This window comes from Coregonus clupeaformis, chromosome 8 (assembly GCF_020615455.1).
Source record: "Coregonus clupeaformis isolate EN_2021a chromosome 8, ASM2061545v1, whole genome shotgun sequence".
Classification (NCBI taxonomy): domain Eukaryota; kingdom Metazoa; phylum Chordata; class Actinopteri; order Salmoniformes; family Salmonidae; genus Coregonus; species Coregonus clupeaformis.
The window spans coordinates 28,339,253-28,461,148 of record NC_059199.1 but is presented as its reverse complement, the minus strand read 5'-3'; the positions used below and the strand labels follow the sequence as shown (position 1 = coordinate 28,461,148).

General features: G+C 43.8%; 1 protein-coding gene and 1 long non-coding RNA gene across 4 annotated transcripts; both read right to left on the bottom strand.

The window, feature by feature from the left end:
- Positions 1–4,119: 4,119 nt before the first annotated feature.
- On the bottom strand, positions 4,120–59,762 carry LOC121572762 (tuftelin-like). 3 transcript variants are annotated; one of them, XM_045222341.1, is made up of 10 exons: positions 56,821–56,908; positions 38,938–39,108; positions 38,710–38,794; positions 26,131–26,196; positions 10,964–11,074; positions 10,214–10,437; positions 9,805–9,910; positions 7,183–7,266; positions 6,961–7,061; positions 4,120–4,989 (listed from the first exon to the last, which is right to left on the bottom strand). In XM_045222341.1, the coding sequence occupies exons 3-10, from the start codon at positions 38,740–38,742 to the stop codon at positions 4,980–4,982; spliced, it is 735 nt and encodes a 244-aa protein (XP_045078276.1). In that variant the 5' UTR covers positions 38,743–38,794; positions 38,938–39,108; positions 56,821–56,908; the 3' UTR covers positions 4,120–4,979. The 3 variants fall into 3 exon arrangements, with proteins under 3 accessions (XP_045078276.1, XP_045078275.1, XP_041740720.1); XM_045222340.1 differs by lacking the exons at positions 4,120–4,989; positions 56,821–56,908 and adding exons at positions 6,542–6,650; positions 59,639–59,762; XM_041884786.1 differs by lacking the exon at positions 4,120–4,989 and adding an exon at positions 6,542–6,650.
- Positions 14,309–15,739, bottom strand: LOC121572763. The gene is made up of 3 exons (XR_006001906.1): positions 15,344–15,739; positions 15,000–15,196; positions 14,309–14,388 (listed from the first exon to the last, which is right to left on the bottom strand). It is a non-coding gene; the product is annotated as an uncharacterized LOC121572763 (long non-coding RNA).
- Positions 59,763–121,896: the final 62,134 nt, after the last annotated feature.

The following is a 121,896-nucleotide window of genomic DNA, read 5'->3' as shown; positions in this document are numbered from 1 at the left end:
TTCTGTGGGCTTGGCCGCTGAACGGCAGCAATGGTCCATGTTAGGACTACAGGAGGGCGTAATGAACACCATGCAGAGCGCAATGGCACCGGCTACAACCAAGGCATACCAGTTGCGCTGGCGGTTGTTCTGCTCTTCGTGCACTGGTATTGAGGTTGTGCCCGAGTCATGCGGGGTGCAGTATGTCCTCCAATACTCTGCAGTCTGAGAGGGTATTTGGCCGCTATATCTGCCTGCCATGTGGGGTGGATGGACAGGCCAGTGGGGCGCAATCCCTTGGTCTCCAGGTTTATGAAGGGTGTTCGTCGCCTGCGTCCTGCTAGGACCCGCTCAATGGCGAGCTGGGATCTGGATGTGGTCTTGGCAGCTTTGGCAAAGCCGCCTTTCGAACTGTTGGAGTCTGCCTCCCTGAAACACCTCTCTATGAAGGTGGTTTTCTTGGTAGCGATTACTTCCATGAAGAGAGTGGGTGAGCTCCATCCTTTTTCGGTAAGTTCTGAGTGCTACCGGATGGACCCCGGTGGGAGGAGTATATCTCTCCGCCCCAACCCTTCATTCCTCCCGAAGGTTCTGTCAGACAGGCATGTGAACATCCCTTTACCCTGTCTGCTTCCGACCACCCGGCAGTGGCGTGAAGTCTGGGCCTCCCTCCGGCATGCTGTGCCCTGTGCGGGCACTGGCTACCAATGTGGAGCGGACACGGTCAGTGAGAACAACAGACCAGCTCTTTGTCTGCTATGGTGAGAGAGTCCTGGGGGCTGGGCTATCAAAGCAGAGGCTCTCTCACTGGATCGTGGACACGAATACAACAGCATACCGCCTGGCTGGCAGGCCAGTGCTGGGATCTGTGGTGGCACATTCAACACGAGGTGTGGCTGCATCCTGGGCTCTGCTGAGAAGAGTGCCCCTCGCTGATATCTGTGCTGCGGCCAGCTGGGCTTCCTCTTGCACCTTTGTTAGGTACTATCGGGTAAATGTGGCACCTCCCTCTGCAGTTGGTTCAGCGGTCCTGGGCGTCTCCTCCCCTTCTGGGGACTGTGCCGGGACCCCCCTTCCACAGGGCTCAGGTCCTTCCACATTGACCGCCCCTGCGTCTCGGTTCCGCGCTGGGACTTCGCCACTGGCTGGCCAGGTCCCTCTAGCACCGACTAAATCTGTTACGGGTATACCAATATATTGGAGTGATCCAATATAGTGAAACATAACGAAGGTTACGTATGTAACCACGGTTATGTGAGCTATATGGATCACTCCAATCCTCTACGGTGCTAGAGGCGCCTCAAAAATGATGTAGAGAACGTGTGTCGCGGCCATGTGGTCTATAAATATAGGGGCGGACCCCAGCCGTGACACAGGTGTACACGGGAGTAATTCTGTAAATCCTCACCTTGGATGTATCCCTCAGCCGCAGAGTGATACCAATATATTGGAGTGATCCAATATAGTGAAACATAACCAATTGTATTTTTGTGAACTTAAGTTCACAATTTGAATGTAGAAAATAAAGACAAATGGTATAGACAATTTATAGGCACCCTGGAGCTATTACTTGTTGCACAGTCTTTGGCTAAGATAACTGCCAACAAATGCTTCATGTCGCCACCAACGCGCTTGCTGCACCTTTCTACTGGCAAATTGACCCACTCTTCAGCAGCAAACTGCCCTAATTCTTCATTGTTTGAGGGGTGCCCTCCACCAACTGATGTTTTCATCTCCCGCCATAGGTTATGGATGTGATTCAGATCTGGAATCTTTGCTGCCCACTCCAGAACAGTCCAGTGTTTCTTCTAGAACCATTCCAGGGTGCTTCTGATGTCTGTTTGGGGTCGTTCTACTGCTGGAAGACCCATAGCCTTCAATGGAGAACCAGTTTTTGGAACCTGAGTTGAACATTGGACTCCAAAACACCTGATAATCTGCTGATTTCATGATGCTTTGCACATGTTCAAGGCCCCCAGTACCAGAGGCAGCAAAGCAACTCCACATTTTCAAACCTCCCCCATCTTTATTGTAGAGTTTGTGTTATTTTCATTGAATGCTTAATTTGGTTGTCAGTAAACACAGCGCTGATCTGTATTGGGAAAGAGCTCCAACATTGGTCCATAGAACATTTCCCCCAGGATTTAGGCTTGTTTGGGTGGGTTTTCTTGTGTTTACCAACAACCTAATGAAGCAATAGACCAATAGTGGACTGCCTCACTCAAACATTGAAGAATTAGAGCAGTTTTCTGCTGAAGAGTGGGCCAAATTGCCAGTAGAAAGTTGCAGCAAGCTCATTGATGGCTACAAGAAGCATTTGTCTGCAGTTGTCTTGGCCAAAGGCTGTGCAACAAAGTACTACCTCCAGGGTGCCTATAAGTTTGTCAATGCCATTTGTCTTTATTTTATCAATTAAAATTGTAAACTTAAGTTTACAAAAATACAATTGGTTCTGCAATGTTGAAAATCTAATAACAAGGTGTGAAGACAAATTATTTTAGAAGAAATAGGGAATTATTTAAGAAAAGTGCACTTATAATTGTCCGGAACCATACTGTATATATATTTTTTTACCCCTTTTTCGTAGTATCCAATTGGCAGTTACAGTCTTGTCCCATCGCTGCAACTCCGGTGCGTCCTCCGAAACACTACCCAACCGAGCCGCACTGCTTCTTGACACAGTGGAAGCCAGCCGCACCAACGTGTCGGTGGAAACACCGTACACCTGGCGACCGTGTTAGCGTGCGCTGCGCCCGGCCCGCCACAGGAGTCGCTAGTGCGCGATGGGAAAAGAACATCACTGCCAGCCAAACCCTGGACGACGCTGTGCGCCGCCCCATGGGTCTCCCTGTCACGGCCGGCTGCGATAGAGCCTGGACTCTAACCAGGATCTCTAGTGGCACAGCTAGCACTGCGATGCAGTGCCTTAGACCACTGCGCCACTCGGGAGGCAACCGTACAGTACATATTAAAGGTGCAATTATAGGTGCTATAATAATATAATATTTGAGAACAAACAATCACCAAAATAAAAGCTAGACAGAATACTTAAAAAATATATATGTTTGAGCAAAAGAACACAGTATTAGACATGGCAAAATGCATAGAATTGCAGGAAATTAGCTTTAAAACTGCAACACTTTCTTTCAGCTCCATGGAGACATTTGTAGAATTGCAGGAAATTGGCTTAAAATGTATCTACACCGCCAAGATGGGGGTCTCTAAAATGTTCTCTAAAATTCAGCTGCGCCGACGGGCCGACCGCGCCCATTGCCACGCAACTGCCACGCCCACCACCTAAACCAGTTTTTAATCCAGAAAAAACCCTGATGACTGACAGTGTTTGAATAAGGTTGTTCTGCACATCAGAAGAGCACATTATCCTGCTAAACCAAAGCCTATAGTCAATGCAACTCTTCAGGTATCAGGCAAGGTTACTCATCATGCAAACAACTAAGCAGGGAGAATTGGTTTGGGGACCATGCACATGTGATGAGTAACTTTGCCTGAGACCAGAAAAATTGCTTTGGCTTAGCAGGCTATGATGTTCTTCTGGTGTACAGGACATCAGGTTCGAACCCTGTCAGTTACTCTAGCTACTAGTCTAAAATCAATGCACATAGAGCGTCACATGGCTAGGATGTATCACTGAATGGTGGTGTTGTGTTGCCATTTTCATTTAGAATTTCCCTTTACCTTTCCAATTAGCCATTTTAGATTTTCATTTTAACATTGAAATGTCATTGTGCCTTGAATCATGCACCTTGATATGAAAATATAAATGCATTTATAATTTTCAAATTTCAATTGAGCATTTAAGCATTGCATTTTCGAACTGGCACAGATCACCCTCCATAATAAAGGGTTTATTTTAATCAGGGTCGCAACTTTGGTTTTAGAAGTGAGGGGGACATAATTATTTTGTATTATATATATTTTTTTATCCAGTCGGATAAATACTCCAAACAGCCTGCCCGACCGCTCGGACATGTCCCCCCTGTCCCCAGTGAAAGTTGCGCCCCTGATTATAATAATGCTTTTTGGATTTCTCTTCAGATACCTAACATCTGGGACAGAAAAGGGAGGGAACAACTTTTTTTTCAACTTTAAATACATTTTATTTTGACAAAAAAAGGCAGTTTTCACATTAAATATGCTTGGTTTGTAAAAGGGGCCATTACTGTAACAGAACAAATATAATTATTTCATAAAATAAGAGCTCTTAAACCAGACAGCAAAATCTGTAATAATAGTATAGGATAATACCACACCATGGTTGTGTCTCAAATGGTACCATATTCCCTATATAGTGCACTACTTTTGACCAGGGCCCAAAGCGGGAATAGGGTGCCATTTGGGGGACACCCCATTATCATCAGTAGTTATACAGTATACATGCAGGGTGTAATGATCATTTAACACACTACCCCTTTTAAAAGGCCAAAGACTGAAAACCTCTAATCTTGAGAGGTGAGACAACTGTAAGCCACTTGCATATTTATGCTTAGAAGGCAGGTTAGATTTATACATATTTATATTATTAATTGTATTGATACTGTACATCCGACAGCCACCACATGCAGCATTATAACAGCAGGTTGTATTTTTCAGTATAACCATTTATCTACTTGGTTAATAACTAACAGAGGTAAACTAGGTATAAAGAGGATATTACTTTTCTGTACAATATTACATTATTTAGTAATAAAGAAAGAAAATCATAACTCATAATTCTACTAATTTGAACTATTGATTTCTATCTACAACCTCCATCTAATGTCAGAGAAAAACAAGTTGTTTAAATCGGAGACATCTGTAAAATGTTAACAAACAACTGCATGCCTCTGTGTGTAAGGTGTACTGCAAACACAGGAATGCGACCAATGGACCCTAAAGTGGAGGTATCCTGATTAACTAGGTCACAGAACGGTGCGCTGAAAACTCCTCCAGTGTGTCTGAGTGACAACAGAGCTGCACTGCTTTGTCTTGATTGTCTCTCCCTAGGGTGAACTAGAAAACACAGGCACCACCCATTTTAAAAGGTGCCACTGCGTCATAGCGGCAACTTGAAAATGAGCTCACTTCTTTTTATATCATGTCATACCATATACAGTGCCTTAGGAAAGTATTCAGACCCCTTGACTTTTTACACATTTTGTTACGTTACAGCCTTATTCCAAAATAGATTAAATCAATAGAAAATCCTCAGCAATCTACACACAATACCCCATAATGACAAAGCGAAAACAGGTTTTTATAAAATGTTGGAAATGTATTAAATTCAAAAACATAAATACCTTATTTACATAAGTATTCAGACACTTTGCTATGAGATTCGAAATTGAGCTCAGGTGCATCCTGTTTCTATTGATCATCCTTGAGATGTTTCTCCAACTTGATTGGAGTCCACCTGTGGTAAATTCAATTGATTGGATATGATTTGGAAAGGCACACACCTGTCTATATAAGGTCCAATAGTTGACAGTGCATGTCAGAGCAAAAACCAAGCCATGAGGTCGAAGGAATTGTCCGTAGAGCTCCGAAACAGCATTGTGTCGAGGCACAGATCTGGGGAAGGGTACCAAAAAATGTCTGTAGCATTGAAGGTCCCCAAGAACACAGTGGTCTCCATCATTCTTAAATGGAAGAAGTTTGGAACCACCAAGACTCTTCCTATAGCTGGCCGCCCGGCCAAACTGAGCAATCGGGGGAGAAGGGTCTTGGTCAGGGAGGTGACCAAGAACCCGATGGTCACTCTGACAGAGCTCTAGAGTTCCTCTGTGGAGATGGGAGAACCTTCCAGAAGGACAACCATCTCTGCAGCACTCCACCAATCAGGCCTTTATGGTAGAGTGGCCAGACGGAAGCCACTCCTCAGTAAAAGGCACATGACAGCCCGCTTGGAGTTTGCCAAAAGGCACCTAAAGACTCTCAGACCATGAGAAACAAGATTCTCTGGTCTAATGAAACCAAGATTGAACTCTTTGGCCTGAATGCCAAGCGTCACATCTGGAGGAAACCTGGCACCATCCCTACGGTGAAGCATGGTGGTGGCAACATCATACATGCTGTGGGGATGTTTTTCAGCGTCAGGGACTGGGAGACTAGTCAGGATCGAGGCAAAGATGAACGGAGCAAAGTACAGAGAGTTCCTTGATGAAAACCTGCTCCAGAGCACTCAGGACCTCAGACTGGGGGCGAAGGTTCACCTTCCAACAGGACAACGACCCTAAGCACACAGCCAAGACAACGCAGGAATGGGAAAAACTCCCCAAATACAGGTGTGCCAAGCTTCTAGTGTCATACCTAAGAAGACTCAATGCTGTAATCGCTGCCAAAGGTGCTTCAACAAAGTACTGAGTAAAGGGTCTGAATACTTATGTAAATTTAATATTTCAGTTTTTTATTTGTAATAAATTAGCAAAAATTTATAAAAACCTGTTTTTGCTTTGTCATTATGGGTATTGTGTGTAGATTGATGAGGATAAAAAAAATGCATTTTAGAATAAGGCTGTAACGTAACAAAATGTGGAAAAAGTCAAGGAGTCTGAACACTCTCTGTCTCTCTCTCAACTTGACCTCAGATCTCTCTCTCTCAGGACTTGACCTCAATGACTCTGATTAAAGGAAGTGACTTGTTGCCTTGCATTGATGAAGGTTTTATCAGCTTACTGTGGGCAAAATAACAGAAATATACCATAAGACATCAGGTGTACATTGATTTTCTGCCACTTCCTTGGCCCTCCTTTCTATCCTCAAACATTATACTGTATTGCTGCTGTGTTGTTCATGAAAATAACCTTCACACATTGACTGAATTCCAAGACAGGTGAGTCACATGAGAATAACTATTATGAGCCAGTTTTCCAGACACAGATCAAGTCTAGCACAGGACTAATATGCATTCTCCAGGAATAGGTTTAATCTGTGTCCGGGAAAGCGACCCTATAGAGATAAGAGACAGGAAGATGGTATTGTCACCTGTAGACGATCTGGGGTTTGGGTTTGCATTCTTTGGTGGGCGGAGAGGCGGGCTTCTGACCCTCCAGGAAGTACTCCATCTGGTCACGCATCTCTGTGTTCTGGAGAGGAGAGGGGTGAAAAGTCATTCAGAGAGAGAGGGACCTAACACAGGGACCCTTATCCCTCAAAAACACGCACACGCACATATACCACAACACAGATAGCTGTATGAGTACTGACCTCAGCTTCCAGAAAAGCCACCTTCTCCTCTAGATCCCTGATCACTCGATCTCTCTCCTGGATCACTGTCCGTGAGTTCTGCAGCTGTAACACTCACAAAACAAATACACTTAGATACACTGCCCAGTGACACAAGACTTCCAGACGAGCTAAACCACTTCTATGCTCGCTTCGAGGCAAGCAACACTGAAGCATGCATGAGAGCACCAGCTGTTCCGGAAGACTATGTGATCACGCTCTCCGTAGCCAATGTGAGTAAGACTTTTAAGCAGGTCAATATTCACAAGGCCGCAGGGCCAGACGGATTACCAGGACGTGTACTCCGAGCATGTGCTGACCAACTGGCAAGTGTCTTCACTGACATTTTCAACATGTCCCTGACTGAGTCTGTAATACCAACATGTTTCAAGCAGACCACCATAGTCCCCGTGCCCAAGGACACTAAGATAACCTGCCTAAATGACTACCGACCCGTAGCACTGACGTCTGTAGCCATGAAGTGCTTTGAAAGGCTGGTCATGGCTCACATCAACACCATTATCCCAGAAACCCTAGACCCACTCTAATTTGCATACCGCCCCAACAGATCCACAGAAGATGCAATCTCTATTGCACTCCACACTGCCCTTTCCCACCTGGACAAGAGGAACACCTACGTGAGAATGCTATTCATTGACTACAGCGCAGCATTCAACACCATAGTGCCCTCAAAGCTCATCACTAAGCTAAGGATCCTGGGACTAAACACCTCCCTCTGCAACTGGATCCTGGACTTCCTGACGGGCCGCCCCCAGGTGGTAAGGGTAGGTAACAACACATCTGCCACACTGATCCTCAACACGGGGCCCTTCAGGGGGTGCGTGCTCAGTCCCCTCCTGTACTCCCTGTTCACCCATGACTGCATGGCCAGGCACGACTCCAACACCATCATTAAGTTTGCCGACGACACAACAGTAGTAGGCCTGATCACCGACAACGATGAGACAGCCTATAGGGAGGAGGTCAGAGACCTGGTCGTGTGGTGCCAGGATAACAACCTCTCCCTCAACGTGACCAAGACAAAGGAGATGATTGTGGACTACAGGAAAAAAATAGGACTGAGCACGCCCCCATTTTCATCGACGGGGCTGTAGTGGAACAGGTTGAGAGCTTCAAGTTCCTTGGTGTCCACATCACCAACGAACTATCATGGTTGTCAGAGGAAGGCCCTCAAAATTGTCAAAGACTCCAGCCACCCTAGTCATAGACTGTTCTCTCTGCTACCGCACGGCAAGCGATACCGGAGTGCCAAGTCTAGGTCCAAAAGACTTCTCAACAGCTTCTACCCCCAAGCCATAAGACTCCTGAACAGCTAATCATGGCTACCCGGACTATTTGCACTGCCCCCCCCACCCCATCTTTTTACACTGCTGCTACTCTCTTAATTATTTATGCATAGTCACTTTAACTCTACCCACATGTACATATTACTTCAACTACCTCAACTAGCCGGTGCCCCCGCACATTGACTCTGCACCGGTACCCCCCTGTATATATAGCCTCCCTACTGTTATTTTATTTTACTTCTGCTCTTTTTTTCTCAGCACTTTTTTTGTTGTTGTTTTATTTTACTTTTTTATTAAAAAATAAATGCACTGTTGGTTAAGGGCTGTAAGTAAGCATTTCACTGTAATGTCTGCACCTGTTGTATTCGGCGCATGTGGCCAATACAATTTGATTTGATTTGATTTGATTTAGAAAACCAACATTCTCTGTAACTTCCACAGAACAGGATATATCATCACTTATTTATGATGAGTGTTCTGTTTCAGCAAACAGTTTCACGTGGATTACAGTAACTCCCCTACCGCCTTTACAAACCAAAGCAATTAGGAACCCTCTACTCCAGGGTTCTTCAATTCCGGTCCTGGAGGGCCGAAACACCTCTGTTTTTCATCCTCTCCTTCTAATCAGGGGCTAATTCAGACCTGGGACACCAGGTGAGTGCAATTAACTACCAGGTAGAAATAAAAAACAGAAGTGTTTCGGCCCTCCAGGACCGGAATTGAAAAACCCTGCTCTACTCCCTCCTCCTCAATTTCATTTCCCCATTGATGGCTGCTACGCATGCAGGGTTTGTGTGTGTTTGTGCACGGTCCCTTTGGAAAGTATTCAGACCCCTTGACCTTCTCCACATTTTGTTACGTTACAGCCTTATTCTAAAACGGATTTTAATATAAATATTCCTCAGCAATCTACACACAATACCCCATAACGACAAAGCAAAAACAGTCTTTTAGAAATTTTTGCACATTTATAAAAATGAGTAAAGGGTCTGAATACTTATGTAAATGTGATATTTCAGTTTAAAATTTTTAATAAATGTACAAACATTTCTAAAAACCTGTTTTTGCTTCGTCATTATGGGGTGTTGTGAGTACTATTTAATCAATTTCAGAATAAGGCTGTAACGTAACAAAATGTGGAAAAAGTCAAGGGGTCTGAATACTTTCCAAATGTACTGTATATGTGTGTGTGTACGCATGTGTGTGTACGTGTGTGTCTATGCATGTGCGCTTCGTGCACATCCATCTGTGTGTATCTGCCGCTTGCGTGTACGTGCATCCATGTGTGTGTTCTCACCTGTTCGATCATGTGGCGGACCTTCCTCTGCTGGCTCTTCAGCATGTCGTCCAGATGATGGATCTTCTCCTTCAGGACAGCCACCTCCTTCTCCAGCTCCTCAGTTCTGACAACACACACCACAACACAATGGTTACATAAACATAATTACCATAATATCTACACTGTATATGAACATGCCATATTTATGGGTCCAAAGTTTAAAGGGAGTATACAGTATCCTTTTAAGTATCTTGTTAAAAAAGATACTGTATACTCCCTTCAAACTTTGGACTTATAAGTATGGCAATTCATGAATGTTGTAGGCTAGAGTAGCAATGTTACAATGTCTGTTGCTGAGGACTGTATTGTTGTATACTCATGTAGAGTTGACTGATTTGTAGTGGTTATGGCGACAGAGCCTCCTCACCTCTGCTTTTTCTCCTGCTCCCCCTCCTTGGCTGCTCTCAGCTGTAGCAGTTCAGCCTCGCTGGTGGCCATTTTGTCCCTCAGGACATCACCCTCCAGCTCCATGCCCCCCAGCAGCCGCTCCAACTCCTCCACCCTCTGACCTCTCTCCTCTGCCTCCCCCTCCACTTGCTGCAGGTGCTTCGACTGCTTGTCCAGACGCCAGCTGAACTCACCGCTTTCAGTCTGCAGGGGAAGCCAGAGAGGTAAGGTTCCCAATTACATCTAGTTACAGTAATGGTCAGGAAATAGTTAAAATGTCTTCATCAGTGCATGTTCAATTGTGGACTGGGATGGCTTAAAAGCAATTGACTTGAAGATACTAATAACAATCATGGATAATGATGAATACCCTTCAGCGGTCAACAGTAATATTTCTAGGTAATTCTTATCAATCGTACAATATCACTCACACAATGGTGAGAGGACAAGGCTAGCCCTCTTGTATAGAATGTGAGGTCATCTAATATTATGCAACACATGCATCATGATGACACTGGAACTAATGACTGTGTTCTGAGATGACACTGGATAACAGTGGAACAAAGAACAAAACGATAGATGGAGAGGATGATAGAGAGAGAGGGTTGGGGAAAAGAAAGAGGGAGACAGATGAGACAATAGATAAGTAGAGTCAAAAAAGGATCGGAGCTGAAGAAAGAGAGAGAGAGAAAGGGGGATGAATATTCTTCTACATCTGGTGAACACTGACCTGCAGTCTGTCTTTCTCCTCCTGGTGTCTCTTCTCTGACTCCTGCAGCTGAGCATACAGGCGCTTGCTCACCTCCCTTAGCTTAGCACTGTCCTCTGAATTCTCCCTGACCTGTGTGAGAGAGAAAGAGCAAGCTCAATGAACTCAGACATAGAGTAAACAAACAGACAGAGAGTGCTAGGTGCTGACATTCCATTTGCATCCCATTTGTAAGTAAGTATTTCGTAATTGCCTGAGATAAAAGGTCACATAAATGGGTTGGTGTGTCAGGTGTCGGTTAGCTGAATACACAATGGTTTTCCCGGTAGAACATCACACCATGTATTGTTTTCTTTAACATGAACCCTTTTTAGAATGGAGGCTAATGTAACAGGACTCTAGCATACACAGACAGGTCATAGACTAGTTACTGTCTGTGTAGATGTACACTACTAGTAAAAAGTTTAGACACGCCTACTCATTCAAGGGTTTTTCTTTATTTTTACATTGTAGAATAATAGTGAAGACGTCAAAACAATGAAATAACACATATGGAATCATGTAGTAACCAAAAAAGTGTTAAACAAATCAAAATATATTTTATATTTGAGATTCTTCAAATAGCCACCCTTTGCCTTGATGACAGCTTTGCACACTCTTGGCATTCTCTCAACCAGCTTCATGAGGTAGTCACCTGGAATGCATTTCAATTATGGTGGTCCTCTGTAGCTCAATTGGTAGAGCATGACGCTTGTAACGCCAGGGTAGTGGGTTCGATCCCCGGGACCACCCATACGTAAAAATGTATGCACACATGACTGTAAGTCGCTTTGGATAAAAGCGTCTGCTAAATGGCATATTATTATTAATTAACAGGTGTACATTGTTAAAAGTTAATATGTGGAATTTCTTTCCTTCTTAATGCGTTTTAGCCAATCAGTTGTGTTGTGACAAGGTGGGGGGGGTATACAGAATATAGCCCTATTTGGTAAAAGACCAAGTCCATATTATGGCAAGAACAGCTAAAATAAGCAAAGAGAAATGACAGTCCATCATTACTTTAAGAAATGAAGGTCAGTCAATACGGAACATTTCAAGAACTTTGAAAGTTTCTTCAAGTGCAGTCGCAAAAACCATCAAGCGCTATGATGAAACTGGCTCTCATGAGGACCAGCACAGGAAAGGAAGACCCAGTTCATTAGAGTTACCACCCTCAGAAATTGCAGCCCAAATAAATACCTCACAGAGTTCAAATAACAGCAACATCTCAACATCGACTGTTCAGAGGGGAACTGTTCTGGCCTTCATGGCCGAATTGCTGCAAAGAAACCACTACTAAAGGACACCAATAATGAGAAGAGACCTGCTTGGGCCAAGAAACACAAGCAATGGACATAAGACCGGTGGAAATTTGTCCTTTGGTCTGGAGTCCAAATGTGAGATTTTTGGTTCAAACCGCCGTCTTTGTCAGACGCGATGTGGCTGAACGGATGATCTCCGCATTTGTAGTTCCCACCGTAAAGCATGGAGGAGGTGTTATGGTGTGGGGGTGCTTTGCTGGTGACACTGTCTGTGATTTATTTAGAATTCAAGGCACACTTAACCAGCATGGCTACCACAGCATTCTGCAGCGTTACGCCATCCCATCTGGTTTGGGCTTAGTGGGACTATCATTTGTTTTTCAACAGGACAATGACCCAACACACCTCCAGGCTGTGTAAGGGCTATTTTACCAAGAAGGAGAGTGATGGTGTGCTGCATCAGATGACCTGGCCTCCACAATCCCCCGATCTCAACCCAATTGAGATGGTTTGGGATGAGTTGGACAGCAGAGTGAAGGAAAAGCAGCCAACAAGTGCTAAGCATATGTGGGAACTCCTTCAAGACTGTTGGAAAAGCACTCCAGGTGAAGCTGGTTGAGAGAATGCCAAGAGTGTGCAAAGCTGTCATCAAGGCAAAGGGTGGCTATTTGAAGAATCTCAAATATAAATATAGTTTGATTTGTTTAACACTTTTTGGGTTACTACATGATTCCATATGTGTTATTTCATATAGTTTTGATGTCTTCACTATTATTCTACAATGTAGAAAATATTAATAAATTAAGAAAACCATTGAATGAGTAGGTGTGTCCAAACTTTTGACTGGTACTGTACATTCCCTTAGAATGTATTTCCCACTACCTAGGTAATAGATGTCTGGTGTCTTTTTACAGGACGTTATGATGTGCTGCACTGAGCCTGAGATAATGCGTTGGGAAATTGGATATGTTGTGCTAAGGTGTGTGTGTTGCATGTGAGATCTCTCGATGTATGTGGTCTGTATCACTACTGTCTGTGTGAAACTGAGACCAGCAGCCATTTCACAGAACAGAGTGATGTGGTTAGTGGACAAATATGCTTTCCTATGACTTGGCAAGACATTTATAGTTTGAATATAAATGTAATTTTCAGTTCATATTCATATTCCTACTCAAATTGTCTCCACAGTAGTTTAATACATTATTTCTATAAAGCACTAATGTGATACTGATGCAAACAAAACAAAAGCCACAACATTTTAGATAACAAAAGTTAGAGTATGTTGACATGCAAATAAGGTCTTACATTTGTTTCTGACTCAGTCCCAACAATGTTACCATTGGGGACAATTGTTTGGTTGGTAGGCAGGGTGACACTGACTATGTAAACATTGTCTGGAAACTGAGGGAGAGAGCATGGGTTAGTGGAGTTAAATAGATACAAATACTGACGATGCTGGATTGTTTGCATTTGAGTATTAGAAAGAGCTTGAGATGAGCCTCTGAAGGCCTTTTCACACCGCATTGTTTTTAGCCCCGGGCTATCTTATCCCCAGGCTAGACTGGCCCTGGGCTAGCTTAGCCTGTGTTCACACAAGCATTGTTAACCCTGGCTGGGCTAAGCTTTAACCCTGGGCTAAGGATTTACACTTGTATTCCAAAGCCCTGGGCTAACGGACAAACACAACATGTGACCAACATTATATCGCTTACATGCGACCAATGTTATAAGTAATAAGACATTTATTAACATATTATGTACTGTAAGATTTATTTGTATTTTTATGTGTGACAATGATGTTCTGCTTGCTCAAAGTCACACTTGCAAGTTTAAATTGCACTCTTGACTGGCCTGTGCACTCGCGGGACCCATCCTCTGCTCGCTGGACCACATTTATTCTCTCTTAACTCAGTGTTCGCTCGCGCATCTGGCTCGCGTTTAATCTTGCTCGCGCGCGCCATCTCATGCGCATTCGACTTTTGAATTGGATTTGACACCATAGGGAACTACCATCGTCTATCAATTACAGAATCCCAAATTATTTATATTTGGCATTGGAAGTTTTATTGAATACAGTCAGTAATACAGGAGTCAAATCGCATAGGGAGTCTCATCAGATCGATGTTATCAGCAAGCCAGAGCCATCTGTAGAAAGAGCACAAGTAAAACAAAGATATAAGTAAACAGAATAAATGTGTCATTCAACTTAAGATCCCACCTAAAACAATGACATGAGCTCTGTCCCAATTAATCTCTGCTCAACTCCTCACTTCCTCTCTACTCGCATCCTTCTCAAAACCCATTGGAGGAGGTCTGAGGCGAGGAACCTTGGGTCGTCTCCTCCAATGGGGTTTTAGAAGGAGGTGTGATGATCAGTCCTTGCATCCATAGCTCTGTCTATGAATTTGAGAGTGGTTACATTTATAATAATAATAATAATAATAATAATATGCCATTTAGCAGACGCTTTTATCCAAAGCGACTTACAGTCATGCGTGCATACATTTTTGTGTATGGGTGGTCCCGGGGATCGAACCCACTACCTTGGCGTTACAAGCGCCGTGCTCTACCAGCTGAGCTACAGAGGACCACAAATTTAGCTTGGATTCTCCAGCCCCATCCTTCAGCCCCATCCCTCAGTTTTTTATGAAACGCTTTGTTATTGTTTCAACTTCTGATTGCCGCTTTAAGAAACACATAAATGAGCATACAAGTATGTTTAAGCATACATGACTGTTGGCAGTGTGGTGCCATACCTTTAGCTCCCAGGTGCAGCAGAGCTGACACTAAAGATGTAGTTGCGGCAGATGTCTTGACCAGCCTCTCTGGCTGTTCTCTTGACAGCGATAGCGCAGGAAGGTGTCCCAGGCACTGTTTGTAGCCACGTCACCTCCCACAGAACCAGTGAAGATCTCCAGGTTTTTACAGTGGGGCATCAGCATAATCTATAGAGCTGGCAGAACAATACAGGAGATGGAATTAGATTTAGTATGGAGTCGAAGTAAAAAGGTCAACAAAAGTATGGCACTGGAGTTTGAGGAAGGTGCAGCGATACATATATGCAAAGATGTGAAAGGCATAAGATGAGTTGGTGACTCACTGGTCCAAACTTGAGGTCCTCTGCCTCGTTGGTGTAGTGGTCCAGCGCGGTGAAGTAGAAGCCTGACTCCACCTGGTCAAATGTGTTCTCTCTACACACACTGACCTGTCTCCTGAGAACAACTGGATTGAGAGAGAGGAAAATAAGATGTCAGCAAATGTCACAGAGAGTTTACTTGGAGTTTAAATGTTTATGTTTCATTCAAGGCAACAGTCGATTTTAAGACTACTGTGGCTGTATCAAAAGAGGCAACTATGGTTAATCATTTACCCAAATAGGTGAAAACAAGATGTGGGATTGAGCTGAGCTGTAGGGTAATTCCACGATAACACAGTGATGTTGATCTCAGATTTGTTCACTTTAAAGTGTATGTCAAACAGCAACCAATGATTTCAAAGTGAAACAAACCATACAACTCTATGCACAAGGACTACTTTTAACAATTTGCAATCATTGGTTTGTCTGACATACATTTTAAAGTGATAAATCTGAGTCTCAGCATCACTCTGTTACCATGGAATTGCCCTGTACCTATCCATGCCACTTGCCAGTCAGCTTTGGCTCAGTATTGAAAAGCATGCTGTCAATTTATGCCCAACCCAACTCGTGGAGAGCTATCCTCCAATAGGTTCACTTCATCCCTTACCTACACTACTCATATTGTTTAGCAATGACTATCAAATACATTCAATATAGAACCATCTTTCTAACCGATAAACAGCAGCTTTGGCTTTGGTTAAACCACATCGCTAATAACGTTAGCTAGTTAGCTTCCTAGCTAGCTGACGTTCACCTAGCTAACCTGCTTTAATAACAGAAGACCAAATAACTACTGTGGGGTTCTATTTTCTCATAATTGGATCTGTATGTGATGAATAGCTTAGAAGGAATGCATTAATGATAAGCATAGGTCTGTACTATCCTGATATAAATTGTTTCACATAACAGGCTGTGATTCATGTGAGGAACGTTAGGGGGTAGGACAGATAAGACTTGTATTTCTTACAGATACGAACACTGCCTCTTTGTTGTCTGTGAACCGTTGTCTGTGAACCGTCCTTGAACGTAGGTACGTACAGTCTTTTGGGTGCTGACTCCACAGGTTGTTATGATAAAAACGTATGCCTGGCAACAGTGTGCAACAAGGGAGCGCCAAGGGTCTGGGACCAGCCGGTGCGCCAACGGATAGGTTGGGCAAGTCTAAACCACGCCCAACCTCTACCCTGATAGGCCCAGCAGAGAGCGGGAACTAAAACTGTCAGGGTATTTACGGAAGGATTTGTAATGAGGAAGTCAGTTCTCTGTCTGCCCTGCGTGGTATTTCAGTGAGCCCGTATACGAACCAACATACTTATCATACATACATTTTGCATATAATAAATTTAGCTTGGATTGAATATCTCTTGATTATGTTTTCTCTTATTCCAATACCAGATTTGAATTACGCAATTTCTAACAATTGGTGACCTCCGACTGTGATCTGGACCTCCGACTTCGCTGGAATTCACCCAGCCTATTGGACATCGCTGTCGTCGAACGGTGTGTTTCACAAAGTGCCCGGGCTTCTAAAAACAGGTAAGCAGACACCTATTGTTATGTAACTAAAGTTCTGCACATTGGCTTTATCCAAATTAATTTTGTGAAGCACCTGTTTGATGTAAGTGAACTCTATTACGCTATAAATAACGATTATAGAATACTAATTCAATTTTATAGAATACCATGCAAATGTTTGATAATTCTGATGGTTAAACCCATGGGAAATAGAAGCGGCTGTGTGCCCATAGAAGAGGCTGTGTGCCCAATAGAAGCGGCTGTGTGCCCAATAGAAGCGGCTGTGTGCCCATAGAAGCGGCTGTGTGCCCAATAGAAGCGGCTGTGTGCCCAATAGAAGCGGCTGTGTGCCCATAGAAGCGGCTGTGTGCCCATAGAAGAGGCTGTGTGCCCAATAGAGGAGGCTGTGTGCCCAAATAGAGGAGGCTGTGTGCCCAAATAGAGGAGGCTGTGTGCCCAAATAGAGGAGGCTGTGTGCCCAAATAGAGGAGGCTGTGTGCCCAAATAGAGGAGGCTGTGTGCCCAAACAGAGGAGGCTGTGTGCCCAAATAGATTGTGTGTCGAGTGTAAGTGTGTCATTTATGACTGTGTGACATATTTGACTGTGTGATAGGATTATGACTGTGTATTGTGAGTGAGTGTGATAACTGTGTACTATTTTTGCTGTGTGATAGCTGTATACTACGTTTAACTGTGTAATAACTGTGTACCATTTTGGTTGAGAATACAAAACAATATTTTAAAACAGTAAATAATGAGAATTACAATTAGGAAATAAAGTTTAAATTGTGCAAACGTTAACAAAAGACACCCATAGGAGGTACTTTAAATAGATAGGCAGTGCGACGCTATGGCACATATCAGTTCAGACTAGATATGACTAGGTTCAAAGGAGACACTTAATATTCTTTAAGACAGGGGTGACGCTATGCAAGAGAGTGTGAATGATAAACCTGTATACCTTGATAGAAAACTAATTGGGAATTAAAGACGTCTGTGGCTGTCCAAACTGTATAATTTGTGAATAACTGTTGGGTTTGTGGTTGCTTAAACCGTATAACCCGTTAATAACAATTGAGAACATAAAGCTAAAGTGATGAATGGCTAGTGTGATTGAACTGAAACGTTTGAGCTGATATGATTGAACTGTAACGTTTGATGTTTGACCCTGCAAAATACTGGTTAAACAATTAGACTGAGAATGATTTGGTTTATCGTTGAAATATAAATATGCACCGACTTTAACTAATTAGGTTGGAATGATTTGATTTAAATAAATAGACTAAAGTACCTTAAATAACGGCAGAATATTGGAAACACTAAAACGGCAAACAGCTCCTCAAAAGAGCCTACTCCCACTGGACACGGAAAGAGAGAGTTGCGAGGGGAGGGGCTGGAGACAGCGAAAGTGTGGCTTTTGGAGCCATGATAGACTGGGAGTTGGCTGGGAACACCACGGGGCGATTGTTTGAGGGGTGCCTGTGGGTTTCTGACGGTATGTGCGTGTGGGCTTGCTCACCCGAGCGTAGACGTACATCATTTTTGGTAATTTGGCAGATGCTCTTGTCCAGAGCGACTTGCGGGAGCGATTGGGGTTGAGTGCCTTGCTCAAGGGCACATCGGCAGATTTTTCGCCTGGTCGGCTCGGGGATTGGAACCGGCGACCTCTCGGTTGTTGGCGCGGCACTATTGGTCACTAAGCTGCCTGCCGCCCCATATGAGTTTAAGGTTGTGCCGTTGTTTGATCATGTGATAAGGTTTAATGGGTAATCAGACCATAACTAATGTGGTTATTTAATTTGTATTTTTTTTATTTTTTTGTCATTTAGCAGACGCTCTTATCCAGAGCGACTTACAGGAGCAATTAGGGTTAAGTGCCTTGCTCAAGGGCACTTCGACATATTTTTCACCTAGTCGGCTCGGGGATTAGAACCAGCGACCTTTCGGTTACTGGCACAACGCTCTTACCCACTAAGCTACCTGCCGCCCAATGTATAGATAGTGGAGAGCCAATAGGGGGCTCCATTGAACTATTATGGTTTATTTGGCATTTCGGTGGCATGAGGCGAAGTCTGTGTGTATGAGTGAATTCAACGGCTGGTGTGGGTGGTGACCGGATGCTACTGAGTATTTAGTTTGGTAATGTTGAATGGACTATTTGTAGCGTGTTTTGGGGTTAAATAGAAAAACTCACTTATTCAATAGGGAATGGGTGAAGGGAGAGAGAGTTTTTTGCTGAGGTGAAAGCTAGTGCGATTTTCATTTGGTGACGTCACTTGCTCTATGAACTGGAAGTAGTTGCTTTGAGAGACTCGCAGATGGTGTGGAGTGACTGGCGATGAATGTAGAGGGTCCCGGGTTCGAACACAGGTAGGGACAGTAGGTAAAGCTTTCGCATTGGGGCTATAGACCTAGATTACTACGTGGATTGAGAAATGTGAAAGGTTGAATTAGATAGCTTAAGTAGAAGTATTCTAGAAAGGTCTATGAAAATATGTTACAAGGTCCCCATGCGCTTTCCCCGAAGGAGCAAGGGGAGGGTGAGAGAGAGTTCAAATGTTAGGAACATCATTAAATGTATGCTTATCAACGATAGCAAGTATTTGTTTTATTAATTAGGGCCTAATCAGAGAGAACAGTTAAAGAAATTGAATAGCGAACTGGAATCGGTTAGTGGGAAAATATAAATAGTTGGTACATTTTAAAACGATAATTTATTTTGGTTACGGGGATGCAAGTGGCATTGGCTGTTGTGCTGGGGGAATAGCGCCAGCCTGTGGTGGGTTCTGGATTTGTTACATAAACAAACTTATATTTTAAACTAAAGTGATGGAATAGGCCACAATTATAACATTATCAGAAAAAAGGCACAATTTAATGTGAAAGAGTTATTACAATTATTATTGATAGTTATTACAGTCATTATCATTGATCCAGTAATGATAGAAGGATAGTAGAGGAAAGGCAGGGGATTAAATCTCATTTAGGGAAGTTATATTAGGGAGAAAATACCATTAACTGAGGGAACATTTGATGTAACCATGATTGTATTGGCTAAAAACTGAAATATGACATTTACAGGGGGGACAGGAACAATAGAAGGGGAGACAGATTTTCCTAGGGGTTTGAACAAATAATTGATAATGGATCATTTGAGATGAGATCACATGTAGCAGAGTTAAGGTAATCAATTAAATAATCATTGTATACTCGAGGAATTTTGAGTGGTTTTATGGATTAGTTATGAGGAATTAGATTGATACAAACAATTATTGATGGGTTAAGACTGGGGATATCGGTATCATGTTTTGTGTGTACTACCATCTTTAGATTATAACCAGGAGAAAGAGATTAGCTCATCTCATTGGAATGTTGCCCAGGGCTAGCAGTACTGAAGTTAGGCAGTATTTAGGTCATAAAAGTGAGCTACCAAATTAAGTGAGGCCTGGCTATTTGTGGTTGTTGTTTTTCAAATTGGGTTTTTCAAACAAAAAACAACACACCTAGTATGATGTTTATAAAGCCTTGTTGTTTCAATTTTGGGGTGTTTTTAGCAGGTCAAGGGTGATAGGTCTTAGAGGGGCACGCACAGTGAATTTTATGGAGTTTTTTAGGTTTTGGCTGAGTTTGGGGTATATATGATTTCTTATGAGAATGAATGTCATGAGGACTTAATGAACACTTGGGATAACTAACATTTATGAAAAAGTGTGAAGAAGATTATAATTTGGTAATAATATATATGATTTGAACCATTAAATAACAGAAGAGAGAGTGGAGGGATGGCAATTGGATAATGAATTACCAATATTACCTAAGTGATTGTTTAGGTAGGTGGTAATATTGACACATGGGCAAATCATGTGTCAAAAGGGGAGTGGTAGGAATAAATAATAAATATATACGAAGGAGAGGACAAAATACAAAAAAATAAAAAAAAAAGATTAGAAATTGAGAGCTGAACATGTATGTGTGAAGATAGTTTATTAACCACACCCGTATGTCAGAGGTTTTGTGCCCCACAGGTGAACTAAAGGAGAAGGTGACCCACTCTATCTCACCAGGAGACTGGGTGTGGATCCAGTCCCTAAAAGAAGAAAAACTGGAAGCAGGCCTGTTGGGAAGGGCCCTATCAAGTCCTATTAGATCCACCTGGGTGCATGTCACACACTGCAAAAAGGTAAACCCAGTTACACCTGACGAACAAACACAGAGTTAGGAGAAAGAACCGATCACCACTAGGGCTCGGGGGTTGGCTCCTTAACGAAGATTCCCTTACCCTGTCTGATCATCCCTGTGTGAGTTCGATAGAAGGTAAAGCAATGGGTTGGCCTCTGGCGTCTGACATGTTCTCAGGGCGAGGGTGGGGATTCACAGGTCTCCCAACGGTAGGTAGCTGTCTGATTGTGGGGGCCATATTCCTAGCACACTCAAACCCTCCTGATCAGCCAGAAGTAGTAGTTAACCTAACACAAGTTGATAAAATAATACCTGAGCACAGTCTACAAAGGCATAGGAGACAGCTAGACGTAGGGAAAGGGGAAGTACTAGGGACTTTAGGGAAGGACATCACCATATGTATGTCACCATGTACATCCTGGGACTATGTAGTTACTCATACCAAGCGGGGGGGATATTTCAATCTCCATACACAGTTTAAGGACAGGTGTAGTATTGTGAAAGTAGGGAATTACCAGAAATGGCAGTGCGACCCATATAAGGGTAGGTACTGTCTGAAAGTCTGAATTATGCTAAAACAGGTTACAGACCTGAACAAGTGAGATATCCTCTTCAACTGGGGCACCCTATAGAGTAAACCTCTCTGAGGGAGGTTGTGAGACCGGGGCTGTGGTGAAGATAGTGCAAACTATAGACCTGAAGGAAGTAGTACAGGTGGAGACGGGGTGTAGAAATCTTGACCTGTGGTTGGAATGGATTCAGTATACGGCAAGAACTATGTCTAAAGAGGACTGTTATGCCTGTGGGACAGCCAAACCAAGGTTAACAACTACTCTGTTCCCCTTGACAGGCTTTGACTCTCTGTCAGGTTTATCCTCCATTATTAAATTGTTCAAGCCACGTGGGAATGTGGTGAAGGAGTCTTATGGTAACTTGCACTATCTGTATCCCCCGATAACAAAGTCACCCCGACCTAGGTTGCCTCCGTTTGAAGTCTCAGGGGATTCTTATTATTGTTTTTCTAGGACTAGTAAGATAGGATACAGGGTAGGGCATCTTAGCTCCTGCTCCCACACAGAGAATGTCACAACTAAAGAGACCATGACTAATCTCTCCTCTTTGTTGCAGCCAGAGGATTTTAGGAACCAAAACCAGGCCCGTGCTGACATCTGATGGTTGTGTGGTCATAACAGATTGTGAACTCACCTACATACGCAAACAATCAAACGTGTCAGAGACTGGTGAGTTGTCACGTAGAAAGTGGGACCTCCTCCCGGGATCCTTTGATGAAAGGATATATATTGATGGGATAGGAGTAGCTCGAGGGGTTCCAGAACAATTCAAAGCTAGGAATCAGATCGCAGCTGGGTTTGAATCAAGTCTTTTCTGGTGGTCAACAATTAATAAAAACGTAGATTGGATAAATTATATTTACTATAACCAGCAAAGATTTATAAACCACACTCGTGATGCAATAAAGGGATTAGCTGAGCAGACAGCGGCAACTAGCTTCATGACATGGCAGAATAGAATAGCTTTAGATATGCTTTTGGCTGAGCGGGACGGGGTTTGTGTTCTGTTTGGATATACTGTATGTGCTGTACTTTCATCTCCAACAATACAGCACCGGACGGGTCCGTGACCAAAGCGCTTCAGGGACTCACCACGCTGACGAACGAACTGGCTGAGAACTCTGGTATTGATAGTTCCCTAAACGGTTGGTTTGATAACATATTTGGTAAATGGAAAACTATTGTTTTAACTATTCTGGGTGAAGTTATAGCTTCTATGGGTATACTTGTTCTTTGTGGATGTTGTCTTATTCCCTGTGTCTGAGGGTTGGTGAGAAAAGGAGATGGAGAAGGTGGTTTCCCAACAGAAGGTGAGATACGGCCCAATCCCGGACTCCGACCTAAGGAATGAAGGATATGACCTACCAGGCTTGGTGGAGTGACACCCTAGAGGGTGTCTAAAGGGGGCCAAAATGTACTTCCCTGTTTGTGTTTTATGTTTTAATAATCTTATGTTTTGTGTTCTATTAATCCTGTGTATTATGCATTATTAATCAAGTTAACCATTGTGAATGTTTGTCTTTACTTATGTGAAGGTTTGAAGTTCCTGGGTGACTTGTAGCCAACCGTTTGTACGTTGGGTGTAGATGGAAGGACTGAGGGTTTTTATTTTTTAGTATCATTATTGCCTATTAATAAAAGTGTGATTCTTTTCGTTTGGATTGTATTTTAATGAGTGACACCCTGTGTTTTCTTATTTTGGGTTCACACCCAGTGGTGTGAAAAGGGGGATTGTGGGGTTCTATTTTCTCATAATTGGATCTGTATGTGATGAATAGCTTAGAAGGAATGCATTAATGATAAGCATAGGTTTGTACTATACTGATATAAATTGTTTCACATAACAGGCTGTGATTCATGTGAGGAACGTTAGGGGGTAGGACAGATAAGACTTGTATTTCTTACAGATACGAACACTGCCTCTTTGTTGTCTGTGAACCGTTGTCTGTGAACCGTCCTTGAACGTAGGTACGTACAGTCTTTTGGGTGCTGACTCCACAGGTTGTTATGATAAAAACGTATGCCTGGCAACAGTGTGCAACAAGGGAGCGCCAAGGGGCTGGGACCAGCCGGTGCGCCAACGGATAGGTTGGGCAAGTCTAAACCACGCCCAACCTCTACCCTGATAGGCCCAGCAGAGAGCGGGAACTAAAACTGTCAGGGTATTTACGGAAGGATTTGTAATGAGGAAGTCAGTTCTCTGTCTGCCCTGCGTGGTATTTCAGTGAGCCCGTATACGAACCAACATACTTATCATACATACATTTTGCATATAATAAATTTAGCTTGGATTGAATATCTCTTGATTATGTTTTCTCTTATTCCAATACCAGATTTGAATTATGCAATTTCTAACACTACCTATTTCAATACTGAAATCATAGTTGATTAGCTAGCTAGTTGGTTAGCTAGTTTCTCTACTGAAAAATGATCGAACTTACCTCTTTATTTTTGTCAGCCATCATTATAGTTCTTCTTCTTCTTCTTCAGTGGGGTTTATCAGCGGTTGGCATCCAACATTATGGTGCATTACCGCCACCTACCGTACTGGAATGTGGGCCAGAGACAGGGAGAAACTAAATCCTACCTGCCAACCCTGTTTCTCTTAAAAAAGATAAACTAATTTCCTGTATCCCCTTCTCCCTCATACTAAATCTCAGCCTCTCTCTTTCCCTCTGATACTGCCCACACTGTAGCAATACATGCTCCACAGTCTATTTCCTGACAATAATCACACTTTCCTGATGGATGCTTTCCTATCACGTTTAATGTCTTATTCAACTGGCTGTGTCCCACCCTTAATGTTGTAAAAATTGCCTCCTGTCTTCTGTCCCTTCCTGTCGTCCTCCCCTCCCCGACTTTCCTCTGTACCTGAAATAAATGCCTTCCCTTATTATTTCTATTCCACTGCTCCTGCCATCTCTGCACCATCACTGTATATATCAGTCTTTTTGCCTCTGCCTTGCTCATTGACACTTCAACATCAACATCCCCACTACTAAGTGCTTGTTTAGCCTGTCCATCTACAGCCTCGTTCCCCTCCCCCCCCCACATGGGCTGGAACCCAAGTAAATCTTATCTGAATATCCATCTGTTTAATCCTGCCATGGGTTTGTAGCACCTCATAAAGCAGGTCTTATCTTTGGCATTTAAAACACCATAGTGCATATAGCTACAACTCTCCTCACTGTTGGTGAGCCAACATAACAGGAGGCCTTTCTCTCTCCATCCGGTGACTCGACCCACGGGCAAAGACAGTACCAAAGATGATGGAAATACTGACAAGACAAATATCCCTCCGCCCTAACAATGGGAGTCGTTGTCCACAAAGCGGCATGGCGGGCTGTCTAGCTCCCACCTATTCTTTCTCTCAGCCATCATTCACCTTTCACCGTCCCCTTTCATCTCTATGGTCAAAAATCTGGTTAGAGCAGTCAAGCCGTGATTGGTCCAAGATCTGACCAATTGCGTTTCAGTAGACTGTTACAGGCTATGTTCATTGTCTAGAATTTCCCCGTTATAAAATTATAGTAAGCAGTTGCGAGAGCAAAATGGATTTTGGAGAGCAAACTGGAAAATTGGTCGGAGAGGGAGAAAAGACATCCATGTGGGGACGCAGCGTATTTGTCAGTGCAAAGTCTTGACATGTATTATGTATTCATTCAGGCAAACAAAACATTTCTGCTCTCAAATTAATTTACTGCATGCGGAAATGCAGTTCTGCCTGCTCTCAAGTTTAATTTGTGCACACATTAAATTTTTTACATTTTTGTCATTTAGCAGACGCTCTTATCCAGAGCGACTTACAGTTAGTGAGTGCATACATTTTTCATACTGGCCCCCCGTGGGAATCAAACCCACAACCCTGGCGTTGCAAGCGCCATGCTCTACCAACTGAGCTACAGGGGACTACATTGCGCTTGTCCTCTGCTCGCTCGACCACAGTTGTTCTCTCTCCACTCAAGTGTTTGCTCGCGCAATGATGTTTCATCTTGCTCATGATGGCGTGCCTGTTCGACTTTTGAATCTAGCTTTAGTTGGTCAAGTGAGAAGTCGTTAGCCAGCCTACATAGCAACCATTTTTGTTAGGCATAGCAACCAATGTTTTTACATGGATGAAAGTATTTTTGTTTTTGTCCTCAGATGGAAGGATTAAATAGTACGAATTGACTTGTCAAAATAGCGTGCAGAACGCACTACAGGCATCGCATTACAGGCATCATGAGCATATGTAAATTAAGTGAAAGTGTCACATTTGTGAATGGACAGTGAGCATTCTAGGCATTGTTTTGGCACCGAGTTTCTGGTTCTAACTCCAAAAAGTTGGTACTAACCCTGCTCCGGAGCAGGGCCAGCTAGCCCTGGGCTAAGGTTGGTGCTAGCCCACTTCAGAATGTGAACACTCGCTTAGCCCCGGGCTAAAATCTCCCTTAGCCCAGGGCTGAGGCTCTTAGCCCTGGGCTAAGGTGCAGTGTTAGTTACCTTGTTGTTGTTATTATTCTGTCTGGTGGCCATCTGTTCCCTCAAGGTCTTCAGACAGTACCGAACCTAAAGAGAGAGAAACAATACATAACACACACATAAGAAATCATCTACATCAATAACACACATGCACAAGCACACACAAGCACGCACACATACACTAGAAATACTTTACATCAATAACACACACCCTTCCTCTACACACCCACCCCAGGACTGGAATTTCGTGATTTTAGGGGCAAGGCCATTTGGCCTTCAAGAGGTTCCCAATCTGCCAGGGCACCAAGGCCATCTGCTAGGTCACTAAGGCCATTAACCAAAATAGCAAATTAAATTGATTTGAAAACCGAAAAACACTAGCTATTCTGTTAAGAAAAACATAAGTGTATGTAAATGTACATAAATAATTAGCCTATATGCCAAATTGTTGGTGATATCCTATAATTATTGGCAGTCTATCATGTCCAGACCGATGCTGACAGGAGGGAGGCACCAGAAAATGTAGCCAAACTTTAATGAGACTTTTAATTACATAGCCTACATATATAGGCTAAACGCCAGTCATGTTTAACAAATATAATGTATGTCAGATAATTAATATTAACATCTAAAGACTTGATTCTGTCATACTTGAGGCACTGTTAGCTCAGATAGGAGAGAAAGGCCAGTGCCTGTTGCACACCACAACATCACCACCTTGCAAGCTGAATGGAAGCAGTCAACATTTTGAAACTATTTAACCATAAACGTAATTGTTTAAAACCTGGACGTTATTTTGTCATTTTATGAGGCATTCTTACCATATTCCACCATAGGAATGTTAAGGGGATTATTTTATAAATCCTTCCTCATATGCAATTGAAACCAGTATTTCTCTCATGTTCTTAACTTTCTTTCGTTGCCCCCCAGCCAAAGACATAATTAACAAATGAGTTTTCCCGCTAATTGCATTTTGGAACATTTGCGTTTATAGCCTACTACTGTGTGTGCATTGCTGAGTTCCCAATGTGTCTGTCTTCACGTGACGGGCATTGGCTTATAGGAATTGAGATATCTGAGAGAGACATGTGAGTGAGAGGTGCTTCGGAGCAGGGCGATTGGCAGCTGGGTGTCACGGATTCTGCCGAGGCTGCTCCTCCTCCTAGTTCGGGCAGGCTTCGGCGTTCGTCGTCCCCGGAGTACTAGCTGCCACCGTTGAATGTTTCTATGTGTGATTGCTTTTGTCTGTCTGTCACACCTGTGTCCGTTTGTGTCTGATTACGTGTTCTATAAGTTGCCTGTGTTGTATTGGTTAGGTTGTGTGTTGTTTTTCGCCTGTCCGTAGTGCTGCGTGTTTTTCTCTGTTTTTGTTGTTTTACGCATAGTTGCGTAATTGCTCGCCTCTGTCGTTTTGAGGCCGTTCTTTGTATCTTTGCCTTGTGGTTCACAAGTAAACTTTGTTGGACTAAGCTTCGGTGTCCTGCGCCTGACTCCCACACCACATACACCTCAGCCTTGACAGAACAACACACCAGTATGGAGTCAGCAGGAGGAGTGGCGGCACCCAAGTCGCTGGAGGATCGGATCAGCGACCAAGACACCATGATCCGGCAACTTGGGGCCGCCATGAACGAGGTGTCCAACACTCTGCGCCGGTTGGTTACGGGAGAGGTGCCCACGCCTTCTCACACCATCCCGTCACCAACGGCCAGTCCTCCTCTCTCAGCACCGGGACCCAGTGGCATTCGGCTCTCGCTCCCGAGGGCATATGATGGTTCTGCAGCCGGGTGTCAGGGGTTCCTCCTGCAGGTGGAACTCTACCTGGCCACCATACACCCAGCGCCCTCGGGATACGAGAGCGTCTCCGCCCTCATCTCCTGTCTATCCGGCAAGGCGTTGGAGTGGGCCAACGCCGAATGGAGGGGAATAGACGCTGCTTACATCACCTACGCGGAGTTCTCCCGCCGCTTCAGGACTGTCTTCGATCATCCACCTGAGGGGAAGGCGGCGGGGGAGCGTCTGTTCCACCTCCGACAGGGGAAGAGGAGCGCACAGGAGTTCGCCCTGGAGTTCCGGACTCTAGCGGCGGATGCGGGGTGGAATGAGAGGGCCCTCATCGACCATTACCGGTGTAGCCTACGAGAGGACGTTCGTCGTGAGCTGGCCTGCAGGGACACCAACCTATCCTTCGACCAGTTGGTGGACATCTCCATCCGTCTCGACACCCTGCTGGCTACCCGCGGACGTCCCGAGTGGGGGTCGTCCATTCCACCCTCCAGCACCTCCGAGCCGATTCCCATAGAGCTCGGAGGTGCTGGCGCTAGAGAGAGGAGGAGAGAGAGCCCGAGGGGGGCCATCCCCTGCACCAACTGTGGCCGTGGAGGACACACCGCGGCCAGGTGCTGGGGAGGGTCTCCTGGGAGAGGGGACAACAGGTCACGCACTGGGGAGTCATTCCAGGTGAGTAGGCGCCCCACTTACCCAGAGCTCTCTGTTGGTCACATGTGTATACCTGTGAGATTTCCACAGGTGGCACCTCATTCCCAGCATAAGGCGCTAGTAGATTCAGGCGCAGCTGGGAATTTTGTTGATCGTGCATTTTGTTATAGGTTAGGAATTCCCCTTCGGCCGGTAGAAGCCCCCTTTCCTGTTCATGCCCTAGATAGCCGGCCGTTGGGGTCGGGGTTGATCAGAGAAGTCACAGCACCACTTAAGATGACGACGCAGGGGGGTCATGAGGAGATCATTCAGTTTTATCTGATTGACTCTCCTGCGTATCCCGTGGTGCTGGGGCTTCCCTGGTTAAGCGCCCATGATCCTACCATTGCGTGGCAACAGAGGGCTCTTATGGAGTGGTCTGCCCAGTGTGTAGGGAGATGTCTAGGTGTTTCCTTAGGGGCGACCTCGGTGGAGAGTCCGAACCAAGTGCCCGCAATGCGCATTCCCCCTGAATATGAGGATTTAGCACTTGTGTTCAGCAAAACGAGGGCAACACGGCTACCACCTCATAGACAGGGGGATTGTGCGATAGATCTCCAAACAGGAGCGGCACTTCCGCGGAGCCGTGTGTATCCCCTGTCTCAAGAGGAGACAGCGGCTATGGAGACTTACATAGCCGAGTCCTTGGCACAGGGATACATACGGTCCTCCACTTCCCCGGTTTCCTCAAGTTTCTTTTTTGTGAAGAAGGACGGGGGTTTGCGCCCGTGTATTGATTACCGTAGTCTCAATCAGATCACGGTTAAGTACAGTTACCCTCTTCCACTGATTGCGACTATGACAGAATCATTACGCGGAGCGCGGTTCTTCACAAAGTTGGATCTCAGGAGCGCGTACAATCTGGTGCGCATTAGGGAGGGGGATGAATGGAAAACAGCATTTAGCACCACCTCGGGTCATTACGAGTATCTCGTCATGCCATACGGGTTGATGAATGCTCCTTCAGTCTTCCAATCCTTTGTTGACGAGATTTTCCGGGACATGCATGGGCAGGGTGTGGTAGTATACATCGACGACATCCTAGTGTACTCTTCTACACGAGCCGAGCATGTAGCTCTGGTGCGCCGAGTGTTGAGGAGACTGTTGGAGCATGACTTGTATGCCAAGGCAGAGAAATGCTTGTTCTTCCAGGAGTCCGTCTCCTTTTTTGGTTATCGGTTGTCCGCGTCTGGTGTGAAGATAGAGGTTGACCGTGTGTCGGCCCGTGCGTAATTGGCAAACTCCAACCACTGTAAAAGAGGTGCAGCAGTTTTTGGGTTTTGCTAATTACTACCGGAGGTTTATCCGGGGGCTTTGGACAGGTTGCAGCTCCCATTACGTCCCTGTTAAAGGGGGGTCCGGTTCGCTTGCAGTGGTCAGCTGAGGCGGACAGGGCATTTGTCAAACTGAAAAACCTGTTCACCTCGGCTCCGGTGCTGGCGCATCCGGATCCCTCTTTACCATTCCAAGTAGAGGTAGACGCGTCCGAGGCCGGTATTGGGGCAGTCCTGTCGCAACGGTCCGGCACGCCACCTAAGCTCCGCCCCTGTGCGTTTTATTCTAAGAAGCTCAGCTCGGCGGAGCGTAATTATGACGTAGGGGACAGGGAGCTGTTAGCTGTAGTCCAGGCCCTAAACGTGTGGAGGCATTGGCTTGAGGGGGCTCAACACCCTTTCCTCGTTCTGACTGACCACCGTAACCTGGAGTACATCCGGGCAGCTAGGAGATTGAACCCTCGTCAGGCTAGGTGGAACATGTTCCTGACCCGGTTTGTTTTTAAGATCACATACATCCCAGGGTCCCAGAACGGTAAGGCAGACGCCCTGTCCCGGCGGTATGACACAGAGGAGAGGTCCATTGAACCTACTCCCATACTGCCAGAGTCTTGTCTGGTGGCTCCGGTGGTGTGGGAGGTCGATGCGGAGATCGAGCGGGCACTGCGTACCGACCCTACTCCCCCCGAGTGTCCTGTGGGGCGGACGTACGTTCCGCTCGAGGTTCGTGATCGCCTTATCTATTGGGCTCATACATCACCCTCCTCTGGACATCCAGGTATTGGCCGGACAGTGCACTGCCTTAGCGTGAAATACTGGTGGCCAACGTTAGCTAAGGATGTGAGGGTTTATGTCTCCTCCTGCTCGGTGTGCGCCCAGTGTAAGGCACCTAGACATTTGCCCAGGGGAAAGTTACATCCCCTGCCCGTTCCACAACGACCATGGTCCCACCTCTTGGTGGATTTTGTGACCGACCTACCCCCTCCCAGGGGAATACCACCATTTTGGTCGTTGTGGATCGGTTTTCCAAGGCCTGTCGTCTCCTCCCAATGCCGGGTCTCCCTACTGCCCTACAGACCGCTGAGGCCCTATTTACCCACGTGTTCCGGCACTATGGGGTCCCCGAGGATATTGTGTCTGACCGAGGTCCCCAGTTCACCTCCAGAGTCTGGGGGCGTTCATGGAACGCTTGGGGGTCTCGGTGAGCCTTACCTCGGGGTACCACCCAGAGAGCAATGGGCAGGTTGAACGAGTCAACCAGGATGTGGGTAGGTTTCTGAGGTCCTATTGCCAGGGCCGGCCGGAGGAGTGGTCTAGGTATATCCCCTGGGCAGAGATGGCCCAGAACTCTCTCCGCCACTCCTCCACCAATTTAACACCTTTCCAGTGTATTTTAGGGTATCAGCCGGTCCTGGCACCTTGGCACGAGAGCCAGATCGAGGCCCCTGCGGTGGATGAGTGGATTCGGCGCTCGGAGGAGACGTGGGACGCTGCCCATGTCCATCTGCAGTGGGCCATCCGTCGACAAAAGGCGAGCGCCGATCGCCACCGCAGTGAGGGACCGGTGTACGCACCGGGAGATCGAGTCTGGCTCTCGACTCGAAACCTGCCCCTCCGCCTGCCCTGCCGGAAGCTGGGTCGGCGGTTTGTGGGGCCCTTTAAAGTCCTGAGAAGATTGAACGAGGTGTGTTACAGGTTACAACTGCCTATTGAGTACAAGAATATTAACCCCTCGTTCCATGTGTCTCTTCTCAGGCCGGTGGTAGCTGGCCCACTCCAAGAACATGAGATAGGAGAGACCCCTCCGCCCCCTCTGGACATCGAGGGGGCCCCGGCGTACAGGGTCCGGACCATCTTGGACTCAAGGCGCCGGATGAGTGGTCTCCAGTATCTCGTGGAGTGGGAGGGGTACGGTCCGGAGGAACGGTGCTGGGTGCCTAGGAGGGACATCCTAGATCCATCCCTCCTGACGGAGTTCCACCGTGGGCATCCCACGCGCCCGGGTCCGCGTCCTCCTGGCCGTCCCCGAGGCCGGGGTCGGCGCACGGCTGGAGCCGCGCGTCAAGGGGGGGTACTGTCACGGATTCTGCCGAGGCTGCTCCTCCTCCTAGTTCGGGCAGGCTTCGGCGTTCGTCGTCCCCGGAGTACTAGCTGCCACCGTTTAATGTTTCTATGTGTGATTGCTTTTGTCTGTCTGTCACACCTGTGTCCGTTTGTGTCTGATTACGTGTTCTATAAGTTGCCTGTGTTGTATTGGTTAGGTTGTGTGTTGTTTTTCGCCTGTCCGTAGTGCTGCGTGTTTTTCTCTGTTTTTGTTGTTTTACGCATAGTTGCGTAATTGCTCGCCTCTGTCGTTTTGAGGCCGTTCTTTGTATCTTTGCCTTGTGGTTCACAAGTAAACTTTGTTGGACTAAGCTTCGGTGTCCTGCGCCTGACTCCCACACCACATACACCTCAGCCTTGACACTGGGAGAAAGGAATTATAATTATTATGTTCAGCCAAAGTGGCCGCAAGGCATGGATTTTGTTAGGGGGCATTACAGCCACACAAGGGGGCATCGAAGGCCATGGCTGTCGATGCCGCAGGGAAATTCAAGCCCTGACCCACCCAACCCATTAAAGGAACTGAAGAATGTAACTGAAGAATGTAAACGTAAAGAATGGTGCTGGGATGTAGAACTTTTTTTTTGAGCTGATCTTAACTTGTTTTGTACAAAATGTTTTCTGCAATCGTTTCCTATGACTGAAAAGAGCTTCTGGACACCAGAACAGCGATCACTAACCTCAATTTGGATGAAGAATTCTACTTCAATGACTCAGCCCTAGGCACGACATAGTGCTCACCTGGGACCAGGCCCTAATTCCTGACACTCGGAAGAGGAAAAGACGGTGATATAGAGGCAGACGTGGGGGCACCCAGATGAAACTATGGTGACGAGTAAATAAACAGCTTCTAACCTCTGTTCTAATGGTCAAATGTACAATCATTGGAGAACAAACTAGACAAGCTCTGTTAGAGATAATGGCGCCGGAGAAGATGGCTGCCATTTTACAGACCTCTAACCAATTGTACTATTGTGTGTTTAGCCAACGTACAATCATTGGATAACAAAATAGATGAACTATGATCACGGATATCCTACCAACGGGACATTAAAAACTGTAATATCTTATGTTTCACCGAGTCGTGGCTGAACGACAACAAGGATAACATACAGCTGGCGGGGTTTACGCTGCATCGGCAAGATAGAACAGCGGCCTCCGGTAAGACAAGGGGTGGCGGTCTGAGTATATTTGTAAACAACAGCTGGTGCACAAAATCTAATACTAAGGAAGTCTCGAGGTTTTGCTCGCCTGAGGTAGAGTATCTCATGATAAGCTGTAGACCACACTATTTACCAAGATAGTTTTCATCTATATTTTTCGTAGCTGTCTATTTACCACCACAAACCGATGCTGGCACTAAGATTGCACTCAATGAGCTGTATATGGCCAAAAGTAAACAGGAAAACGCTCATCCAGAGGCAGCGCTCCTAGTGGCCGGGGACTTTAATGCAGGGAAAATTAAATCTGTTCTATCTAATTTCTACCAGCATGTTAAATGTGCAACCAGAGGAAAAAAAACTCTAGACCACCTTTACTCCTCACACAGAGACGCGTACAAAGCTCTCCCTCGCCCTCCATTTGGCAAATCTGACCATAATTATATCCTCCTGATTCCTGCTTATAAGCAAAAACTAAAGCAGGAAGCACCAGTGACTTGGTTAATAAGGAAGTGGTCAGATGACGCAGATGCTAAGCTACAGGACTGTTTTGTTAGCACAGACTGGAATATATTCTGGGATTCTTCCGATAGCATTGAGGAGTACACCACATCAGTCATTGGCTTCGTCAATAAGTGCATCCATGACGTCGTCCCCACAGTAACCGTACGTACATACCCCAACCAGAAGCCATGGATTACAGGCAACATCCGTACAGAGCTAAAGGGTAGAGCTGCCGCTTTCAAGGAGCGGGACTCTAACCCGGATGCTTATAAGAAATCTCGCTATGCCCGCCGACGAACCATCAAACAGGCAAAGAGTCAATATAGGACTAAGATTTAATTGTACTACACCGGCTCCGACGCTCGTCGGATGTGGCAGGGCTTGAAAACTATTACAGACTACAAAGGGAAGCACAGCTGCGAGCTGCCTAGTGACACAAGCCTACCAGATGAGCTAAATCACTTATATGCTCACTTCGAGGCAAGCAACACTGAAGCATTCATGAGAGCATCAGCTGTTCCGGATGACTATGTGATCACGCTCTCCGTAGCCGATGTGAGCAAGACTTTTAAGCAGGTCAACATTCACAAGGCCGCAGGGCCAGACGGATTACCAGGACGTATACTCAGAGCATGCGCTGACCAACTGGCAAGTGTCTTCACTGACATTTTCAACATGTCCCTGACTGAGTCTGTAATACCAACATGTTTCAAGCAGACCACCATAGTCCCTGTGCCCAAGAACACTAAGATAACCTGCCTAAATGACTACCGACCCGTAGCACTCACGTCTGTAGCCATGAAGTGCTTTGAAAGGCTGGTCATGGCTCACATCAACACCATTATCCCAGAAACCCTAGACCCACTCCAATTTGCATACTGCCCCAACAGATCCAGAGATGATGCAATCTCTATTGCACTCCACACTGCCCTTTCACACCTGGACAAGAGGAACTCCCTGTTCACCCATGACTGCATGGCCAGGCACGACTCCAACAGCATCATTAAGTTTGCTGACGACACAACAGTGATAGGCCTGATCACCAACAACGATGAGACAGCCTATAGGGAGGAGGTCAGAGACCTGGTCATGTCGTGCCAGGATAACAACCTCTCCCTCAATGTGATCAAGACAAAGGAGATGATTGTGGACTACAGGGGAAAAAAAGAGGACTGAGCACGCCCCCATTCTCATCGACAGGGCTGTAGTGGAACAGGTTGAGAGCTTCAAGTTCCTTGGTGTCCACATCACCAACAAACTATCATGGTCCAAACACACCAAGACAGTCGTGAAGAGGGCACGACGAAGCCTATTCCCCCTCAGGAGACTGGAAAGATTTAGCATGGGTCCTCAGATCCTCAAAAAGTTCTACAGCTGCACCATCGAGAGCATCCTGACTGGTTGCATCACCGCCTGGTATGGCAACTGCTCGGCCTCCGACCGCAAGGGGGTAGTGTGTACGGCCCAGTACATCACTGGGGCCAAGCTCCCTGCCATCATGGCAGCATCTCGTAAACTCAAGGTCAGGGGTGTGTGTCTCTAACAACAGCTGATGCGCAATCTCTAATATTAAGGAAGTCTCGAGGTTCTGCTCCCCTGAGTTAGAATACCTCATGATAAGCTGTAGGCCATACTATTTACCAAGAAAGCTACAAAAAATATAGATGAAAACTGTCTATTTACCACCACAAACCAATACTGGCTCTAAGACAGCACTCAACGAGCTATGTAGGGCCATAAGCCACCAAGAAAATGCTCATCCAGAGGCAGCACGCCTAGTGGCCAGTGATTTTAATGCAGGAAAACTGAAATCCATTTTACCTAATTTCTACCAGCATGTCACCTGTGCAACTAGAGGGAAAAAAACTCTAGATCGCCTTTACTCCACACACAGAGACGTATAACTATATCCTCCTGATTCCTGCTTTCAAACAAAAACTCAAACAGGTTCTTCCAGTGACATGCTCAATTCGGAAGTGGTCCTTTGAAGCAGATGCTAAGCTACAGGACTGTTTTGCTAGCACAGACTGGAAAATGTTCCGGAATTCATCCGATGGCATTGAGGAGTTTACCACATCAGTCACAGGCTTCAATAATAAGTGCATCGACAGCGTTGTATGTAAAGTGCATTCGGAATATATTCAGACACCTTGACTTCTTCCACACTTTGTGTTACAGCCTTATTGTAAAATGGCAACAAACAAAAAAAACGGAAATATCACATTTACATAACTATTCAGACCCTTTACACAGTACTTTGTTGAAGCACCATTGGCAGCGATTATAGCCTCGAGTCTTCTTGGGTATGACGCTACAAGCTTGGCACACCTGTATCTGGAGAGTTTCTCCCATTCTGCTCTGCAGATCCTCTCAAGCTCTGTCAGGTTGGATGGGGAGCGTCGCTGCACAGCTATTTTCAGGTCTCTCCAGCGATGTTCGATCGGATTCAAGTCCGGGCTCTGGCTGGGCCACTCAAGGACATTCAGAGACTTGCCCTGAAGCCACTCCTGCGTTGTCTTGGTTGTGTGCTTAGGATCATTGTCCTGTTGGAAGGTGAACCTTCTTCCCAGTCTGAGGTCCTGAGTGCTCTGGAGCAGGTTTTCATCAAGGATCTCTCTGTACTTTGCTCCGTTCATTTTTGCCTCGATCCTGACTAGTTTCCCAGTCCCTGTCGCTGAAAAACATCCCCACAGTATTGTTTCTGCCACCACCATGCTTCACCGTAGGGATGGTACCAGCTTTCCTCCAGGCGTGACGCATGGCATTCAGGCCAAAGAGTTCAATCTTGGTTTCATCAGACCAGAGAATCTTGTTTCTCATGGTCTGAGAGTCCTTTAGGTGCCTTTTGGCAAACTCCAAGTGGGCTGTCATGTGCCTTTTACTGAGGAGTGGCTTCTGTCCAGCCACTCTACCATAAAGACCTGATTGGTGGAGTGCTGCAGAGATGGTTGTCCTTCTGGAAGGTTCTCCCATCTCCACAGAGGAACTCTTGAACTATGTCAGAGTGACCATCGGGTTCTTGGTCACCTTCCTGACCAAGGCCATTCTCCCCCGATTGCTCAATTTGGCTGGGCGGCCAGCTCTAGGAAGTCTTGGTGGTTCCAAACTTCATCTATTTAAGAATGATGGAGGCCACTGTGTTCTTGGTGACCTTCAATGCTGCAGACATTTTTTGGTACACTTCCCCAGATCTGTGCCTCGACACAATGCTGTTTCGGAGCTCTACGGACAATTCCTTCGACCTCATGGCTTGGTTTTTGTTCTGACATGCACTGTCAACTGTGGGACCTTATATAGACAAGTGTGTGCTTTCCAAATCATGTCCAATCAATTGAATTTACCACAGGTGGACTCCAATCAAGTTGTAGAAACATCTCAAAGATGATCAATGGAAACTGGATCCACCTGAGCTCAATTTCGAGTATCATAGTAAAGGGTCTGAATACTTATGTAAATAAGGTATTTCTGTTTTTTTATTTTTAATAAATTAGCAAACATTTCTAAAAACCTTTTTTCACTTTGTCATTATGGGGTATTGTGTGTAGATTGATGAGGAATTGTATTTATTTAATCCATTTTAGAATAAGGCTGTAACATAACAAAATGTGGAAAAGGGGAAGGGGTCTGAATACTTTCCGAATGCACTGTACATATCCCAACCAGAAGCCATGGATTACAGGCAACCTCCACACTGAGCTAAAGGCTAGAGCTGCCGCTTTCAAGGAGCGGGACACTAACCCGGACTTATAAGAAATCCCGCTGCGCACTCCGACAAACCATCAAACAGGACTAAGATCGAATCATACTACACTAGCTCTGATGCTAGTCGGATGTGACAGGGCTTGCAAATTATCACGGATTACAAAGGAAACCCAGCCACGAGCTGCCCAGTGACACAAGCCTACCAGACGAGCTAAATGCATTCTATGCTTGCATTGAGGCAAGCAACACTGGACCATGCTTGAGAGCACCAGCTGTTCCGGACGACTGTGTGAGTAAGACCTTTAAACAGGTTAACATTCACAAGGCCTCAGGGCCAGACGGATTACCATGAGAATGCTGTTTATTGACTACAGCTCAGCGTTCAACGCCATAGAGCCCTTGAAGCTCATCACTAAGCTAAGGTTCCTTGGACTGAATACCTCACTCTGCAACTTGATCCTGGACTTCTTGATAGGCCGGCCCCAGGTGGTGAGGGTAGGCAACAACACATCTGCCACACTGACCCTCAACACGGAGCCCCTCAGGGGTGCGTGCCTAGTCCCTTCCTGTACACCCTGTTCACCCACGACTTTGTGGCTGGCACAGCTCTAACACCATCATTAAGTTTGCAGACGACACGACGGTGGTAGGCCTGATCACCGATGATGCCACAAACTGTTCTCGTTGCTACCACACGGCAAGAGGTACCAATGCACCAATTTTGGAACCAACAGCACCCTGAACAGCTTCTACCCCCAAGCTATAAGACTTCTAAACAAGACTGCTAAATAGCTAATCAAATGGCTACCAGGACTACATGCATTGACCCTTTTTTGTACTAACTCTCTTGCACACACACGTACTTACACTGACACCCCAACACATACACACACACACACACACAACATGCACACACATGCATACTGACGCTACACACAGACTCACACACACACGTTCACACTCACAAACATACGCTACTGTCTATTATATCTCCTGTTGCCTAGTCACTTTACCCCTACCTCAATTACCTCATACCCCTGCACATCGACTCGGTACAGGTACTCCCTGTAATATACCCATGTTATTTTCTACTCCCTATATATAGCCATGCTATTTTTACTGGTTATTTTTATTAGTTATTCACTGTGTATTTATTCCTCGTGCCACTATTTCAATTGTATTTTTTATTTCATCTTTAACTCTGCATTGTTGGAAAAGGACCCATAGGTAAGCATTTCACTGTTAGTCTACACCTGTTGTCTACGAAGCACGTGACAAATACAATTTGATTTGAATTTCCCTGTCCTTCAACTAATGTTGAGTCATTATCCCATTTCTGGTGCAGAGAGAATGTAACCAAGATGGCCGAACTCACAGACCTCCTGTATCTGAGACACCTCGTCTGTCAGCATCTTGACACTGCTGGTGTTCCGCTTCTCTCTGTTTGTGGGACTCGAGGTACACCTGGACAACACAACAAGGGTGTTATGTTAGTTTTAGGTGATGTAAAACAAGCAAACACGCACGAACACAGTACAGCACACACAGGCTTAAACTTGCTCATAGACAGACAGACTGTACAAATACTAATGAGGTCATACACTCACCTTGAGGACCTCTACTTTCTCCTCTGATAGTGGGACCAGGTCTAGCCTCTGGCTGGTCTGGTAGTCACTCGTTGACTGGTCTTCACTGGTCAACTGAGACTGTGGCTGTTCTGATGACTGGGTCAACTGGTTCTGGTCTTGTAGAGTGAGTCTGAGCCACCTGCACCCGATCTGAAACAAAAGACGAAAGGAATAAGATGAGTGAGAGGAAGAAAAAGGAGAGGGAAAAGGGGATGGGAATGGAAAGACAATAGAGTAGGGACTAAATAAAGTGCAACAGAGAGGTGAGAGTGATATGGTACAGAGGGAGGGAGAGGCGGTGCCCTATAAAACTGTCCAGGGAGAAAGTGTTGATGGGCAAGCATTGCTACTATCTACCCATCTATCCATTGACAGTGACACTTTCCAGACTTTGTCCAGATGAATCAGTGACTGTCTGTTGTTTCCACCGCACTGCCTTTCCAATCCAGGTTTTGTATGCGTCCCAAATGGCATCCTATTCCCAATATAGTACCCAACTTTTGACCAGAGCCCTATGCACCCTGGTCAAAAGTAGTGCACTATAAAGATACTTAGTATGATATCTTACGTTTGGTATGGTTAAATAAGACAGAAGGTTACTAAAGGCAAAAACATGGTTAATCGGGGTGGATGGGCGTATAACTTGAAAGTCTAGCAACCCAAAGGTTGCGTGTTCGAATCTCATCACCGACAACTTTAGCATTTTAGCTTATTAGAAACTTTGCAACTACTTTTTAGCTACTTTGCAACTACTTAGCATGTTAGCTAACCCTTCCCCTAACCCTAACCTTAACCCTTTAAACTAACTCCTAACCCCTAGCCTAGCTATCGTTAGCCACCTAGCTAACATTAGCGTTTGCCACCTCGCCACGTAGCTAACGTTAGCCACAACAAATTGGAATCCGTAACAATATTATATGAATTGTAATTCGTAACATATGATACGAAATGGATGATTGACATCCACAAATGAATACATACGAAACATAACATATCATACTAATTGGAGTGTTCCGGATTTACATTTACCATGTTACATCTAGTCTATGAGACCAGGCTGATCGGAGAGGAGGCAGAGCATGCATTAAGCTTTCCTGAATAAGTGGGCCTGCTGGGAGCATACAGTATGTGGCCACATTTTTTGATTAGGTGGCCATGATGGTATGAGGGCCAGATTGGGAATTTAGCTAGGACACCGGGGTTAACACCCCTACTCTTACAATAAGTGCCATGGGACCTTTAGTGACCACAGAGAGTCAGGATACACCTTTAACATCCCACCCTACACAGGGCAATGTCCCAAATCACTGCCCTGGGGCATTGGGATATTATTTTTTTGACAAGAGGAAATAGTGCCTCCTATTGGCCCTCCAACACCAATTCCAGCAGCATCTGGTCTCCCATCCAGGGACCTACCAGAACCAACCCTGCTTAGCTTCAGAGGTAAGCCAGCAATTGGGAATGATGATCCGCAACAGACAGCGCATCTCATTATCAGAGTTTAAATACAGCCAGACAGGCCTGCTAATGTGCCTTTCTAGACCTTATAAACTGTCGAGAGTAGACCCACAACTGATATGAATGGAATGAAATATTCAAATCACAGGGTTTTTGCGCCTTTTTTCAAATTACATTTTCACTGCAGTTTACAGAGACAGAGTAGAATGTTGTACTCACTTGAAAACAATCATGCAATTATTCATTATAATGTGGTGTTGTAGGCTAGACTAGGTAGGATAATTGTATTGTCCCTAAACAAGATCAATAGGGGAGCTTTTTGAGCTGTGTGGCTCATGACTTCTCTGTTCTTTCATGCGCAATGACGCACCTGGTCTCTCCGCTGATATTGAAAATGTATGCCGCTTTGAATGATTTCTGTGTGGTATGATTGCTAGTTAGCATATTGCAGATCTGGACAAACGATCTACCAACCACTATTGTCACTATGAATGGTGGATAGAGGGCAGGATAGACAGTTACACTTTATTAACCTGTGGTATTGTTAGCGCGCAGAAAAGCGTAGTGCATAAGGGAAGTACCAAAACACCTTGATATACATTTACATTTTCGTCATTTAGCAGACGCTCTTATCCAGAGCGACTTACAATATAGGGGAGGCGCATGCAAGCAGATGAGGAAATGTGTCTGGGATGGAATAAATTATATATTAAAACCTGCAAAAGGGTGAATGTTGTGACGAGGTGTGAAAGAAGGAGTCAGGCGCAGGAGGTAAAATACCGAAGTCCAGAGTTTAATCCGTTTGCATAAATCAAACACCCCAAGCGTCAAACGAAACTGTACAAGGGAAAACATCCACCTTGGCAATAATACAGTGTAATGTAGCTCAACCGTGGGACACTGTAAAGTCCATGGAGAATAAGAGCACTTCCTCCCAGCTGCCCACTGCACTGAGGCTAGGAAACACTATCACCACCGATAAATCTACAATAATCGAGAATTTCAACAAGCATTTTGCTACGGCTGGCCATGCTTTCCACCTGGCTACCACTACCCCGGCCACCAACTCTGCACCCTCCGCTGCAACTTGCCCATGCCCCCCCCGCTTCTCCTTCACACAAATTCAGACAGCTGATGTTCTGAAAGAGCTGAAAAATCTGGACCCCTACAAATCATCTGGGCTAGACAATCTGGACCCTTTCTTTCAAAAACTAGCCGCCGAAATTGTCGCAACCCCTATTACTAGCCTGTTCAACCTCTCTTTCGTAACGTCTGAGATCCCCAGAGATTGGAAAGCTGCCGCGGTCATCCCCCTCTTCAAAGGGGGTGACACTCTAAATCCAAACTGTTACAGACCTATATCCATCCTGCCCTGCCTTTCGAAAGTATTTGAAAGCCAAGTTAACAAACAGATCACCGACCATTTCGCATCCCACCGTACCTTCTCCGCTATGCAATCCGGTTTCCGAGCTGGTCATGGGTGCACTTCAGCCACGCTCAAGGTCCTAAACGATATTATAACCGCGATCGATAATAGACAGTACTGTGCAGCCGTCTTCATCGACCTGGCCAAGGCTTTCGACTCTGTCAACCACCGCATTCTTATTGGCAGACTAAATAGCCTTGGTTTCTAAAATGACTGCCTCGCCTGGTTCACCAACTACTTCTCAGAGTTCAATGTGTCAAATCGGAGGGCCTGTTGTCTGGACCTATGGCAGTCTCTATGGGGGTGCCACAGGGTTCAATTCTTGGGCCGACTCTTTTTTCCGTGTATATCAATGATGTCGCTCTTGCTGCTGGTGACTCTCAGATCCACCTCTACGCAGACGACACCATTTTGTATACATATGGCCCTTCATTGGACACTGTGTTAACAAACCTCCAAACGAGCTTCAATGTCATACAACACTCCTTCAGTAGCCTCCAACTGCTCTTAAACACTAGTAAAACTAAATTCATGCTCTTCAATCGAACGCTGCTGGCACCCGCCCACCCGACTAGAATCACCACTCTCGACGGGTCTGACCTAGAGTATGTGGACAACTACAAATACCTAGGTGTCTGGTTAGACTGTAAACTCTCCTTCCAGACTCACATTAAGAATCTCCAATCCAAAGTTAAATCTAGAATCGGCTTCCTATTTCGCAACAAAGCCTCCTTCACTCATGCTGCCAAACATGCCCTCGTAAAACTGACTATCCTACCGATCCTTGACTTCGGCGATGTCATTTACAAAATAGCCTCCAACACTCTACTCAGCAAATTGGATGTAGTCTATCACAGTGCCATCCGTTTTGTCTCCAAAGCCCCATACACTACCCACCACTGTGACCTGTACGCTCTTGTTGGCTGGTCCTCACTACATGTTCGTCGTCAAACCCACTGGCTCCAGGCCATCTATAAATCACTGCTAGGCAAATCCCCGCCTTATCTTAGCTCATTGGTCACCATAGCAGCACCCACCCGTAGTCTGCGCTCCAGCAGGTATATCTCACTGGTCATTCCCAAAGCCAACACCTCCTTTGGCCGCCATTCCTTCCAGTTCTCTGCTGCCAATGACTGGAACGAATTGCAAAAATCTCTGAAGCTGGAGACTCTTATCTCCCTCACTAACTTTAAGCATCAATTGTCAGAGCACCTTACCGATCACTGCACCTGTACACAGCCTATCTGAAATTAGCACACCCAACTACCTCATCCCTATATTGTTATTTATTTTGCTCTTTTGCACCCCAGTATCTCTATTTGCACATAATCTCTTGCACATCTAGCATTCCAGTGTTAATACTAATTGTAATTATTTTGCACTATAGCCTATTTACTGCCTTACCTCCATAACTTGCTACATTTGCACACACTGTATATATATTTTTTGTTGTATTTTTGATTTTTTTACCCCATATGTAACTCTGTGTTGTTGTTTTTATCGCACTGCTTTGCTTTATCTTGGCCAGGTCGCAGTTGTAAATGAGAACTTGTTCTCAACTGGCTTACCTGGTTAAATAAAGGTGAAATAAAAAATAAAAATAAAAATACCGAGCTACACGCTCTCACAACAAAACAATCACTCACAAAGACAAGGGGGACAGAGGGAACACTTACTAATTAGGGGAATGAGCACCAGGTGTGTGTGATTGACAAGACATGACAAGTGGAGTGATGAGAATGGGATCGGCAGTAGCTAGTACTCCGGTGACGACGAACGCCGAAGCCTGCCCGAACCAGGAGGGGGGGCAGCCTCGGCGGAAGTCGTGACAGTACCCCGACCCTGATGCGCGGCTCCAGCAGTGCGTTGACCCCGGCCTCGGGGACGGCCAGGAGGACGCGGAGCAGGGCGAGTCGGATGGCGATGGTGGAAATCCCTCAACAGGGAGGGATCGAGGATGTCCCGCCTTGGGACCCAGCACCGTTCCTCCGGACCGTACCCCTCCCACTCCACGAGATACTGAAGGCCCCCCACCCGACACCTCGAATCCAGGATGGAACGGACCGAGTACGCCGGGGCCCCCACAATGTCCAGAGGAGGTGGAGGAACCTCCCGTACCTCAGACTCCTGGAGCGGACTAGCTACCACCGTCCTGAGGAGAGACACATGAAACGAGGGGTTAATACGGTAATCAGGGGGGAGTAACAACCTGTATGTCACCTCGTTTATTCTCCTCAGGACTTTAAACGGCCCCACAAACCGCAGGCTCAGCTTCCGGCAGGGCAGGCGGAGGGGCAGATTCTGGGTCGAGAGCCAGACCCGATCCCCCGGTACGAACACCGGGGCCTCCCTGTGGTGGCGGTCAGCGTTGGCCTTCTGATGACGCACAGCGCGCTGGAGGTGAACGTGGGCAGCATCCCAAGTCTCCTCCGCGCGCCGAAACCAGTCATCCACCGCGGGAGCCTCGGTCTGGCTCTGGTGCCACGGTGCCAGGACCGGTTGGTAACACAAAACACATTGGAAGGGTGTTAGGTTAGTGGAGGAGTGGAGGAGTGGCGGAGAGAGTTCTGAGCATATTCTGCCCACGGCAGGAACACCGACCACTCCCCCGGCCGGTCCTGAACCTACCCACATCTTGATTCACCCTTTCCACCTGACCATTGCTCTCGGGGTGAAAACCAGAGATCAGGCTGACCGAGACCCCCAGACGTTCCATGAACGCCTTCCAGACTCTAGACGTGAACTGGGAACCTCGGTCGGACATTATATCCTCTGGTACCCCATAGTGCCGGAAGACGTGAGTAAACAGAGCCTCCGCAGTTTGTAGGGCCGTGGGGAGACCGGGCAGAGGAAGGAGGCGGCAGAACTTTGAAAAGCGGTCCACAACGACCAGGAAAGTGGTGTTACCTTGGGAGGGGGGAAGATCAGTGAGAAAAATCAATACTCAGGTGAGACCATGGTCGTTGTGGAACTGGTAAAGGTTGTAGCTTACCCGCTGGGAGGTGCCTAGGTGCCTTACTCTGGGCGCACACTGAGCATGAGGAAACATACACCCTCACGTCCTTAGCCAAGGTAGGCCACCAGTACTTCTCGGTCAGGCAGCGCATTGTACGACCGATACCTGGATGACCAGAGGAGGGTGACGTGTGTGCCCAGTAGATCAGACGATCACGGATAAGCGCAGGCACGTACTGCAGCCCAGCTGGACACTGTGGTGGAGATGGATCTGTGCGTAATGCCTACGCTATATCTGCGTCCATCGCCCATACTACTGGCGCCACAATGCATGAGGCCGGGAGTATGGGGGTGTTGTCTCTGGGCCTCTCCTCTGTGTCATACAGCCGAGACAGTGCGTCTGCATTCACGTTCTTCGTACCCGGAATGTAGGAGTGTGAAATCAAACCGGGTGAAGATTTCTCCCGAGTGGCGCAGTGGTCTAAGGCACTGCATCGCAGTGCTAGCTGTGCCACTAGAGATCCTGGTTCGAATCCAGGCTCTGCTGTAGCCGGCCGCAACCGGGAGACAAATGGGGCGGCGCACAATTGGCCCAGGGTAGGGGAGGGAATGGCCGGCAGGGAGGTAGCTCAGTTGGTAGAGCATGGCGTTTGCAACGCCAGGGTTGTGGGTTTGATTCCCACGGGGGGCCAGTATGAAAATAAAAAAGAATAACGTATGCACTAACTGTAAGTCGCTCTGGATAAGAGCGTCTGCTAAATGACGTAAAATGTAAGAAGAGGGCCCACCTGGCCTGGCGAGGATTCAGCCTCCTCGCTGCCCGAATGTACTCTAGGTTATGGTGGTCTGTCCAGACGAGGAAAGGGTGTTTCGCCCCTTCGAGCCAATGTCTCCACACCGTCAAAGCTCGGACAACAGCCAACAGCTCCCGATCACCAACGCCATAGCTTTGCTCCGCCGAGCTGAGCTTCTTAGAAAATAAGGAACAGGGGCGGAGCTTGGGTGGCGTGCCTGAGCGTTGGGATAAGACAGCTCCTATCCCTACCTTGGACGCATCCACCTCCACTACGAACGGTAGTGATTGATCGGGGTGAGCCAGTACCGGGGCTGAGGTGAACAGACCCCGCAATCTACTGAATGCCAAATCAGCCTCAGCAGACCAGCGGAGCCGGGACGGCCCACCCTTCAACAAGGAGGTAATGGGAGCTGCGACCTTGCCAAAGCCCCGAATAAACCTTCGATAGTAGTTGGCAAAGCCAAGGAAGCGCTGCACCTCCTTTACCGTGGTTGGAGTCGGCCAATTACGTACGGCTGCAAATGCGGTCTCCCTCCATCTCCACACCTGTGGTGGTAATGCGATATCCGAGGAAGGAGATTGACTGCTGGAAAAACTCACACTTCTCTGTCTTGGCATAAAGATAATTTTCCAGCAGTCGGACCAGTACTTTGCGAACCAGGGACACATGCTCGGCGCGCGTAGCAGAATACACCAGGATGTCATCGATGTAGACCACCACACCGCGACCAAGCATGTCCCGAAACACCTCGTTCACAAAGGACTGGAAAACGGATGGAGCATTCATCAAACCGTAGGGCATCACCAGGTATTCACAATGCCCCGAGGTTGTGCTGAATGCTGTTTTTCACTCATCCCCTTCCCGAATACGCACCAGGTTGTAGGCACTCCTGAGGTCTAATTTGGTGAAAAAACGGGCCCCATGCATTGACTCAATCACTGAAGGAATGAGGGGAAGAGGATAACTAAATCGTACCGTCACATTATTCAGTGGTCGATAATCAATACACGGGCGTAAACCGCCATCTTTCTTCGTCACAAAGAAGAAACACAATGAGGCAGGTGAAGTGGAGGGACGTACAGTGGGGAGAACAAGTATTTGATACACTGCCGATTTTGCAGGTTTTCCTACTTACAAAGCATGTAGAGGTCTGTAATTTTTATCATAGGTACACTTCAACTGAAAATCCAGAAAATCACATTGTATGAGTTTTAAGTAATTCATTTGCTTTTTATTGCATGAAATAAGTATTTGATACATCAGAAAAGCAGAACTTAATATTTGGTACAGAAACCTTTGTTTGCAATTACAGAGATCATACGTTTCCTGTAGGTCTTGACCGGGTTTGCACACACTGAAGCAGGGATTTTGGCCCACTCCTCCATACAGACCTTCTCCAGATCCTTCAGGTTTCGGGGCTGTCGCTGGGCAATACGGACTTTTAGCTCCCTCCAAAGATTTTCTATTGGGTTCAGGTCTGGAGACTGGCTAGGCCACTCCAGGACCTTGAGATGCTTCTTACGGAGCCACTCCTTAGTTGCCCTGGCTGTGTGTTTCGGGTCATTGTCATGCTGGAAGACCCAGCCACGACCCATCTTCAATGCTCTTACTGAGGGAAGGAGGTTGTTGGCCAAGATCTCGTGATACATGGCCCCTTCCATCCTCCCCTCAATACGGTGCAGTCGTCCTGTCCCCTTTGCAGAAAAGCATCCCCAAAGAATGATTTTTCCACCTCCATGCTTCATGGTTGGGATGGTGTTCTTGGGGTTGTACTCATCCTTCTTCTTCCTCAAAACATGGCGAGTGGAGTTTAGACCAAAAAGCTCTATTTTTGTCTCATCAGACCACATGACCTTATCCCATTCCTCCTCTGGATCATCCAGATGGTCATTGGCAAACTTCAGACGGGCCTGGACATGCGCTGGCTTGAGCAGGGGGACCTTGCGTGCGCTGCAGGATTTTAATCCATAACGGCGTAGTGTGTTACTAATGGTTTTCTTTGAGACTGTGGTCCCAACTCTCTTCAGGTCATTGACCAGGTCCTGCCGTGTAGTTCTGGGCTGATCCCTCACCTTCCTCATGATCATTGATGCCCCACGAGGTGAGATCTTGCATGGAGCCCCAGACCGAGGGTGATTGACCGTCATCTTGAACTTCTTCCATTTTCTAATAATTGCGCCAACAGTTGTTGCCTTCTCACCAAGCTGCTTGCCTATTGTCCTGTAGCCCATCCCAGCCTTGTGCAGGTCTACAATTTTAACCCTGATGTCCTTACACAGCGCTCTGGTCTTGGCCATTGTGGAGAGGTTGGAGTCTGTTTGATTGAGTGTGTGGACAGGTGTCTTTTATACAGGTAACGAGTTCAAACAGGTGCAGTTAATACAGGTAATGAGTGGAGAACAGGAGGGCTTCTTAAAGAAAAACGAACAGGTCTGTGAGAGCCGGAATTCTTACTGGTTGGTAGGTGATCAAATACTTATGTCATGCAATAAAATACAAATTAATTACTTAAAAAATCATACAATGTGATTTTCTGGATTTTTGTTTTAAATTCCGTCTCTCACAGTTGAAGTGTACCTATGATAAAAACTACAGACCTCTACATGCTTTGTAAGTAGGAAAACCTGCAAAATCGGCAGTGTATCGAATTCTTGTTCTCCCCACTGTATATACCCCTGGCGCAGGGACTTGGTGACGTATATTTCCATAGCCTCCGTTTCAGCCTGCGACAGGGGATACACGTCTCCTGGGAGGTACAGCGTCTACTCGAAGGTTTATCGCGCAATCCCCCTCCCGATGAGGTGGTAATTTAGTCGCTTGCGTCTTGGAAAACGCGAGCGCCAGATCATGGTATTCGGGGGGAATGCGCACGGTGGGGGTACCGTCTGGACTTTCCACCGTGGTCGCACCAACAGAAACACCTAGACACATACCCGGACACTCACACGACTACCCCGTAAGAACCCTCTGTGGCCATGAGAAATTGGGGTTGTGAAGGGCTAACCATGGGATACCCAAGACTACAGGGTAAGCAGGAGACTCAATAATCATAACTCAACATGTGTCTCCTGCGTAATCATGGTGACTGGTACCGTAACTTCCTTAACCAACCCGGACCCTAATGGTCGACTATCTAGTGCTCTGATGGGGAGTGGAATGGTTAGGGGAACCAATGATATGCCTTGACGGTGTGCAAATGCCCTGTCCATAAAATTCCCAGCTGCGCCTGAATTGACTAGTGCCTTACACTGGGAACCTACCAAGTGATCGGGAAAGGAGATAGATAAAGTACAGTGCGCCGCAAAGGGCTCTGAACACGTTTGGGTGTTCGTTACCTGGGGTGATGCGTGAGTACCCTGCCTACCGCCTCCAGACCCAAAATAACGTTGACTGCGACGTGAGGTGGATTGTCCCTTCGTGCCACCAGAGTGGCACTGTCGCTGTCCTCCTGCGCTCTCTCGACTGGCGGCTCCCCCCAGCTCCATCTGTTCGGGGTCAGAGTCGTCCGGAGTGGGAACGGGCAGACCCCTACCAGGACGTCCTCTGGCTGCTAGCAGATTGTCCAGCCGGATGGCCATGTCCACCAGTTGGGAGAATGATAGCATGGCATCCCGGCAGGCTAGCTCCAGTCGGTCGTCCTCCCTTAGGTGGCACCGGAAATGGTCTATCAGGGCCCGCTCATTCCACCCGGACCCCGCTGCCAGCGTCCGGAACTCCAGCACGTAGTCCTGAGCGGTCCACGTCCCCTGCCTCAAATGAACCAGTTGTTCGCCCGCCTCTCGACCCTCAGGCGGGTGAACAAATACAGCCCGAAAGAGGTGAGCAAACTCCCTGTAGTTCTCCAACGTGGTACCTCCCTTTTTCCACACTGCGTTGGCCCACTCCAGGGCTCTCCCACCAAGGCAGGAAACGAGGACGGATACCTTCTCCGGCTCCCGGGGCTCCCGCTTTCCTCCGACACATTGGTGCGGGGATTAAGAAGCGCGGTTTGGCGGGTCACGTTTCGGAGGATGCATGATTTGACCTTTGCCGCTCCCGAGCCCGTTGGGGAGTTGCAGCAATGAGACTGGATCGCAATTGGATATCACGAAAAAGGGGGTGAAAAAATTGTCATCTTTAGTCATGTTGTACTTTTCTTAAACGTCGTTTTGACTAAAACAAGCCGACAAGAAAATGTCATTTGAAAAAGGTCAACCCTTGTGAAAAAAAAGAATCCAGTATAACTGCAGTTACAGTGCAGTATAACTGCAGTTCAACTGCAGTACACTGCAGTTATTTGGCAATTACTGCGTCCAAAATACCACAGTCGACTGCAGTTACTGCACTTTTACTGCAGTTTGAAACTGCAATCTTTTTTTGTAAGGGAAGTATTTGCTGTGAGCCAATGTGGTAACCTAGGTAACCACAGGTTGTTTTTCCCCACAGGAGGGCGGACGCAACGTTCTATCTAATACGATGTATATAAACCCTGGATTGCTGATGATATGTATTGGCCAATGAGAGACTTTGAAGCCACCGATCGGCCATATTGGCACTCCCCAGAAGGAGCAGTCCTCCATAGGAATGAATGGAATTCTATAGTATAGCATTTAAATGTTTCAAGGACAAAATTATATGTATTTAAGTATTTTTTTGTTGTAGTGGGGACAGTAACGTTAGAACTTTAAAAAAAATTATACTTCAAGGAAAATGTTTTTAGATATTTTATAATTTTTTATTTGTATGTTTAGCTCAAATAATATAATTTAAAAGTATGCATGAATGTGTCTGTGCCAAAAACAAATGAAGACATTTATAAATGTGCCAAGATGGAGGTGTGGTGGCTTGGAAACAGCTCCCACTGTCAGCCATTATTGTATATAAACCATTGATCTAATACTGACTGCGACTATTGGAATCACTCCCTCAGGCCCTCTCAAACCACATCCTGCAAATGAATGGCTCCATAACTGCAGATGCTCTGGGTGTAACAGGGGAGCTAGCCAGCCAAACAGTGTCTTGTCTGCACAGGAGCTCTCTGCCGTCAGTGGAATCCACAGGGACCTCATCATTCCACAGAAGAGTGGAAGAAGTGATGAATAAGACTGAGCACAGGAGATCAGTCCATCTGTCAGCTGTAATAGGAGATGCCTGATAAGGGTGGAGCACTATACGTAGAGTTGCCCAAGGACAAGGATATTAGCTACTGAGATGTTACAGTAACTTTACTGAAAAACAGCATGTACTACATTGGAATGTATCCATTTGCATGTGGTATGTGTAAGCAGTGAGTACATGCTCACACTTGTGCCTTAATGTTCTGGTCAGTAACTAGCTAGCACTCACGTGGCTACTAGCATCATCATGAAAAGGGGCATGAGGAAAGCCTTACAATATTATGTTTTTCTAAGTAGTGAGAACGATTGGGAGCAGGCAATGTTGAAAAGTAATCTTTAAGGCCTCCCGAGTGGCGCAGCGGTCTAAGGGTGTGCATCATTTTGAGTGAACTGTTTATATGGTATTTGTGGGGTGGTTGAATAAGCAAGGTTTAAGTTTTGTGTTTCTAGCGTGTATTAAATGATTTTCCCTCTCTGAGAGTGTACGGTGTAATGGCAGGGCTTGTGAAAACAATCAACCCATCAGTGTTGTGGTTGTGACAGGGAGCTGAACTATAAAAGTCTGAGATCACAGGGAGTGACAGCCCCAGGTCTTCTCAGCTTGAGACACAGACAGACAGCGAGAGAGAGAGAGAGAGAGAGAGAGAGAGAGAGAGACACACACACACACACACACACACAGAGACAGAGCGAGAGAGAGACAGAGCGAGAAAGAAAGAGAGAGAGAGAGAGAGAGTATAGCCACACCCAGGGTGGTGCACACAGACCCCTAACACTAAGACACAATGTTCTCTTCCTTCACCACACACTCCTTCTCTGGCTCTCTCACGCAGTCATTGCATGGCAGAGGTTCGTTTTAGAGTTCCATAATCACTTTTAGTTTGATTATGGTGATTAACTCACACATACATGCACATTGCACACAGGCAAACACGAAAAGGACATGTACGGAAGAACATCCCAAATACATAAACACACAAATGCAAATATGTATACTTTATGACTAAATACCATGTCCCATTGTCACGCCCTGGCTCTGGGGACTCTTAAATGTTGAGCCAGGGTGTGGACTTGTTATGTTTAGTTTTCTATGGGTTTTGTTCTAGATCGTTTATTTCTATGTTGGCCAGGGTGGTTCCCAATCAGAGACAGCTGTAGCTCGTTGTCTCTGATTGGGGACCATACTTAGGCAGCCTGTGTTCACTAGTTTATTGTGGGATCTTGTTCCGTATGGTTTTGTTGTATTACCTAGGACTTCACGTATCATTTTGTTGTTTTTGTTCGTGTTGTGTACACTTAATAAAAGTATGTACGCCTATCACGCTGCGCCTTGGTCCACTTCTCATAACGATCGTGACAGAAGATCCCACCATCAGAGGACCAAGCAGCGTGCCAAACAGGAGAAGTTGGCGATGTCCCAGGTGGGCGAATGGTGGTCTTGGGAGGACATATTCGCGGGCAGAGGGCCATGGGCAGGAGTAAAGGCCCAGGCAGGAGAGGAGAAACGGCGCCAACCGTGCCGACGACGGACACGCGAGAGGCAACCCCAAGTAATTTTTTTTGGGGGGCACACGGCGTGGACGACGGGGCTGCTGGAGGCAGCTACAGGGCGCATCGGCGATCTAGGAGAGGAGGCCACCAGGTTTGGGGGGCTGGAAGGGTGGTTGGCGGAGCCTAGAGGTAGAGCAGAGCCAACTCCCCGTACTCAGGCTAGGCAGCGTGAGACTGGGCAGGTTCCGGGTTATGCGGAGCCACGTACTGTGCCGCGAGTGTTCCGGCACAGTCCTGTACGTCCTGTGCTAGCACCACGCACGTGTCGTGCTAAGGTGGGCATGCAGCCAGGACGGAGTGTGCCGGCTCAACGCTCGTGGCCTCCAGTACCCCTCCTCGGTCCCGGATATCCTGCGCCAGTGCCACGTGCTGTAGCGCCAGTACGAGTGCACAGCCCTGTACGTCCTGTGCTGATGCCTCACACACAGGGTGTGGAGATAGGCATTCAGCCAGGACGGGTTGTGTCAGCTCTCCGCTCCAGACCTCCAGTCCGTCTCCACAGCCCGGTCTGGCCTGTTCCTGTCCCTTGCACCAAGCCTGTGGTGCGCGTCGTCAGCCCGGTCCGGCCTGTTCCTGTCCCTCGCACCAAGCCTGTGGTGCGCGTCGTCAGCCCGGTCTGTTCCTGTCCCTCGCACCAAGCCTGTGGTGCGTGTCGCCAGCCCGGTCCGGCCTGTTCCTGTCCCTCGCACCAAGCCTGTGGTTCGCGTCGTCAGCCCGGCCTGTTCCTGCTCCCCGCACCAAGCCAGTGGTGCGCGTCGTCAGCCCGGTCCGGCCTGTTCCTGCCCCTCGCACCAAGCCTGTGGTGCGCGTCGTCAGCCCGGTCCGGCCTGTTCCTGCTCCCCGCACCAAGCCAGTGATGCGCGTCGTCAGCCCGGTCCGGCCTGTTCCTGACCCTCGCACCAAGCCTGTGGTGCGCGTCGTCAGCCCGGTCCGGCCTGTTCCTGCTCCCCGCACCAAGCCTGTGGTGCGCGTCGTCAGCCCGGTCCGGCCCGTTCGTGCTCCCCGCACCAAGCCAGTGGTGCGCGTCGTCAGCCCGGTCCGGCCCGTTCCTGCTCCCCGCACCAAGCCAGTGGTGCGCGTCGTCAGCCCGGTCCGGCCCGTTCCTGCTCCCGCACCAAGCCAGTAGTGCGCGTCGTCAGCCCGGTCCGGCCCGTTCCTGCTCCCCGCACCAAGCCAGTGGTGCGTGTCGCTAGCCCGGTCCGGCCCGTTCCTGCTCCCCGCACCAAGCCAGTGGTGCGCGTCGTCAGTCCGGCACGGTCTGTGCCTGTTCCGTGTCAGCTGCTCCACTCCGGAGCCAGAGCAATCCGCTCCACCGGTGTCCAGTCCAGCTCTGGCCAGCAGGGCCAGACCAGACCAGGGGCGCTACGGGGGGGTAGAGGGAGAGTGGTGGTCCCACCCGGCCCCTCCCCTGTTGTGTTTGGTTGGCGCGGTCGCAGTCCGCGCCTTTGGGGGAGGGTACTGTCATGCCCCGGCTCTGGGGACTCTTAAATGTTGAGCCAGGGTGTGGACTTGTTATGTTTAGTTTTCTATGGGTTTTGTTCTAGATCGTTTATTTCTATGTTGGCCAGGGTGGTTCCCAATCAGAGACAGCTGTAGCTCGTTGTCTCTGATTGGGGACCATACTTAGGCAGCCTGTGTTCACTAGTTTATTGTAGGATCTTGTTCCGTATGGTTTTGTTGTATTACCTAGGACTTCACGTATCGTTTTGTTGTTTTTGTTCGTGTTGTGTACACTTAATAAAAGTATGTACGCCTATCACGCTGCGCCTTGGTCCGCTTCTCATAACGATCGTGACACCCATCCAACCATTTCTTGCAAGTTTGTTCAGAATCCCTTAGTAATTGTGCAATTTGGCTTCAAAACACAAACTTCAGGCTTCAAAATATAATAGGCAAGCTTTGTTTTGATATCTGTTGGGCAATATATGAACATGTATCAACTTATACTCATAAATGTGAGAAGTCCTTTCATGTAACTTTGTATTTACAGCCTGGTAAATGTAACCACCTGCCCTGAGCTATAAGTTAAAAGAGAGGCACCTATAAGTCTAGAGGCACAGATACCTGCGGGCTCTACAAGACCTGCCTGTATAGCTCAGCCTGATTTCCATGTTTTCTTAAATGTTTTATATCGTGAAGGAATGACCCTAGGCTTGTTAAACCTCACGTGGTTTCACAAGGCTAGAATAACCCTATTTCCCTTGAAAACAGAGGCATGGCCAGCTCAAGGCCTCCACAGAACATTGGTGCAAGATAACAAGGTGATACTTCCTTATTGTGGCATGATTAATAGGCCTATCTGCTCATAATCACACAATCTGTGTTTTCTGTCTTATAATCACAATACAATACAATGTGTGTCTATCACTCTGAATTTATTGGGTTGTATTTGATAAGAAGAGATAAGGGGTGTTCGTTGTTTCACTGGAATTCACATTCTTTAGGATATGACACTTAGGCCTAATGACGCTGTAAATTCCTGCATGATTGAGCAGAAGCTAAATCAATGTAGGCCTACTGGCCTTTGTATTTGTATTTATTAAGGATCCCCATACTCTTCCTGGGGTCCTGCAACATTAAGGCAATTACATACAATTTAAAATATTACATGACATTATATTTCATAACACTTTACCCAATACATTTAGTGTGTTCCCTCAGGCCACTACTCCACTTTCACATATTTATCACATATTTACAATATATGTAGCCTTGCACTACAGGTAAGCAGGGACAGCAATCTAAAGGGGAAACAAATCTATAGAGCAAGTGGATCTATCCTCTCCAATACATAATACATAACAAATAGAAACATATTTCTTCCTAATACTGGTATATATAAATTAGTCCATACATAAGCCTTATAAAAGTTGTTATGTAACCAAAGCATTGAGTGCGCTGCATACTAGGTTATGTCAATATTAAACAGAGGCATATTTGCATTCGCGCCAAGACTCCAATTCCATCATTGGCTCACATCCATTCACAGATAAATCAACTGGTGATAAACAGCTCTTTCATCTAAACGACTCTCATTTTGTTTGACGGTCAAATCCAACCCTTTTCATGCTTTTTTATGTATTGTAGGTGCATATTTTACATAACCATTGAGTCAAGTATTTTTTGATGGCACAAAGGTCATGGGATTGGAAACAGGTATGTTAGTCTTAACTAGTCTATTCATTTATATCTTGTGCTAACACATTTCTGTGTATTACTGGTACTAATGTTTTCTAGTTCTATACACAAGCGTTATTCAGCAGCTCACTCAATGCTGGAGGTGACATCTCTACTCTACCCCTCCACTGTCCTGGGCAGAATTCCCATAACTTATCACTGCTGCGACTAAGCATAATTTACTGACATACCGGTAGGATGATACTCTGGCTTAAGTTACTAATTCCATAACAACGAACACACCTTGTCACTCAAACTCCCCACATATTGGGCTATTGAAAGTGGAAGATTTACATGTACGCAGGAAATATACACACACCTCAGGTCAGAATATCCAAGCTATTTCTATAACTGACCACCACTAAACTTTGTTTACTGACATAGGACTGTACTCTTATTAAGTTATTAGCAGATGCCTCAAACTCTTCACATATTGGGCTATTAAAGGTAGTGGAAGATGTATGCAGGATTTATACACACTCATTTCAAGTCAGAAACCCCATGCTGTTCACAACAGAGTGTGAAGTTCCATCCTTTAGCCAAAACAATGAGTGGTTTTTAACAGCACAAGATCATAATACTGAATCATATCCTAGGCAAGCCATTAAACAGATTATAATGATCATGTAAATTATAGAAAGTTAATATAACCCTTTCAACAGGCCAGGAACTCCCTGTTGTGATTCTATCAAGTCCAAAAGTGCAGGCACAATGTTTATATATATAATTTCTTGCTATTTAAAGGATATACAAAACAATTTTTTCAAATTATCTTCTGTACAGATGCCGTATCTTAATTTGATCCAGTTTCTTACAGCAGGAAAATAATCTTGCAGCATCAGGAAATTTGAATTATTATGTGGATTATAATGAATGGACATTTTTTGTTAGGGCAAATCAAGTCTAACATTTGAATGTAGAAATTATAAACTTTAGAAGCCTTTGTAAACCTCAAATACACAACAATGTCTGTTTGTTCCAGTATTATTATTATATTCTCCTGACAACGGATACAATCAATTTCAGTTGGGGGAAATTCAACAGAGCCACATTGATTAATCCAATCTATACTGATTGTGTTAACGGAAACAAAATTAACTCATCATCATACACTATATTCAACCATCCCAAAATGTTAGATTTGTTGCTTAAATTAGAGTAGCTTCCCATATGAAAAAAATCTGCTCTCATACAGTCACAGGTCAACACTAATACTGATATATGAAGTAAATATCAAAAACCTTTGTCACCTTGCCTAACATACAGCAATCAAACACAGCTTTACATACAAACACACCAGAGCTCTACTTTAAACTATTTGTCAGCACACTAGTCTAGAGTAACTAAGTAGCTTTACATCTACCAGTCCCACAAGCCCACATTCCACCCATTTTCAATGTACCTGGATCAGAGCAATTATCCGTGACCCTTCCTGACGATGATCTGAGTGTTGTGACTGTATGTGTGTGTGACTCAATATGGGAATCTACTGTTTCTTGCCTTACACGGCAGGGTGAGGCTGTCAGCAGCACTCACCACCAGCCCAACGCTGTTCTACCAGACCATGCCACTCCCAACTACAAGCCAGACAGGCCTACCTAGCTCCCCCTACAGAGAGAAGAATGACGGTGCACTGGTGAACACAGAGTAGGTAGGTGAAGAAATAGCCAGTGGTTAAATTAAGTTGGTTATAGACTGGCCATATTCATTTTTTTACTGTCACGTTGTCAGCGGAGTTGAGTGTCAGAGGGACTAAAGACAATTGTTTGTCTTTGTGTCCAATGTTTTAGCAATTCAAGAGGAGCTTTCATACTTGGTCTCAGATTATAGTATCGGACTTCATTGGTGTGAAGGAGTGTGTAGGTGCCTTTGTTTAAGAGTGTGTGTGTGCATGCATGCGTGCATGTGTTTGTGACGATGCATGAGTCTCTTAAAACACGGGAGCCATCCCTTGAAACATGCTGTTAATTGGGTCGTTAGGCTGTGTTTTCAGTTGTTATACCTGGTAATTGAAAGGTGTAACAGCTAAATGAAAGGTGTACCATCACTACATGGTGGCAGTGGTAGTGCCATGGTGCAGAATGTGGGTCTGTTACATAAGAGTGATTTTAATAGCGCTCTGGCATGAGAGGTGTGCAGTGTAAACAGAACTGTGCAAACTGTGTGTGTGACGGAGGCCACTGAGTTCTTGGGGACCTTCAATGCTGCAGAAATTTTTTGGTACCCTTCCCCAGATCTGTGCCTAGACACAATCCTGTCTCGGAGCACTACGGACAATTCCTTCGACATCATGGCTTGGTTTTTGCTCTGACATGCACTGTCAACTTTACTCAGTACTTTGTTGAAGCACCTTTGGCAGCGATTACAGCCTCGAGTCTTCTTGGGTATGACGCTACAAGCTTGGCACACCTGTATTTGGGGAGTTTCTCCTATTCTTCTCTGCAGATCCTCTCAAGCTCTGTCAGGTTGGATGTGGAGCGTCGCTGCACAGCTATTTTCAGGTCTCTCCAGAGATGTTCGATCGGGTTCAAGTCCGGGTTCTGGCTGGGCCACTCAAGGACATTCAGAGACTTGTCCCGAAGTCACTCATGCGTGATCATGGCTGTGATCTTAGGGTTGTTGTCCTGTTGGAAGGTGAACCTTCACCCCAGTCGGAGGTCCTGAGCACTCTGGAGCAGGTTTTCATCAAGAATTTCTCTGTACTTTGCTCTGTTCATCTTTCCCTCGATCCTGACTAGTCTCCCAGTCCCTGCCGCTGAAAAATACCCCCACAGCATGATGCTGCCACCACCATCCTTCACCATAGGGATGGTGCCAGGTTTCCTCCTGACGTGATGCTTGTCATTCAGGCCAAAGAGTTCAATCTTGGTTTCATCAGACCAGAGAATCTTGTTTCTCATGGTCTGAGAGTCCTTTAGGTGTCTTTTGGCAAACTCCAAGCGGGCTGTCATCTGGCCACTCTACCATAAAGGCCTGATTGGTGGAATACTGCAGAGATGGTTGTCCTTCTGGAAGGTTCTCCCATCTCCACAGACGAACTCTGGAGCTCTGTCAGAGTGAACATCGGGTTCTTGGTCAACTCCCTGACCAAGGCCCTTCTCCGCCGATTGCTCATTTTGGCCGGGTGGCCAGCTCTATGAAGTGGCTTTGTGGTTCCAAACTTCTTCCATTTAAGAATGACAGAGGCCACTGAGTTCTTGGGGACCTTCAATGCTGCAGACATTTTTTGGTACCCTTCCCCAGATCTGTGCCTCGACACAATCCTGTCTCGGAGCTCTACGGACAATTCCTTCGACCTCATAGCTTGGTTTTTGCTCTGACATTCACTGTCAACTGTGGGACCTTATATAGACAGGTGTGTGCCTTTCCAAATCAAGTCCAATCAATATAATGTACCACAGGTGGACTCAAATCAAGTTGTAGAAACATCTCAAGGATGATCAATGGAAACAGGATGCACCCGAGCTCAATTTCGATTCTTATAGCAAAAGGTCTGAATATATATAAAGGTATTTCAGTTTTTTATTTTTAATACATTTTCTAAAATTTCTAAAAACCTGTTTTTGCTTTGTCATTATGGGGTATTGTGTGTAGATTGATGCGGGGGAAAATAATTGTATCCATTTTAGAATAACGTAACAAAATGTGGAAAAAGTGGTCTGAATACTTTACGAGGGGGTTGGCTTAGTTAGATAAATATGCCTATTATTTAACAAGCTTCAGCAAGTTTTCAAGTTTATTAGTCTTTACATCTGACCAAATTATGTAGATGTTGGAAGATGACAAAAAATGCCCACTTTAAACTGAGTTGGAGAAGTGTGTCTGGCTTCATTCTTTGTCTGCTAAAAACACTTTAGGAGGCAGGGCACAGCCTGGTTGCAAACAAACAGTGTACATATGTTACTGTGTGAGACTGGGGGGTAAACCATGGCCGCATGTTAACACTTCTCAACATCTGGATCTGGCTAAGCAGCGCCATGGTATCAGGTTAAACTGTTGCTAGCATAGCTAGCTACCTTCATAAGTTGCCTGTTTTGTGCCATTTTGGTTGCTCTGATGAAATCAAATTAAACAATCAATGTATGTTACAGTTTCTCTTAGTTTTAGTTATCCCAAGAGTTTACATTGCAGTTGACAAGCAGCTAAAGTTACCCCCTATCCTGCAGTTCCACTAATTAGCGTTGCAAGTGATCAAAGTATGACAGACAGTTAACACTTACCATTGACAGTTGTGGTACAGTGGCATCGCGCCGCATTGTGCTTGATCAGGTGTAATATCAAAGAGGACTCCTTTCTTAGAAGAGTTTGTTAATATGCCTGCTCAGTGATCACTACTGTCTCTTGCTTTTTCTGACAGCAAAGAGAGTAGACGCAACGGCCAGAGTTCGATTGATCATTGTTCTTCTAATTATCCTGGCTGGCAAAGTACCAGGATGTTGTTTAGAGCAGTTTTGAATCTGAATTTAGAAACTGAATTTGAAAACTGAATCTGAATGAAACTGATAAATAAAATATATGAAACTTTGGTCACATAAAATAATAGTTTGTAAACTTGATACACAGAAAATGAATGCAATATCTACCATATTGAAACTGAATATATATATAAATATTACATTTGAATATTGAATTAAATTGAAAACTGAATGCAATTTTAATTCAATTCAGTTTCAAATCATGAAACACTAGTTCAATTTGGGAATTTAATGATTCAATTTGTGCATTACTGATTCAAAAATATTGAATTCAAATTCAATATCCTAACACAACTTAAATTTATCAAATTCTAATTCCAATATCCTAACACAAATTAAAATGTATAAAATTCACATTTAATATCCTAACACAAATTATAAATTATAAAATTCAAATACAATTTCTGTTGACACTGAAATCACTCCATATATGAGCAAGTCCATGTAATGCTTTGTAGGTTAGCAGTAAATCCTTGAAATCAGCCCTGGCCTTAACAGGAAGCCAGCACTGGAGTAATATGATACAATTTTTTGGTTCTAGTCAAGATTTTAGCAGCCGTATTTAGCACTAGCTGAAGTGTAAATGTAAATGTTTATTTATTGCTTTATCAGGGTAGCCGAAGAGTAGAGCATAGCAGTAAGATAATCTTGAAGTGACAAAAGCATGGATTAGCTTTACTGCCACATTTTTGGACAAAAAGTTTCAGATTTTTGCAACGCTACAAAGAAAAAAGCTGCTCTTTAAATATTTTTGTTATGTTCGTCAAAAGAGAGATCAAGGTCCAGAGTTACGCCGAGGTCCTTCACAGTTTTATTTGAGACGACTGTAAAACCATCAACATTAATTGTCAGATCAAACAGCAGATCATCTCTTTGTTTAATGGGACCTAGAACTTGCATCTCTGTTCTGTCCATGTTCAAAAGTAAAACATTTGCCGCCATCCACTTCCTTATGTCTGAAACACAGGCTTCCAGGGTAGGCAATTTTGGGGCTTCACCATGTTTCATCAATGTATAGCTGAATGTCGTCTGCATAGCAGTGAAAGTTTACATTTTGTTTCAGAATGACATCCCCAAGAGGTAGAATATATAGTGAAAACAATAGTGGTCCTAAAACGGAACATTGAGGAACACTGAAACTTCCCATTGATTTTTCAGAGGACAAACCATCCACAGAGACAAACTGACATCTTTCAGACAGATAAGATCTAAACCAGGCAAGAACTTGTCCGTGTAGACCAATTAGGGTTTCCAATCTCTCCAAAATAATGTGCTGATCGATTGTGTCAAAAGCAGCACTAAAGTCTTAGGAGCATGAGAACAGACGCAGAATCTTGGTCTGATGCCATTAAAAGGTAATTTACCACCTTCACGAGTGCGGTCTCAGTACTATGATGGGGTTTAAAACCAGACTGGAGTGTTTCGTATACATTATTTGTCTTCAGGAAGTCAGTGAGTTGCTGCGCAATGGGTTTTTCAAACAATTTTGAGAAGGAATTGGAGATTCGATATAGGCCGCTAGATTTTTTTATTTTCCAGGTCAAGGTTTAGCTTTTTCAGGGGAGGCTTTACTACTGCCACTTTTAGTGAGTTTGGTACACATCTGGAGGATAGGGAGCCATTTATGAGGTTCAACATAGGAGGCCCAAGCACAGGAAGTAACTCGTTCAGTAGTTTGGTTGGAATATGGTCCAATAGGCAGCTGGAAGGTTTAGAGGCCATTACTATTTTTGTGAATGCGTCGAGAGATACAGGATTAAAAAAACTTGAGAGTGTCTCCATTGGTCCGAAGTCCTGGCAGTTCTGTGCAGACTCAGGACAACTGAGTTTTGGAGAAATATGCGTATTCAAAGAGGAGTCCATAATTTGCTTTCTAATGATAATTATATTTTTGTTGAAGAAGTTCATGAATTCAACACTGCTGAAGTGAAGGCCATCCTTACTTGGGGAATGCTGCTTTTTAGTTAGCTTTGCGACAGTATAAAAAAATTAATGTTGGATTGTTTTTATTCTCCTCAATCAGGTTGGAAAAGTAGGCTGATCGAGCAGCAGTGAGGGCTTTTCGATGTTGCACAGTAATGTCTTTCCAAGCTAGTCGGAAGACTTCCAATTTGGTGGAGTGCCATATCTGTTCCAATTTTCTGGAAGCTTGCTTCAGGGCTCTGGTATTTTCTGTATACCAGGGAGCTAGTTGCTTATGACCAATATTTTTTGTTTTTAGCGGTGCGACTGCATCTAGGGTATTACGCAAGGTTAAGTTTAGATCCTTGGTTAGGTGGTTAACATATTGTTGTACTCCAGCATCCTTGGGTAGGTGGAGGGAGTCTGAAAGAGCATCTAGGAATCTATGTGTTATCCGAGAATTTATAGCGCAGCTTTTGATAATTGGTTGGGTCTGAGATAATTATTTGTTGCAATTGCAAATGTAATAAGATGGTGGTCCGATAGTCCAGGATTATGAGGAAAAACATTTAGATCCACAATATCTATTCCACAAGACAAATCTAGATCCAGGGTATGATTATGGCAAAGCGTAGGTCCCGAGACATGTTGGACAAAACCCACTGAGTCAATGATGGCTCCGAAAGCCTTTTGGAGAGGGTCTGTGGACAATCAAATTGTATTTATAAAGCCCTTTTTACATCTGCAGATGTCACAAAGTGCTATACAGAAACCCAGCCTAAAACCCCAAACAGCAAGCAATGCAGATGTAGAAGCACAGTGGCTAGGAAAATCTCCCTAGAAAGGCAGAAACCTAGGAAGAAACCTAGAGAGGAACCAGGCTCTGAGGGGTGGCCAGTCCCCTTCTGGCTGTGCCGGGTAGAGATTATAACAGTACATGGCCATTAAGGCCAGAATTTTCTCCAAGATGTTACTGAACTCAGCACAAGCACTGACGTAATGTTCCTGATTATTACAATAAGGACAGTGGGTATACCGCTACGGATGATCCCACGGGTGATGCAGTACTCTGCAAAGCTGTCTCTGTAGCTGGGGGGGAAGCTTTGACAGGAGGATATTCACGTGGAAGCCGCACCTCAGCTCGGACCGGGAGGAACCATACATAGTACTCAGCATACCCATTAGTGTGTTCACAGCAGAGGAGAAATCCTTCAATCCGTGGGCGTCTCCTATCTTCACAGCAGGAGTTAAGTATGTCCTTGAGCTCCTCCTATACAATCTGCCTTGGCTGGCCGTATATCTGTTGGAGAGCCTGGATAGCGCTTGTGTATGGCATGGGGTCGTTGGCATACCTCTTGGCCACCTTGTAAGCACTGGGCAACTTTAGACGGTCTAACAGTACCTGCTACATATAGTCCTCCGTTAGATGCCTGTGAGGGCCCAGCACACTATCCAGCCCCTTTTTAAGCATTACAAAGTCACTTTCCTTGCCTGAGCTGAACGTAGTTAGTTTGGGCTTCGGTAGCCCATAAGATGAGACGATGGCCATCTCCATAAGGCTGGGCATCGTGGGGTCTGCTGGAGGCCAAGCTGGTGCATTTGGTGGCACTGAATATGGGTACCAAGGCCCAGGCTGTGGCACAAGGATATGGTGCTGGCTATGGCCAGGGTTGTGCAGCTGGCTGCTGCTTGGGTTGAGGTGGGTCTAGGGGCTGTGGCCCAGGACGTGGAGGTGTCTGGGCAGGCTGAGCTGGACCTAGACCTGGCGGTGGCCCAATCAGTGATACTGGCCAGGAAGGTTGTATTTGGATGACTCCCGGTAGCATGAATGGGGCTATGTGGCTCCAGGAGAGGAAGGCTCTGATGGCATTGGAGATAGGAGGGGTACTGGTATTTTTTATTTTTTTATTTTACCTTTATTTAACTAGGCAAGTCAGTTAAGAACAAATTCTTCTTTACAATGACGGCCTACACCTGCCAAACCCGGACGACGCTGGGCCAATTGTGCGCCGCCCTATGGGACTCCCAATCACGGCCGGTTGTGATACAGCCTGGAATCGAACCAGGGGGTCTGTAGTGACACCTCAAGCACTGAGATGCAGTGCCTTAGACCACTGCGCCACTCGGGAGCATGGAGTATGGAGTGCTGACGTATGGGTGGCTGTAACTGTGTGGCTAGGGAACTTGTCTGGCTTCGTTCATGACGACTGATAGCTTCCTCATCTGTCTGCTAATATCCTGCCAACATGCCTCCTTCCTACTCCATCTCTGATCTTTGCTTACCCTCTCCTCGATGTGGGCAGCCGCTGTTGAGTAGTAGAACACTTCCATCACCTCCTCTCTCTCTCTCCTTCATTATTTTCTCGAGCCTGCAGAGAGAAATATTTGGTGGCTTAAGTGGGCTACTGTCTGTTCTTAAAAAAACTGCAGATACAGTATGTTACATTAGGTTGGCTATCACCAACAACATGTCATAATATTCAACCGCAAATAATGTGGCATATCTAACCATAACAGTGCAATTCTATAAGGGGAAAATAAAATTAATGGACATAGGCCTATTCAATAACATTAAATAAATGATGAAGTGCAACGTTGGAGAGAGAGTTCCAGGCTAATGTCTATCAGAGCAGAGAGAGGGAGAGAGAGAGAGATGGAAATATAATCTCATTCTAGTTCTGTGATAGAGATACAGGCGCACGCTTGCCTCTCTCAACACAGCAAAAGCCACGCGTTGGTGTCGAAACATAGGCTTATACCTCTAAATCAAACAAAAACAAAAGAGTGAACTGCATGCACAGAGAAAGAAAGAAAGGGAGATTAGTGTAACCCCCCCCCGTTCCCGAATCCCTCCTATAACTGTGCTTAATGAATTCAACAGCCTAGAGAATGAGTATATTGCATTTTTATTGCATGGTTGGTCCTTAAAGGTCTGGCATTTTATCTGTTTAGTGATAGCCATAATTAACGTAGAACGTAAACAATAGGCCCATATCATCTAGTCTGGGTACCAGTCTTTTTAGCTAACATTCCACTCCTTGCCACTCTTGTCATTTGCCAAAGAGACTGGCCTTTCGGCAATCTCAACGCTCAGTATGCATAGAATTTGAATTTTAAGAACAATAAACAATACCATTGTGAGCTGCTGCGGTCATTCCCTTGTGAGAAGGAAGTGTCAATGCAAGATCATGTTGTTCAAAGTGGCTAGAGTGAACTCCGTAATGAGAGAGAGAAATAATGATCCATAAAATATTAGCCAACAAGATTCAATCGAACCAAGTTTGCTTTCCTTCTTGCGCAATTCATGCATCTCTGCTGGCATCTCCACTGGCCTCTCTCTCTTCCATCCTCTCTCTATTCCAATTACAGCTCTCAAACCAGTAGCCTAGCCCAATACGTGTCCCAGAAGTAGCAATATAGTTTGGTCACTTATTTTGAGCAATTAAAAAAGATATACTGTATATATTTGGGAAAGAACCACCTTGCTCTTGCTTGCTGGATATAAAATAGGCTACAGCATTCACAATGAACTGGCGGGAAAATTTGAATGATGAGCTTCTCTTGTGTGATCACATTGGCTGGTGGTAAAAATTCAATATACTGTAATCCGCCTAATGTTTACAATGCAATCTAATGTGCCCAATGCTGGAATGTTTACAATCAAATTTAAGAATTAAGTTAGAACATTTTCCTATCTGTCTAATTTGCATAAACATTGTGATTGGAGGATAGCTGTGAGGATTATCAAATCAGGATTAAATCCTCTGATCTCCTCGAGCGCATTAATGATAGAAGGTTCATATTTGAAGATTGCCGAAAGGCCAGTCTCTTTGGCAATGACAAGGAGTGGCAAGGAGTGGAATGTTAGCTAAAGAGACTGGTACTCAGGCTACATATGATCCCCAGTGATATCCCCAAAGATCAAACTGTGTGTCTGTGCGCATGACACGTCACATACCCAACATTTATAACAACTTATTTATTCATTACAAAGCCAAATGCTTTATTAGCAAAGTAGCTAGCCTCCTAGTGTATCAAGTGCTTTCTTTATCACATATCATCGTTGAATTACTGCAATCAAAAATTACCTGTTACCATTTACAGCGATCAGAACATCAACCAGGCCTACCAGTTTAGCCTACCTGGTCTTATTCTTAGTAAGGTAAGGTAGGCCTACGTATTTTTGTTTCTCCATTTCCCATTTAAACAGTCTACTTACAGTAGGCTATTTAAGTGTAAATGTCAAAAGGGCAGATGGCATGTTGGCTTAGGATACACCAAATGCCTTGTTAAAATCCAAAAATGATGATTAATAATAGGGGGAAAACTCTAACTCTAAATAGTTCAATTTCTCTCAAGATAGGCACCATATTGTTAACTTTGGCAGGGTACAGTTAACCCAGGCTACCATGTGCAAAGTGGCCACTTGAATTTTCGGAGTTTTATTCTTGCCATGTCCACTGTTTGTTTGTTTATGTGTAGGCCTTTGTTTTAAGAACCACTCCACACAAGAGGACAAGTAGAGTTGAAAGTATTCAAACCCCTTGACTTTTTCAAAATAAATGTACATTACAGCCTTATTCTAAAATAGATTAAATAAATACAAATCCACAGCAATCTACCCACAATACCCCATAATGACAAAGAAAAAACTGGTTTTTAGAAATGTTAGCAAATGTATTAAAAATAAAAAACAGAAATACCTTATTTACATAAGTATTCAGACCCTTTGTATGAGACTCGAAATTGAGCACAGGTGCATCATGTTTCCATTGATCATCCTTGAGATGTTTCTCCAACTTGATTGGAGTCCACCTGTGGTAAATTCAATTGATTGGACATGATTTGGAAAGGCACACACCTGTCTATATAAGGTCCCACAGTTGACAATGCATGTCAGAGCAAAAACCAAGCCATGAGGTTGAAGGAATTGTCCGTAAAGCTCAGAGACAGGATTGTGTCGAGGCACAGATCTGGGGAAGGTTACCAAAAAATGTCTGCAGCATTGAAGGTCCCCAAGTACACAGTGGCCTCCATCATTCTTAAATGGAAGAAGTTTGGAACCACAAAGACTCTTCCTAGAGCTGGGCCCCTGGCCAAACTGAGCAATCAGGGGAGAAGGGCCTTGTTCAGGGAGGTGACCAAGAACCCGATGTTCACTCTGACAGAGCTCTAGAGTTCCTCTGTGGAGATGGGAGAACCTTCCAGAAGGACAACCATCTCTGTAGTACTCCACCAATCAGGCCTATGGTAGAGTGGCCAGATGGAAGCCACTCCTCAGTAAAAGGCACAACCCGCTTGGAGTTTGCCAAAAGCCACCTAAAGACTCTCAGACCATGAGAAACAAGATTCTCTGGTCTGATGAAACCTAGATTGAACTATTTGGCCTGAATGCCAAGCGTCACGTCTGGAGGAAAACGGACACCATCCCTACGGGGAAGCATGGTGGTGACAGCATCATGCTGTGGGGATGTTTTTCAGCGGCAGGGACTGGGAGACTAGTCAGGATCGAGGCAAAGATGAACAGAGCAAAGTACAGAGAGTTCCTTGTTGAAAACCTGCTCCAGAGCGCTCAGGAGCTCAGACTGGGGCAAAGGTTCACCTTCCAAAAGGACAATGACCCTAAGCACACAGCCAAGACAACGCAGGAGTGGCTTCGGGACAAGTCTCTGAATGTCCTTGAGTGGCCCAGACAGAGCCCGGACTTGAACCCGATCGAACATCTCTGGAGAGACCTGGAAATAGCTGCGCAGCAATGCTCCCCTTCCAACCTGACAGAGCTTGAGAGGATCTGCAGAGCAGAATGGGAGAAACTCTCCAAATACAGGTGTGCCAAGCTTGTAGCGTCATACTCAAGAAGACTTGAGGCTGTAATCGCTGCCAAAGGTGCTTCAATTAAGTACTGAGTAAAGGGTCTGAATACTTATGTACAGTAGCAGTCAAAAGTTTGGACACACCTACTCATTCAAGGGTTTTTCTTTATTTTTACTATTTTCTACATTGTACATCAAAACTATCAAATAATACACATTGAATCATGTAGTAACCAAAAAAGTGTTAAACAAATCAAAATACATGTTATATTTGAGATTCTTCAAATAGCCACCATTTGCCTTGATGACAGCTTTGCACACTCTTGGCATTCTCTCAACCAGTTTCACCTGGAATGCTTTTCCAACAGTCTTGAAGGAGTTCCCACATATGCTGAGCACTTGTTGGCTGCTTTCCCAAACCAACTCAATTGGGTTGAGGTCGGGGGATTGTGGAGGCCAGGTCATCTGATGCAGCACTCCATTACTCTCCGTCTTGGTAAAATAGCCCTTACACAGCCTAGAGGTGTGTTGCGTCATTGTCCTGTTGAAAAACAAATGATAGTCCCACTAAGCGCAAACCAGATGGGATGGCGAATCGCTGCAGAATGCTGTGGTAGCCATGCTGGATAAGTGTGCCTTGAATTCTAAATAAATCACAGACAGTGTCACCAGCAAAGCACCCCCACACCATAACACCTCCTCCTCCATGCTTTACGGTGGGAACTACACATGCAGAGATCATCCGTTCACCCACACCGCGTCTCACAAGACACGCTGGTTGGAATAAAAAATCTAAAATTTGGACTCCAGACCAAAGAACACATTTCCACCGGTCTGTTGTCCATTGCTCGTGTTTCTTGGCCCAAGCAGGTCTCTTCTTATTATTGGTGTCCTTTAGTAGTGGTTTCTTTGCAGCAATTCGACCATGAAGCCCTGATTCACACAGTCCCGTCTGAACAGTTGATGTTGAGATGTGTCTGTGACTTGAAGTCTGTGAAGCATTTATTTGGGCTGCAATTTCTGAGGCTGGTAACTCTAATGAACTTATCCTCTGCAGCAGGTAACTCTGGGTCTTCCATTCCTGTGGCGTTCCTCATGAGAGCCAGTTTCATCATAGCGCTTCATGGTTTTTGCGAATGCACTTGAAGAAGCTTTCAAAGTTCTTAACATTTTCTGTATTGACTGACCTTCATGTCTTAAAGTAATGATTGACTGTCGTTTCTCTTTGCTTATTTGAGCTGATCTTGCCATAATATGGATTTGTTTTTTTACCAAATAGGGCTATGTTCTGTATACCTTGTCACAACACAACTGATTGGCTCAAACGCGTTAAGAAGGAAAGTAATTCCACAAATTAACTTTTAAGAAGGCACAGCTGTTAATTGAAATACATTCCAGGTGACTACCTCATGAAGCTGGTTAAGAGAATGCCAACAGTGTGCAAAGCTGTCATCAAAGCAAAGGGTGGCTAATTGAAGAATCTCAAATATAAAATATATTTTGATTTGTTTAACACTTTTTTGCTTACTACATGATTCCATATGTGTTATTTCATGGTTTTGATATCTTCACTATTATTCTACAATGTAAAAAATAAAGAAAATAAAGGTGTGTCCAAACTTTTAACTGGTAGTGTAAATGTGATATCAGTTTTTTATTTTTAATAAATGTGCAAAAATGTCTTAAAACCTGTTTTTGCTTTGTCAGTATGGGGTATTGTGTGTAGATTGATGAGGGGAAAAAACTATTTAATCAATTAAAAAATGAGGCTGCAACGTAACAGAATGTGGAAAAAGTGAAGGGGTCTGAATACTTTCCGAATGTACTGTAATTAGAATTCAATTTAACTGTATGGCCATAGCACCGTTTGAGTTTTTTGGACTACTGCTGGTCCCCAATCACTCTTATTGTATCTCTGTGCGTAATGGTGCCACGCGTCAGCCTAATTTCTGTTTCATTAGACCTGAAATTAGTGTACTATTGCATTTTAAACAGTCGTAGTTGGTCTTGTTATGTCTGCTGATTGGTTTATTTGGTGATTATTAACAGAGAAAGTTAGGCCTATATGACCCCCAACAATATCTGATTAAACCGCACGCCTTTGCGCACTGACACGTCATGGTGCCAAACCTTATGATTACGTAAATTATAATAACATAGCCCTGCGCTTTCCCATCATCACTTATTAATTACAGCAATCAACAGTTGCAGTAACTGAACTCTTGTCTCAGTGAAGAGTTCAGTGTAATTTTCACATTGGAAGTCCAAAATGTGCTACCTTTGTTGTCAGTAAGGTAAGCCTATGTATTATTCTCATTTAAATAACTGAATGTGTTTTTTGTAATGCAAAATTGACAATGATATTCAATTCCAAGCTAAGTCATTCTCTTTTTATCCAAGGCTGTCCAAAATGGAATCCCAAGTCGCCTCTGCACACCATAAGTCAGAGGTAAGATTGTAGCCAGGCTACCAACCATTTTATTGGGAAGGACTTTAGCAAAGGCAGTACTATAGGACTTATGCACTAGGTTGGACATACCCACTGACAACCACTCAAGGTGCAGCGAGCTCATTCATTTGTATCCATAGATTTGAAAGAATGCATTTCACTAATAGACCAATCTTTGAATTTGTCCTGTGTTAGAAATTGCGTAATTCAAATCTGGTATTGGAATAAGAATCAAGAGATCTTCAATCCAAGCTTAATTTATTATATGCAAAATGTATGTATGATAAGTATGAAGGTTCGTATATACGGGTCCACTGAAAATACCACGCAGGGCACTCAGTTAACTAGAATTATTGTTTACAGATTCTTTCTCAAATACTCTGACAGAAAGCCTCCACCTCTTCTGTTGGCCAACCAGAGCAAAGGACTGAGTGTGGTCCAGACTCCATTCAGCCAATCCGTTGGTGCAGGGGCCGGTCCCAACTCCTGGCACTCCATTTGTTGCCAGGCATAGTTGCTATGATAATAACCTGCGGAGTCAGCACCGAAAAGACACCATTCCACTGTACTCCATGTTCAAGGACAGCTTCACAGACTACAAAGAGAGAGTGTTCGCATCTGCAAGAAACACAAGTCTTATCTGTCCTACCCCCAACGTTCCCCACATGAATAACAGCCTGCTACGTGAAACAATCCATATCAGCACAGTTCATTAATGCATTCCTTCCAAGCTATCCATCACATACAGATCCAATTATGAGAAAAATAAAACCCAACAATTCCCCCTTTTGACACCCTCTAGGGTGTCACTCATTAAAATACAATACAAACAAAAATAAACACTTTTATTAATAGACAATTTGATAATAAAAGTCCTTCAGTCCTTCCATCTACACCCAACTTTGCAAACGGTTGGCCACAAGTCACCCAGGCACTTCAAACCTTCACATAAGGAAAGACAAACATTCTCAATGGTTAACTTGATTAATAAAGCATAAAACACAGGATTAATAGAACACAAAACATAAGATTATTAAAACATAAAACACCAACAGGGAAGTAAATTTTGGCCCCCTTTAGACACCCTCTAGAGTGTCACTCCACCAAGCCTGGTAGGTCATATCCTTCATTCCTTAGGTCGGAGTCCGGGATTGGGCCGTATCTCACCATCTGTTTGGAAACCACCTTCTCCATCTCCTTTTCTCACCAAACCTCAGACACAGGAAATAAGACAACATCCACAAAGAACAAGTATACCCATAGAAGCTATAACTTCACCCAGAATAGTCACAACAATAGTTTTCCATTTTACCAAATATGTTATCAAACCAACCGTTTATGGAGCTATCAATACCAGAGTTCTCAACCAGTTCGTTCGCCAGCGTGGTGATGGTCACTCAAGCGCTTTGGTCACGGGCCCGTCCGGTGCTATGTTGTTGGAGATGAAAGTACAGCACATATATCCAAACAGAACACAAACCCCATCCCGCTCAGCCAAAAGCATATCTAAAGCTATTCTATTCTGCCATGTCATTAAGCTAGTTGCCGCTGTCTGCTCAGCTAATCCCTTTATTGCATCACGAGTGTGGTTTATAAATCTTTTGCTGGTTATATTAAATATAATTTATCCAATCTACATTTTTATTAATTGTTGACCACCAGAAAATACTTGATTCAAACCCAGCTGCGATCTGATTCCTAGCTTTGAATTGTTCTGGAACCCCTCGGGGTACTGCTATCCCATCAATATATATCCTTTCATCAAAGGATCCCAGGAGGAGGTCCTACTTTCTATGTGACAACTCACCAGTCTCTGACACGTTTGATCGTTTGCGTATGTAGGTGAGTTCACAATCAGTTATCACCACTCAACCATCAGATGTCAGCACGGGCCTGGTTTTGGGTCCTAAAATCCTCTGGCTGCAACAAAGAGGAGAGATTAGTCATGGTCTCTTTTAGTTGTGATATTCTCTGTGTGGGAGCAGGAGCTAAGAGGCCCTACCCTGTATCCTATCTTACTAGTCCTAGAAAAACAATTAGAATCCCCTGTGATTTCAAACTGAGGCAACCCAGGTCGGGATGACTTTGTTATCGGGGGATACAGATAGTGCAAGTTACCATAAGACTCTTTCACCACATCCCCAGGTGGCTTGCATGGAGGATAAACCTGACAGAGAGTCAAAGCCTGTCAAGGGGAACGGAGTAGTTGTTAACCTTGGTTTGGCTGTCCTACAGGCATAACAGTCCTCTTTAGACCGTATACTGAATCCATTCCAACCACAGGTTAAAATCTATTTACTCCGTCTCCATCTGTACTACTTCCTTCAGGTCTATAGTTTGCACTGTCTCACTACCTCCCCCTCAGAGAGGTTTACTCTATAGGGTGCCCCAGTTGAAGAAGATATCTCACTTGTCAGGTCTGTAATCTGTTTTAGCATAATTCAGACTTTCAGACAGTACCTACCCTCATATGGGTGCACTGTCATTTCTGATAATTCCCTACTTTCACAATACTCCACCTGTCCCTAAACTGTGTATGGAGATTGGTGATGTCCTTCCCTAAAGTCCCTAGTATTTCCCCTTTTCCTACGTCTAGCTGTCTCCTATGCCTTTTCAACTTGTGTTAGGTTAACTACCACTTCTGGCTGAAACAGGAGGGTCCGTGTGTGTTAGGAATATGGCCCCCACAATCAGACAGCTACCTACCGTCGGGAGACCTGTGAATCCCCACCTCGCCCTGAGAACATGTCAGACGCCAGAGGCCAACCCATTGCTTCACCTTCTATCGAACTCACACAGGGATGATCAGACAGGGTAAGGGAATCTTCGTTAAGGAGCCAACCCCCGAGCCCTTGTGGTGATCGGATCTTTCTCCTAACTCTGTGTTTGTTCGTCAGGTGTAGCTGGGTTTACCTTTTTGCAGTGAGTGACATGCACCCAGATGGATCTCTCAGCTATTCTGCTGGCAAAGGCAGTACTTGGTAGGGCCCTTCCCGCCAGGCCTGATTCAGTCTCCTGGTTAGATAGAGTGGGTCACCTTCTCCTTTAGTTCACCTGTGGGGCACAAAACCTCTGACATACAGGTGTGGTTAATAAACTATCATACATGTTTTTCTGTTTTGTTTTTTAAAAGTATTTTGTCCTGTCCTTCGTATATATTTAATATTTAATCCAACCATCCCCCTTTTTGACACATGATTTGGCCATGTGTCAATATTACCACCTACCTAAACAATCACTTTGGTAATATTGGTAATTCATTATCCAATTGCCATTCCTCCACTCTCTCTTCTGTTATTTTATGGTTCAAATCAAATATACTATTACCAAACTATAATCTTCTTCACAATTTGCACAGTATTACAAATGACCCTCAACTTAGTAAAATAAACTATCTTAAAGTCCTCCTCTCATGCCTTTAGAATTTACTAGTGTGGATGATTAAAATAACACCAGAATGTTAAAACAGAGTTCAGAGGCAATTGAAATAATTTAACGAACTGTTTAATCCCATAGTATACTAAACATTACCATTATTCTAAATATTTCATAAATGTTAGTTATCCCAAGTGTTCATTAAGTCCTCATGACATTCATTCTCATAAGAAATCATATATACCCCAAACTCAGCCAAAAGCTAAAAAACTCCATAAAATTCACTGTGTGCTCCTCTAAGACCTATCACCCTTGACCTGCTGACCCCCCCCCCCCAAAATTGAAACAACAAGGCTTTATAAACATCATACTAGGTGTGTTGTTTTTTGTTTGAAAAACCCAATTTGAAAAACTACCACAAATAGCCAGGCCTTAATTTGGTAGCTCACTTTATGACCTAAATACTGTCTAACTCCACTACTGCTCCCCTAGCCCTTGGCAACATTCCAACGAGATGAGCTAATCTCTTTCTCCTGGTTATCCCCAGTCTTAACCCATCAATAATTGTTTGTATCAATCTAATTCCTCATTTCCCGCTAAACCATTTCAGTTCGCTATTCAATTTATTTAACTGTTCTCTCTGATTATGCCCTAATTAATAAAACAACTACTTGCTATCGTTGATTAGCATACATTTAATGATGTTTCTACCATCTGAACTGTACTGTCTCTCACCCTCCCCTTGCTCCTTCGGGGAGAGCGCATGGTAACCTTATAACATATTTTCATAGACTTTTCTAGAATACTTCTATTTAAGCTATCTAATTCAACCTTTCACATTTCTCAATCCACATAGTAATTTAGGTATATAGCCCCACTGCGAAAGCTTTGTCTACTGTCCCTACCTGTGTTCGAACCAGGGACATCGCCAGTCACTCCACACCATCTACGATTCTCTCAAAGTAAATACTTTCACGTCGCACATCCAGCCACGTCATCACCCCCGTCTAGCCAGCCCTTCCGTCTCAAACACCCTAGTAGCCAAAATAAAACACACTCTAACAGCGTTCTGCATTCTCCTCTATCATCGGGTTTAAGAACTAACGTAACAACATTAACTATTCTCTATTGCTGTAGTAACGTCTTGTTTGGTTCAGTTTATTTATTACGGAGTGTCCATAATACTATAATAATACATAATCGAATTCCCTTCATGCATACAGATTTCACCTTATGCCATTGAAATGCCAAATAAACCATAATAGTTCAATGGAGCCCCCTATTGGCTCTCCCCTACCTATACATTACTTCCATAACCACTTTAGTTATGGTCCGATTACAAATTAAACCTTATCACATGATCAAACAACGCCACAACCTTAAACTCATATGGGGCGGCAGGCAGCTTAGTGATCAATAGCGCCGCGCCAACAACCGAGAGGTCGCCGGTTCCAATCCCCGAGCCGACCAGGCGAAAAATCTGCCGATGTGCCCTCGAGCAAGGCACTCAACCCCAATCGCTCCTGCAAGTCGCTCTGGACAAGAGTGTCTGCCAAATCACCAAAAATGCAAATGTAAATATTCTCTACTTTCTCACCCATCTCATCCCTCGTCAGAAACCCACAGGCACCTCTCAAATAATCACCCCGTGGTGTTCCCAGCCAACTCCAGTCTTTCCTCGCTCCAAAAGCCACACTTTTGCTCTCTCCAGCCCCTCCCCTCGCAACTCTCTCTTCAGCTTTTGAGGAGAGCAGGCTCTTTTGAAGAGCTGTTTTTCGTTTTAGTGTTCCAAATATTCTGCCGTTATTTAAAGTATTTTAATCTATTTATTTAAATCAAATCATTCCCACCTAATTAGTTAAAGTTGGTGCATGTTTATATTGAAACGATAAACCAAATTATTTCAGTCTAATTGTTTAACCAGTATTTTGCAGGGTCAAACATCAAACGTTAAATCAAATAATAAACCGAATTGCTTCAACACAACTATTCAAAACCAGTATTATGCTATGTCAAACATCAATAACAGGTTATACGGTTTTAAGCAACCACAAACCCAACAGTTATCCCCAAATTTATACAGTTTGGACAGGCACAGACGTCTTTGATTCCCAATTAGTTTTCTATCAAGGTATACAGGTTTATCATTCACACTCTCATGCATACGACAACACCCGCACTGTCTAACTTTTAAAGTACCAACAATAGGTACGTTGCCACGCCCTTACCCCTTTCGTTTAACCTACTCTATTTCTTATGTTCCCATTTACACCCTATTGGTGCAAAGACAATAAGTTTATACTCTCTCCTAATTTGCAGTATCTCACTTATGTTCCCATTTGTACCCTATTGGTGCAAAGACAATAAGTTTATACTCTCTACTAATTTGCAGTATCTCACTTATGTTCCCATTTGTACCCTATTGGTGCAAAGACAATAAGTTTATACTCTCTCCTAATTTGCAGTATCTCACTTATGTTCCCATTTGCACCCTATTGGTGCAAAGACAATAAGTTTATACTCTCTACTAATTTGCAGTATCTACCCATGTTCCCAGTTGCCCCGGCCAATACCTAAGTACAACGACAAATGGCGATTTATACTGTCTTCTACGTTTTTAGGAGTGCTGTCCTATGATCCCAACTATATTCAAACTATGTTCCCAATTATATCCATCCCAGACCGATACAATGACAATAGATTTTTATAGAATATAGTGACAAATAGCGTACACACTCGAGTGCTGTCCTATGATCCTAACTATATCCAGACTATGTTCCCAATTATATCCAGCCCAGACTGATACAATGACAATAGATTCATTAGTCTATGTTCCCAATTATATTCAGCCTAGACTGATACAATGACAATAGCTTTTATGGAATATAGTGACAAATAGCGTACACACTTTTATCCAATAATTCCCTATATCCCCAGCCCACCCCTGGTGGTACCTAGTCTGGGGATTTCAGTATTTTCCCAGAACCGCTCTTCTGTGGAACAATACTCAATATACCATGGCTTTTAACCCTCACATTTATCAAACATTTGCATAGTATATTATGAAATCGAAATAGTATACTGTAATCGTTATTTATAGTACAATAGGGTTCACTTACATCAAACAGGTGCTTCACAAAATTAATTTGGATAAAGCCAATGTGCAAAACTTCAGTTATATTACAATAGGTGTTTTGCTTACCTTTATAGAAGCCCGGGCAATTTGTGAAACACAGTTCGATGACAGTGATGTCCAATAGGCTGGGTGAATTCCAGCGAAGTTCCGCCACCAGATCACAGTCGGAGGTCACCAATTGTTAGAAATTGCGTAATTCAAATCTGGTATTGGAATAAGAATCAAGAGATCTTCAATCCAAGCTTAATTTATTATATGCAAAATGTATGTATGATAAGTATGAAGGTTCGTATATACGGGTCCACTGAAATACCACGCAGGGCACTCAGTTAACTAGAATTATTGTTTACAGATTCTTTCTCAAATACTCTGACAGAAAGCCTCCACCTCTTCTGTTGGCCAACCAGAGCAAAGGACTGAGTGTGGTCCAGACTCCATTCAGCCAATCCGTTGGTGCAGGGGCCGGTCCCAACTCCTGGCACTCCATTTGTTGCCAGGCATAGTTGCTATGATAATAACCTGCGGAGTCAGCACCGAAAAGACACCATTCCACTGTACTCCATGTTCAAGGACAGCTTCACAGACTACAAAGAGAGAGTGTTCGCATCTGCAAGAAACACAAGTCTTATCTGTCCTACCCCCAACGTTCCCCACATGAATAACAGCCTGCTACGTGAAACAATCCATATCAGCACAGTTCATTAATGCATTCCTTCCAAGCTATCCATCACATACAGATCCAATTATGAGAAAAATAAAACCCAACACCTGTGATTCCAATGCAAAAGCTAATATTATGCTGTTATACACAGATCTGGAAGGCAATGAAGCATCAAACATACAGTATGATGCGATGGAGCAGGGGTTTAGTAGAGAGCTGGACAGCGAAAGCAGTCTGTCTCGGCGTTTCATCAAAAGAGTATGGCATATCGTCCTGATCCTGCTGCCATCTACTCAAGGCATACTGAAGAGGACTTGGTTCACTTAACAATGTATATTTTGTTCTTGTTCTTCTTGTTCTTCTTCATCATCTTCTTCTTCTTATGAAGGTCACCACAAAGAGGCTTCAGATGCTGCTGGAGAAGGTCAGCCCAGCTGCAGTGCTGGAAGTCAAGTGGATGTTGGCTGCCTTTTCCAGTGGCAAAAGGAGCCCATCAATGGAGGAGCTGACAGAGTTCATTCAAAGGGCTGGGGCACTTAGTCCAGGGATTGTATGCTCAGCCTTGAGTTACATCCTCCTGGAGCTCAGGGCAGAGGATGGGTTGGCCAGACACCCATGGGCAGCCAACAGAGCAGGTGGAGGCAGCAGCCGCCATGTTCCTTGGCGATGTGCCATTGGCCATTCTGTCGACCATCTCTAACACAGTGGCAGGGGACATGGTGCACGCTGTTTCCACCAAGGTTAAAGAGGGAGTGGAGCATCAACCTCCTTGAGTTCGACAGCTCTTTCTTCAAATCCTGATGGACATGGAGGTGAAGGTCCGGATGGCCAACCTTCCAGTTATCCCAAAGGAGATTGTGGTGCCGGCAGGAACCATCAGCCTGATCCTCTCCGAAGTCCTCCGCTCAAGCCCTCTATTCCATGCCTCTGCCAGCAAAGTGGCTAAGCCCTCAGTGCCATGTTGTGGGTCTATGTGACGGAGGCGGAGGAACTGGGAAATGTCCTTCTCCAGTATTCCGATGTCTCCAACGTCATCACGGACATCACGTAGATTTCCTTAGCTTCAACAACCAGCTTTTGGTGAAACCTCAGGTTGCCAACAAGTAGATTGAAGAGAAGAAGCCAGTGGTAGATTTCCTCAGCCTCAACAACCAACTTCTGGTAACACCTCACGATACCAATGAGGACGTGATGCACAAAGAGTATGTGCCACACCTGAACACTGAGGTAAGAAAAAAGAGCCATCTGAAATGCCTGTTATTATGATAGTCATTTCATGAAATTTCAAGCAACTTTGCAGTTTATTACATTTACATTTATCCAGAGCGACTTACAAATAGGTGCATTCACCTTATAGCCAGTGGGATAACCACTTTACAATGTTATTTTTTTAAAAATATATATATATTTTGTAATATTTGTATTTAAAAAAAGATGTATATATATTTATTTTTTATTATTTATTTTTTTGGGGGGGGGTGGGTTGGGGTAAGGGGGGGTAGAAGGATTACTTTATCCTATCCCAGGTATTCCTTAAAGAGGTGGGGTTTCAAATGTCTCCGGAAGGTGGTGAGTGACTCCGCTGTCCTGGCGTCGTGAGGGAGCTTGTTCCACCATTGGGGTGCCAGAGCAGCGAACAGTTTTGACTGGGATAGGTGTTTATGTGTATCATTTTGGAGATTGTCAAGTTGACTATGCACAAATTACTTTTATATGTTTTGGAAAACTGCTATAGATTCTGATAGTTATATACTCTATGGCTGTCTGTTTGCAAGAGGATTCCACAGAAAATGCTGATCTCAACCAGATGGCCACCATTCACCAAGGAAAAATGTGCCTGGAGATTAAATCTGAGCAACTTGCTCTGGTTGCTGTGTTCAACACCAACAGCGGTGACAATAGTAACAAAGATGTCCTCCTCCTGTGAGAGGTGCAGAAAGAGGCTTGGATTCACACCTGGCCCTCGACTGAGTCCAAAGTAGATTCATATCACAAACGTATTGTCGTGTATTAGGATTATGCCTTTGTTAAATGTTTTAAGTGGAACCAGAGAGGACGTTAATTTTAGTATCAAGAGGGAATGTTTTAGTGTAGCGCCACATACAACAGACAGGAAGTGTGTTGTAGACAGGGGAGACTGGTGATTGGCCAGAAGAGGGAGCATCTTTTTGCATTGTTTATAAGTAGGGGCTAAACGAAGAAGAAGGCAGAGCGGCCATTCTGAGGCGTCGCTCTCCGGGTGGGCATGTCACCTGTAACTTATGCTGAAAGCTTGTGATCTGAATAAACCTTATGATCAAAGTTCAGTATGAGCGGACTCCTTTGTTTATCAGCAATGATTGCCAGCACTTACGCGATACGACAAATGGCGCCCAACGTGGGGCTGGTCTGCATCTCTCCTTTGCTCATTTGTAGCCGCCAAGCTAACTCAAGCTAACTCGGTCTGAAGTCATGACCAGACAAGGGTGAGTTTTTTTCCTCACAAGCTTTGTGAGATTGTTAGGTTGGATACTGCTTGTGTACACTGGAGAAATGTACCATACGACCGTGCCTCGTGTGGCGTTATTGCTGATAACTGGGGGTCTGGCTAATCATTATCAATTGTTGCACTGGTAGACAGGGCAAAAAGGGGGAGAGTAGGCTTGGAATTTTAGAGCAATCGATGGTAGAGATTAAGGCAGATATTGGCAGAATGAAGTCAGGAATACGTATGCAATTAGAGCATTGTGAATCTGTTAAAGACCTCGAAACGAGGCGACTCCTTAGGAGTGGGCCATAAATCCGGGCATCGCGCTAGGGTGGTGTCAGGTTGGTTCTGGGAACCATGAGGTGGACGGGTTATATGTATGTTATGCTCATCTTATAGTCGACGGAGTATTTGTTTGGGGTAACCGCTCATATGATTATCCAGAACTTACGGCAGCATAAAGTTAGCAGGGGATATATGGACAATGATTTAGGCACAATGCAGGTTACTTAGGGCGTGGTAGGCCGCAGTTAGCTAAAGGCTAAGGCTAAGGTTAATGCTAAATGCTAATGCTAAATGCTAATTGTGTTGTGTGCTACATGCTAACGTATCCTTAGAGGTCCTATTGCGATAGGATAAGCCTCTTAAAATATGTCTGTGTGTGTGTAGAATTCAAAGTTCTACGCAAATGTGAGCTCTGTTATGTGTAATTGTGTGAGTATAAGGTATAAAATAGTGAAGCTGTAGCGTAATGCTATCGTTCTATTGTCTGGGAATCGTATCATTGAATTCATTTGCGCATGCATTTAATTTTATGACACTACACTACAAAACGTGGGAGTTGTAGTTTATGGCACGAGATTATGAGACGTTGGGTTCCGGTACTAAAAAACTACAAAACGTTGTTTACTAAAACTACAAAACGGGATTGTGGGTAACGTGTCATATTTCTGGGGGGCTGCGTGCTGCAGGAATAGACACAGACGAGGGAACAAAGAGGAGAGATTTTAACGCGAATCTTATAGTTTAAAGCGGCTGGTGTTTGAACATGAAACTATTTGTTGAGATGTAGTGAATTTATACATTAAATATATGTTGACGGAGTATAATGAATTAAATTAAATGACAGATTAAAATAAAATAAAAATGTTTTTGAGCGATCTATTTAGTTCTGAGTTTAGTCTTAGAGTGAATAATGGGTGAACGAAGGAATGTTGAATATGGTTGAGATAACTCAGTGATTGCAGTAACTACTAAAATATTTTTCTGTGTCTCTGTTTTTGTCATATGAGAGGCGATAGGACGAGACGACAGGAGAGAGAGAGAGAGAAGGAGAGGGGTGCTGACGTAGCGTCACGTGACGCGGCAGAGGATCAAGTCAAAAAGGGTTTGAGACTGGTCTGGTTACAAAATCTTCTTTGATGTTATGACAATTTCACATAGGCTTGGCAAACTGATTCATAAAAAATTGCATTTTGGAGGCTATGTGCATCACGGGGGTTGATTGGAGTTGTGTTGGGAATCAAGGACTGACATTATTCTGTAAATTTAAGATAATTAGGTGCTTATAGAGCAAGGGGTTATAGAGCAAGGGGTTACAGGCTTTGTTTATGGGTATTGTAGTCTGAAGTTGACTACTTGCATTTGATGGGTTGTGGTAAGATAGCCACCACTAAATGATAAATTGGTGACATAGGATATAGGAATAAAAATTGGTTTTAATTATTCATGATTTTTAATTGATTTATTTAAAAAAATAAAAATAAAAAAATAAAAATTATTTTGGGTTGTTTAGGTTTATATTAATAATTAAAGGGGGGAAGCCATAGGCTATATAGTCTAAAAATAAAATAATTCACGATAAAGGAATATAAAAGGGTTGTTACAATGGGGAGAAAGGACAGCAAGGCTATGAAAGTGATTACACTGGTTGATATGGGAAAAATAGTAATCCTTTAACTAAAGTATTGTTAGGTTATCCGGCAAATGAAACAAAAGTTGCCCTTCATTCTCAAACAAAAACTGATAAAAGATTCCAGCAATAAGATAAACAAAGGTATAGAGAAGGTGACAGGAGAACTAATGGCAGAAGTTAGTACACCTTTCTCACATACGGATTCAGCAAAAAGACACCCACCTTATGAGAAGGAAGTAGAGTTTAGGGATGTTTATCCTCAGCTTCCGGTGATCATCCAGGAGGGTGATTGTTGCATCAGAGATGAAGATGAATAATAGATAGAGGACAAGCAGAAACGACAATGAAGATGAATCCAAAACTCCAGAAGGAAGAAAATGAGATGTCTGAAAGAGAAGAGTGAGGTTAAGGAAGAAGATGATGAAGATCAGAGTGATTGAGAAGAGATCATGGGTGGATATGACTCTGTGATCAGAAGGAAGTTGGCAAGAGAGGAAAGAAGGATACTGGAGATTTGATCTCTGATGGAAGTTGAAGGAAGAAGGATACAAGAGATTCGAGTTCAGATGAAGACAGCGAGAAAGAGGAGACTGAAGGTGCTGTGTATTCAAAAGGAGTTTATCCTACAAGGACTGGCACAGAAGAAATAGAAGGAGATATAGACCGATGCTTATCATGCCTGGGTAAAGCGACTAGTTTAGAAGAAGTAACACAACTGGATGAACAACTCAAGAAGAGAAGATACAGAAGGAGAAAACCTGCTGAGAAAATAATCCCAAGAATTGGAGGAGAAGAATAATACATTGAGGTCAAGGAAAGGCCAATAGTAAGAAGATGATGGAAGATGATATTTCGAGGACCGAACTTAGAATATAAGCTTTTGAAGAATCCTGATATGTCAACAGCAAGAAAGAACAGAAAACTCAATCATACAACTGGTGGAGAAGAGAAGCTTTGGTTATGAAGAATCAGAGTGAACCAAATCAACAATCACTGTTACAGCTTCAACTGAACAATATCAAATGCAATTGTACCAGCCAAGGGGGGTACCAGGTGTTCCATATCCACAGCCAGTTTCTGGACAGACACAGAATTGGAGAGGAAGAGGACGAGAAGAAATAGAAGGAGGAGGAAGATTTCAGCTACACTTCCAGCAACTTTCAGAAGACTGTTATAATTGTGGACAGATTGGTTACTTTACCTGTGAGTGCAACAAGTCAGGAGGAAACAACAGAGAACATTTTTAAGGAAGATACAGGGGCCAGTCAAGATCACCTGTTCTCCAGGTGAACCCTAAAGATTCTAGAGTGCCTAGAAGATACGAAGGGGGGGTGTCAGCTGGTAGCACCAATTAGGAAGAAAATATCTAACAATTGAAGTAAAAACCGAGGACTATGAGAAATAATGGTGAATAGGGGAGAAACTTATCTGTGTTGAGCCTAAAGAGGTTAAACATCTCACTATGTAAAATTAACTAATTAGGATAGGGATTTGAGGTAGTAAAACAGTTAATTACTCTTAGGGAACCAATTGAGCTATGCTATAAGAACTCAAAGAGAAATTAAAATAGACATACTAATATTAGAGCATATACCTATTGCAGTGTTGGGAAGAGATGCATGGTGTAAATTGAACTGTACAATAGGATGTACACTAAACGGCTGTCTGGTAGATTTTAAAAAGTAGGGTTTTTGGGAATCATATTTGCTTAAAAAGATAATATCATAGGAAGGATGATAATCTATTAGACAATCTGTCTGAAAAATAAAAGTTAAAAGAGGTGACTGTTATTCTGGGTTACATTCTTACACTAAGAGATTTCAGGCTAGGCTAAAAGGTGTCTAGTCGTTTGCCAAGTCTGTGTGTAAAGAAGTCAGAAGCAGGTGGGGACTTTCCCAATCACATATTCTAAAAATTGGTGGTAAAGGGATTTTGTGAATAAATCAGTGGAAAAGGTTTTTAAAGGTTAGGAGAAAAGATTAGATTAAAAAGTTAGGAGAACTAGGTTGAAGGAACTCTAAGACAGTAAGCTAAGTTTCAAAGTTAGTAGTAAGAGAGAGAGCACAGTGGTGAAGGACATTTTAGAGTTTAGTGGGAAGATAGATATGGTAGAGTTTAGATCTGTTAGGAGCAGATGCATTGAGAAAGTATGCGTTGCTGAATGATAAGAGAAGATTGAGGGTGATTGAGTATCTATATTTACAGTTCCCAGCAGGGAGATCAAGGTAATTATAGGTGTATTTTTTATAATCAAAGGTTTGAAAGTGAGGGTTTAGAGTAGGAAGAGAGAGTGAATGTAAGTTACATTTACGTCATTTGACACTAGTGGTGATAGATGGAAGTACAAGCAAAGAGTTCAAATCTTTGGGGAAAATGGATGAAGTAATTAAGGACATTAACACGTCAGTCTATTAAAACAACAGTGAGAAGCAATTCAACTCTTTCAACATTGATAGTTATTAAAGCCATAAATATATCGCATTTGATTATAAGGGAACCAATAGCTCCAGCACCCATTGTAGGGGAACGCTGTTTTTAGGGTTAGGATGGGGACGTTCCTCCCACATGGAGAGATAATTATGGAGAAGAAGTATTGTTATCAGGACCAGATGTAGAAGCTGTTGCACCTAATCAAAGGAGATATAGTTTGTACAACGATATGAAGTGGAAGAGGGTTATGAGTGACTGTTCACTTATGTTGCGTAATGTTACAGAGAAAGGTCAGGGAGAATATATGTGTACTTATCTAGTGCAAGCATTAAAATTTGTTCCGGTTAAGAATTATTGGTTAAAAGGCTATGTAATTCATAAAGTGACGCTTATAATGGAAGATTTGAAGTCTGTTGAATTTTCCACAGTCACCAAAGGAGTTCAGGAAGAATATGTTACAGTAGTCACTCCAACAGTAGATAATACACATAGGATATCGGTAGCTTTGCCACTAGAAATAATTAAGGTTGATAAATCAACTACTTTAATGGTAACTTTGAAAGGGATTAATGATACGATGGCAATAGCAAATGTAGGAAGTATGACACCGACAACAACTTTCCTGAAATTAAAGGAGGTAGCAAGAGAGACTCAGGGGTTTATGTTAAAATAGGAGAGCAGATAGTAATAGAGATAATATAGATTCATCTGAAATAGTGAAGGAGACTATCATGGAAGTACAGGATGAGGTCTTTGATTTTAATGACAGACAAGGAGAGGTATCTGATCAGTACCGCTCGTTAGGGAAGAGAGAAACTAAATGGAGTGGTTTGATTCTTCTGTTGTGAAAATTAGAGATAGATGGGCAGGTTCCAGCAGCTCATTCTGTAATATCAGTGAGGAATCTTGAGGGTCCATGTCTGTTGAGAATTCCAGTCAAACATGTTAGAGACGGTCGCTCGACCTCTATCAAGTATGTGTCAATCTTATGCTTTGTCATGACTGTGGTATCAGCAACAGTCAGTAACAGATAAAATAATGTCATTGTCAAAACATTTGTTTAAGCCTAGGGTTAGGTGTTATTGGGTTAAGTGAATTAACTTGTGTGCATTTGTTAGATGGGAAGGAAACTCAGGTAACAGCGAGCCCTGAAGCATTTGAGGTGAAACCATTGAGGGCTAAAAGTTGTTTGGTTCTAATAAAACATATGAGGTAAGGGGTATGTTTATGGGAATATCAGATTGTGATGTTATATGATAACTTTGGGTATGCATGACCTTAAGGGTAGTAATGAGAAATATGTTACTTTTTATGTACCAGGTAGTAAGAAGAGCAGGACTTTGATGGTAAAAGATTAGCTTTTGCCTGACAATGTGACTATGGGGAATTTTAGAGATATTTAGAGGGTTTGTGGTGATAAAGCGTATATATTCTTACCCTATGGATGGATAGGATGTTCTTACATGTCAACGTTGAAGCTTCCATATGAGGTTTTTACCATTAAAAGAGGGGTACCACCGGACACAGATAAATCTAGGGTTGGAAATAGGATGAAAAAGACATGGAGGCATGTCATAGTCTTCAAGCCTATCATTGAAGGATAAAGTTAAGGGAGAAGGGGGGACTTTTTCCATGGTATGGTGTAACATTTGGGAAGATCCTATTGATAATGTTAGTTATACTTTGAGTCCAGATAGTTCAGATATTATCACTAGGGTTATATATGCATTAAATAATATAAGGGATGCATTTGGTATATCTGAAGGAGCTGGAAGTCAGCGAAGACTTGGTTGCAAGATCAGGTAGGCCCAGTAGGGGCAGTGATGGTTCAGATTTTAGTTGCAGCTTTGATAGCACTGTGTGTGAGGTTTGTAATTTGTTACTGACCTTTGAGAAAGCTATGATATTGAGATAGGTTGGAGAGTGATGCCTGGAGACAACACTCAGATGCCGGTGTTGACTGTTCCTGATCTGGATGACGATGGACAAGTGGAACTGAATGGATAAATATCCTTTTTGATTATTTGATCATTTAAAAAAAATTTTTTTTTTCAATATTAGGGTGATTTTGGTATGATTTTATGAATCAAAGGGGGGAAGTGTATGAATGAATAATTATCCTAGTTCATTATTCTATCATTAATGTGATTCATGCATCATTTATATATCATTTTTATATTCTTAGTTGATATTGATGTTTAATTTGAAGGTGTTGTTTTGCAAAAGATACTGTTTGGTCTTTCCTTTTCTTCCAGAAGCATTTGGGGGAACATGTGGAGATTGAAATACTCAAACAAGGACAATATGAAGGGACAATATGACTGGAGGAGATGAAACAAGGAGGGTGTGGCCGATTCCATCATCAACAGTCCATTGGAAGAGGAGACTACGGGGAGATGAAGTGTAGTGGACTACATTCCAGTGTCTGCAATGAAATATAGACATATTTGCATGTATAATACATAATTGTGTCATATTCTTAGGTATTAATTTTTGTAGAATGATATTTGATGTTATTGAATACATGTGAGGATCTTAGATGTTTTTGTTTATTTCGTGAATGCTTAGGGACAGGGAGTCTAGGCAGGGAGAGGTCCACTGTAGGGTCCAATGGGTTGACCAGCCTTAGAGTGGATATTTTTTGGATAGGATTTTGTTTGCAGGGGCTTACATGTGTATTTAATTGCATCATAGTTTCAAATGCATTTACATTGTTTATGAGTTTATCGGGAGTACCGAGGTGGTTGCCTGGGGCAGAGGGACCGTGAGAGAATTTTACTGTCTTGATTGATGGATGGATATCTGTAAAGATGGTTGCCGGACAGTTTTTCGCTCTTACACTCCATAAAGATTTGTTCATATTTCATAGTAATGCATTCACACTTCATAAACAGTTATTCATATTTCATAGAAAGGTATATACACTCTAGAGAAGAATGTTTTTTGGTTTAATGTTAAAGATACTCAATAAGATAAATTGTCACTTGTCATAATCCTATTCTGTTTGTTTTCGAGACTTTTAGTTCGTCTCGAAGGGGGTGTATTAGGATTATGCCTTTGTTAAATGTTTTAAGTGGAACCAGAGAGGACGTTAATTTTAGTATCAAGAGGGAATGTTTTAGTGTAACGCCACATACAACAGACAGGAAGTGTGTTGTAGACAGGGGAGACTGGTGATTGGCCAGAAGAGGGTGCATCTTTTTGCATTGTTTATAAGTAGGGGCTAAACGAAGGCAGAGCGGCCATTCTGAGGCGTCGCTCTCCGGGTGGGCATGTCACCTGTAACTTATGCTGAAAGCTTGTGATCTGAATAAACCTTATGATCAAAGTTCAGTATGAGCGGACTCCTTTGTTTATCAGCAATGATTGCCAGCACTTACGCGATACGACAGTATATTACAATATTACAAATTAGTAACGATTGTTTTCTTTAGATGTCTGTGGTATGTTTTGTGAAACAGCTACAGTACATATTGTGTTGTTCTTACTCTTACAATGCTCTCTTCTGCCGGTTTTCAGAACAATGAGGTCATACCAGAGCTGTCCAGTGGAGTGCCTGCTGAAAGCAGAGGTGAGTTCTTCAAGACTTCGTGTTAGTGGGGGGTCTCAGGTCTGATGTTTAATTAGGCAACGCAACACGTCCCTATTGAATCTCATACAACAGACATACTTTTGTAATTTTTGACTTCTGTGTCAAAACAGTTACAGTGGGGGAAAAAAGTATTTAGTCAGCCACCAATTGTGCAAGTTCTCCCACTTAAAAAGATGAGAGAGGCCTGTAATTTTCATCATAGGTACACGTCAACTATGACAGACAAAATTAGATATTTTTTCTCCAGAAAATCACATTGTAGGATTTTTTATGAATTTATTTGCAAATTATGGTGGAAAATAAGTATTTGGTCAATAACAAACGTTTCTCAATACTTTGTTATATACCCTTTGTTGGCAATGACACAGGTCAAACGTTTTCTGTAAGTCTTCACAAGGTTTTCACATACTGTTGCTGGTATTTTGGCCCATTCCTCCATGCAGATCTCCTCTAGAGCAGTGATGTTTTGGGGCTGTCGCTGGGCAACACGGACTTTCAACTCCCTCCAAAGATTTTCTATGGGGTTGAGATCTGGAGACTGGCTAGGCCACTCCAGGACCTTGAAATGCTTCTTACGAAGCCACTCCTTCGTTGCCCGGGCGGTGTGTTTGGGATCATTGTCATGCTGAAAGACCCAGCCACGTTTCATCTTCAATGCCCTTGCTGATGGAAGGAGGTTTTCACTCAAAATCTCACGATACATGGCCCCATTCATTCTTTCCTTTACACGGATCAGTCGTCCTGGTCCCTTTGCAGAAAAACAGCCCCAAAGCATGATGTTTCCACCCCCATGCTTCACAGTAGGTATGGTGTTCTTTGGATGCAACTCAGCATTCTTTGTCCTCCAAACACGACGAGTTGAGTTTTTACCAAAAAAGTTCTATTTTGGTTTCATCTGACCATATGACATTCTCCCAATCCTCTTCTGGATCATCCAAATGCACTCTAGCAAACTTCAGACGGGCCTGGACATGTACTGGCTTAAGCAGGGGGACACGTCTGGCACTGCAGGATTTGAGTCCCTGGCGGCGTAGTGTGTTACTGATGGTAGGCTTTGTTACTTTGGTCCCAGCTCTCTGCAGGTCATTCACTAGGTCCCCCTGTGTGGTTCTGGCATTTTTGCTCACCGTTCTTGTGATCATTTTGATCCCACAGGGTGAGATCTTGCGTGGAGCCCCAGATCGAGGGAGATTATCAGTGGTCTTGTATGTCTTCCATTTCCTAATAATTGCTCCCACAGTTGATTTCTTCAAACCAAGGTGCTTACCTATTGCAGATTCAGTCTTCCCAGCCTGGTGCAGGTCTACAATTTTGTTTCTGGTGTCCTTTGACAGCTCTTTGGTCTTGGCCATAGTGGAGTTTGGAGTGTGACTGTTTGAGGTTGTGGACAGGTGTCTTTTATACTGATAACAAGTTCAAACAGGTGCCATTAATACAGGTAACGAGTGGAGGACAGAGGCGCCTCTTAAAGAAGAAGTGACAGGTCTGTGAGAGCCAGAAATCTTGCTTGTTTGTAGGTGACCAAATACTTATTTTCCACCATAATTTGCAAATAAATTCATTAAAAATCCTACAATGTGATTTTCTGGATTTTTTTTTCTCAATTTGTCTGTCATAGTTGACGTGTACCTATGATGAAAATTACAGGCCTCTCTCATCTTTTTAAGTGGGAGAACTTGCACAATTGGTGGCTGACTAAATACTTTTTTCCCCACTGTATTTAGGCAATGTACAGTACATCAACATTGCATTTGTTGGAATACTCAACTATATTTTATTATTTATAGATGATGGACCTGGAGGCAAACAGCCTAAGAAGAAAAAGAAGAAGAAGAAGAAGAAGAAGTAGAAGAAGAAGACCATTAGGACGTTTTTCAGCCGCCTCTAGAGGATCATAACGTGTTCCTCTGGGATCTCCAGAAAGAACGAGAAGTAAGCTGCCTCGATCCACAATAACGGTGTTTCCAGTTACTGCCACCAACTGTACCACCCTGGCCAATTATAGCATACATAAATATACAATTCGGCCAAAAAGCTACTGAATGTGTGCATTTTTATACTATATTGACTTATAAAACATGCTGAAATGTTTAATCAGAAGAGAGTTGCTACTTACAAAGTCCCAGAATAACACCTGTCTAACTCCAGGAAAGACACAATACCACATAGGCCTTGAGTATTCTGATTAAGAATAAGATTTACATGTTTAGAAATGGTTAGAATTTTAAGACACACTTGTCTCTCCATAAGACCAACATGTATCTCCAAAAGAGATAAGTGTGTGAGAATAGAGCCCATGCTCCATTTTCTGTGTGCTTGGTTGTTTTGGAGGGCCTTGGAATTTTTCAGAAAATGGTGGGCATGTAAAAGAGGAACACATAATTTCCCATGGGGTCTTGTGTATAGTTTAATGTGTTTGCTGCCACAACATCAGAAGCCACTGTTACCAGCAGCCTGTCCCTATGAATGCACACTGAGGTCTGGCTTACCACAGATGTGTGACATTATGAAGCACTTGACTTATGGTTATGATTTTGGATGTGGTTATAGAGTATAGTATGACAAAAACAACTTTATCATGCTGCTCATTATTTATTGACAGAGTAGCTTAAGTGGTCAGATAGAAGGCCTCTCAAAAATACAATAAACTGTAACTAAAGCCATATAGCTGAACATTACAAATGCATACCACATACATACATACATACATACATACAGTCGTGGTCAAAAGTTTTGAGAATGACACAAATATTAATTTTCACAAAGTCTGCTGCCTCAGTTTTTATGATGGCAATTTGCATATACTCTAGAATGTTATGAAGAGTGATCAGATGAATTGCAATTAATTGCAAAGTCCCTCTTTGCCATGAAAATGAACTTAATCCCAAAAAAACATTTCCACTGCATTTCAGCCCTGCCACAAAAGGACCAGCTGACATCATGTCAGTGATTATCTCGTTAACACAGGTGAGAGTGTTGAAGAGGACAAGAATGGAGATCACTCTGTCATGCTGATTGAGTTAGAATAACAGACTGGAAGCTGTAAAAGGAGGGTAGTGCTTGAAATCATTGTTCTTCCTCTGTTAACCATGGCTACCTGCAAGGAAACACGTGCCGTCATCATTGCTTTGCACAATAAGGGCTTCACAGGCAAGGATATTGCTGCTAGTAAGATTGCACCTAAATCAACCATTTATCGGATCATCAAGAACTTCAAGGAGAGAGGGTCAATTGTTGTGAAGAATGCTTCAGGGCACCCAAGAAAGTCCAGCAAGCGCCAGAACCGTCTCCTAAAGTTGATTCAGCTGCAGGATCGGGGCACCACCAGTGCAGAGCTTTTGGAGGATGGCCTGGTGTCAAGAAGGGCAGCGAGGAAGCCACATCTCTCCAGGAAAAACATCAGGGACAGACTGATATTCTGTAAAAGGTACAGGGATTGGACTGCTGAGGACTGGGGTAAAGTCATTTTCTCTGATGAATCCCCTTTCTGATTGTTTGGGGCATCCGGAAAAAAGCTTGTCCGAAGAAGACAAGGTGAGCGCTACCATCAGTCCTGTGTCATGCCAACAGTAAAGCATCCTGAGACCATTCATGTGTGGGGTTGCTTCTCAGCCAAGGGAGTGGGCTCACTCACAATTTTGCCTAAGAACACAGCCATGAATAAAGAATGGTACCAACACATCCTCCGAGAGCAACTTCTCCCAACCATCCAAGAACAGTTTGGTGACGAACAATGCCTTTTCCAGCATGATGGAGCACCTTGCCATAAGGCAAAAGTGATAACCAAGTGGCTCGGGGAACAAAACATTGACATTTTGGGTCCATGGCCAGGAAACTCCCCAGACCTTAATCCCATAAGAACTTTCTGACAAACTCCAAGCATTGATTATGCAAGAATGGGCTGCCATCAGTCAGGATGTGGCCCAGAAGTTAATTGACAGCATGCCAGGGCGGATTGCAGAGGTCTTGAAAAAGAAGGGTCAACACTGCAAATATTGAGTCTTTGCAAAAACTTAATGTAAAAATATCTAAAAACACTGAAGCAGCAAACTTTGTGAAGACCAATAATTGTCATTCTCAAAACCTTTGACCACGACTGTAAATAAAACATAAACATGAATACACAAGTTGAATATCACATGACTATATCAATTATGTATCAATGTTTTGATTAAAAGGCAGTAAACAGTGAGCATGAATATTATTCTTTAAAAAAAAATACATGTACAGGTATTCAAAGTGAAAATACGTGTTAGGAAGTTGAAACATAAGTAAAAAACAGTGACACGTAGAGTAAGACAAATACTACATCACTTGGTAGAAATTAATCATTGTTTTAACAACTACAAGACGCACCCATTACTCAGTGTCAGTATAAAAACAATATACTCAATAGTATACATCATTGATTTAGTTAAAGATACTATTTCAACTAAAAAAAATGTAATAGTAAATTATATAAAAATGCATATATCCTGGATAAAGCCATGCATGTTGTACACTACCGTTCCAAATTTGGGGTCACTTAGAAATGTCCTTGTTTTCGATGGAAAAGCAATTTTTTTGTCCATTAAAATAACATCAAAGAAAATACAGTGTAGACATTGCTAATGTTATAAATGGCTATTGTAGCTGGAAACGGCTGATTTGTAATGGAATATCTACATAGGCGTACAGAGCCCCTTTATCAGTCCGGTATTCCAATGGCACGTTGTGTTTGCTAATCCAAGTTTATCATTTTAAAAGGCTAATTGATCATTAGAAAACCCTTTTGCAATTATGTTAGCACAGCTGAAAACTGAGTGAAATAATTTTCCTTCATTTAAAAAAAAAAAAATGAAGTGTGTTAAAAAGTAGCTTCTCTGTGTTGGAATGTTGTGGGCATACCCCAACAACAGAATGGTGTGGGCATATACTGTCATTAAAAATATTAATGTGAGTAGACCGCTGATTGGTCAGCTCAGCCAATTAGCCAACATAACATCATGTTCTATGAGGAAATAGCAAGCATCTTTGAAACGGTTTGTTTGAGATACAAGTTTGAGGTTGGTTTTGAAGTGTTTTTTTCTACAATTTATGCTTTGGCCACAAATACGAGTATAGGACGAGTCAGCAACATTATTTGGGTATGAGTTAACAGAATATGAACTTTTAAAAGTGACATTTTCACTGGACAGTTACTTGAATACACTACTGTTGTTTTTACTTGAATGCTCTTTTGACTTTTTGGCAGACTCCATGCACAGAAACAGCTTCCTGAGTGGTTGGATGTAAACACCAAAGCCTACATTATTATTTAGAACAGAAACCAATATAAACCTTATGACCTGATGTACTGTTATTGAAAAAAGGTACAGGTAGGCCTCCATTGCTATCAATTATACACATTACAGACTTAAACATGGGCTGTTCCCTCCTCGCCTCTGGTCTTCTGTTGAAAGATGAATACTGTCCATATAGACATTTTATTCAAACACACGCACGGTATGAACCTAGCCTCAACCACACAACCACAACCCTAACCCTCTGTAACATGAATTCCCAGTATCTTGGCCTAGTTCTGGTAGGAATGGATATAGGAGGAATGGCTGATTAGTCAAACCTAGGTTTGCCATTTGGAACGGACTCAAACAACATCAACATAATAATAATGGCGCCGGAGCAGATGGCTGCCGTTTTACAGCCCTCTAACCAATTGTACTATTATGTGTGTTTTTCCGCGTTATTTATAATTTATTTTGTACATAATGTTTCTGCCATCGTCTCTTATAACCAAAAAGAGCTTCTGGATATCAGGACAGCGATTACTCACCTCGTATTGGACGAAGATTTTTTCTTCAACGAGGCGGCTGCGAAGGATATCCTACAGACACCCGACAAGGCCCAAATCCCCGTCATTCACATGAGGAAGAGACGGAGATATCGTGAACGTAGGTCGGGGTGCCTTGTAAGGATCCGACGGCAAGCGAGTAAACTGCCACTCCCATCAATCCTATTAGCCAATCTTCAATAATTTGAGAATAAATTGGATGATTTAAGATTATGGTTATCCTACCAACGGGACATTAAAAACTGTAATATCTTATGTTTCACCGAGTCGTGGCTGAACGACGACATTGACAACATACAACTAGCGGGCTATACGCTACATCGGCAGGATAGAACGGCTGACTCCGGTAAGACAAGGGGTGGCGGTATGTGTATATTTGTAAACAACAGCTGGTGCACAAAATCAAATACTAAGGAAGTCTCGAGGTTTTGCTCGCCTGAGGTAGAGTTTCTTATGATAAGCTGTAGACCACACTATTTACCAAGAGAGTTTTCATCTATATTATTCATAGCTGTCTATTTACCACCACAAACCAATGCTGGCATTAAGATTGCACTGAATGAGCTGTATAAGGCCATAAGTCAACAGGAAAACGCTCACCCAGAGGCAGCGCTCCTAGTGGCCGGGGACTTTAATGCAGGGAAACTTAAATTAGTTCTACCTAATTTCAACCAGCATGTGAAATGTGCAACCAGAGGAAAAATAACTCTAGACCACCTTTACTCCACACACAGAGACGCATACAAAGCTCTCCCTCGCCCTCCATTTGGCAAATCTGACCATAACTCTATCCTCCTGATTCCTGCTTATAAGCAAAAACTATAGCAGGAAGCACCAGTGACTCGGTTAATAAAAAAGTGGTCAAATGACGCAGATGTTAAGCTACAGGACTGTTTTGCTAGCACAGACTGGAACATGTTCCGGGATTCTTCTGATAGCATTGAGGAGCACACCACATCAGTCACTGGCTTCATCAATAAGTGCATCGATGATGTCGTCCCCACAGTGACCGTACGTACATACCCCAACCAGAAGCCATGGATTACAGGAAACATCCGCACTGAGCTAAAGGGTAGAGCTGCCGCTTTCAAGGAGCGGGACTCTAACCCGGACGCTTATAAGAAATCCCGCTATGCCCTCCGACGAACCATCAAACAGGCAAAGAGTCAATACAGGACTAAGATTGAATCGTACTACACCGGCTCTGACACTCGTCGGATGTGGCAGGGCTTGAAAACTATTACAGACTACAAAGGGAAGCACAGCCGCGAGCTGCCCAGTGACACAAGACTTCCAGACGAGCTAAACCATTTCTATGCTCGCTTCGAGGCAAGCAACACTGAAGCATGCATGAGAGCACCAGCTGTTCCGGATGACTATGTGATCACGCTCTCCGTAGCCGATGTGAGTAAGACTTTTAAGCAGGTCAACATTCACAAGGCCGCAGGGCCAGACGGATTACCAGGACGTGTACTCCGAGCATGTGCTGACCAACTGGCAAGTGTCTTCACTGACATTTTCAACATGTCCCTGACTGAGTCTGTAATACCAACATGTTTCAAGCAGACCACCATAGTCCCCGTGCCCAAGGACTCTAAGATAACCTTCCCAATTTCTACCGACCCGTAGCACTGACGTCTGTAGCCATGAAGTGCTTTGAAAGGCTGGTCATGGCTCACATCAACAGCATTATCCCAGAAACCCTAGACCCACTCCAATTTGCATACCGCCCCAACAGATCCACAGATGATGCAATCTCTATTGCACTCCACACTGCCCTTTCCCACCTGGACAAGAGGAACACCTACGTGAGAATGCTATTCATTGACTACAGCTCAGCATTCAACACCATAGTGCCCTCAAAGCTCATCACTAAGCTAAGGATCCTGGTGAGCTGACAACGATGAGACAGCCTATAGGGAGGAGGTCAGAGACCTGGCCATGTGGTGCCAGGATAACAACCTCTCCCTCAATGTGACCAAGACAAAGGAGATGATTGTGGACTACAGGAAAAAAAAGAGGACTGAGCACGCCCCCATTCTCATCGACGGGGCTGTAGTGGAACAGGTTGAGAGCTTCAAGTTCCTTGGTGTCCACATCACCAACAAACTATCATGGTCCAAACACACCAAGACAGTCGTGAAGAGGGCACGACAAAGCCTATTCCCCCTCAGGAGACTGAAAAGATTTGGCATGGGTCCTCAGATCCTCAAAAAATTCTACAGCTGCAGCATCGAGAGCATCCTGACTGGTTGCATCACCGCCTGGTATGGCAACTGCTTGGCCTCCGACCGCAAGGCACTACAGAGGGTAGTGCGTACGGCCCAGTACATCACTGGGGCCCAGCTTCCTGCCATCCAGGACCTCTATACCAGGCGGTGTCAGAGGAAGGCCCTCAAAATTGTCAAAGACTCCAGCCACCCTAGTCATAGACTGTTCTCTCTGCTACCGCACGGCAAGCGGTACCGGAGTGCCAAGTCTAGGTCCAAAAGACTTCTCAACAGCTCTACCCCCAAGCCATAAGACTCCTGAACAGTTAATCATGGCTACCCGGACTATTCGCACTGACCCCCCCACCCCATCTTTTTACGCTGCTGCTACTCTGTTAATTATTTATGCATAGTCACTTTAACTCTACCCACATGTACATATTACTTCAACTACCCCAACTAGCCGGTGCCCCCGCACATTGACTCTACACCGGTACCCCCCTGTATATATAGCCTCCCTACTGTTATTTTATTTTACTTCTGCTCTTTTTTTCTCAACACTTTTTTGTTTTATTCTACTTTTTTTATAAAAAATAAATGCACTGTTGGTTAAGGGCTGTAAGTAAGCATTTCACTGTAATGTCAGCACCTGTTGTATTCGGCACATGTGGCCAATAAAATTTGATTTGATTTGATTTGAACATTGCATATTGATTCATTGTATTAATGTCATTGTCATCATAAAAATCTCCTGGACTGCCTTAACTGTGTCTGAGAAAGGCCCGGAAAATTGCCAAAGGCTCCAGTCACCTGAGCCATGGACTGTTCTCTCTGCTCCTGTCTGGCAGGCAGTACCGGAGCATCAGGTTTCGGACCAACAGGCTCTGAGATAGCTTCTTACCCCAGGCCATAAGACTGTTGAATAGCTAACAACTACTGCCCTTTCTCTCCCACGGACTATCCGCACTGACCACCTGCACTGACTCTATGCTAATCCACAGGTCCCTACCCACTCAGGCACACACACCTCTACTGACACTCTTAAGCTGAAATCACAGAGAGACACGTCAACGGCGTCAACATTTGCGTGCGAGAGTAGAGAGCGTCAATTTACTGCATAGCGTATGCAAACCTAAAGGGCAATTTCACCCTGGGGGAATCTGGGCTTGTTTTCATCATGTCTGAGGCATTTCGAATCATAATTGCCCAGGAGGAAGGCAGGTCAGGGTTTCGCGCGCTGAATGATACACCCTATGATGGCTTCTGGTGTATTGATGGGGGGCGAGATCTAAAAATACATGTAGTCCTGCTTTGTGGTGTAGTGTATTAAGATTATGTCTTTGTTAATGTTTTTTAAGTGGAACTGAAAGGATGTTTATTTAGTGTCAGAGGGAATGTTTTAGTGTGACGCCACATACAACCGACAGGAAGTGTGTGTTGTAGACAGGGGATTGGACAGTAGAGGGAGCCACCCCTATCTTGGGAAGATTATATATACTGGGTAAAAGCGAAGAAGAGGTTAGACCAGACATTATCTTTGGACACTGTTCTCCAGCCCGGCAGGGTCTGTAAACTTATGCTGACATCTTGTGATATAAATAAAACTTATAATCAAAGTACAGCCTAAGCGGACTCTTTGTTTGACAGCAATAATTACCAGCATTGACGCGATACGACAAATGGAGGCTCCGCTGAGATCGGTCTGCATCGTTCTTGTGTTCCATTCGTGAGCCGCGAGGTGACTACCGCTCAAGCCGGCTATAAGGTGAGATTCCTCACAAATTTCGGGCGTTAGTTGGTTCGCTGGCTTATGAATGTGCGCGGGTGAAGGTGTACCGTGTAAATTACTTGATGTGGTTTTGTTGCTGTCGACTAAGGGTTTGTAATAATTATTCTAAATTTGGGTTACATTGGTGAACGGCGCAAAAGGAGAAGGAATAGGCTTCAATAGGAAGTCTAGAGCAATCGATGGTAGTGAATAAGGCAGATATAATACAAGGCAGATATAATACAAGGCAGATGTACAAGGCAGATATACGTATACATTAGGGCATTGCAATCTTGTAAAGACCCCAGGGGGGCCATCCAGGATGGTCCGAAAATCCTTTTGCGCGTTAGATGTGTATTAGGTGGGTTCTGGGAACTCGAGTTGGTGGAATATATTTGATTGTGGTTACTGCTCATCTTCTATCCGATGGGATAGCTGTTTGGGGGACCTCTCAGTAGATGTCCATTGAACTCACGGCAGCATAAATGGTAGGGAATAAGACAAAGAAAAAGGGCAATGCAGGTTACATTGTTACATGTTGCAAGCCACATGTTAGATACATGCTAATGCTAAATGCTAATGCTAAATGCTAATATGCTGCATGCTACATGCTAACATGTGACCTTAGAGGGCCATTGTGATGGAATAAAGCCTCTTAAATTATGTTTGTGTGTGTAGAATTCAGGTTCTATGCTTTGTGAGCTCTGTTAAATGTTTGACTATGAGGGGAAAACGGAGGTACAGCAGGACTGTTAACTGTCTGTTTGGGTTGGGGAGAGAGCTAAGAATCTCCCTTCCACGGTGAAATCGTATTGTTAAATGTAATGCGCATGCGTGTGATTTTACTAAACTACAACACGTTTGATTTTACGGCACTACACTACGATGCGTGTGATTTTACGGCACTAGATTATGACACGTTTGATTTTACGGCACTACACTACAACACGTGGGATTTTACTAAAACTACAACGCGTGGGATTTTGGGTAAATGGGTCATACTTCTGTTACACTGGGGTGCAAGGGGGAGAAACAGACACAGACGAACGTAGAGATTTGAACACGAATGGAATGTTCTAGTTGTTACGTCGGCTGTTGGTTGAAAATGAAACTATTTGTTGAGATCTATTGAATTTATAAATTAGATATATGTTGACGGATTAAAATAAATAAAATAAAATGACGGATTAAAATAAATAAAAATGTTATTGAGCTATTTATTCCTGAGTTAATTCTTAGAGCGAATGTGAGTGGAGGAATATTGAATGCTGGAAATAACTCAGTGAGTGTATAAACTTTAAATGCTTGTCTGTCCTTTTTGTTCCCTTGTCATATGAGAGGAAATAGGAACGATAGGACAAGAGGAGAGAGAGAGAGAAAGAGAGGAGTGCTGACGTGTACATCACGTGACAAGGTGTGACGCGACAGAGGATCGAGTCAAAAGGTTTTGGTGCTGTTCTGTTTACAAAATCTTCCCCTGCAGGATATTTGATGTTATGACAATTTCACAGAGACTTGGCAACAGACTGATCAATTTGAATAAAATTTGCATTTTGAGTCTCTGTGCATCACTTGGTTTGATTAGGGGTTCTTTTGGAAATCAAGTACTGACATTGTTCCTTAAAATTAAGATAATTGGGTGCTTATAGAGCAAGGGGGTTTATGGGTATTGTAGTGTTGTAGGATTAGAAGTCTTTGTTTTTTGGGATTGCTGTGAAGTTGACTACTTGCATTTACTTTCCTGATGGGATGTGGTAAGATAGCCACTAATTGATAAATTGGTAAAATAGGATATAGAAATAAAAAATTGTTTTAATTATTCATAATTTTTAATTGATTTTTTTTCGAATATTTTTATTTTATTTTTTATTTTATTTTAATATTCATATTTTTATTGATTGATAAAAAAAAAAAAAAAAAAACGTTTTTGGTTTAGTTTATATTAATAATTAAAGGGGGGAAGCCATAGGCTATATAGTCTAAAATAAAATAATTCACAATAAAGGAATATAAAAGGGTGGTTACAATGGGGAGAAAGGACAGCAAGGCTATGAAAGTCATTACACCGGTTGATATAGTTGAAAATAGTAATCCTTTAGTTAAGGGTATTGCGAGGTTATCCGGCAAATGGAACAAACGTTGGCCTGACATTGAACAACCATGGCCAGTGGAAGGGACTCTTAACCCTGACGTCATCAACATCATGAAAGTGCTTCTGTCAATTTACAAGGCAGATCAAAAGAAGGGGAAAAAAAGGGAACGACGTAAAGAAAAGAGACAAAGGGAGCTGGGTGTTCTTAAGCTGTTTGAAGATGAAGGACAAAAACTGATGAAAGATACCAACGATAAGAGAAACAAAGGTATAGAGAAAATGCTAAAGGAAGAGAAGGCGACAGAAAAACTAAGGGCAGAAGTCAGTATACCTTTCTCACATACGGATTCAGCAAAAAGACCCCCACCTTATGAGAAGGAAGTAGAGCTTAGGGATGTTTATCCTCAGCTTCCAGTGATCATCCAGCAGGGTGATTATTGCATCAGAGATGAAGATGAACGAATAATAGAGAGAGGACAAGCAGAAACGACCATAAAAATGCATCCAAACTCCAAAAGTAAAAAGAAAACGAGATGTCTGGAAACTAAGGGTGGAATGAGGTTAAGTAGGATGGAACTGGAGGAGGACGATGATGATCAGAGTGATTCAGAGGAGATCATGGGTGGATATGATCCTGTGATCAGACGGAGGTTGGCCAGAACGGAGAGAAGGGGTGAGGAAGGTTTGAAGAAGAAGGATACAAGATATTCTAGTTCTGATGAAAGCAAAGATGAAGACAGCGATAAAGAGGAGACTAAAGGTGCTGTGTATTCAAGAGGAGTTTATCCTACAAGGACTGGCACAGAAGAAATAGAAAGAGAGATAGACCGATGCGTATCATGCCTGGATAAAGCGAGGACTTTCGAAGAAGTAAGAGAACTAGAGGAACAACTCAAGACGCTGAAGATACAGAGGGAGAAACTGCGGGGAAAAGAATCCAAAGAAGTTGAGGGAAGATATGCATTGAGGCCAAGGAAAGAGGCCACGAGTAAAATGATGCCAGTTATCATTCGAGGTCAAAACTTAGAATATAAGCCTTTGCAAAATACCGATATGTCAAATATACTTGAGAAGCTGCCTATTCTTCAAGATGGGGCCTATCCTTGGATTTCGAAATTGGAAGAAATTACGGTGGGAACACAGTCAGCCATAGGAGACGTTAAGAGACTTTTGGCTAATCTCATTGGGATTCCAGATATGGAAGAAGTCTTTCAGAGAGCTGGACTCAATAGATATGTAGGGACTGCAGTGAACGATCCTGAATTGTTGGCTGCAAGTAGGAATCGTCTGTGGAGAGCATTGAAAGATACATTTCCAACAAATGTGCATCCTGATAATATTCTGATTGACCCACTAGGACAACAAGAAAATCCGAGAGCCTATGTGTCAAGAGTTCATCAAGTGTGGAGAAATATTACTGGAAATGATCCAGATGTGAGTCAAATTGAGCAGTCAATTTTGAGAGCTAAACTGCAAATGGGACTGCCCTCACCAGTAAGGAGCAAACTGGCAGAAGTGGTTGGACTTGGAAGCATGACAAAAGGTGTCTATACCGATCATATAGCCCATCAAGTGGATCTGTACAGGAAAAAGGAACACAACCAGAAAGAACAGGACGAAGAAACTCTCAGAAAACTCAATCAAATACAACTGGGGGAGAATAAGAAGGAGAAGAAACAAGCTTTGGTTATGCAGAATCAGTGTGCACCAAATCAACAATCACTGCCACAGCTTCAACCAGAACAGTTCCACCCGCAATTGTACCAGCCACCAATGGCGGTACCAGTTGTTTCATATCCACAGCCAGTTTCTGGACAGACACAGAATTGGAGAGGAAGAGGACGAGAAGGCTTAGAAGGAGGAGGAAGGTGTCAGCCACACTTCCAGCAATCTCAAGATGTGTGTTATAATTGTGGACAGGGTGGTCACTATGCCCGTGACTGCAATGCGTCAGGAGGAAACAACAGAGGAAATTTCTGAGGAAGATAAAGGAGCAAGTGAAGATCACCTGTTCTCTAGGTGAACCCTTAAAGGAGCAAGGATTCTAGAGTGCCTAGAAGATACGAAGGGGGGTGTCAGCTGATAGACCCGATTTAGGGAGAAGAAGAAAAATATCTAACAATTGAAGTGAAAACAAAGGACTATGAGAAATGATGGTGAATAGAGGAAAAGCTTTTATCTGTGTTGAGCCTAAAGAGGTTAAACATCTCATTATGTAAAATTAACTAATTAGGATAGGGATTTGAGGTAGTAAAACAGTTGATTACTCTTAAGGAACCAATTGAGCTCTGCTTTAAAAATCAAAGAGAAATTAAAATAGACATACTAATATTAGAACATATACCTATTGCATTGTTGGGAAGAGATGCATTGTGTAAATTGAACTGTACAATAAGATGTACACTAGACGGCTGTCTGGTAGAAGATTTTAAAATAATAGGGTTTTTGGAAATCATATTTGCTTGAAAAGATAATATCATAGGAAGGATGATAATCTATTAGACTGCCTATTAGACAATCTGTCTGAAAAATAAAGTTAAAAGGGGTGACTGTTATTCTTGGTTACATTCCTACACCAAGGGATTTCAAACTAGGCTAAAAGATGTTTAGTCATTTGCCAAGTCTGTGTGTAAAGAAGTCAGAAGCAGGTGGGGACTTCCCAATCACATATTATAAAAATTAGTGGTAAAGGATTTTCTTAAAGGTTAAGAGAAAAGATTAGATTAAAAAAGTTAGGAGAACTAGGGTTGAAGGAACTCCAAGACAGTAAACTAAGTTTCAAAGTTAGTAGTAAGAGAGAGAGAACAGTGGTGAAGGACATTTTAGAGTTTAGTGGGAAGATATATATGGTAGGAGTTTAGATCTGTTAGGAGCAGATGCATTGAGAAAGTATGCGTTGCTAAATGATGAGAGAACAATGAAGATTGAGGGTGATTGCGGTATCTATATTTACAATTCCCAGCAGGAAGATCAAGGTGATTATAAATGTAGTTTTTATAATCAACAGGTTGAAAGTGAGGGATTAGAGTTAGGACTGATAGTTAATGTAGTGACACTAGTGGTGATAGATGGAAATACAAGTGAAGAGTTAAGAGTCTTAGGGAGAATGGATGAAGTAACAACAATAACATCAACACTTCAGTATATTAAAACAACAGTGAGAAGCAATTTAACTCTTTCAACATTGATAGTTATTAAAGCCATAAATATATCGCATTTGATTACAAGGGAACCAATAGCTCCAGCACCAATTTTAGAAGAAAAGACTGTTATTAGGGTTAGGATGGGTGATACAGCTCATCTTCCTTGTAGCTGTGAGAGATGGAGTGGGGGAGGGGACGTTCCTCCCACATGGAGAGATAATTATGGAGAAGAAGTATTGTTATCAGGACCAGATGTAGAAGCTGTTCCCCCTAGTCAAAGGAAGTATATTTTGTACAACAATATGAAGGGGAAGAGGGTTATGAGTGATTGTTCACTTATTTTGCGTAATGTTACAGAGAAAGATCAGGGAGAATATATGTGTACTTATCTAGTGCAAGCATTAAAATTTGTTCCGGTTAAGAATTATTGGTTAAAAGGCTATGTAATTCGTAAAGTGACGCTTATAATGGAAGAGTTGAAGTCTGTTGAAGCTTCCACAGTCACCAAAGGAGGTCAGGAGAAGTATATTACAGTAGCCACTCCAACAGTAAATAATACACAGAGGATATCGGTAGCTTTCCCACTAGAAGTAGTTAAGGGTGTTAATACATCAACTATATCAACTACTTTAATGGTAACTTTGGAAGGGATTAATGGTACGACGGCAATAACAAATGTAGGAAGTATGACACCGACACCGACAACAACTTTTCTGAAATTAAAGGATGTAGCAAGAATGACTCAGCAGATAGTGGTAGAGAACAATATAGATTCATCTGAAATAGTGCAAGATAATATCATGGAGGTACAGGTTGAGTTCTTTGATTTCAACATAACATCAGAAGATACATCTGATCAATACCGCTCGTTAGGGAAAAGAGAAACTAAATGGAAGGCATATGGATTTGATTCTTCTGTTTTGAAGATTAAAGATGAATGGGCAGGTAGAAATCTTTGGTTCCAACAGTTAACTCATTCTGTAAGATCAGTGAGGAATCTTGAGGGTCCATGTCTGTTGAGAATTCCAGCACCAGAGACGTGGGGGTCCATTTTAGAGACGGTCGCTCAACCTCTATCGAGTATGTGTCAATCTTATGCTTTGTCATGGCTGTTGTATCAGCAACAATCATTAACAGATAAAATAATGTCGTTGTCAAAACATTTGTTTAAGCCTAGGTTTAGGTGTTCTTGGTTAAATGAATTACCCTATGTGAATTTGTTAGATGGGAAGGAAAATCAGGTAACAGCGAACCCTGAAGCATTGGAGGTGAAACCAGTGAGGGCTAAAAGTTGTTTTTGTTCTAATAAAACATATGATGGAAGGGGTATGTTTATGGGAATATCAGATTGTGATGATTATATGATGACTTTGGGTAAGCATGACCTTAAGGGTAGTAATGAGAAATATAATGTTACTTTTTATGTTCCAGTTAGTAAGAAGAGCAGGACTTTGATGGTGAAAGATTAGCTTTTGCCTGACAATGTGACTATTGGGAATTTTAGAGATATTTGGTGGGTTTGTGGTGATAAAGCATATATATTATTACCCTATGGATGGACAGGATGTTGTTACATGTCAACGTTGAAGCTTCCATATGAGGCTTTTACCATTAAAAAAGGGGTAGCACCGGACACAGATAAATCTGAATCTAGGTTTGGAAATAGGGTGAAAAGAGACATGGCGACATTTCATAGTCTTGAAGCTTACTATTGGAGGATAAGTCTAGGAGAGAAGTGGGGACTGGGACTTTTTCCATGGTATGGTGTAACATTTTTGGCAGATCATATTGATAATATTACCTATACTTTGCAGGGGTTTGCGAATGAAACAATAAGAGGGTTTAACCTTCTGTCAAATACTCAAAGAAGTCACAGACTGACGCTGTTGAAACATGACATGGCTCTTGACTATATTTTAGCAAAACAAGGTGGCTTATGTTTGGCTATGAATCTGACGGGGGATGATTGTTATACTTTGATCCCAGATAGTTCCGATAATATCACAAGTGTTATAGATGCGTTGAAGAATATAAGGGATGCGTTTGGTAGATCTGAAGGAGCTGGATGGTCAGCGAAGACTTGGTTGCAAGATCAGTTAGGCCCAGTAGGAGCAGTGATGGTTCAGATTTTAGTTGCAGCTCTGATAGTGCTTTGTGTGATGTTTTGCTTTTGTACTTTGTTACTCACCTTTGCGAAAGCTATGATATTAAGATGGGTTGGAGTTGTGATGCCTGGAGACAACACTCAGATGCCATTGTTGACTGTTCCTGATCTGGATGAAGATGGACAAGTGGGACTGGATGGAGTATTGATGGATAAATATCCTTTTTGATTATTTGATCATTGTTCAAATTTTTTTTTTTAAATATTAGTGTGATTTTAGTATGATGTTATGAATCAAAGGGGGGAAATAGGATAATGTGATTCATACATCATTTATATATCATTTTTTATATTCTTAGTTGATATTGATGTTTTAATTTGAAAGTGTTGTTTTGCAAAAGATACTGTTTGGTCTTTTCTTTTCTTCCAGAAGCATTTGGGGGAAAATGTAGAGATTGAAATACTCAAACAAGGACAATATGAAAGGACAATGACTGGAGGAGATGGAACAAGGAAGGTGTGGAAATGTTCCGATTCCATCATCAACGATGCATTGGAAGTCGAGACTACGGGGGAGATGAAGTGTAGTGGACTACATTCCAGTGTCTGCAATGAAATATAGACATATTTGCATGTGTAATACATAATGTGTGTCATATTCTTAGGGATTAATTTGTGTAGAATGATATTTGATGTTATTGGATACATGTGGGGATCTTTTTGTTTATTTCGGGAATGCTTAGGGACATGGAGTCTAGGCAGGGATAGAGATCCAATGTAGGGTCCGATGGGTCGACCAGCCTGAGAGTGGACATTTTGGATAGTATTTTGTTTGCTGGGGCTTTCATGTGTATTTAATTGCATCATAGTTTCAAATGCATTGATAAAGATTTATGAGTTGATCTGGAGTACCTAGGTGGTTGCCTGGGGCAGAGGGACCGTGAGAGAATTTTACTGTCTTGATTGATGGATGGATATTTGGAACGATGGCTGCCAGACAGTTTTTTCGCTCTCACACTCCATAAAGATTTGTTCATATTTCATAGTAATGTATTCACACTTCATAAACATTTATTCATATTTCATAGAAAGGTATTTACACTCTAGAGGAAAATGTTTTTGGTTTAATGTTAAAGATACTCAATAAGATAAATTGTTACTTGTCATAATCCTATTCTGTTTGTTTTCGAGACTTTTAGTTCGTCTCGAAGGGGGGAATGTAGTGTATTAAGATTATGTCTTTGTTAATGTTTTTTAAGTGGAACTGAAAGGATGTTTATTTAGTGTCAGAGGGAATGTTTTAGTGTGACGCCACATACAACCGACAGGAAGTGTGTGTTGTAGACAGGGGATTGGACAGTAGAGGGAGCCACCCCTATCTTGGGAAGATTATATATACTGGGTAAAAGCGAAGAAGAGGTTAGAACAGACATTATCTTTGGACACTGTTCTCCAGCCCGGCAGGGTCTGTAAACTTATGCTGACATCTTGTGATATAAATAAAACTTATAATCAAAGTACAGCCTAAGCGGACTCTTTGTTTGACAGCAATAATTACCAGCATTGACGCGATACGACAGTGGCATTTCGCAAAGGCTCTATGTTTTATGTAAAATGTTGCAACTGTGGTGGGGATCCTATTTCCGAATTCCCTGAGTGCCCTGTTAGGGTGAAAGAGGATTAGGTGTCAATGATCAGGGCTGTACAGCAAATCTCTTATGTGGAGGTGGTGAAGAGAGTTGAAGGAGCAAGAGGCCACAGTTCTGAAGAAGATATGGCGGTGGATGCACCTCAACCAGTTGCAAATGTTTTCTGTCAATCAAGTGATCTGGATACACTTATTGTGAAGAAGGTGGATTTTGTAGCATTTATAGCCACAGTTATTAACTGTACTGCACAAGTGTCCAAGAAGTCCAAGAAGCTGGACATCATTGTATCTGCAGCCGAGAAGTTTTTGGGCTTCCAAGACATAAAGGCAGAAGCACTGCAAGGACTACTGTCGCCAGGAAATGTCCCACCCTCACAGGATCCTTCTGAGCCTGTGTAGGGACCTGATTAGAACAGAAAAGCAGGCTGATTTAGTTTAATTAAAATGTTGTTATTGATCGTTTGTATGTAATTATTTATGTGTATTATAATTTCAAATTTTTTAGGCCGCATTTTTTTTTGGGGTGGAGGATGTTTATTATCCACCTGTACAGTAGTTGGCGGAATGCACATATAATTGTTGTTAACGCCATTATACCAAAGAAGAAGAAAAATAACAATGCTTTGGGCAAAAGTGAAGGAACTGACCAGACGCAATGGCTGAATAGAATTGGAGGAGGTCCATGGAAGAGGACGCGAGACGGTGAATTGTGGTTGGAAGAGCACGCTTGTTTGAAATGGAAAAGCGGTAGCGAAGCAGCTGCTTTACAAGTGGGATGCACTATCGAGCGCTCCATATACCGTGGGGTTCGTGCTGATTGTACGGAGATTGTGACTGCCGGTTAAATGGCGTCCCTTGAGAAGACAAGAACAACAAGTATGTCAGGAAAGGTGCAGTATTATCATAAGGAGACATATACTTGGAATACGGAGGAGGAATGGATGGAAAAAGAGAGGCAGGTGGTAGTTGTGGTGAAGTTCTTGGAGCACGAGGCTTGCACCGAGGGTCAGGATAAAGATGAGTCTGTGACAGTAGGCGTGAAGTTTTTGGTTTGGAAAAAGTGGACCCTTGCCTTTTGGCTGATCCATTTGTGGTTTCAGGGTGGGTGAAAACAGAGTTGGGTGCTGTGGAATTGGTGAAGGTAACCAGAAGTGGTCTTATGATAATTGTTTGTGTTTCTGCAGGTCAGAGGGAGCAGGCGCTCCGCGTTAAACGAATGGGGGCAAGAGATGTGAATTGTTTTGCTCTCAAGAAAAGGGCGCCATTGAAAGGAGTGGTAAATGGGAAAGTGGACCAACTGAAGTGGAAGATTCCCGGTGTTTGTGATACTCGTTGTTTGGTGCGACGCAGACAGGGTGACGTGAGTGGTGAAACAGAAGATTTGTCTGTTCTTTTGAGTCTTTGCCTGTCAAAGTGATATTAGTATATATAAGTTGTCCTGTATGAGCTTTTGTGCCGAATACGTTACGTTGTTAAAGGTGTCAAGCTTATGGGCATGTGGCAGCAGTGTGTAGGAAGGAGGTAACTATGTGTGAGAAGTGTGCAGAAGGGCATGAGACAAAGGAATGTGTAGCATTGGGGAAAGTAGTGGTATGTATTAATTGTAGGGGTGCCCATGGGGCTGGGGATTAGAAATGTCCGGTGCGAGAGAGGCAGGTTGAGGTTTCCAGGGTTAGAGTAGTGCAGAAGTTGTCATATGCTGAGGCAGTGAAGAAAGTAGAGGAAGATGGATCAAGGGGGAGGGATACTGAGAGGAGTGGTGTGAGTAGTAGAGCTGTACCAGTACAGAGGGATAAACCTACAAGATATATGTTTCAGTAAGATTTGATTTTTGGCATTTATAGCAATGGTTATCAACTGTACTGCAGGGATGGAACATAAGTCGCAGAAAATTGAGGTTGTGGTGGCAGCTGCAGAGAGGTATTTGGGTGTGCAAGACTTGATGTCAGAAGAGTTACAGTTAAGTGGTGGTGTCCCATCCTTTCCGGATGTTGGCCTGAGGTAGCTCAGTTGGTAGCGCATGGCGTTTGCAACGCCAGGGTTGTGGGTTCGTTTCCCACGGGGGACCAGTATGTAAAAAAAAAATCTATGCACTCACTAACTGTATGTCGCTCTGGATAAGAGCGTCTGCTAAGTGACTAAAATGTCAATTTAAATAGTGGAGTAGGGTGTTAAGCAGGTGTTAAGTGTTTTTCAAGCAAAGTATAAGGAAGTTATACTCCAGTCTGGTAGGTGGCAGAAATCCAACATTTATTGGATGCCAACCGCCGTTAAACCGCATCGAAGAAGAAGAAGATGACGAAGCAATGGCTTCAAGTGATTCCTCTCATCAACACGAATTCGTCAAGTCAAACAAAACAGAGTAGTTATTTTCTCTGATTCATGTGCAGTGTTAATGAGTCTCCAGTCCTTTAGCTCACGTAGCAGACAAGACCTGCTTTATGAGGTGCTACAAACCCATGGCAGGATTAAGCAGATGGTATTCAGATAATATTTACTTGGGTCTCAGCCCATGTGGGGGTGGAGGAGAACGAGGCAGTAGATGAACAGGCTAAACAAGCACTTAGTAGTGGGACTGTTGATGTTGAAGTTTCAATGAGCAAGGCAGAGGCAAAAAGACTGATATATACAGTGATGGTGCAGAGTAGGCAGGAGCAGTGGAATAGAGATAATAAGGGAAGGCATTTATTTCAAGTACAGAGGAAAGTCGGGGAGGGGAGGACGGCAGGAAGGGACAGAAGAGAGGAGGCTATTTTTACAAGATTAAGGGTGGAACACAGCCAGTTGAATAATACATTGTAGTGTGTGTGTGTGTGTGTGTGTACACTACCGTTCAAAAGTTTGGGGTCACTTAGAAATATCCTTGTTGAAAGAAAATCAATTTTTTTGTCCATTAAAATAACATCAAATTGATCAGAAATACAGTGTAGACATTGTTAATTTTGTAAATGGCTATTGTAGCTGGAAACAGCAGATTCTTTATGGAATATCTACATAAGCGTACAGCGGTCCATTATCAGCAACCATCAGTCCTGTGTTCCAATGGCACGTTGTGTTTGCTAATTGATCATTAAAAAACACTTTTGCAATTATGTTAGCACAGCTGAAAACTGTTGTGCTGATTAAATAAGCAATAAAAATGGCCTTCTTGAGACTAGTTGAGTATCTGGAGCATCAGTTATCAGAGCAGCTTACCGATCACTGCACCTGTACACAGGTTATCAGTCAACCTACCAGGGTAGTTACAAACAGCATTGGTATTAAATCATCAACATGTATTGATCACATCTTGACTAATGCTGCAGAAATGTGCTTGAAAGCAGTCTCCAAATCCATCTGATGTAAAATATAATATAATACAACTTTATTGTCCATCCAGGAGGGACATTTTTCTTTGGCATCACCTTCCATTAAAAGGATCACATACACATACAGTACCAGTCAAAAGTTTGGACACACTTACTCATTCCAGGGTTTTTCTTTATTTTTTACAATTTTCTACATTGTAGAATAATAGTGAAGACATCAAAACTATGAAATAACACAAATGGAATCATGGAGTAACCAAAAAAGTGTTAAACAAATCAAAATATATTTTATATTTGAGAGTCTTCAAAGTAGCCACCCTTTGCCTTGATGACAGCTTTGCACACTATTGGCATTCTCTCAACCAGCTTCATGAGGTAGTCACTTGGTATGCATTTCAATGAACAGGTGTGCCTTGTTAATGTTACAGGAGGGGGTCGCAGTTCCGGAGCGACCCACTAGGTGTCATCCTCCGACAACCTTAGGCACCTCCTCACTCACATTCGGGACTAATCATCATCCTGTTGGTGTCACCTGTGTCTATCGGTTCACCTGTGTCTTTATGCCCTCACTTCCCTGTGTTCCCTTGCTCAGTTTTCTCTGCTAGTTTCTCTATGTCCAGCAGTTCTACTCAGTGTCTGATCGGAGATCTATGTACAGGTACTTGAGAAGTGTTCTCCCTGTTTCGTTATTTGTTTCAGTCTTAGGTAGTATTTCGTATTTTGGCTGTCAGCCGGATTTTGGAAACGTATTTGCTCCGCCTTTCTTTTATCGTGATGAGTCCGTTATTTTGTATTTTGGCTTCAGGACCACCAGTAAAGATCCTTGTTTCACCATCTCTGCGTACTGCCAAGACCTCAGAAAAAAATGGTAGACCTACACAACTCTGGTTCATCCTTGGGAGCAATTTCCAAATGCCTGAAGGTACCACATTCATCTGTACAAACAATAGTACGCAAGTATAAACACCATGGGACCATGCAGCCGTCATACCGCTCAGGAAGGAGACACGTTCTGTCTCCTTGAGATGAATGTACTTAGGTGCATCTCAATCCCAGAACAACAGCAAAGGACCTTGTGAAGATGCTGAAGGAAACAGGTACAAAAGTGTCTATATCCACAGTAAAACGAGTCCTATATCGACATAACCTGAAAGGCTGCTCAGCAAGGAAGAAGCCACTGCTCCAAAACCGCCATAAAAAAGACAGATTACGGTTTGCAACTGCACATGGGGACAAAGATCGTACTTTTTGGAGAAATGTCCTCTGGTCTGATGAAACAAAAATAGAACTGTTTGGCCATAATGACCATTGTTATGTTTGGAGAAAAAAGGGGGTTGCTTGCAAGCCGAAGAACTCCATCCCAACCGTAAAGCACGGTTGCAGGAGGGCCTGGTGCACTTCACAAAATAGATGGCATCATGAGAAAGGAAAATGATGTGGATATATTGAAGCAACATCTCAAGACATCAGTCAGGAAGTTAAAGCTTGGTCGCAAATGTGTCTTCCAAATGGACAATGACCCCAAGCATACTTCCAAAGGTGTGGCAAAATGGATTAAGGACAACAAAGTCCCAATTTTTAATGAATTTATTTGCAAATTATGGAGGAAAATAAGTATTTGGTCACCTACAAACAAGCAATATTTCTGGATCTCACAGACCTGTAACTTCTTCTTTAAGAGGCTCCTCTGTCCTCCACTCGTTACCTGTATTAATGGCACCTGTTTGAACTTGTTATCAGTATAAAAGACACCTGTCCACAACCTCAAACAGTCACACTCCAAACTCCACTATGGCCAAGACCAAAGAGCTGTCAAAGGACACCAGAAACAAAATTGTAGACCTGCACCAGGCTGGGAAGACTGAATCTGCAATAGGTAAGCAGCTTGGTTTGAAGAAATCAACTGTGGGAGCAATTATTAGGAAATGGAAGATATACAAGACCACTGATAATCTCCCTCGATCTGGGGCTCCACGCAAGATCTCACCCCGTGGGGTCAAAATGATCACAAGAACGGTGAGCAAAAATCCCAGAACCACACGGGGGGACCTAGTGAATGACCTGCAGAGAGCTGGGACCAAAGTAACAAAGCCTACCATCAGTAACACACTACGCCGCCAGGGACTCAAATCCTGCAGTGCCAGACGTGTCCCCCTGCTTAAGCCAGTACATGTCCAGGCCCGTCTGAAGTTTGCTAGAGTGCATTTGGATGATCCAGAAGAGGATTGGGAGAATGTCATATGGTCAGATGAAACCAAAATATAACTTTTTGGTAAAAACTCAACTCGTCGTGTTTGGAGGACAAAGAATGCTGAGTTGCATCCAAAGAACACCATACCTACTGTGAAGCATGGGGGTGGAAATGCTTTGGGGCTGTTTTTCTGCAAAGGGACCAGGACGACTGATCCGTGTAAAGGAAAGAATGAATGGGGCCATGTATTGTGAGATTTTTAGTGAAAACCTCCTTCCATCAGCAAGGGCATTGAAGATGAAACGTGGCTGGGTCTTTCAGCATGACAATGATCCCAAACACACCGCCCGGGCAACGAAGGAGTGGCTTCGTAAGAAGCATTTCAAGGTCCTGGAGTGGCCTAGCCAGTCTCCAGATCTCAACCCCATAGAAAATCTTTGGAGGGAGTTGAAAGTCTGTGTTGCCCAGCGACAGCCCCAAAACATCACTGCTCTAGAGGAGATCTGCATGGAGGAATGGGCCAAAATACCAGCAACAGTGTGTGAAAACCTTGTGAAGACTTACAGAAAACGTTTGACCTGTGTCATTGCCAACAAAGGGTATATAACAAAGTATTGAGAAACTTTTGTTATTGACCAAATACTTATTTTCCACCATAATTTGCAAATAAATTCATAAAAAATCCTACAATGTGATTTTCTGGATTTTTTTTCTCATTTTGTCTGTCATAGTTGACGTGTACCTATGATGAAAATTACAGGCCTCTCTCATCTTTTTAAGTGGGAGAACTTGCACAATTGGTGGCTGACTAAATACTTTTTTCCCCCACTGTATCATGTGTCAATATATGGAAAAATACACGTTTAAAAATGTAGACCAATCGATTAGTCGAAAGAACAGACAAATCTTGGTCGACCAAGATTTATTTTAGTCGGGGACAGCCTACTAGATACAGAAACAGAATTCCTGTGCGTGTCATTGTAGCTGCACTGTATCCCTCTCAAGTGATCATATCACTCCTCCCACAGCTTTACAAGTATTCCATGAACTTATTGTGTTTCTTTAGAATGGCAATTTCATCATGACCACCTCTCCCATCATCTGCTGATCACCAGTTCTCTTAGCTACATGTTGTTACACCAGATAATGTGATTTAACCAAATATTTTTGTTATCCATTCCTGGGAGTTACAGGAGAGGTACTGTTTGGTGTAGCACAGAGAATGTTCTACTACCTTAGCGATGCCATCTTCGTCATTGATTCGGGGAAACAGGAGTCTCATAAAATGTCTGCTTCCAGTTGCAGGGGGTCAGTTTGAATTTAGAAAATGCTCCGTTATTTCATAAAGTAATCCAACAATATGTGCGCCGCCATCGTGTCTATTTCAAGTCTTCTCGCACATCGATCGTGACAGGTCTCTATCATGACATGCAGCACTTTGGGGTGGACACCCACCTGTCTCGATCAATGAGAGAAGACTTGAAATAGACAAGATGTCGGCAAAAATCTTTGGGTAAATCACATAATCTGGTGTATCAATCTGTAGCTACAGTTCTCTGCACTTGTGTGTCTCTACACCTGAGACACACTCAGACACACTGAAATGTACTACACTGTTCATACATTATTTTTTGTAATGCTAGTTTTTAACATATAACATTGTTGTTCAATAACCAGTTCTCTTGAGTTAGCATTAAAGTGTACACTCCTGTGTTTTATACTGAACAAAAATATAAACGCAACAATTTCAAAGATCTTACTGAGTTATAGTTCACATAAGGACATCAGTCAATTGAAATAAATTCATTAAGCACTAATCTATGGATTTCACATGACTGGGCAGGAGCGCAGCCATGGGTGGGTCTGGGAGGGCATAGGTCCACCAACTAGGGAGCCAGGCCCAGCCAATCAGAATGAGTTTTTCCCCACAAAAGGGCTTTATTACAGACATAAATAATCCTCAGTTTCATCAGCTGTTCGGGTGGCTGGTCTCAGACAATCCCGCAGGTGAATAAGCAGGATGTGGAGGTCCTGGGCTGGTGTGGTTATATGTGGTCTGCAGTTGTGAGGATGGTTGGACGTACTGCCAAATTCTCTAAAATGATGTTGGAGGAGGCTTATGGTAGAGAAATGAACATTAAATTATCTGGCAACAGCTCTGGTGGACATTCCTGCAGTCAGCATGCCAATTGCACACTCCCTCAACATGAGACATTTGTGGCATTGTGTTGACAAAACTGCACATTTTAGATTATTGTCCCCAGCACAAGGTGCACCTGTGTAATCATCATGCTGTTTAATCAGCTTCTTGATATGCCACACCTGTCAGGTGGATGCATTATCTTGGCAAAGGAGAAATGTTCTCTAATAGGGATGTAAACAAATTTGTGCACAACATTTGAGATACTTTTTCAGCTCGCTGTCTTATGCTGCGCCACACTGGCTGCACTTTACATGTTGCGTTTATATTTTTGTTCAGTATGGATATTTGTCAATCTGAATGTCTAGAATCTGTTTGATGCTACAGAGCCCTGTACAACTTACATAAATATATTCTGTGAATCCATAAGGGAAGATACATTTCAAAGATGGATAGAAAATATCCATATTTATTTTACGGTAGTTCTACATCAGGGCTCTCTAACCCTGTTCCTGGAGGTTTTCACTCCAACCCTAATCTAGCACACCTGATTCTAACAATTATCTGGTTGATAAGCTGAACCAGGTTAGTTTCAACTGGGGTTGGAGTGAAAACCTGCAGGAGGGTAGCTCTCCAGGAACTGGATTGGAGACCCTTGTTCTACATTGTCTTATGCCAGGGTTTCCCCAAACTGTCCTGGGGACCACAAGGGGTGCATGTTTTGGTTTTTGCCCTAGCACTACACAGCTGATTCAAATAATCAACTAATCATCAAGCTTTGATTATTTGAAACAGCGGTATAGTGCTAGGGCAAAAAACAAAACGTGCACCCCTTGGGGTCCCCAGGAACAAGTTTGGGGAAACGCTGTCTTATGCTGTGCCACACTGGCTGCGTTTACACAGGCAACCCTATTCTGACCTTTTTTCCACTAATTGGTCTTAATCACATCAGATCTTTTTCAGAACTGATCTGATTGGTCAAAAGACCAACTAGTGACAAAAAAACAACAGAATTGGGATGCCTGTGTATACGCAGCCATAGTCCTTTATCTGGCTTCGGTACACTGGCAATGGTAGCCTGGGGAAGCTGATACTCTTTGTGCTAATGGCGATGGTCTTGTCCTGTCTGCGGTGAACGACCAGCTGGATAAGACTTGCTGAAAATGGTGTAGGGCATCTTAACCACCAACTGTTTGCAGAAGATTTGCTGGTACTGCATGTTTCCTGGAAAGACATGGTTGTGGTCTTAGCATTTTACACTTTTTGTTTAAGGGACATAGGGCCTTTGTTGGTAAAGGTATCAACCGAATGGAACAGCCTAGCGTATTTTTTATGGACAATGCGGGGACATTGGGAGCTGCTTTTGAGAGGAAAGATCAGTCAACAAAGTGAATGGGCTGGGGGGCTAAAGGTGTGTAAAGTCTTAGGAAGGCAGTTCTTACACAGTATGAATTGTGTATGAGAGTGATTGAGGTGCCATTTTTCCACAATGCTCTCATACACAATACATTTACTGTCTAAGCACAACCAAAAAACCCTTCCTTATGTCAAAGTACTGTCTGTAAACCTCCACAGCCCATGTAGACATGTCTTTGTATTGTGTTTTGAGAATCTGCAGAGAGAAGAATGAGGTGTTTGTGTCATTACTGTTGTAGTCTTGATTTTATACCTTTCAGTGTCCCTTGTTGGTTTCTGTCCCACAAGCTTGCTATGCTCCATAACCGCAAGGTGTGTCCGTTCCCTCAGGTGTGTGTACCCAAAATGCCCCCACTCTGGGGTATTTTTCAGCACGGCACTGTGGAATGACTCCAGATAACCTGCAGTCTAGCAGTGACTACCATGCCATGGCATAGGCAAAATTGATTGACAGTGTGTATACCAAAAGATAACTATATGGTTTAGCTGATGGCTTTCAGAGTTCCAGGACTTTAACGTTAGCTAGCTAACTTACAAAGCTAGGTTACCTCTAATTAAAAATCTTCTGTTTTGTTGTGAAAAAATAAGAGAGTCTAAATGGATTCCCCATCAGTTCAGCCTGAAAATCCCTCTGATAATCTTTGGTCACATAATCATTCCATGCCACTGGTAGAATCGGGGTGAATCTCTTGTAGGTAGAATGGTGAAAGATAACTTGTTTGTAATTAGCACATAACTACCACACGCGCATGATGACAAACAGTGATAAAAAAAATCTTGGATAGAGAGGTTCTGACGTGTGTTGGTCATTCGAAGTAAACAACGCCATTATTCAAGTTTGGGCACGCCCCCTCTAGCGGGCGGTATCAGGATTCGCTATGAATGCTGGACTTTGTGGTTCACTATGAGCAGACGAAAACACAGGGAGTCGAAACTTCCCGTGCGGTAGCAGAAAGAACAGTCTATGACTTGGGTGACTGGAGTCTGACCATTTTTTGGGCCTTTCTCTGACACCGCCTAGTATATAGGTCCTGGATGGCAGGAAGCTTGGCCCCAGTGATGTACTGGGCCGTACGCATTACCCTCTGTAGCGCCTTACGGTCAGATGCTGAGCAGTTACCATACCAGGCAGTGATGCAACCGGTTAGGATGCTCTCGATGGTGCAGCTGTAGAACGTTTTGAGGATCTGGGGACCCATGCAAAATCTTTTTAATTTCCTGAGGGGGAAAAGGTGTTGTCGTGCCCTCTTCACGACTGTCTTGGTGTGTTTGGACCATGATAGTTTGTTGGTGATGTGGACACCAAGGAACTTGAAACTCTCGATCCGCTCCACTACAGCCCTGTTGATATGAATGGTGGTGTGTTCGGCCCTCCTTTTCCTGTAGTCCACGATCAGCTCCTTTGTCTTGCTCACATTAAGGGAGAGGTTGTTGTCCTGGCACCACACTGCCAGGTCTCTGACCTCCTCCCTATACGCTGTCTCATCGTTGTCGGTGATCAGGCCTACCAGTGATGTGTCGTCAGCAAACTTAATGATGGTGTTGGAGTCGTGCTTGGCCACGCAGTCGTGGGTGAACAAGGAGGACAGGAGGGGACTAAGCACGCACCCCTGAGAGGCCCCCGTGTTGAGGATCAGCGTGGCAGATGTGTTGTTGCCTACTCTTACCACATTTTAGTCATTTATCAGACGCTCTTATCCAAAGCGACTTACAGTTAGTGAGTGCATACATTTTCATACTCAGTGTATATATTCACATGGGGGTGGCCCGTCAGGAAGTCCAGGATCCAGTTGCAGAGGGAGGTGTTTAGTGCCAGGGTCCTTAGCTTAGTGATGATCTTTGTTGGCACTATGGTGTTGAGCGCTGAACTGTAGTCAATGAACAGAATTCTCACATAGGTGTTCCTTTTGTCCAGGTGGGAAAGGGCAGTGTGGAGTGCGATTGAGATTGCGTCATCTGTGGATCTGTTGGGGCGGTATGCGAATTGGAGTGGGTCTAGGGTTTCCTGGATCAATCAATCAATCAATCAAATTGTATTTATAAAGCCCTTTTTACATCTGCAGATGTCACAAAGTGCTATACAGAAACCCAGTCTAAAACCCCAAACAGCAAGCAATGCAGATGTAGAAGCACGGTGGCTAGGAAAAACTCCCTAGAAAGGCAGAAAACTAGGAAGAAACCTAGAGAGGAACCAGGCTCTGAGGGGTGGCCAGTCCCCTTCTGGCTGTGCCGGGTAGAGATTATAACAGTACATGGCCATTAAGGCCAGATTTTTCTCCAAGATGTTCAAACGTTCATAGATGACCAGCAGGGTCAAATAATAATCACAGTGGTTGTAGAGGTTGCAACAGGTCAGTACATCAGGAGTAAATGTCACTTGGCTTTTCATAGCCAGGCATTTAGAGGTTGAAATAGCAGGTGCGGTAGAGAGAGCGAGTTGAAAACAGCAGGTCTGGGACAAGGTAGCACGTCCGGTGAACAGGTCAGGGTTCCATAGCCGCAGGCAGAAGAGTGAAAACTGGAGTAGCAGCAAGACCAGGTGGACTGGGGACAGCAAGTTGTCATCAGGCCAGGTAGTCCTGCGGCATGGTCCTAGGGCTCAGGTCTTCCGGGATGGGAGGGAGAGAGAGAGAGAGAATTAGAGGGAGCATACTTAAATTCACACAGGACACCGGATAAGACAGGAGAATAACACCAGATATAACAGACTGACTCTATCCCCCGGCACATAGGCTATTGCAGCATAAATACTGGAGGCTGAGACAGGGGGGGTCGGGAGAAACTTTGGCCCCGTCCGACGATACCCCCAGACAGGATATAACCCCACCCACTTTGCCAAAGCACAGCCCCCACACCACCAGAGGGATATCAACAGACCACCAACCTACTACCCTGAGTCAAGGCTGAGTATTGCCCACGAAGATCTCCTCCACTGCACGAGCCCGAGGGAGCGACAAACCGGACAGGAAGATCACATCAGTGACTCAACCCACTCAAGTGATGCACCCCTCCTAGGGACGGCATGGAAAGCACCAGTAAGCCAGTGACTCAGCCCCCGTAAAAGGGTCAGAGGCACAGAATCCCAATGCAGAGACAGGAACCGGCAAGGCAGAGACAGCAAAGGTGGTTTGTCGCTCCAGTGCCTTTCCGTTCACCTTCGCACCCCTGGGCCAGACTACACTCAATCATAGGACCTACTAAAGAGATGAGTCTTCAGTAAAGATTTAAAGGTCGAGACTGAGTCTGCGTCTCTCACATGGATAGGCATACCATTCAAGAAAAATTGAGCTCTATAGGAGAAAGCCCTGCCTCCAGCTGTTTGCTTAGAAATTCTAGGGACAATAAGGAGGCCTGTGTCTTGTGACCGTAGCGTATGTATAGGTATGTACGGCAGGACCAAATCGGAGAGATGGGTAGGAGCAAGCCCATGTAATGCCTTGTAGGTTAGCAGTAAAACCTTGAAATCAGCCCTATGCCTAACAGGAAGCCAGTGTAGAGAGGCTAGCACTGGAGTAATATGATCAAATTTGTTGGTTCTAGTCAAGATTCTAGCAGCCGTGTTTAGCACTAACTTAAGTTTATTTAGTGCTTTATCCGGGTAGCCGGAGAGTAGAGCATTGCAGTAGTCTAATCTAGAAGTGACAAAAGCATGGATTAGCTTTTCTGCATCATTTTTGGACAACACGTTTCTGATTTTTGCAATGTTACGAAGATGGAAAAAGCTGTCCTTGAAATATTATTGATATGTTCCTCAAAAGAGAGATCAGCGTCCAGAGTAACACAGAGGTCCTTCACAGGGATGATGGTGTTGATGTGAGCCATGACCAGCCTTTCAAAGCACTTCATGGCTACAGAAATGTTTGACATGCGTTTTTCTGGATTTTTTTGTTGTTATTCTGTCTCTCACTGTTCAAATAAACATACCATTAAAATTATAGACTGATCATTTCTTTGTCAGTGGGCAAACGTACAAAATCAGCAGGGGATCAAATACTTTTTTCCCTCACTTTATCTAGGAAAACCAACAAATATTGTGTATAAGAGGTCATACAAGAAGTTTCATAGTGATTCCTAGGTTAATGATGTAAAGAATATTTGCTGGTCTGTGGTGTGTAATGAGGAGCAACCAGACGCTGCACTTGACACATTTGTGAAATTGCTTATTCCAGTTACTAATAAGCATGCACCCATTAAGAAAATGACTGCAAAAACTGTTAAATCCCTGTGGATTGATGAGGCAAAAGGAATGGCAAATAAGTCTGGCTGCACAACCGATTGGCAAACATACTGCAAATTGAGAAATCATGTGACTAAACTGAATAAAATTAAGAAACTATACTATGAAACAAAAATAAATGATATAAAGAATGATAGCGAAAAGCTTTGGAGCACCTTAAATGAAATGTTGGCCAAAAAGGGAAACTCAGCTCCATCATTTCTTGAATCAGATGGCTCATCCATCACAAAACCCACTGATATTGCCAATTACTTTAATTATTTTTTAATTGGCAAGATTAGCAAATTTAGGCATGACATGCCAGCAACAAACGCTGACACTACATATCCAAGCATAACTGATCAAATTATGAAAGACAAGCATTGTAATTTTGAATTGCGTTAAGTGAGTGTGGAACAGGTGAAAAAATTATTGTCTATCAACAATGACAAGCGACTTCACTTGGATTTAAAATTAGTGAGGATTTTGCCACTCCTATTTGCCATTTCTTCAATCTTAGCCTACTATAAAGTATTTGCCCTCAGGCCTGGAGGAAAGCAAAAGTCATTCCACTACCCAAGAATAGTAAAGCCCCCTTTACTGGCTCAAATAGCCAACCAATCAGGCTGTTACCAACTCTTAGTAAACTTTTGGAAAGATTGTGTTTGACCAGACACAATGCTATTTTACTGTAGACAAATTGACAACAGATTTTCAGCACGCTTATAGGGAATGACATTCAAAAAGCGCGGCACTTACAAATGACTGATAATGGGCTGAGAGAATCAAATCAAATCAAATTTTATTGGTCACATGCGCCGAATACAACAGGTGCAGACATTACAGTGAAATGCTTACTTACAGCAGTGCATTTATTTTTAACAAAAAAAAAAACAAAAAAAAAAAGTCTTGGTCCTGTATAGAGGTCCTGGATGGCAGGAAGCTTGGCCCCAGTGATGTACTGGGCCGTACGCACTACCCTCTGTAGTGCCTTGCGGTCGGAGGCCAAGCAGTTGCCATACCAGGCGGTGATGCAACCAGTCAGGATGCTCTCGATGGTGCAGCTGAAGAATTTTTTGAGGATCTGAGGACCCATGCCAAATCTTTTCAGTCTCCTGAGGGGGAATAGGCTTTGTCGTGCCCTCTTCACGACTGTCTTGGTGTGTTTGGACCATGATAGTTCGTTGGTGATGTGGACACCAAGGAACTTGAAGCTCTCAACCTGTTCCACTACAGCCCCGTCGATGAGAATGGGGGCGTGCTCAGTCCTCTTTTTTCCCTGTAGTCCACAATCATCTCCTTTGTCTTGGTCACGTTGAGGGAGAGGTTGTTGTCCTGGCACCACACGGCCAGGTCTCTGACCTCCTCCCTATAGGCTGTCTCATCGTTGTCGGTGATCAGGCCTACCACTGTTGTGTCGTCGGCAAACTTAATGATGGTGTTGGAGTGTGCCTGGCCATGCAGTCATGGGTGAACAGAGAGTACAGGAGGGGACTGAGCACGCACCCCTGAGGGGGCCCCGTGTTGAGGATCAGTGTGGCAGATGTGTTGTTACCTACCCTTACCACCTGGGGCGGCCCGTCAGGAAGTCCAGGATCCAGTTGCAGAGGGAGGTGTTTAGTCCCAGGATCCTTAGCTTAGTGATGAGCTTAGAGGGCACTATGGTGTTGAATGCTGAGCTGTAGTCAATGAATAGCATTCTCACGTAGGTGTTCCTCTTGTCCAGGTGGGAAAGGGCAGTGTGGAGTGCAATAGAGATTGCATCATCTGTGGATCTGTTGAGGGCGGTATGCAAATTGGAGTGGGTCTAGGGTTTCTGGGATAATGCTGTTGATGTGAGCCATGACCAGCCTTTCAAAGCACTTCATGGCTACAGACGTCAGTGCTATGGGTCGGTAGTCATTTAGGCAGGTTATCTTAGAGTCCTTGGGCACGGGGACTATGGTGGTCTGCTTGAAACATGTTGGTATTACAGACTCAGTCAGGGACATGTTGAAAATGTCAGTGAAGACACTTGCCAGTTGGTCAGCACATGCTCGGAGTACACGTCCTGGTAATCCGTCTGGCCCTGCGGCCTTGTGAATGTTGACCTGCTTAAAAGTCTTACTCACATCGGCTACGGAGAGCGTGATCACATAGTCATCCCGGAACAGCTGGTGCTCTCATGCATGCTTCAGTGTTGCTTGCCTCGAAGCGA

Coding starts and splice junctions, on each gene's coding strand:
- LOC121572762 (XM_045222340.1), bottom strand. CDS start 38,742: ATGCTGACAGACGAGGTGTCTCAGATACAGGAG. Junction 9,911..10,213: donor GAGCAGGAGAAAAAGCAGAG/GTGAGGAGGCTC, acceptor GTGTGTTGTCAG/AACTGAGGAGCTGGAGAAGG. Junction 7,062..7,182: donor TGGCTTTTCTGGAAGCTGAG/GTCAGTACTCAT, acceptor TCTCCTCTCCAG/AACACAGAGATGCGTGACCA.